The sequence below is a fragment of the Juglans microcarpa x Juglans regia genome, chromosome 2D (assembly GCF_004785595.1).
Source record: "Juglans microcarpa x Juglans regia isolate MS1-56 chromosome 2D, Jm3101_v1.0, whole genome shotgun sequence".
Taxonomy (NCBI): Eukaryota; Viridiplantae; Streptophyta; class Magnoliopsida; order Fagales; family Juglandaceae; genus Juglans; species Juglans microcarpa x Juglans regia.
The window spans coordinates 8,829,644-8,960,057 of record NC_054596.1 but is presented as its reverse complement, the minus strand read 5'-3'; the positions used below and the strand labels follow the sequence as shown (position 1 = coordinate 8,960,057).

At 35.8% G+C, this 130,414-nt stretch overlaps 8 protein-coding genes across 11 annotated transcripts; 4 read left to right on the top strand and 4 right to left on the bottom strand.

Annotated features, from left to right (window-relative positions):
* Window positions 1-12,508: 12,508 nt before the first annotated feature.
* LOC121248366 (MADS-box protein AGL42-like) lies at window positions 12,509-49,292 on the top strand. 2 transcript variants are annotated; one of them, XM_041146826.1, is made up of 8 exons: window positions 12,509-13,159; window positions 13,245-13,446; window positions 47,395-47,476; window positions 47,789-47,850; window positions 47,947-48,046; window positions 48,258-48,299; window positions 48,404-48,445; window positions 48,803-49,292. In XM_041146826.1, the coding sequence occupies exons 2-8, from the start codon at window positions 13,265-13,267 to the stop codon at window positions 48,917-48,919; spliced, it is 627 nt and encodes a 208-aa protein (XP_041002760.1). In that variant the 5' UTR covers window positions 12,509-13,159; window positions 13,245-13,264; the 3' UTR covers window positions 48,920-49,292. The 2 variants fall into 2 exon arrangements, with proteins under 2 accessions (XP_041002760.1, XP_041002759.1); XM_041146825.1 differs by having other exon boundaries at window positions 12,515-13,159; window positions 13,262-13,446.
* Window positions 15,843-18,303, bottom strand: LOC121248387. Of its 2 annotated transcripts, none has more exons than XM_041146848.1 (5): window positions 18,125-18,303; window positions 17,926-18,026; window positions 17,229-17,307; window positions 16,176-16,268; window positions 15,843-16,020 (listed from the first exon to the last, which is right to left on the bottom strand). In XM_041146848.1, the coding sequence occupies exons 1-4, from the start codon at window positions 18,246-18,248 to the stop codon at window positions 16,243-16,245; spliced, it is 330 nt and encodes a 109-aa protein (XP_041002782.1). In that variant the 5' UTR covers window positions 18,249-18,303; the 3' UTR covers window positions 15,843-16,020; window positions 16,176-16,242. The 2 variants fall into 2 exon arrangements, with proteins under 2 accessions (XP_041002782.1, XP_041002781.1); XM_041146847.1 differs by having other exon boundaries at window positions 16,186-16,268.
* A 6,760-nt stretch (window positions 49,293-56,052) lies between the features above and the next one.
* On the top strand, window positions 56,053-59,269 carry LOC121248265. The gene is given in 5 exon segments (XM_041146672.1): window positions 56,053-56,477; window positions 56,557-56,654; window positions 56,851-57,747; window positions 57,750-57,977; window positions 58,130-59,269. Coding segments are annotated over 5 exon segments (2,136 nt in total). The 5' UTR covers window positions 56,053-56,278; the 3' UTR covers window positions 58,844-59,269.
* An 8,420-nt stretch (window positions 59,270-67,689) lies between these two features.
* Window positions 67,690-72,879, bottom strand: LOC121248394. The gene is given in 8 exon segments (XM_041146857.1): window positions 67,690-68,238; window positions 69,744-69,842; window positions 69,922-69,999; window positions 70,606-70,688; window positions 70,807-70,904; window positions 72,397-72,428; window positions 72,506-72,531; window positions 72,534-72,879. Coding segments are annotated over 8 exon segments (768 nt in total). The 5' UTR covers window positions 72,589-72,879; the 3' UTR covers window positions 67,690-67,941.
* Window positions 72,880-73,284: 405 nt separating this feature from the next.
* Window positions 73,285-77,283, bottom strand: LOC121248335 (probable fructokinase-7). The gene is made up of 8 exons (XM_041146781.1): window positions 77,041-77,283; window positions 75,774-75,988; window positions 75,035-75,247; window positions 74,729-74,926; window positions 74,452-74,592; window positions 74,160-74,276; window positions 73,381-73,653; window positions 73,285-73,339 (listed from the first exon to the last, which is right to left on the bottom strand). Exons 1-7 carry the CDS (start codon window positions 77,060-77,062, stop codon window positions 73,519-73,521), a joined length of 1,041 nt encoding a protein of 346 aa, XP_041002715.1. The 5' UTR covers window positions 77,063-77,283; the 3' UTR covers window positions 73,285-73,339; window positions 73,381-73,518.
* Window positions 77,284-80,572: 3,289 nt separating this feature from the next.
* Window positions 80,573-87,827, bottom strand: LOC121249217 (agamous-like MADS-box protein MADS3). The gene is made up of 9 exons (XM_041147937.1): window positions 87,770-87,827; window positions 86,797-87,016; window positions 84,907-84,982; window positions 84,604-84,665; window positions 84,344-84,443; window positions 82,653-82,694; window positions 81,386-81,427; window positions 81,133-81,275; window positions 80,573-80,931 (listed from the first exon to the last, which is right to left on the bottom strand). Exons 1-9 carry the CDS (start codon window positions 87,825-87,827, stop codon window positions 80,835-80,837), a joined length of 840 nt encoding a protein of 279 aa, XP_041003871.1. The 3' UTR covers window positions 80,573-80,834.
* A 9,693-nt stretch (window positions 87,828-97,520) lies between these two features.
* On the top strand, window positions 97,521-108,114 carry LOC121248277 (phosphoglucomutase, chloroplastic). 2 transcript variants are annotated; one of them, XR_005937416.1, is made up of 22 exons: window positions 97,521-97,914; window positions 98,020-98,085; window positions 98,342-98,386; window positions 98,475-98,567; window positions 98,670-98,722; window positions 100,551-100,602; window positions 100,730-100,798; window positions 101,393-101,461; window positions 102,542-102,664; window positions 102,752-102,804; window positions 104,425-104,503; window positions 104,594-104,658; window positions 104,741-104,808; window positions 104,962-105,080; window positions 105,172-105,246; window positions 105,341-105,456; window positions 106,786-106,927; window positions 107,073-107,154; window positions 107,245-107,291; window positions 107,378-107,405; window positions 107,582-107,687; window positions 107,775-108,114. XR_005937416.1 is itself a non-coding variant. In XM_041146685.1 (22 exons), the coding sequence occupies exons 1-22, from the start codon at window positions 97,663-97,665 to the stop codon at window positions 107,840-107,842; spliced, it is 1,920 nt and encodes a 639-aa protein (XP_041002619.1). In that variant the 5' UTR covers window positions 97,524-97,662; the 3' UTR covers window positions 107,843-108,114. The 2 variants fall into 2 exon arrangements, 1 of the variants encoding a protein (XP_041002619.1); XM_041146685.1 differs by having other exon boundaries at window positions 97,524-97,914; window positions 107,378-107,455.
* Window positions 108,115-121,707: 13,593 nt separating this feature from the next.
* LOC121248325 (gibberellin 20 oxidase 1) lies at window positions 121,708-123,629 on the top strand. Its single transcript, XM_041146766.1, has 3 exons — window positions 121,708-122,477; window positions 122,582-122,903; window positions 123,023-123,629. The coding sequence occupies exons 1-3, from the start codon at window positions 121,921-121,923 to the stop codon at window positions 123,284-123,286; spliced, it is 1,143 nt and encodes a 380-aa protein (XP_041002700.1). The 5' UTR covers window positions 121,708-121,920; the 3' UTR covers window positions 123,287-123,629.
* The last annotated feature ends 6,785 nt before the right edge of the window (window positions 123,630-130,414 follow it).

Genomic DNA, 130,414 nt, shown 5'->3' with positions numbered 1-130,414 from the left:
TTAAGGAGGATCCTTACCACTATAAAAATTAAGTAAACTAGGGGTGGATTGAGGAGAGGGGTATGTTTCCATAGAGGTTGATGGAGGCTGCCCATTGCACTATCTCATGCACATATCGATTTTGAGATCGATGAATTTTCTTCACTATCTAAGATTCCATGAATTTCCATAGGTGTAGCATATCTGTAGCAATGTTTTCAATTTCCCAATTCGAGTTTGGGGCTTCTAGCAAGAGAGCTTCTACCACTTGTTGGGAATCACCTTCAATGTGAATTTTTTTCAAGTTCCTACGAAGAGCTTCTTGAATGCCTTCTAGCGCTGCAAAGGCTTCACCACATTTAGGTTTGTGCTACATATGAAATTAGTGATCACAAGAATGGGATTCTTATCTGCAGCTCTACAAACTGTTGCAATGATGCTTCCATGTGTTCTAACAGCAACATCAAACTGCAATAGATAGAAACTTTCCATTCCTTTTTTAGTGTTGTTGGGTGGGAACTACGATCTTGCAACCCATTCTAATTTGTGCTCCAAGAATTGATTGTTGACTGATTCAATAAGGTTACAGGGGAAGGGGTAATGGCATCATGGATGACTTTATTTCTTAGATACCAGATGTTGTCCATGGTTAATGCAGCAAAGATTTGGAAGTCTTGGGATTCATCTATTGGAATTAGGAGTTTTGTGGCAGGATCTAGAATGACCTTCATCCATTCAAGCATGGGAAGGGATTCAAAAATTTCAATGTTGATTGGCCATTTTGATTGCCTCCAAATATGAGAAAAAAGACAATTGAAGAACAAATGATTAGTGGTTTCAAATGTAGTTTGGCAGAGGCTTTCATTTCATTTACAATGGATGGTATTATTTTTTATAATATGTATATATAACACATGTTCTTATTTAATATTTAAATAAATAAATAAAAATTTTCCAACATATTTATGATATTACAACTACCTTATTACAAAAATAAGAACAAAAAACATTGGGACAATTTCATCGATTGAAGTGGCTTAATTGTATTTATGCCACATGTAAAAGGATTTTTCCTTTTATTCAGATTTAACGTGGAAGTGATAGAAAATGAAATTTCGGAAATGTGTTTATGAAATAAGTTATGGCTAAAGATGACATGATTTTTAGTCTAGAAAGTTGCGGTGGTTGATTATTTATATTATGTTGCTTTTTCGAGCCCTTTATTCTGGCTAGCTATAAGATATTTTGGATAGAGATTTTCTACCATTTTTTGTCTTAAACATTTTCTACATTAATCTAAAAAGAAACAGCCATAAGTATAACAAGTAAATTTTACAATATTAGGGTATACAGTTTAAGGACGATATTTAATATTATAATATCTACATGTTGTGATTGTCTCTTCCAAATGGTACGAAATAGTTGAGTAAAAAATTATAAAAATCCTAATGTTTCAAATATCAACTGTTGTGGACGTGTTTCACACCCATGTGAACACCCTTAGCAAACTTGCACCAAAAAATTGAGAGAAGCCTTGAAGGGTATTAAAAGTCTCTAATGTCTAAGTTAGATTGCTTGTATAATCTCTTTATGAATCTAAAACTCATGTCAACTTACCTCGAATATGGATTTTCCCCTCCTATATATAGAACATAGGATGGAGTGATGAGGCTTATGCAACAACCTGATCCTTTATTCAAATAAAGTCTGCGATAAATCGTGTATTATCGGATAATGGGTGAATAAAGGAAAAACACTTCGGGTCTTAGAGTCGCCGTCTAGATATGTGAGCAGGCCTCTTAATTCAGGGTCCGTTACTATGCACCCATTGGTGATTACTCCATATTTGATATTGGCCGGTGGGCTTTGCTATATAGGCCATGCGCCTTTAAGGAGCAAGGGTGGTCAATGTTTGTGACTATTTTTTCATTTGCACCTAAAAGCAAGGACGAAATCCATCATTATTTTCCTTCAAGTTTTGCTATTCATTATCTACACAGACTGTAATACCTCATATGATAAGGTTAATGGTAGATTATGTATGGGATTCCACAATATTTAGGAATGAGAAATTCTTGCTCTTTATAAGGTTCTAATGAAACTCAAATTATATCATAGACCAGTCCTTTTGGAGTATATGTCATGTAGTTTGGATCTTCCATTGGAGCATTATAAATGGTATCAGAGTTTATCCCAACAGAAAATGTGGGACTTGAGTCATGTCACTTACGACGAATTAACCCGACGAAGACATTGAAAATTTAAGGGGTAGATTGTGGTACCCCATATGATAAGGCTAAATGTGTGTGATATATGAGATTCTACATTGCTTGGGAATGAGAAGTTCTTACTTTTTATAAGGTTTCAATCGGGCTCCAATTATATCATTAATTAGTCATTTTGGAGTATAGGTCATGTGGTTTAGGTATTCTATTAGAGCCTTATACACACCACACTTATTTTGTTTTTTTTTAAAAAAATCGATTGTATTCTTCCTAAAGTAATTAAATTATTCTACTCATCATCCATACACCATACATTTTGTAAGAAAATACAAAAAATTATGTATAGTGTGTGGTATGAAGATGATGAATTACATTTATCTTTTCCCTGTGCTTTACAAGTAGGGTTAAAGAATGATTTTTTTTTTTCGTTTGTATTGTTATTTCTTTACTTTCTTCTTTTCTTATTAGGGTGGGTATGTAATAGTTTTTTTGTGGAAACGGAATCACCAATTGTGATGGAGGGAGGGAGGCAGAGGGAGTGCCTATCGTGGTTTCAAATGGAAATGGAGCAACAGATCCTAATTCCCACAGGCTGAAGAAGCAACCATTCCTCTCAGCCACCATTTCTGGCCTAGCAACCATAAATTTCTAAAACTTGTATATTTGTGCTCTGTTTGGTTTATAGAGAATGATATAAATGAATATGAAAAAATGTTTTTGGCTTCAACACCTTGTTTGGAAAATGATGTAGGAAAATCTTTTTGTGTCGTGGTTCTAATGTAGGTAGTTGTTTTGGTAGGCGTGAGAGTTCTTGTTTTTTCTCTTTTAATTTATGAGGAAGCAAATACGTGGTTTGAAGGAAAAATCTATTGTCTTGTTTCAATTTTTTTATTTAAATAAATAAATTAGCCACGTGGCTGCACATGGCATGACCACGTCAAATGATAAAATGGAGCGGTACATCACAGGTGGCCGAGTAGCGTTGCTCTTAGGCAAAATAATTTATTGAGGAGGTCATATCTCATTTCAAATTATTTATGAAAGTCAAGTTTTACTCTCATATTTGAGAAATATTATTTATCATCTTTATACCATATGTTAATATGTGATTTGTCATTTTATTTAAACACACATATTTAAATATTAATATGTGTGTTTAAATATAAATGTATAAATGAAAAATTACATGATGGTGTGTGATGTAAAAGATAATGAGTATAATTTTTCTACAATTAATATCACATATTTTGAATAAGACTGGAAACTATCAAACACGTTATTACTTAATCTCCTAGTTTTGAGTTGTACTCTATACCATATTCTCCACTTGTTATTATTATTATTATATTGTGTGCATTATCACAATATGGTAAAAGTGAGATAGCAGTATAGTATATAATTTCTTTTATATTTTTGTAAATTTTAAATATAAATTACAATTTAGCTCCATATAATTAAGATCTAATTATTAAGATGGGTAAAAGATTACGCTGTATCACTTTTTTTTGGTTAGAAAAGTGATATTAATGCGAAGGAATAAGTTAATAACAGAACGAATAAAATATAATATATCATTATCTCTTTTAGGTGGGCCACGTGTTAGATTTTCCCATGGTTTTTGGCATTTGGGGTTCACGCTTGGTCGGACATTTTACATTGGCCGAGTTCCGAATCATATCCAAGCATCCACTCGTTGGCTATTCGAGCCCCTTCCACCAAGCTTTGTCATTTTACATCAATTCTCCCGCTAAGTAATTCTATTCTACATTCATAATTTCATATATTTTTTAATTTTACTTTTGAGTTTTGTATACTATTTTTCTCATTAAAATATAACAAATTCTTTTCACAAAAATAAAGATGAAAAGACCAAAAAAACCATTAACATTAAATTTAAACATTTACAATGGCCCACAAAGATTAATTTAAACCAATGTGAGTCATTCGACCATAGTTAAACTTAACGCTGGAGTGGTGGCTAAAATCAAAATTTAAAATTAAGGCTTTAGTCATATTGATTAGTCAACTTATAGATGTAAACAAGAAAAAATAGTAATTTATACCAAATTTATAATAAGTTATTATTTAGAATGAAAAATACTATTTTGCCCACTCAACTTGCCCCCTCATTTTGACATCTCATATATTTTAAATTTTTTTTTACTTAATAGTTAAGGAAGAGACTATTAGTGTATTAATATATTTTTAATATTTTTTTTAAAATATTTTAAAATGATAAAAAAATATGAAAAAAAAATAAAAATGCTAATTTGACCTAGCGGTCACTTGGAGCGAGGCGACAAAGTAGCACCACTCATAGACAATGTAGACCACAACATTAAATACAGTGATACTAATGTACAATGTCTGCCTCTAGTCGAGTGGTAAAAGATGTCTGGATCTGAAATTGTAACAAATATTGATATATTATTTTATATGTAAATATTACTCTTAAGAAATTGTGGAGGAATGACTGGGAGATAACATTTCAAAACTCTGTTTGCAGACGACTTTGCACACCCGATCTACATGGCAAAAGGAAATGGTACGTTTTGGCAAAAGAAAACGGATGTGGGAGACGAAAATTGGAGGGGGGAAATTTCATGAAATGAAATAGTGCGTTTTTACCCCATCCCCAATTCTCCTCTCAATCCCCCCATCTGTCTTCTCTCTTGCACGATCTGAGACCCTGAACCCTAATCCTAAATTCACCTCCCATTCCATTGCAGACCCCAGTAAAAACTTAGAAGGGCATTGACTCGTTGAGAGATGGGGATTGGATGTGGTCACTGCTACGTGGATGATGAGAGATAATGACATTGAGAACAGAGCTCTGCTCGGAATTTATTGGTTTTTTGGTTGATGTTGTAGATAAGTTGAAGAGGGACGTAAAGACTTGAGAAAAGAAAAAGATGGAGAAATTCAAGTGATGAAGTTGTCAAGCAAGGAGAATAAAGAAAGAGACAAAGAATCCTAGGGAGGAAAAAAGGAGAGAACAAAATAAAGTAGGACGAGGGTATTTGGGGGAGACAAGCGGATTGACAAACACTAGAAGTACGTTTTCACACCCTCACGTTGTCTGTCTTTTTCTTCATCTTTTGTATTTTGTTTTCTTAATATAATATAATTGCTGACATCAACATAGTGCTCAAAGTCGTTTATACTTGGAAGAATTGTTTCAATTAGGATGTTGAATTTAAATTCTTCTCATCGATCCACGATCTGATAATTAAGTCAAGGGTGGGTCTCAAATAGGGGTGTTACCCGCACGTCCTGAGCAGGCAGGCTTGGGGGGTGGGGGGGAGAGAGCGAGTTGGGCCCCTAGGTCCCGATCTTGCTGCAACGCTGAGAGGGAGAGAGAGGTTGTGACTACGATCAAATTAGACTTTAAAACAAAGGGAAGTGAGAGAAAGAGGGCTTTAAAACGAGAGTGGCTCTACAACCACACATGAGGGATCCCGATAGTGCAACTTTTTTATGCATTTTTTAACATTTTTAAATATTTAAAAAAATCATAACATTATTAAAAAATACTTCATTAATCACTAAGTAAAAAAACCACCATCGGGAGCCCCCTTGTGTGAGTTTAGCATTTTTCTTAAAACAAAATAAAACATAAAAAAGACATTGTTTTATTAAAAACTTATTTTTTAACGAATAATTCTATTTATCATCCACACACACACCACACACTATACCTATTTTTTTTATAATAAATATGTGGTATATAGATGATAAGTAGAACAAATCAATTAGTTTAACAAGAATAAAATAAAATAAAAATAATTTTAAAATATGTAAAGTGTGTGGTGTGGGATGATGAGTAGCATTCCTTTTTTTTAAGAGAAATGATAGTTGCAGTCGTGAGTATGCAAACGCCATGCAATCACTTTGAAAAGAATGAATAAATACGGGACTCACATGAAAAAATAATATTTTTTTAATAGTAGACTCTACTATTTTTCAAAACGACTTCACAGTACTTGCGTACTCAACGACTGCATGTACCATTACTCATTTTCTAATATATATATAAAACTCGAGCAAGTTTGGCCCCACTCTAATCCCATCCTTGACACTCAAATGCATGTGAGCATTTGCCACGCTCGTCAGGTGCAGATGGGTGCCCCGCCTAGGGCGGGTCGGACCAGGGGAAGGGGTCCGAAATGGATTGATGTGGCAGCTCACCGCCCACCCTAGTCTCAAATATAGAAGATTTGTCATGATTTATGGTCCTCAACATCAGACTAGGGGTACTCCTTGTGAACGTTACAGAGTTGATTCATTTATAATTTGAAATAATATTCGCATCAGCCCCTGTTTGGAATCATCCAAAATACACTATAGTAAAATGAAAATAATACCCTCACAACAAAACCCACTTCCCTCTCATTTCACACATTTCATTTTTGAAATTCTTCTCTCTTCTCTCCCGTTGCCTGTCCTCCCCCAACCCCACTACCTGAATTCGAGACAGAAAGAGTGAGAGAGAGGTGGAGGGTTTGGCTGGCATGGAGGAGCTTGGGGAGGAGTCGTGGTGGTCAGGGGAGGTGCTCGGTGGGGCTAGAACCGATGCATGGCAGCAATAGGGCCGTCGATGACCCCGAGCTCATGTGAAACCCACCATTTATGGGTAGCTTGCATGTGTGTGACGGAGAGGGATATGAAGGTTCGTGGTGGTTGGGTCTGCGAGAGGAGGTCGCCGGTGTGAGGTGGTGGATGTGCGGTGGTCTGGGTGGCAGCGTATGGCGGCGCAGGAGAGAGAAATGGGTGAAACCCATTTCGATTGGGTTACCACAGGAGAGAGAGAGGGCTGCCGGTGGAGGAGATCGGTGGAGGCTGGCTTGGTCGCCGGCGTGAGGGGAAGTTGTGTTAGGGATCTCGGTCAAGTCCCTAAATACTATGATTTTCATGCCTAGGATCTCCTTGAGATGACCGAAAGCCCGTTCCTCTCTTGCTTGATTCTCGAACAATGGTGGTCAAGATGACCACTTTGGCATAGTGAGGTTAGATGTTTAGGCTTGAATTGGTGTATGGGATGATGGAAAGGTTTGATGAAGTGTATGGCTACAATGGTGGAAAGGGGCGCACGACACTAGAGTGAAACTAGGGTTGGTGCCACTTGGAACTTGGGTTTAGGGTTTAGAAAGTGGTGATGGCGGCTAGCGTTTTGGTTTTGATATGGGCGATTAGGGTTGGACGAGTTGGGCAAGTGAGAGATTTTAGGAAAGTCTTGGGAAGTCAAAGGGGATGTGTATGGCCGGCTATGAGGATTTGATTGGGTCAACTAGGGTTCCTAAATTATAGAAACATTAGTATGGCAAGTGAAGTGGGCGGCCAGAGCAAATCCAAATAAGGCAAGTGGTAGCCGAATAGGACTTTGCACCAAGTAGGAAAGTGTATTTCGGCTAGGGTAAAATGGATGAAGCAAAACAATTATGGAAAGTTGACTAACACTATGGTTGGTCGACTTCTAGGGTTTATTGGATTTGGAAGAGCAAAAATGTGATGAACACAATGAAGAACATTCAAGAACAAAAGTAAAAATACTTAAGAACTTGAATGAACAAATGAACAAAGATTGATAACTCAACACTTAATTCACGAATTGCACAAGAATTGAGTAAATCTCATATATTGATAAACACAACTTTGATTCACGAATTGCACCAAGTTACAAGACAAGATAAATGAATTACACTTATTCAAAGAATCTCAAAATGTGATTCTCTCTTTGAAATTCACAAATTTCACTCAAAAAGTCCAAGTGCAAAGGCATCGTTTATGATCTCTCAAACAATAGTCTTCCCTCTAGGAATTTTGTCAAAAGATTCTAAGGCAAGTGAATTGAGTCCTATTTATAAGAAATACAATTTGGAAATTCCCAATAGGTCTCTTGAAAATAAATAAATAAAATAAATAATATGATAAAGGCATGGACCAAGCTTGGCCATGGCATGCATGGCCCATGGTGGGCTAGGTTGGTGCATAGTGATCTTCGGGCTAGTCCATGGCTAAGTGGTGCGGCATGGCTTGCTGATGGTGAGCCATGTGTGTGTGCTGCATGGCCCAGGCTGGTGGCCTAGGCGCTGACTCTGCATGGCCCAAGCTGGTGGCTTGGGCATTGAGATTGCAAGGCATGGGCTGGAGCCATGCACTGGCATGCCTGGTGGGCATGCCACTGGCCTAGCCTGCAAGGCACGGGCTAGAGCCATGCGCTGGATGGCATGCCTGTGAGGCATGCCACTAACTTCGTTGGCGTGCGGAAGAGGGCTATGCGTGGGCGCGCGCGTTGGCTATGAGGCTCATGGCCTTGCGGCACATGGGCGCGCGCAGGGCCACGCGACCCATAAGCGTGCGCATGGGCCTGCGCACTGGGATGCGCATGAGTGCGCATGGGCGCTCGGCGCATGACTGCGCGCATGGGCAGACACTCACTAACCTTGTTGGCCCGCATGCTGGGCGCCTTGTGTGTGCCATCGCGCGGGCCAAGGCATGCATGCATGCTGGGCGCTCCGTGCGTGTCACCCCACGAGCCAATGCATGCTTGTGGGCTAGCCAAGATGCATGTCCCCACCATGGCTAGGGCATGTGCGGCATCTCTAGAGGCAATTCGACGTGGGGGTCTAACAAGTTGCCGATGGTGACGGTGAGGCTAGGAAGCGCACGGCGACGCCAGGCTAAGCTGAAGAGAATCGGGTGAGGCTTCGTCAGGCTGAGAGAGCTGATGAGAGAGAGAGAGGTAGATGAATTGAGTAATGCGTTTTGCATTAAAAAATAAAAAATTGCACATGTAAGGTGTGCTACGGATCAGCTGTGAACAGGGGCTGATCTGTAGCATTACTCTTATAATTTTATTATGCTTCCCAATCACCAACCTGTTACAAGATATTTCGTCGTAATCAAGAGCAATTAAATCAACGAGAGGAATATGAGATCTAAAATGAGAGAAACAACGCAATGGTCCCTTGCACATTATTATGATTTAAAGCCCAAAATAAAAGAAGAGAAACCTTAGGGCTTGTTTGGATAGATAAATTCATCTTATCTCATTTTTTTTCATTTCATTATTACAATTTTGTAAAATTTTTATATAAAATATAATAAATTCTAACGCCCCGTCCCCGAAGGTCCGGAGAGTTAACTCATGTCGGTAAAAATCATTTTCCATCCACATAGTATATAATCAAATTTTTCTCTATCTCACAAACTACTCATTAATTCACATCAAATACTCCAGTATAATTAATCCAAGACAATATAAAGTCTTAATAAAAACATCAACCTCCCAACAATTCATATCATCAGAACGCAACAAACTTACTGAATAACAAAATCCTCAATACTCAAGTAAACCTCCTATTCTTAAACCGTTATTCTTAACTCCTCTTACCTATGCTCCATATTCTTGATTCTCAACTGGAAATATTCTAATCATCTGAAAATATTGGAGATAAGAGGGGGTGAGTTATCAACAACTCAGTAAGCAGAGAACATATACTAGCGTGCAAGCATGAGCCTTTTTAGAAAATTCAGTATGCAGAAGCAAAACATTATATTTTTATATGCAGATCTCAGAAACATATTATCAGAAAATCAGAGCGACTTTTCAATCTTTTCATACTCCAAAAGAGTCAAATGTTCATATTTAAAGATCCATTTCATATTCAAAAACACTTTGGCATAACATAATCTGAGCATCATCATCATATCAAAACAGAGCATCTTACAGAGCAGAGACCATGTTTCTCCCCCGTGGTAGAGTTGTGCTATCCCCGGTGGCCAAACCGGGCAGAGACAGAGGCGAAATCTTTCTCTTATTCTTCTCGGAGCCCCGAGTGTGCACACAGGAAAGACCACAATAAAACCACATTGTTTCCAAAGTGGGTGCACTCAGAGACAAAGAAGTTGGTACTAACCCAAATAGAGCAGAGCATAACAGAGCAGAGTAGAGCAGAGACATAATCAGATACAAAATCAGTAAACCATACCAAAGGTTTTCAGATGCCATATCAAAATCAAACAGAGTACCAAAACATAATCATATCATTCTCACATACTGAAAATAAAAGTTGGAGCATCTTTCTAAATAAATGCACAATTTTTCAGATTCTCAATATCGCTCTTTTTCAGATTTCAGAGACAACATGACAAAATTTAGCTCATGTCTACACAATGCATGTCAGAAAATATTTTCTCTTTTTCATACAGAATTCATTAGTAGTGCAAATAAGTGACCGAGGTTGATTTTTCTCAAGTTCTCATTTCATCACAAAAATATGCAAAGTTTTCAGAAAGTCAACCTCAGTCTTAATAATTTGTGTAAGGTCTAGTATAGGAACTCCGCTTACCTGGAATTCTTAGTTTTTCCAGAATTTTTCTAAAAAATGTCGAGTCGACTATAAATCGTCACCTATAAAACAATCATGTAATTTCCGTAAGTTTCCAATCAATCACATATTTTGATATTTTAAGCCTAAATTTCTAAAATAACCTATTTTAATTCCTCAAAACTTAAAACTTTCATAATTCCAAAATATATCACCACTTTTTATAATCATCAATATCCACCGTAACCAACGTCAAACTCAAAATACCAATATTTAAACCCGAAACAACCAACAAATCTCATAGCATAAACCAAATCACACCAACAACCAACATTTCACAATACCAACCAAACACACAACTCCGTCCACAATCCATCCGACCCCCGAACTCTTCAGACTCAGTCCGGCATGTCCAACCAGATTACAATAATATGAGTTAATGTAAAAATATATTTAAATCACGATAGTTCTTTGAAAAAATACTTACAATGCCATAATATAATTTTTGAAAGATCACGGAGGTGCTAGAAATGGCGGCACAGCAGCAGAACAGTGCAAAAGGCACTGTGGCTGTGGGTCTCAAAAACTCACTTTTGAACGGGGACAAACCAAGATTCGAAATTGATAAGGTAGGGCTTAAGGATGTCGGTGAAGTTAGTGGTGGTGGTTGGCCGTGAGTGGCGGCGCAAAGGGTGGTTGAAGACCAAAAATACCCAAATTGGAAATGGGGTTGGTTGTGCTTCACCGGTGACGGATCGGAGCTGGGGTTGGGTGCATTGGGTTGCTAGGAGGTCGATGATGAAGTGGTGAACAAATGGTAGCCGGTGGTGGCGCGACGGTGGCGCTGGAGTGAAGAGAGCGCCGCGTCTTGGTGTGGTACGTGGGGGCTATCGGCGGCGAGTTAGGGGCTGAGATTGGTGGGGTGGTATCGCCGGCCGGTGGGGAAGCTAATGGGAGGGGCGGTGTTGCGCATGACGGCGCATAGCGGCGACTAGGTGGAGAAGGAGAAGCGCACGGGGAGAGAGAGAGAGGAGGTGCCGCGCGGGAGAGAACTGGAAGGAGAAGAAAAATGAGAAGAAAAAGAAAAGAAAGAAGAAGAGAAAAAGAGAGGAAATATAAAATGGAGGAAAAGAAATAAGGTCTAATCCTTGCATCTTGGGTCACAAAAGTGATCTAACGGAAATAATTTCAAAACAACAAGTACAATAAAATAATTCAAACATAGTGATTAAAATGAAAATAAATAATTAAATCCAACAACAAGTTAATTTAATATGAAAATAAATTTAAATGCATAACAATAATTAATATTAAAGAAACATGTCAAATTTAATTTTCAAAAATTAAAAATCATAAAAATAAGCCCACTAAAATCTGAAAATTTTAAAACAAGAAAATCAATTTTTAAATTAATAACAAATAATCCTTCAATTAAAAATACATTAAAAATATAGGGTGTTACATAAATAATTTAATTTTTTAAATTTTAAAATAATAATAATATTAAAAAATAATATTTTAATAATAATTTATTTAATCTATTTAAAATTATTTCCTCACACATTACTGTACAAAACAGAGCCCAGATATTCCACCGAAATGGGCAATCCCCAAGACATGATGAATCTCTCCACCAAAACCACATGACACAGAATTTCCCCTTCTCCTTTCCAAAAACCTCCCCTCCCTCCCTTTTCCCAACAACAAACGCAAAATAAAATAAAATAAAACAAATATATAAAAAAGTGTGAGCTGACCCGCGGCACAATGCGATCCACGTGACGCGGTCGACTTCCATTGGTCTAGAATCAGAACTGCTCTCGTGTCTATATCTGATTGGGTCGTCGCGAACGTCATTGTACGATGATGTTGACGTTGTGAGTTAACTGAACCTTTCTTTGTGTATTTTTTTCCCGTTGGAGCTGCTCCACAGTGGCTGGACAGTATTATAATAGTAATAAAAACTTTGCTCGGTTTGTCTTTCTAATCTTTTCTTAATTTTACCAAAACAAGTTAAGAGATATGGATATGTATTTTCTTTATTTTATACGTCAAATATGATCTTCGAAGTTGCCTTTTATTCTTCTTTTGGTTTGTGGTTGAATATGCCTTTCTTTTTCTGTTTTGTGGGGTAAGAGCTCGAGAGAGAAAGACAAGGATTGATTAATACGGAAATGGAGGGGCCTGTGGTATGGGTGTTAAAGAGACCCATACACCCATATCTAAGAAGACCCAATATGTTTTTGCTCTTAGAATCTCCCTAGGGTTTCTGAGATTTTCTAGCACTCTGATATGTAACTGGGGTTTGTTGTCTAAATCTTGCCGGTGTCTGTGCGTTCTGACTATTCATATAAAAAATGCCCATTTTTTTGTGTGCATCTTTTGCAGATTCTGGGGTTCAGTTTTCCATAAAAGCTTTTAATTGTTAGTTTTTATCTAGTTTCTTTTTGGTTCTGGGTTGTCACAATTTCTCTCAAGTTTAGCACTAATTTCCTTCGTATATATTTCTAAATTCTCCCGGAGTTCTTCATCTGTAATTTTTCCTGTAAATTTTGACATATCTTTCCTATAGTACTTTTTGAGCCAAAGCATAAGCGTTCTTGGAATTTTCACCAAAAGTAGTTGGTGAGATTTGGATTTATTTCATGCTGATCTTTTGTACACTTTTCTCCGATACCGATCGGGGACATGGCATACTGATATGAAGCAGTTTTTGTGTTCATTTAGAACATGGTGAGAGGGAAGATTCAGATGAAGCGAATCGAAAACGCGACGAGCCGTCAAGTCACCTTCTCAAAGCGTCGAAGAGGACTGCTAAAGAAGGCCTTCGAGCTCTCCATCCTTTGCGAGGCCGAAATCGCCGTGATCGTCTTTTCCCAGAAAGGCAGGCTCTATGAGTTTTCAAGCTCTGAGTATGTTTATTTTCTACTTCATCTCCCAATACAATAATTATGCTATCCTCCATTTCTTTTTGTCTCTACTTTTATTTCTCTCTTGTGCTTCTTCGATACGCGTAATCAAAGATTTGTGAGCACTTCCATGTTTTTGGAATACTAATGACTGCGTGATGTAGCTTAAGGTCTGGGAAATTGCAGTACAGGCCTAATGTACGAGGAATTTGGCCTTTCTGTGTTGGATATGTTTCTCTTTCGTTTCTTTTCAATTATATGCTCCGTGTGTGAGTGTCTCAGTGATATCTTACTTACTTTTTAACATTTTTCCCCTAGCAGTTGGTTAGATTTTACATGGGAACTTTTTAGATTGGCTAATACCTTTGAGTTCCGCTCATAGCTATAGCCAAGTTAGGAGGCAAAACAGCTCTAGGGATTTCCTTTCTGTTGGCATCTTGCTGTTTTCTTTTCTTCCATCGTCTGGAGTTTCAGAACCATCTCCTTAGTGGTTCTGATCTCTCTGATCTATCTCTTCTGATTCTGTGCCGCTTTTCATCTTTACTGATGTATCTGAAGTGCCTCTCCAATTATTAATTGTCTCGTTATGCAGGCAATTTTCGTTCATTAGGGTTTGTTAAAGTCGGACGAAAATACATACAGCCAGTGAGATTTTGGAAATGGGGAGCCCCCCAGCTTGCCTTTGGTCCTTCTGGTTCAACCAATGGGATTTTCCCTATTCCGCCATTTTAAATGCAATTTCTAAACCCTGATCTGCATGCTAACATATCATTATTACAACTTCCCCCAATTTCCTTGCCATCATATATAGATTCCGTCGTATGAGGATTGCATTCTAATCCTTCAATTAAGAAGCCTTTAATAACAGTAATAAGTACTTATTGGGAAAAGTTGCACTTTTAAAGCTGAATCAACCGACAGTAATGGTTTTACAGTACAGCGTCGTGGGTAATATAATGAATGTTATTTTATGGGGTGGTTGTACTTTGTGTGTCTACTCAAACAAAACAAATATATATCTATATATCTATATATATATAATTTATTGCATTTGATTCTGTTGAGAGCTTGGTTTACGTTCATTCTGTTGAGAGCTACTTAATTGTTTGCATCAGTTGCACTTTGATATGTTAGATTACATGATATATATCAGGAGAAACTATCTTAATTAATTGCGTTCTTTGACTTCTAATTAGTCTTGAGCAGCTATATATATATATATATCTTGTTTATGTGGCATGCATCGACATTAGGCAATTAAGATTCTTAATTATGACAGTATATCAATAAGTACTCTTTCTTTCACTTCACTGGATTGAAAGTTTCTAGATGAAAGTGTAGGGAGCATGGCTAGGAAAAACAAGTGTAGATCGAGAGTTACATGAATGGGACAAATGAAAGTGTAGAGAGCATGGCTAGGAAAAAAAAGTGTAGATCGAGAGCATGCCAACTTTATATCATGTTTATTTCGACAGTTTTATGCGTGCTTGTGCCCACATATGCAATATATTAATTCACATGCATATAAATGTTTAGTTAAGACTTTATTTTATGTTGTACAAGATTTCATGCGTGCTACCAATTGTCCTCATCTAAATCTTTGTTGAGCTAAGTTGTTTTGTATATTCTAATTCCTATTAACTCTCGGTTTCATAGTTTTAAACTAGTAAAAAATAACACAAGATTTATTTTTCTTGTAAAAGAAATATATATTCGAAAATTGAGTCAGTGGAAAATTATACTCGAACAGATGGAAAACGGTTTATGCTTAGCAGGATTGTAAACCATCTTTCAATTAAGCTCCATGGCTCTTGTGACCAGCTCATTATCTCCCTTCAATAAATTCTTTGTGCTACCGCTATCACCTCATGTCCTCTCCTCCTTAACTCTTATAACCACCACCAATATCACACCTCACTCGTCCCGGCCCACTCTACAACATAACTGCCACTTCCTCTCCATCCTTCCATTCCTCTTGGCCTTGTGCTTCTGTTTTTGGAGGGTCCAAGTGATTTGAGTAGAATATGCAAATATACTCAAGAACACAAAATTCCAGCACACATATACTAGTTCAAGAACAAGCTATTTGAGCTACTAGTACGTGTTCAACTACAACAAAATCACTCTCTTTCGTCCCAAAAAGTTTCAGTTTCGTCTCTAAAAGTGTTTTGAGACGAAATTTTTTCGTCTCTAATTTGTCTCAAAAAGCCCGTCTCAAAAAGTTTTTTGAGACGAAATTGATCATTTCCGTTCGAATGGATTTTTTTTTTGGAGACGAAACAAATTTCGTCTTTAATAATTGTTCGAATGCCAAAAATACCGTTCGAATGTACAAATAATAACTTTTTCCGACGACCTCTTATCGCAGGAAAAAGTCATTTACAAAAATTAAAAAGAAAAAAAAATTGTACTAAACCATCACTGTGGTGTCTTTTATAAGACATACACAAAATAAAAAGCATATTCATTCAGTCTTCTCTGTGAACCATTACAAAGCTTGAATTAATTCTGATGCAATCCGTGTGCAACGTGATGAACCCATCGTGGAGGAGGTGAGTCCAAGTGAGGTGAATAAATCTGAAAGAAAAGTATGTATCAATAATTTAGAGGTTACGGGTCACTAAGCAAAACACTTATTTTCACAACTTTCTAATTGATCAACAAATCATCAACTAGATTTTGTATAATCTAACAAATGGTTGAAACTAAAAGCAGGAGATCAAGAGATAAACTCCAACTCACATAGCCAAGAAGCGTAGAGATGACTAAGCCAACTTAAGCCAGTAAGTTGGCGTTGCATCATGCTCCCCTGTATATCTGAAGATCTGAATCAGCCATTGAAATGTTAATGGATAACACAACAGACTAAACCAAATGCCACATCTATATATATAACGCAGTTGGCACATGTGGCTTATTATATTATATGCAGCATATATTTACTAAAATAGAGATGTCATTGAGCTTTAATTTGGTCTCAGTTGAGCCATTTACTAACTTAAAAAAACATACAAACAACAACAAAAATGCAAATCATTGGATATGCAAGGAATGGTTGTACTAAAATTGTTGTAGTGGCTGATGGCCATTGTTATGAGTAATAACAAGAATGTATGTTCTGTTTCAAACAAACAAAAAAAAGAAATTCCTAACTGATCAACTATACCTAGAAAAATTGATCAACCATACCTAGAAAAATATTGAGTATAAAATATCATAGATATCATGAAGACCCTAAGCAAATTAATTGCACCATATATTGATAATCAAATTATAATTAAATTATTTCATCTAATTGCACCAATTCAAGCAAAACATACTACTTTCATTTAATTCCAGGCCACTGAATTATATCAACCCCACACTAGTAATAATTATATAATCCAACAACAACTCTAATTTCAAAACAACAACTCAAAGTGATTAATAAACAAACCATTGAAAGCCTTTATAGATTTGGCTTCAAATAAACAACTAAGCTAGGAAAAGGGGCACAATCGTACAGATAGGAATTCATAAAATAAACAACTATGGAAGAAGAGCTTTGGAGAGACTAGTCTGGCAGCTTCTATAAGAAGAGCTTTGGAGAGAAATGAAGATATGGAAACAAAGATCTAAGTCTTTCATATGATCTTGTACTCATACAAACTAAAACATATAGTCCCAACCACAATACTATCAAAAACACCTTCGAGGCAACTTAGTCACTACTCAAATTATTTCAGTTAACATAGAAGCTTTGCCTTGAGCCATTTACTAACTTAAAAAAACATATAAACAACAACAAAAATGCAAATCATTGGATATGCAAGGAATGACTGTATTAATGTTCACTAGGCATGCTCTTGATGATTTCAAAATCACCTGAAAACCATCAAATATTGCAACAATCAGAACAAATCAATTTAGTTTAGGACTGAAAAAAGTTTAATGGCTCTGCTTCTGCTACATACCAAGATCAATAACGCTAAGACAACATACTCTGAAATCGCAAATCATCAAGTTCAACTCTGGGCAACCACATTATTGACCCCCAAGTGGCATCGTTGTTATTCATCAAGCTAGGGTAAAAAAAATTTAGAATTGGAACTTCAAGATGGTATAGATTTCTCTAAATTATGAAAAGAAAAGCTAAAATACACACCACTCCACCAGATTAATAATGTAAAGAATCATAATTTTTTTGTTTTTGAAGTGGAGCCTCACTTAAGCAAGGAAGCCCTTCAAAAACCTTTAGAGAGTAAAATCCCGCATACATGACCCCACCAACTACAACCATGTATAGATAAGGTAATCCAAGGGAACTCCTAGTACAAAATAAAAATTAATAACTAGAAGTTTGAAGATACTATCAGATATAGGAGACTTAAAGAGATTTCATGTAATACTAGGATTTTCTAGGAAAATTGGTTAAGGCAGTAGATGACGTTTCTGGAAAAGGTAAAGTTCCTATTTTTTTTAACATAGGGTTCAAAAACATACCATATGGTCTTCCTTTGCTGCTGATGATTTCAGATCAAACCGTAAGCACAAAAATCCCCAAATCCATGCATTGCCTGAGCATACTCCTCTCATTCTAAGCCCTAAAATCCAGAATTTATAACTGAAAAACACAAGAAATTCACAAAACTTCTGTTTTGAGGGAGAGATAGAAGAAAATGATAGAAAGAACAAAGCCTACCGCAGGTGACTTGGTGAACGCAGACGATGGTGGTGGCGCAAGGAACCACTGGCAATAACAGAGTAGCCCGTAAGCCCAAAAATCCCCAAATCCATGCATAGCCGGCCGAGCATACTCCTCTCATGCTAAGCCCTAAAATCCAAAATTTATAACTGAAAAACACAAGAAATTCACAAAAGCAAAGCAATGACTTCTGTTTTGAGGGAGAAATTGAAGAAAATGATAGAAAGAACAAAGCTTACCATAGGTGACATGGTGAAAGTGGATGATGTTGGTGGCGCAAGGAGACAGTGGCAATAACAGAGTAGATCGAGACACAGAGAGTGAGAGTGAGAGAGAAGAGAGAAATAAGAAAGTGGCGTGGAAGAATGAGAGAAAGGAAGAAAGCTTACTTTAGTGGCTGGCCGGATGTTGGAGACGAAGGTGGTGACTAGAGGCTAGAGCATCGGTGATGACAATAGAGAGAGCGGAAAATGGAGAGATGGAGAACAAGAGTGAATAACAAAGGAATGAGGGAATAGCTTGTTTTATTAGGGATTGATTTTCGCGGTGTTATTTGAGAAATTTACGTTCGAATTATGTTCGAACAACAAAAGGTTTGATTGCCGCATTTTTTAGAGCAAATATTTTTAGGGACGAACTATTTCGTCTTTAGATACTACCGTTCGAACTATAAAGTGGTAGTTCGAATTATACTTTTAATAATTACAGTTTTTGAGACGATGTTTACGTTTTGTCTCAAAAAATTACTTTTAGAGATGAAAAAAAATTTGTCTCTAAAAAATTGTCTCAAAAAATCAAATTTGTTGTAGTGGTTAAGGCTGCCGTATTGTTGGAAGGCTAGGGGTTAAGTCGACATTAACGTCTCTTAATTCAGAGTCGAATGAAACTTTGACCACAAGCAGCAACCTGTACACTGCAGGGAAGTACAGAAATCATACCAATACTGCAACAAGAACAACACCTCATAAACTACAACCAAGACCACAGAAAACCCAACAATAAAAAAAACCCATAGGGGCAAAAGATGCAACCAGCTAGCAGATAAATCGATAACAGTGCATGTGTGAAACCAGCAGATAAACGACAGTGTTCACACTTCCAGATTTCCTTTCAGATGATAAATGATTTGTACGAGTTACAGTAAACAGGTTTCGCATAGGTCTTTTGTAAAAAAGTAGACTATCATGAAAAAATGTAAAAAAAAAAACTTTTTCTTTTTGAGTGTGACCCACATTCTTATAAAAAATCTGCACAAGACTTGTCTATTTGGAACCTATACGTACCTAGTATTACTCTTGCAGCATATATATATATATAAACTCTCAACTTAAGTGAAGTTTGAACCATTTATTTAGGTTGTGAGGGTGTAAAACCGTGGAGGGAATTAAACTTCATTTGCGTCGAACAATAAGAGTAATCATCCAATGCACACTTCCATACCTTTTCTGTAAGATTCTCTTATTTTATCTATGAAAATCCTATATTTGACCTGACAAGACACGTAGGGGGTAGGTTACATATGAAAAAACATAAGAGGGAGGTGAATATAGGTGTTCTATGCCAATAATAACCAGTTCAAAAGTTCAAGAGGGATAACATTTCCAGCAATTATAGTCAATAAAAATTATTAATACTGAAGGAAATTAAAGTAAATAACACAAGGTTTTTGTTGAAGAAGTTGAAAATTTTGAAGAACTTAAAATAAATAACACTCTGGGTGCTCACCCGACACCCAAAAATACACTAAAGAAAAATTAATTACAAGAAGTTCATAGACACACACAAGCAATCTCTCAATTAGTTTCTGTTTAATCATAAAGATGGCTTGCATATTAGGTTCAAATCTACTTGGATGCAAACAATCTCTAGGGGCCATTGGACTGGATCTTTTTTTTTTTCCTTAATTATTTGAGGTACACTTGCATGAAACTTCTTGTCGAGAGCCTCTGCACCCCCGAAATTAGTCGGGATGCTTTTTCCAGACACCCAGTGCCAATAAAAATAAAAAATAAAGAAACAAGAATGTTCAAGTCTCTCTCTCTAAAATAATAAGAAATCTTGAAATGTGGCCTCTCAAATCTGATGTCGTGAATATAGGGTTAATAAAGAGAAGATACATCATTTTAAAAGCAGGATAATCCTCTGTACAAACTTAAAAATTTTCATTTTGCTTGAGCCAATGTCCTGCATACACCTCGTGAACTAGTTTCAAGTATTGTTAATGCAATTGCCTCCAAAGGTCTAGTGTGCCATCTAGCAAAGTCTCTAGAATTTGGTCAAGTATGTGTCGTGAGTGCCTAGTGAACTCCACATTTTTACATATTTTCCAATCCAATTTCATATCATCTCATTATTACAATTTTCTCAAATTTCTACACAATATAATAAACAATTCAACTTTTTCAAATATCAAAATATCACACGCATTGGGTCAGGACATGGAGGGGCTCGGGCTACAATTGAAGGTAGATGTGAGTTGGGCTTGGGCCACGGCCCAGTAGAGTATCAGAATTGGTTGTATTGTTGTGTTACACTTTTAATTCCAGAAGGCCTTGTATGCCAGTATGGTCATTAGTAGTAGTTGGTTAAGTCAGTTTTACCCTTATTTTGTTATTTTGTACTGTAGCTAGAAAGGCCAGTGATTGGCTAAAATGTATTGTGAAAACTGTTAGAGAGGTTCCACTTAAATTCCATAGCAACACCCTGTAAGTACTATATGAAGAATCTTTTGAATGAACATTCTAGAATTTCCTCACTTCTCTCTCAATTTCTGGAGGTTACTCACCCTCTAAGTGAGTTGAGCTACAAAGTTTACCCTAATATCTCTAATATTGCTACACTTGGTATCAACCATGGTCAATGAAACACGCATGAGCCAGCTGCAGGAAGGCTTAGCCAATCTCTCCAGGTCCACGGATTCCCAGTTCAAGACAGTGGAGACTAAGCTTCTAGCCTTAAGGCAATCAAATTCAATGATACAACAAATGGCAGCATTGACTGCTGAGTTGCAAAGAAAAAATCAACATTCATCTGATGGGGAAGCTTCAAACCAGCACCATCAAAGGCAAGAGTCTAATGAACTTGAAAGGGAAGCAATGCCAAGGTCAGTATGTATTGACTTTCCAAGTTTTAAGGGGGATGATCCCAATGGTTGGCTCTATAAAGCTAATCATTTCTTTGCATATTATAACACACTTCCTCACCATAAATTGAGATTTGCTTCCTTCCACATGGAAAGGCCAGTCATTGATATGGTTTCAAGACTTAGAGGAGTCATGAGGGTTGAGGGGCTGGGAGGAATTTGCACAGCCCCTTATTACAAGGTTTGGCCCTAGCTCATATGATGATCATATGGAAGCCTTGACAAGGCTAAAACAGATTGGCACAATGGATGATATAAGTCTTAACTTTGAAGCCCTATCAAATAGATTTAGAGGGTTATCTGAATCCTATAAGCTCAACTGTTTTTTGAGTGGATTGAGAGATGACATAAGGTTACCTATGAGAATGTTCAAACCTGACAATTTGTTGATTGCCTATAGTTTAGCGAAAATTCAAGAAGAATATTTGGGAATCACAAAAAGAAGTTATAAAGGGATTTTGCCTCTTCCTGACCAAGGGGTCCCAAAACACCTATCTCTTGCACACCCTACAGCTCCAAAAGGACCTTCCAAAGCTCTGGTTCCAGTGCAGAAAATTAATCAATCCCAAATGAAAGATAGAAGGGATAAAGGCCTCTGTTACTACTGTGATTCCAAGTGGAATCCTGGCCACAAATATCCTAACCCTAAGTTATTTTTAATTGAAGAACTGGATGAAGGGAATTCAGTGGAAATTGTATAGTCAAATGAAACAATGGGAGAGGAGTCTAGTAAATTGCAGCTGGATGATAACCATCCAGAAATATCCCTCCCTGCCTTGGTGGGTTCACAAAATCCCAAAACAATGAAGATTAAGGGTAAGGTGGGGAATCAACTGATAGTAGTGCTTATAGATTCAGGCAACACCCATAACTTCTTGGACCCTTCGGTGGAGAGGAAGGGCAATATTCTAGTTCTGGAAGAGGAAAGGTTGAGAGTTGGGGGGCCAATGGTGAAGAAATTTTTAGTGAAGGAATGTGTCCAAGGCTGAGCTTTAAATTACATGATGTGGAATTTGAGTTCAAATCTGAAGTGCAAGTACTGGTTTTAGCAGACTGTGATATGGTGCTAGGAGTGTAATGGTTGAGAGAATTGAGATCAATATTGTGGAATTTTGGTGACTTAACTAAGAGATTTAAACAAGGGAGCAAAAATGTATTGCTGAAAGGTCTATGTCCCTTTAGGACCATTGAAGAGGGGGGCCTTTATAAAGATAATAAACATGAGAAGAAAGGTGCATGGGTACATTTAATAAAAGCAAAAAAATTCTAGGAATCAGTGGAGATTCCAAAGGCTGTTAGAACACTTAAGGAAGAATTTTCAGAGGTGTTTGGAGAACCTCAAGGGTTGCCTCCCAACAGATCACATGACCATTCTATAACCTTGTTACCTAACACACTGCCTGTATCAGTGAGGCCTTATAGATACTCTTATTTTTAGAATGATGAAATTGAAAAAATTGTGCTAGAGTTACTGAAAACAAGTGTGATCCAACCAAGTCAAAGTCTCTATTCATCACCAGTGCTGCTAGTGAGGAAGGCAGATGGTTCTTAGATGATGTGTGTGGATTATAGGGCATTGAACAAGGTCACAGTGAAGGATAAATACCCAATCCCTGTAGTGGAGGAGTTCCTGGATGAGCTTAGTGGAGCAAGGGTTTTTTCCAAATTGGATCTACGATCTGGTTATCACCAGATTAGGGTGAGAAAGGAAGATGTTCCTAAAGCTGCTTTTAGGACACACCAAGGGCACTATGAATTCCTAGTTATGCCTTTTGGGTTAACTAATGTCTCCTCTATTTTTCAAAACCTAATGAATGAAATTTTTAGGCCTTATTTGAGGAAATTTATTATGGTTTTCTTTGATGATATTTTAGTGTATAGCAGAACATCAAATGATCACTCACAACACTTGAGGGTGACCCTAGAGACATTGAGACAACATTAGCTACTAGCTAAGGCCCCTAAATGCAGTTTTTCAAGGGCTGAAGTGGCTTACTTAGGCCATTTGATATCAGCTAAGGGAGTAATAGTTGATCCTGATAAAATCAAGGCCATGGAGGAATGACCTTTACCTACATCATTGAAGGGACTCAGGAGCTTCCTAGTACTGGGTATTACAGAAAATTCATTAAGGGTTATGGAAGTATTGTTGGACCCTTGAATGGGTTACTAAAGAAAAACCAGTTTGTGTGGATCCCAAAATCTAAAGAAGCCTTCCTTAAACTAAAAGAGGCAGTCTCAAAACCCCCTGTACTAGCACTTCCTGATTTTACTCAACCCTTTGTGATTGAATGTGATGCCTCAGGGAAGGCCATTGAAGCTGTGTTAATGTAGAGAAATAGGCCCATTGCCTATTTTAGTCAGACCTTAAAAGGAAGAATATTATCTTGGTTAACTTATGAGAAGAAACTTTATGCATTAGTGGCTGCCATACAGAAGTGGAGGCCCTATCTCATTGGATAGGTATTCACTATCAGGAATGACCATCAAAGTTTAAAGTTTCTGCTTGAACAAAAGGTGGGCACACCTCTACAACAAAAATAGGTATCTAAGCTACTTGGTTATGATGTTAGGGGTGGAATATAAAAAACGGGTAGACAATCGTGTGGCTGATGCTTTATCTAGAAGGGATGAAGTTCATAAACCAAAAGTGGGCTTGAGTATTGCAGCTCTGTCTATTCCTACAGTTGAGTGGTGGGATGAGGTTAAAGAAGGGTACAACCAAGACCAGTATGCCATTAAAATACTGAAGCAGGCTACCATGGGGTTGTTGCCTCAGAAATTTTCAGAAAAAAAGGGGGTATGTTATTTTACAAAAACAAGTTGTTTGTAGCTGAGCACGGTGATTCTTGACAGAAATTATTGCAGATCTTACACAGTGGGCCATTAGGGGACATTTAGGGTATGACAAAATCCTCCATAGGGTGAAGAAAGAGTTCTATTGGCCCGGATTGAGAACTGACCTAAGGGCTTTTATAAGAAATTGTGAAGTGTGTCAGAAGGTGGAGGCAGATCAAGCTAAGCCTAGTGGATTGTTACAACCCCTCCCAATTCCCTCTCAACTTTGGTTGTACATCACGATAGATTTTGTAGAAGGGCTACCTAAATCTCAAGGGTTTGATAGTGTGTGGGTAGTGGTAGATCGTCTAACTAAATATGGCCACTTCACTCCTATCACTAGGGGTGTAAATTTAAATCGGTAAACCGGAAAATCGGCCCAGACCGGTTGGAAAATATATATATAAATTAATTTTATATATTATATAAAATATTTATATATATAAGTTTTATATATAATATATAATTATCTATTAAATTTTTATATATAATATATATAATTATATATCATATATGAAATAATTTTATATTATAATTTATAAATTATAACATAAAATGTTAATCTTAAATATGAACATTTATAATTTGTTTGCTCATATGTTATTAATATAATTATATATATGATAATGTTATTATAATTTATAAAATAAAAGTTTAATCTTAAAAATGAAATTTTAATTGATCATATGCTTTAAACATAATATGTATATTAAATTATTAATAACATTTTTTTTGTTTTTTATAAGTAATAATATTATATATATATATAAATATCAATAGGAGTAACCAAGTACACTGGTTGTATACAAGAAAACACCTAGCCCATATAAGAGAGCCCCTAATGACCTAAAAACCCATGAGAAACCCAAAATAAACCAATACCCAAAATACAACATTGTCCAGCTCTTCCTTAAACAGATTTTGAGGTTGCATGGGATGCCTCAGTCCATTGTCTCAGACAAAGGGAGTGTATTTACCAGTTTATTTTGGCAAGAGCTTTTCAGGATACAAGGCATCTATCTGACCTTAAGCACTTCATACCATCCACAGACTGGTGGTCAAAGTGAGGCTGTGAACAAGTGCCTAGAAAATTTTCTAAGATGTTTTGTGTGTGATAAACCCAAGGCTTGGGCCTACTGGATTCCCCTAGCAGAATGGTTGTATAACACCACTTACCATTCCTTAACACGCTTCACACCCTTCGAGGCTTTATATTGTTATGCCCCACCAAAATTACCACCCTATACCCCTAGAACTACTAAGGTGGAAGCTATGGAGGAGGAATTGAGATCTAGGGATCAGATTCTGCAATTGTTGAAGAAAAACCTACAGAGGGCTCAGGATCGCAGGAAGAAGTATGCTGACCTTAAGAGGAAGGAACATCAGTTAGAAGTGGGAGAGTGGGTGTAACACCCCCTTCCCGTAGGTTAGGTGTGTCACGTGTTTTTCATAAAATAAACCCGGTAATAGATCCCATAATTTCATAATTAAAAAAAACTGAACTTTTATTATGCGGAAAAATGTCTAATAAAACTGTCTTCCAAAACATTAAATAAAATAAACTGAAATAAATCCATGTCATAAAAACATGTTTATTTTAGAAAGTCTGAACTAAAAATAAATGCTCCTTCTACTCCTGGCCTGCCTGCTCGTAATCATCATCTTCACCTGGGTGGTTAAAAAAACATGAAAACAAACTAAAATGAGTCGATGACTCAGTAAGAAATCTATCACAACGTAAACGTAATAAACATAAGATTTTCATAACAACTTTCATGCTGAGCTTAAAAATTCATGACTGTTCATACTGATGCATATGCTATGTATGACTGTTTTAACTGAATTAACTGACTGATCTGACTGATTTAACTGATTTATCTGACTGGCCAACACACTTAACCCTGTGTGCAAGGTTGTGCACCAGCCCCACATCCCACTGCAGCAAGGGGAACTGCTGATAGTATTCTAGCATACTATGGTGGACCACGACTGAGTTCGTGGCTTACACACCACCCTGAAACTGAACTGCATTGGTACCATGCATCTGAATGGCCATCTTATTAACTGATCTGAACTTATCTTACACTTGAAATTTAAGATGGCTTACGTGTCTTATACACATGAGATGCATGACATACTACATACATAATCATAAATTCTGAATTTAAACATGATGCGGAATGACATGGTCGTATGCTATGCTAGATGACATGCTTGCATATGACATGAGCGGTTCATAAATAGTGGCTATCAATGAACTGGCTTGGATGATACATACATATAAGCTAACTGTGATGATCCTAATTTATGATCAAATTTACTTACCTCGCTGCGTGTCTTCTTGAATAATACTTTGTAACTTGAGACCTATATTCAATAAATAACTATCACTAAATTGTTTGGAAAATAAATAAATGCTAATATCTTACTTAACTAATTTCGGAATTCTAAAATATAGTCAAACCAATATTTGTTTAACACTAAAATCAATAATTCATAGTATTTAAATTACTTAAAATACTAATTTATAATTTAGTAGAAATACTCGAGCTATTTTAAAATAATTCACAAAAAAACTTAAATTCTTAAACTAAGTTTCATTTCTCAACAAAATTATTAAATCTTATAAGAAACTTAACAAATTCCACTAAATTCTTAACATAGAAATTTTATTAAAAATCTTACTAAATTGACAAAGGAAATTTAACTCAAATATTAGACCTAACATTATACTTTAAAACATATTTCTAATTCTTTAAACATTTTTATTAAAAATGAACCTTTAATTAACTATATTTATTTAATAACTCAACTAGTAAAATTAAACTCAATAAAATTCACTAAAATAATTATTGAAATAAAATAAGATCAAATTCAATTTAAACATTATTATAGTCTGTAAAAAGGTTAAAACTCAGGCCCATAATAATAATAATACAACAAGAGCCCAATCAAAAGAACAGGCTCATCACACGTACGCACAAGGGCTTAGGGCCCAACGGCCCAATAAGACCTACGGATTCATTCAAGAATCCGAAAACACGGCAACAAAGGAAAAAAAAACAGAGAGCTGAGAGAGAGAGAGAGGGTCTGCGATGGTGGCTCACCGAGGGAGGGCTGAGGCGATGGCGGCGCTGGTGGCTGGGAGTGACCGGCGGCGCGACTGAGGGTTCCTATGGTGGTCGGCACCAAGTGAGAGAAAGAAAGAGAGAGTTTAGAGAGAGAGAGACTGAGCCGAGAACTACCGAAATCAAAAACAAAGGCTGCGGCGGTCGAGATCTTACCGGAATGGAGTGGGTGTGCTGGGGCTGAGCTGGTCGGCAGTTTCTGGTTCCACGGGTGGTACTCTGACGTCCTATGGTGGTCGGCGGCGGTTGGAAGAATCTAAGGCTTAAACGGCAGTGTTTTGGTACTCTGGGTGTTTCAGAAGCAGAAGCTTTGGAGTGGCTCACGAGATACTCCTCTCGTACGAGGTAAGCGATATTTATAATGGTTGCTAATAGAGGAAAATATATGGAAAGTTCTAGAAGGATAGAGACGTGCAGAGTGATTGAGAGTGTAGACGTGCATGAGCAAGAGAGTGGAGACGTGCATGTATAGAAGATACTGGGCAACAAAGTTGGATTTTCCACTAGGATGCTAGCGAAAATCACTGAGAAAAAAAATACGGGTTTGGTGGTTTGAAGTTTTCAAACAGAGGCTAACAATGTGATGAGGTTTGGTGACTAGAAGAAAAATTAAACTTTAAATTTCAAAACAAAACCGTAGTAACATAATCTGATACACTTTAGAAATCCTTATAAAACAAAACTCTAACAAATCATAAATCGCAACTATAATAGAAAATATAAAGATAAAGTACATATAAATTCTGATAAAACTATAATCATAAAAAATATAAATTCTAAAAATATAAGTTTACTAGGAAAAAAATTACTTATATACCCTAAAACCAAAACTGGTATGTCACAGTGGGTTTATTTGAAACTCCAACCCTATACACAGCATTCGTTGGCTAGCCGACTGATCCTCAAGTTATCTCCTAGATTCTATGGGCCGTATCAGATCATACAAAAGATTGAAGAAGTAGCTTACAAACTAGATCTACCACCTTCTTCTTCCATACACCTTGTATTCCACATTTCACAAATTGAAAAGAAATTAGGGCAACACGCTACGGCTCAGCCAACTTTACCACCCACAAACATCAAAGGAGCAATAAAACCACCAGAAGAAACCATGGCAAGAAGACTGAGAAAATCGAAGAACTTACCAGTGGTGGAGCTTCTGATCTGATGGTCCACACAGTTAGAGAGGTTCCACTTAAATTCCATAGCAGCACCCAATAAGGACTATCTGAAGAATCTTTTGAATGAATATTCTAGAATTTCCCCTCCTCTCTCAATTTTTGGAGGTTACTCACCCTCTAAGTGAGCTGAGCTACAAAGTTTACCCTAATATCTCTAATATTGTTACACAAAATAATAATATTAAAAATTAATATTCTAATAATATTTTATTCAACTTTCATCTCAACTCAACTCACTATCCAAACCGTACCTTAACCTTACTTTATTACAACTTAGTACAATGAAGTTTTGACTTTGGACTTTGAATTTGCCAATACAATTATTTTTACATCAACAGTTTCCCCCTTTGACAATTACATGACAAAACTAATAATACAAATAATCAAACCTAATTCTAACAAACCATAAAAATATGACCATCCCAATTACAAGTGCAACTCAACTAATCTGTTGCATGAACAATACCCCCGCTTCTCGAAACCACTCAACCACACAAACACATAGGGAACAACATAAAACAAAAATGAGGGAATATTGTTATATTTTCAACATATAACTAGGGGATGATTATTAAATGTTTCTTATTAGCATGGTAGAATAATGATGAAATAGTTGTGTAACTAGTGTTTTCTACCTTTACTCTATAATTAAACATAATACAATGATTAGAACAAATCATTCTGAAATATTGTTAATATAAATCAATGGGTCAAAGATACATTACATATCAACATGGATTAGATATGTTTCATAATGTCAAACTACATCATATATGCAGCATCAGAAACCCCTCCCAAACATATCTTTTCCTCATAATAATTACTCCCTCTTCTGTCAATCTACACGCTGAAGTACTCTTCCCTTTTTGGATCATGAAATGAAATGAGAAAATAGAATATCAAACATAAGAAAAATCATGCAGAAAGTGACATTTATATATTATTGCTAATGCAGTTTTTATGCACCAAAAATAAACTCCCCCCACTAAAGATCAAAATGTGAGATTGATTGGGAAAAAAAATTAAAAACTTAATATATATATATATATATATATATATATAACTTTGATCAACAGCTCAACACATTTAATATTAACTAATTGCAACACGTATTCAATGCAAAGGCATCATATCTCACTCACTATATCCATTGCTGTCTGAACTGCACCTTGCCCAATAGCCCTCTACTTGAAAACAGTACTATTGCTAAGTATCATAATGTGGGGAACCTTCAGTCCTAGAGCATTTTGAGGATGGTTTTTGGAATCTTTACGAGTCCACTACTGTGCATCTTCTTCACGTGTCCATTAACTCTTCTCCTTTATAATCCTAATTGGTTTGCTCACTTTAATTTGTCATATCTAGTCACAAGTTCAATATACACGATGGTCCACAAAGAACGCAACTATTATATACATTGGTACACTAAAAAGGCTTAGAACACAATAACGATGATGGTAAATAATTAAGATCAACTAGTTTCTAAAGAAAATAAGATTAACATTATATAAAGCTAATAGTTATGAATTGTAAATTATTAAGTCTCACTCATTGTTTCACCACACCATGTTTCATGGTAAATTTGTGAAATGTTCTCTCTCAATGATGAATCGTATTTGAGACTTCAAATTGAATTACAAGATTATGCCAAAATTACTGAAGGGAAAATCATGTAATGAAAGGAAGGGAAATAAGGTCTTGTCAACTTCCACACCGAGAACCCCACCATCAGTTAAACATATTTCGAGTTATCTCCTCATACACTTCATGTGTCTTATAACTCCAGCATTCAAAATACGATCACTTGCTACCTCTTGGTCAGTCTAGGACCTGTGAAAGATATCCGAATGGAACAAGCAGTGATAAACTGGTGTTTGATATGGTTATATTGATAGCCAAGCACCATAGGTACTAGTTATCAAACCACGAATTGTTCTTGTAAGATTGAGTAAGAAAGGTGTCATAAATAGACATATTACCATCCTTTCTCCCAAATGCATTGCATGTAATATTCCAAATTGTGAGTGCGCTATTCATTAGGTTGCTCACACATCTTGATTTTGTAGATTTCAAGTATGTGTCATTTAAGTAGTTGATGAAAGAGGACACTTGAAAAATATGACACATCATGACTATATGTAACCGGAGATGGCAGAGTTTAGGATGAAGAGTAGGATTTCTTTTTTGAAAATCTCATGTCTTCATGAAAGTTTTGGAACCCATAGTAGGTCCTCTCAATAGTTAAGACGTTGTAGGGCTAAAAAAATGAATTGTCAATTTGGATTCAATCCCAAGCTAAAGACAAACCCATTATTTTATGAGAAATGATATTTCAGTTATAGAGTACGCAAGCTCTGCACACTCATTCTGAAAAAAGTAAGTAAATATGGGACTTACATGAAAAAATTAATTTTTTAATAGTGGAACTTACTCTTTTTCAAAAGGAGTGCACAATGTTTACACAACTCATGACTATATCTAACATTACTCTTATTTACTTGGAAACAAGCCGAAACTGACATTGATTGTCTATGGTTGGTTATGTTGGTTTGTGCTTTCACTTTTCTACCTCTTTTGGACTGGATCTATTGATGATTTTTAAGAGCAGGATTTTCTTTTCTAGTTCTTGGTCCAATAATGTCATAACTCTAATTTTAAAGCTTAATTTTGATATTAAACCAGATTTTAATTTGTATTTGTAAAGAAAATGGACAAAATTGAATTTAAAATGCCAAAAATGCTAAGCTCAATTAATTTTGGCATCTATTTAATTTTAAATTGAAAAGCGCAAATTGTATTTGAAGAAAATAATTTTTGTATAGGGAAGAAAAGATTTTATTAGTCCACGTAATTAGGCAAGACCCGAGTACACAGGGAGTATACAAAAAGGCCTGATTACAAGCTAAGTGCTGCGAAAAGCAGCATAAAAGTCATTAAAAGATGTTCCATTCAATACAATAGATGAAGCCCAAAGTAACAATGTATGATAAAATAAAATAAAATAAAATAAATCCCTAAACCCTTCAAGTGTACACTCCTTGTCCTCGAAACGATGACTATTCATCTCATTCTATGTGCACCACATTAGGCATAGAGGCGCCATCTTCCAAATAGTCGTGATTTGCCTGTTGCCCCGGAATCCTCTCCAGCATGCCAATAACTCTATCACCCTTCTAGCCATTACCCATGCCATACCAAACCTTGTCAATATTTCATCCCATAAAGCCTTAACTACTTTGCAATGAAGAAGAAGGTAATCCGCTGATTCACTATCATGTTTGCACATGAAGCACCAATCTGTTAAGTGGAGGCCACGCCTTCTCAGCTTGTCAATAGTCAATATTTTCCCATGAGATACTAACCAACCAAAGAAAGCCACTTTGAGGGAAGCATTATTCCTCCATATGCACTTCCAAGGGAATGCAATGGGGGAGTGGGTTGATAATACCTTATAGTAGGATCGAACTGAGAAGTTCTCGTTCCTTATAGATGTCCAAAGCAATTGATCCTTTCCACCTACATGGAAGTTCAGCTCGTATAACGCGCTGTAAAAATCAGCAATATCTCCCATTTCCCAGTCATGTGCCACTTTAATAAATCTCACTGACCATTGAGTGGAGTTAGAGGAGATGGCCATATTATCAGCAACTGATGCATTCTTATCGAGCGCAATCCTGAAAAGGGAGGGAAAAGCGGTCTTCAATGTAACATCGCCACACCAAGTGTCGTGCCAAAATCTGACTTGTGTGCCCCTACCCATCGTAAGCCTACAATTAGCAAGTCTTCCCAACCATCACAAATAAATTTCCACACACCCACGCCGTAAGCCCCTCTTACTTCATTAGAGCACTCACCTCCCCAAATGCTCCCATATTTAATGTTGATAATTTTCCTCCAAAGGGCATCTATTTCCTTATGTTACCACCATAACCATTTTCCTAGGAGAGCCTTATTGAGAGTTCTCAATTTATGAATCCTCAATCCGCCATTGGACAAAGGTGTGCATACATTATCCCACTTGATCAAATGGAATTTTTTCATGTCCTCAAAACTACCCCATAGGAAATCACGAAAAATCTTCTCTAGTCTATACGCTATACCTGCAGGCGAAGGAAATAAAGATAGAAAGTATGTGGGGAAGATTTGAAGAAAATAATAAAAAGGAAATTTGGCATTTTGAGTAAATGAGTAACAATAAATCCTAAGTCTCTAACATCCACATCATATACTAAGTAGGTCCTAATTAGCAAAAAATAAAACTAAAATCAAATGCCTAAAAATCATGGTCAACCCCACCACAAGACACTTCAAAGTTCAAACTCCACCACAACCAGTGCACCAATAATATTCAATGTTCAAACTTCAAAGTCCACCACCATGCAAATTCCACTATAGATTAGTACATTACAACCAATAAGTACAATAAAAATAAAACTATATATCATTACCTTACAAATTTAAAGTACTAAAATTAAAAATCACAAATTAAGAGCTTTCAGGCCTTCATGAACTCTCCACCATACCTACTCTTTATCAATTATTGTAACATTCAAATTGTGTATCCACCTCTATATAGACAAGAAAAGAATAAACATTAGTAAACATTTACAATAAAGCAAATGTAAGAACAAATACCTAATTGGCTACATTATCTTGAAATGATTATGTAACACCTCGCTCCCCACGGTTAATAATAAAGTTATTTTTTAAAGATCTGGGGAGCTGGAGTGCTACTACTAAACCTGATTTAAATATATACATTTATTTATTTTATTATAAAGAAACTGTCAAGTACAAAGGTTCCTTATAATAAATAGAGTTGTTTTATATTAAAATACTGAAATTATAAATGAGAATGTGTGAAAGCATTTATTAAAATTTTTCAAAATCCGTGCTATAAAAACCATAACTTAAAATCTCTGTACATGATCTAGGTCACTGTCACGCCTTCATGGACTAAGTCCTGTCTTGTAGCTCTACCTTCATAAATATTCTGACCTTGGGTAGTTTAAAAATATAAAACAACTAAAATGGGTTGATGATTCTGTAAAAAATCTATCATAACGTAAACATACTTAACATAAAGTTTTCATAAAATATTTCATGTTAAGAACTTAAAATCATGATTGTTCATGCGTATGCTATGACATGCATAACTTATCTTGGCTTATTTGACTTATCTTACTTATCATACTAGTCCACACACTTAACCCTGTGTGCAAGGTTGTGCACAGGCCCCACATCCTGCAGTCGCAAGGGAAGCCGCTAATAGTATTCTAGCATACTATGGTGGACCACACTTAGCTCCATGGCTTGCGCATCCATCCATAAATCACATTGGTATCATGCATCTGAATAGCCATCTGATTAACTGTTTTAAGCTTATCTTACACTTGATCTTATGAAAGTTTACGTGTCTCATGCAACGTGAGATGCATGAGATACATAATATATACATAACTATAATATGCGGAATGAACCATGATGGATGACGTGCTTGCAAATATCATGACATACGTGGTACGTAAACACTGGCTTCCAAAGAACTGACTTTTATAATAATATATATATAACTAGTTAACGTATGTTAATCTTAATCAAGTTACTTACCTTGTAGTGTTACTTCTTAAAATTTTTGAGACAAAATTGATCACGATGCTATGGAGGGACAACAATATTGGTTGTGATTGGGAAGGAGGAAGAGACGATGGTGGCCTTGTCGTGTTTCATGATGGGGGAGATGAGGCTGCGACATGTTGAAGGTAAAAAGAGAGCTAAAACAAAAAGCCTAGGCTTGAAGAGGTAGGTGCACGTACAGTGTATGAGACTTTATATATAGATGGTATGGGTTAAGTTTAGGAATTTTAAGATGAGTCGGATTCTAGAATTGTAATCCTAATGTGTTTGAAATTAAAAACGTATTTTAGTAGTTCATTTAATGTAAGATTGCGAGTGACTGAGATTGTGTAGGGAACTTCAATCAATGATGATTTTAAATTGAAATAAATTTCTAATAGCTATTCTTTTAATTCTAAAAGGAGTCTTAACTCGTTCAATAAATAATAATTGAGATTTAACCTAATTATTGAGCTTAACTAAAACTCCTAATCAACCTCAATAATTTATCGTTCGTGGACTTATCCAATATGGCTCATTAAATATAATTTAGGCCTAATAAAAATTATCAATATTTTGACCTTAAAATTATTAAGCCGGGTCATTACAGATTATGACATTTCCTAGTTCCACCAAGAAGTTCTCAATATTATTCACGAACTCCAGAATATCAATGGGTCTTGATTTTGATCATAGAAAGTGTATCAATTGTTTGTGGAGCCAATGAGCTTTAGAAAGGAAAACCATACATCTCTTTGTACTAAAGGTCGACTTGAAAGCAATGATAGTAACAAGTATGGCCAATACATCACCTATAATCCTCACAAGAACAGCACATTTGGCTTCAATGTTCTGCAATCAAACCAACAAATCAAATGTGGGGTTCATACCTTACAACCATTTGATAAATAATATTTTTTTTGGTCAATCTTTATTTTAGTTCAAAAAAAGACTCAATCATTGCTTTATCTCACTCATCATGCCACATTGTTCTCAACATCATTAGGAGTGTAACCAATCCGATTTGGTCCAATTTTTGACAAATTTTAGAACTGAACCGGTATACACCAGTTTTAAAAATTTAAGAACTGATACTGGACCAATTCATCACCGAAATCGAAACTTTCGATTTTTCGGTTTCGGTCCGGTCCGATCCGACTTTTCTGGCTTACCAATCATCATGCTACCATAGAATTAATCAAATACAAGACCATAGAAATAATCAAATAGAAGAGATTGAGAAATAGAAAAGAATAGATATTATAAGTTATTTGATTATATATATATATATAATATGGACCAGGGGCCAATCTGCCCCTCGGCATGTGGAAAGGGCACCCTTCCATGGTGCAAGGCCGAATTTCGGGGTGGGAAACCCAGACTTCGCCCATGCTGGGGGCGGGGTGCGGAAGGGGGTGGCCCATGCCTGCATGGTGCGGGTAACACCCCTAAATTCTAATCTCAGTCCTAAGTTGAAGAAAAGAAAGCTCAGTAGAAATAATGTTGTGAAGAGTAGAAACTAGAAAGTACAATAATGAATTGAAAGCATCAACTTTCAGAGTTTTGGGTGGTTATTTTTTGGTTAAATTTAACCTAAAAACATACTATAAGAGTCAGTTTGTATTGAGAGATGAGCTGAGATCACTAATATTCACTACTATTCACAAATCATCTCAACTCATCTCATCTCTTAATCCAAACAGGGCCTAAACGCTATCTTTAAAATGTACAGTAGAGATTGTATGTTTAAATTTAATAACATACAGCTGAGTATATATACAATAACTGCATTACCTTAAAGTGAGAAAATAGTTGTGCTAATCTACAACAAAGACATGAAATTAACCTGTAAGAAAAATAAGTTTGGTTCATTCTACTAACATACTAGTCCAAGATAGAGAGACATAACTCTTTGACCTAAAGCCGACCCAACTAATTGGAAAACCAAAATTAAGAGCATTTAACTGCTCCTATAGGCAACAAGGACAAAGAAGAGCCACAAGATTGAAAGAAAGCACTCAGAAACATCAACTTGAGCTTATGCATAGAAGTTCCAACTCGCTTCCAAAACACAATCATTTCATGAACCACTATTCGGATCAAATATTTCTTAAGTGGATTGGTGGGACACTTAGTTGAGTGTAATGTAGGAAGAGAAAAATGGAGTCAAAGGAGATGGAGAAGAGAAACCCCACAGATTGTTAGGTTCCTTCTCCTCTAGATTCTTATTTATAATAGAGCGACCAAATACATTACAGGAAAGTTACAATCCAAATAGGGAAGATATCAATCAACATAAATGAAAGATAAATCAGCACAATCACAGAAGTATAAAAGGAAATAAACAACTCATCAACACTCCTCCTCAAGTTGATGCAAAAATATCTCTCATTCCCAGCTTGCAAAGAGGAGTTTGAAACATGTTGCTAGCAACTTCTTTTGTTAAGATATCTGCCAATTGATCCCCTGTCTTCACATAAGGAGTACAAATCAATCCTGCACGCATCTTCTCCTTGGTGAAATGTCTATCAGTTTCAATATTCTTGGTTTTATCATGTTGCACTGGATTATGAGCAATGTTAGTTGCTACTTTATTATCACAGTACAACCTCATAGGCTCTGTAGTATCGTCCTTTAACTCCTTTAACAACAACTTCAACCATAGTAACTCACATACTCCATGTACCATAGCTCGAAATTCAACTTCTGCACTTGATCTAGCAACCACTAATTGCTTTTGCTACGCCATGTCACCAAATTTCCTCCCACAAAGGAACAATAACCTAAAGTAGACCTTATATCCTCCACTGATCCAGCCTAATCTGCATCTGTATATGCTTCTATTCTCAATTGATTATGCGTAGAAAACAATAAGTCTTTTCTTGGTGATGACTTTAGATACCTAAGAATCCGATAGACTGCCTTCACGTGAGACTCACGTGGTGAATGCATGAATTGACTTACCATACTAACTGCATAGGCGATATCTGGACAAGTGTGGGATAGATAAATCAACTGACCAACCAATCTCTGATATCTGCCCATGTCTACCATATTTCCTTCAACATCTTCTCCCAAGTTAGCATTAGTTTCTACTGGATTATCAACTGCTTTGCATCCAAGCATTCCAGTTTCCTTGAGGAGATAAAAATCCTATGCTAAGATCAAGCAACTTCAATGCCTAAGAAATATTTCAGATTTCCAAGGTCTTTTATCTCAAACTCATTGGCCAAGTATTTCTTCAATTTCTTCACTTCTTCATTATCATTTCCAGTTATCACAATATCATCAACATACACAATAAGTGTAGTCACCTTACCTGATAGTGTATGTTTGATAAATAATGTGTGATCTGCTTGACTCTGCTTGTAGCCATATTTCTGCATAGCCTGGGAAAATCTTTCAAACTAGGCTCTTGGAGACTGCTTCAATCCATATAGAGATTTTCTTAGTTTGCATACTTTACCCTTGGCCTTGGGAAACTCAAGGCCGGGAGGGAATTCCATATACACTTCCTCTTCCAAGTCTCCATAAAGAAATGCATTCTTCACATCAAGCTGATGAAGTGGCCAATCCTCATTGTTGCCAAAGAAAGCAAAACCCGAACTGAATTCATCTTCGCCAAAGGAGCAAACGTCTCTTCGTAGTCTATCTCATAGGTTTGTGTGAACCATTTTGCTATCAATCTTGCCTTTAGTCTATCAACAGATTCACCAGGCTTAAGTTTCGGTGTAAACACCCACTTACATCCCACAACCTTTGTAATAGAACTAAGTCTGAAGTGTTATTCTTAACAAGGGCTTTCATCTCTTTTTGCGTTGCCTATCTCCACTTTGGGTCACTAAGTGCATCCTGTAGATTTTTTGGAGTGGACACTGTAGAATTATAGAGAGATTTATGTTTAAGGATCTGTTAGCAATATTAGGGGCTAATATCCAGGAGATCTACAACTAACAGATCAGTTTTTCTTATCCCATGATTTTAGGAGATTTGGTAGTCTGTTACCAAATCTGTAGATATAAGTTTCCTGTTTTATAACTTTCAGTTTTAGGTAGTTCTGATTTCCTTTCTAGATTAGCTGTAAATATCCCTAAAATAGATGAGCATTATCATCTATATAAAGAGGGGCCTGTAACCTTATTTTCTATATAGTGGAATCTTACTCTTTCCTTCCACAAACAAGATGGTATCAGAGCAATCTCTGAACCCTAATTCCCTCATATGACCAAATACGGGAAACGTGATTCAAGAGCTACAGTTTCCCAAATCACCTCCAATCAGGAAGCCATGGCTTCCAACAATGATAGTAACCTCATGCCCATTACAGGACACAAACTGAATGGGAACAACTATCTCCAATGGTCCCATTCCGTAATGATGTTCATATGAGGAAAGGGCAAAGATGATTATCTCACCGGAGATGCTGCCAAACCAAACAAGACGGATGAAAAGTTCAAAGTCTGGAATGCCGAGAATAATATGGTCATGTCATGGCTCATTAATTCCATGACAAATGACATTGGAGAAAACTTTCTTCTCTATGGAACAGCAAAGGAGATTTGGAATGCTGCCAAGGAAATATATTCTGACAATGAGAATACATCGGAATTATTCGAGGTGGAAAGTGTTCTTCATGACTTCCGCCAAGGAGAATTGACAGTGACTCAATACTTCAACACTCTCAATCGGTATTGGCAGCAACTAGACTTATTCGAGGAGCACAATTGGAGCTGTCCGAATGATGGAATCAGGTATAGACGAATAATTGAACGGAAAAGAATATACAAATTTTTGATTGGATTAAATAAGAACCTTGATGAAGTACGAGGAAGAATTTTAGGATCCAAACCACTACCAAATATCCGAGAAGCTTTTTCAGAAGTTCGGAGAGAGGAAAGTCGAAAGAAGATCATGATGGGATCTCAAGATTCTGTGACAAATCCTGAGAGTTCAGCACTTGTGGTGAGAGGGAATCCATCCAACAACAACAACAACAATCACAGACCAAAGAAAGGGCGACCATGGTGTGATCATTGTCGACGTCCTAGTCACACCAAGGACAACTGCTGGAAGATTCATGGCAAACCAACAGATTGGAGGCCTTCCCGGTTTGCCAATGACAAAGAAGGACGAGGCAACCTTGCTTCCATGGATGAACAATCTCCACCCGAACCAACTCCCTTCAGCAAGGAACAGATAGAGATCTTGCAGAAAATGTTCAGCCAATCCTTGCCTGCACCAGCTCCCACTGTAGTTGGTACCGGATCCCTGGCACAAAAAGGTAATTTTTTAAGTGCTCTAAATGCTAACAAGGAGAGACTCAGTCCATGGATTATAGACTCAGGAGCTTCTGATCATATGACTGGAGATGAGAAGCTGTTTTCAACTTACACCCCATGCTATAAAAATTTAACTGTGCGAATAGCTGATGGTTCACTCTCAAAGGTGGCTGGTACAGGCTCGGTTCAAATTTCAGAGAACATCACTCTTGATTCCGTTCTACTTGTACCAAAATTAAATTGCAATTTACTGTCCGTTGGTAAACTCACTCGGGATCTCAACTGTGTTACTAAATTTGGCTCAAATCTGTGTGTATTTCAGGTCTTGGACTCGGGGAAGACGATTGGCAGTGCTAAGATGTGTTCGGGGCTCTATCTTCTAGAGGTTAATGATCCTCCTCAAGGAGCAATTCATCAATCAGATTGTTCAGTGTCCAGTAGTCCTGTTTCTTTGTCTGTGAGTCAGTCTAATAATGATAGTGCAATTATGTTATGGCACTATAGGTTAGGTCATCCAAATGTCTTGTATCTTGAGAAGTTGTTTCCTTCATTATTCCATAGTAAAAATCCAAATGAATTTCAATGTGAGATCTGTCAATTCTCTAAACATATTCGCAATTCTTATCCTAACAGATCCTACAAAGCATCTCAACCTTTTTCCATGATTCATAGTGATATATGGGGCCCTTCTAGGATAAAAAATGTTACTGGTTCTCGCTGGTTCATTTCATTAATTGATGATCACACTAGACTCACATGGGTTTTCATCATGAAAGAAAAATCTGAGGCAAACTAGATCTTCAAAACCTTCAATACCATGATCCAAACACAATTCCAAGCAAAAATTCAAATTCTGAAAACTGACAATGCCAAAGAGTATTTCAATTCCAGCCTCAATGATTATCTCATGAGTCATGGCATTGTTCACCAAAGTTCCTGTGTTAACACTCCTCAGCAAAATGGTATTGCCGAAAGAAAAAACCGGCATCTTCTTGATGTGGCTCGGTCTCTTATGTTCTCTACCCATGTACCAAAATATTTCTGGGGTGAAGCCATCCTTACTGCTGCATACCTCATAAATAGGATGCCATCTCGGATTCTTAACTTCCAGACTCCCTGTCAAATTCTCCTTCAGTCCTTTCCCACTACTCGTCTCATCTCCACCATCCCATTCAAAGTTTTCGGGTGTTCAGCTTTTGTCCATGTCCATCAACAACACTGGGACAAACTTGATCCTAGAGCTCATAAATGTATTTTCCTTGGGTACTCTCCAACTCAAAAAGGATATAAATGCTACTCACCGGTCACTAAACAATTCTATCACTCCATGGATGTCACCTTCTTTGAGCAACAACCTTATTTCCCCAAATCTGATATTCAGGGGGAGACTAATTTTATCCTAGAATATCAGCTTTGGGATATTGAAGAATCACCTCATGTCTCTCATAATTCTGACCAAACTTGCCCATCACTAAATCATGAATCACTTCCTCCTCAAAATCTCTCCCTTGAGTCTTCTTACTTCCTAGAACCTCCTACTCAAGATCAAGCCAACAATCCACCTCAAAATCTGGACACACCTCAAAATCTGGACATTATTCAATCAACAAAGAGTGATGAATTGATTACCTACTCAAGGAGGAGAAAGAACCAAAAGGAGATGGAATAACAAGCATCTCTTGAGCAAACCCAAGAGTCTGACTCAAGTCCTAGACCAAGTGAAGATCCACCAGGTAACACTAATCCTGAAACTAATGATGATAGTAGCCTTCCTATTGCTGTGAGAAAAGGGGTAAGATCAGGCACAAAACATCCGATATACACATTTGTGTCATATGAAGGATTGTCACCGAAGTTCAAAGCTTTTGTTGCCAACCTCGACAACATCCAAGTTCCTAATAATATACAAGAAGCTCTCGGCTCACCAGAATGGAAATCAGCAGTGTATGAAGAAATTCATGCACTAGAGAAAAATGGAACTTGGGAAATCTCTGACTTACCAACCGGGAAACGCCCAGTAGGCTGCAAATGGATCTTCACAGTAAAATATAATGAAGATGGGAGTGTTAATCGGTTCAAGGCACGGCTGGTTGCAAAGGGATTCACCCAATCATATGGAATCGATTATAAGGAGACATTTGCTCCTGTAGCCAAGTTAAACACAGTTCGGGTTTTATTATCCTTGGCTGCAAACCTTGACTGGCCTCTCCACCAACTAGATGTCAAGAATGCCTTTCTAAATGGGGACCTAACTGAAGAAGTGTACATGGAAATTCCCCTCGGATTTGAGACACAAACTACATGCAACAAGGTTTGTAAACTTAGGAGATCTCTATATGGGCTCAAGCAATCTCCAAGAGCTTGGTTTGAAAGATTCACAAAGGTAGTGAAGAAGCATGGCTACTTTCAATGTCAGACGGACCATACACTATTTGTTAAACACTCTTCTGCAGGAAAACTTGCTGTCCTCATAGTGTATGTGGATGACATAATCCTAACAGGAGACTATGAAGAGGAAATCTGCACCATCAAAAGTTTACTAGCTTAAGGACCTTGGGAATCTTAAATATTTCCTAGGCATGGAGATTGCAAGGTCAAGAAAGGGAATCTCTGTCTCACAGAGAAAATATGTCCTATATCTCTTAAAAGAGACTGGAATGCTCGGGTGTAAGCCGGTAGATACTCCTATGGATCCAACTATCAAACTAGGAGCTAAGGAAAATTGTGCACCCATGGACAAAGGAAGATACCAAAGATTAGTAGGTAAACTAATATACCTATCTCACACACGACCAGACATTGGATTTGCTGTTAGCATGGTAAGTCAGTTCATGAACAATCCAAATGAAGAACACATGGAAGCTGTGTATAGAATCCTAAGATACCTGAAACTAACACCAGGTAGAGGATTATTTTTTGAGAAGAACCAAATAAGAGATATTGAAGTGTTCAGTGATGCAGATTGGGCAGGATCAGTACAAGACCGAAGATCAACTTCAGGATATTGCACTTTTGTGTGGGGAAATTTGGTCACTTGGAGAAGTAAGAAGCAGTCAGTGGTGTCAAGAAGCAGTGCAGAAGCTGAATTCCGGGCAATGGCACACGGTATTTGTGAGGGAATTTGGTTAAAAAGGGTGCTAAAGGAATTAAAAATTTCAGATGAAGAACCTATGAAAATGTTCTGTGATAATCAATCAGCAATCAGCATTGCCAAAAATCCAGTTCATCATGATAGAACAAAACATGTGGAAATTGATCGACATTTTATAAAGGAGAAGATAGAGGAAGGAATAATCAAGATGTTGTACGTGCCTACATGTCTTCAGACAGCAGACATCCTTACCAAGGCTCTATCGAGAAAGGTGTTTGATGATCTGAGTTCCAAGCTGGGGTTAATTAATATTTACCGCCCAGCTTGAGGGGGAGTGTAGAATTATAGAGAGATTTATGTTTAAGGATCTGTTAGCAATATTAGGGGCTAATATCTAGGAGATCTACAACTAACAGATCAGTTTTTCTTATCCCATGATTTTAGGAGATTGGGTAGTCTGTTACCAAATCTGTAGATATAAGTTTCCTGTTTTATAGCTTTCAGTTTTAGGTAGTTCTGATTTCCTTTCTAGATTAGCTGTAAATATCCCTAAAATAGATGAGCATTATCATCTATATAAAGAGGGGCCTGTAACCTTATTTTCTATGTAGTGGAATCTTACTCTTTCCTTCCACAAACAAGAGACACAAAGGACAAATTGAAAATAAATATACGATATGAAAGGGACAAATTTTGGTAAGAGACAAAGTTAGAGAGAGGGTGCTGAGTACAAGATTTGACTCCTTTACGTTATACAATTGGTAAGTCCATATCATGAACAATAGGAATTGAAAAGTATGAGATAGACAAAGAATTACCTGATCCCGGGTTGGATGACTGGCAAGTAGATGAGGTAACAGTCTTACTATTCTGGCATCGTGAGTAGACTCTCAGTTTTGCACCTGGTGGCTCACACAACTTATCAGTATATGGCTCTAGCTCTGGCTCTGGCTCTGGCTCTGGTCCTCACTAGGTAAAGGTTGCAAGAATGTCTGTTTGTTTGCTGGTTTAGGAGCCTGGATAAATATAGGTAAAGGATCCACATATGACTTCTCTCCACTCTTATTCTCCTCCTGAAGAGAAGTCTGAGAGGAAGAAAAATAGGGTTGAGATTCAAAGAAAGTGGCATTCATAGTGACAAACCGTTTTCACGATGGTGGATGATAGCACTTATACCCTTTTTAAGTGGGAGAATACCCTAAGAAGATACATTTGAGAGACCGAGGATCTAATTTACCACGAGCAGGCCCATGAACATGAACAAAACTAACACAACCAAACACTCTAGGAGGAACAACAAACAAGGAGGAAGACAATGAGGGTAACAAAACTTCCATAGGTTTCTTAGAATTCAAGACAAGAGATGGCATTCGATTAATGAGGTAGGCCGCTGTAAGTAGAGCATCACCCCCCAATATGATTTTGGAGCATGCCTGGAAAATAGTAATGCACAGGTGACCTCTAAGAGATGCCTATTCTTTCTCTCAGCAACACCATTTTGCTGTGGAAAACAAGTAGTTTGGTGAATGATGCCATGTACATGGAAGAAATTTTGAAGATTATCATACATGTATTCTCCTCGGTTATCAAAACAAAAACCTTTAATAGATGTACCAAATTGGGTTTGAACCATTTTATAAAAAGTTTGAAAAATAGAAAACATCTCGCTTTTCTCTTTTAATAGGTAAACCCAAGTGGTGCGAGAAAAATCATCAATAAAAGTAACAAACCAACGAAAGCCAGATAAAGAAACAATATGAGAAGGGCCCCAAACATCAGTATGAACAATGACAAATGGTTCCATACTTTTATTATTACTAGGAAGAAGGACACACGATGATGTTTAGAAAGTTCATATGTCTCACATTTAAACTGAGATACATCAAGGCCAGAAAAAAGATGTGGAAAAACATGTTGTAACAAGAAGAAAGAAGGGTGCCCTAATCTTTGATGCCAAAGCCAAGTCATAGCCATAGAGTCGTGAATGCGGGTGGTATGTAAGCCTGTTTGATTTGCCCAGGTGTCTTGATTTGCGAATCCAAATAGTAAAGACCATCCTTCAAGTTACCACTGCCAATCATCCTCCCCGTGGCTAGGTCTTGGAAAAAACAATGGTGAGATTGACGATTTAAGGCTAGAGTGATACGAGCGATGGAGAGAAGATTATTTGCAAAGTTGGGAACATGTAAAACATCTGAAAGGGACAAAGACTCAAGTCACAAGAATTGAACCTTTACCAGATACATATGAGAGGGATCCGTCAGCAATTCTAACATTTTCCCAGTCTGAACAGAGATGATATGAAGAGAAAAGAGATGATAAACCAGTCATATGATCATATGCTCCTGAATCAATTATCCAGGGATCATTAGACTCAATGGAGGATGCTTTCAAAGATATGGCATTTACCTGAGTGAGCAAATGAAGAGGATGCAGTGGTGGATGATTCCAGCTGAGACATAAGCCAACGGAGTGTGTCAAGTTCCTCCTTGCTAAGCCCCCTAGGGTCCAAAGTGGAAGGACCAAGCATAGACATGGTAGGTGTAGAATCCACAGTCGAAGTGTGATTAGCACGAGGCCTAACGCCACCACCAGAGCTAGCTCCTCTACCTCTTGTAGGACGACCATGAAGTCTCCAACAAGTCTATCGAGTGTGTCGTGGTTTATTGTAGTGATCACAAAATGCAACTTGTCCTTTCATTTGTGGTGTCAACTTTTTTCCCCCATCATGGCTCCTACTCGTCTTGTCGATACATTGAGTAGCAGTAAGCAAGGCGGATCGATCCTGGGGAAGAGAATGAAGCATCAAACCACGACGACTCTCCTCATTTTGAACATAAGAAAAAAACCTCTTGAAGATATGGTAGATGATCCTTTCCCAAGATCTGAATTCGAACAGAATCATACTCTCCATTCAATCCTCCAAGGAAAGCTTAAATACGTTCCTCTTCTATTATCTTCCTAATTTTTACCAAATCAGTAGTACACTCCGTCTGAAGATTCTGATAGTGATCCACTTCTTGCCACAAAGTCCATAGTTGATGAAAGTAAGCAGTAACAAATAACTCTCCCCGGGTCATCCCATGCTTTAGCGCATAGACTTGAGCATCATTCCCCTTCTTTGCAAAAGTTTGAGCAGATGCGTCACACACTTCTTTTGCAGTGCGAAGAAGTAGAAAACCATTACTGATATCAGGTTGCATAGAATGTAGTAACAAAGACGTGACTGTGGAATTTTCAGCTTCCCATCTATCATAAGCAGGATCATCTAGCTTTGGTTTAGGGATCTTACCATTCAAGTATCCTATTTTCCCTCTAATCTTGATATACAAGAGTGCAGATTGAGACCAAGCCAAATAATTGAGTCCATCTAATTTCACAATTGAGATTTGGAGGGTTGGATTTTCATTGGAGTAGGTCACATGGCTCTCTACTCTCTTGTCAGTGGTATGTCCTTCTCCCTTCTTTGGATCATCCATTGAAACCAACCAAATAGCTCCACTACTCAATTAATAGAACTCAACAACCACTAATCACACCTTAGTGGACAATCTGGAGCAACGCCTCCTTCCCCTTTTTCCTTCTCCCTTTTTTTTTTTTCCATTTTATTTTCTTGAAACTTTACCTTAAAACGGCAGGTCGTTTTGGCTCCTGGCGTTGCTTCTTCCTTTGCACGACACGTCTTTTACACATGGAGCAATGAAACGACATGTCATTTACACATGTAGTAACGAAACGACGTGTTGTTTTTCTCCATACGGCGTTCTCTGTCTCTGAGCCTTGCCGGAAAAACTAGAAAGCTTCGATTCCGCTTCAAAAACACCACTACAGGCTGATCTCATCATCTTGAGTTTAATTTCAGCCTGAAATCATGGAAAACTCAACCCCAGATCAATCAAAAACAGTTCTTGTTGAACCTCCAAGGAACACTTTTTTCCAGAAATCACCGTCAAATGTTCTCTATTCACCATGAAACTTGGTCAGTGGGATTCCCAGAAGATTTCGATCAGACCCATCGGTTCGACTTCCTTGCCACAGTTCGTACGTCGCCGTCACCGACCGCCGCTAGTCACACTATTTTGTACTAATCTAACCCTAGCAGCCCAAGCATGCTCCTATACCAAGTTGAAAGTGTAATGTAGGAAGAGAAAAATGGAGTCAAAGTGAATGGAGAAGAGAAATCCCACAAATTGTTAGGTTCCTTCTCCTCTAGATTTTTATTTATGATAGAGAGACCAAATACATTATAGGATGTTAGAAATACTAGATCAGAATGTACAGCGGAAGCGATATTACCTCACAGAAAATATCTCGGATCTAGTGTGGTTGTTCCACGGATTCTCCAACGTCGTTGTTCGTCCATGATCTTCACATCGATGGTGGAGTGTACTACGTGGTAATACCAGAGCAACACTCACACGTTCCACAGCCTAGATGCCGTAACTAGAGAGAACCATTTGAGAGAGAAAACTTGTTTATCCAAGTGTTTCCTCCAAAGAAGGGGAGAGACTATGTAAATAGCCTCTCTAGTGTAACCCCCTAGGGCCAGCCATCAAGCCTCATGAAGTGGCTCATGAGTGCCCCTTTCTTACATAGGAAATATGCAATCCAAATAGGGAAGATATCAATCATCAACATATATGAGATATAAATCAGCACAATCACAAAAGTGTAAAAGGAAATAAACAACTCATCAACACACTTTGCATGTTTACATGAGATGCTTAATTACCTCTCACCCATCAGCTATAACAAACTATAAAATTAGTCGCTATTACAGTGAGACAATGAAAAGGAATTTTTTCAAGCGAAAGCATGATGAAATTTGTTTTGATAAGTGAAACTATGAACAAACTTGGAAGCTGATCGTATGTTATATTTTCAGTTATTGACTTACAAGTCCAATTCGATCAGTTTCATCTTATTGCAAACGGTGATAAATCGAATAGATTATATGAGATCATGATATCATCTTATGTTTTGGAAGTTCAGCATGCAAAAGTTGACAGAACGATATCTTAACCATGCAAAAGGTGGGGAATTCAACACTATTGCAGTGGACCAATATATGCAGGTAGGCCTTTATTATGATCTTGTGATTAGAAAATATACAGTGCGATAATATGCAGGTGGACCAATTATCATAACCGTTGTTCGTGCACGTTCTCATAAGATCAAGTGGATAGATCACTGGTCATTAGTATCATGATTTGATACAGATCCAGCTCACTGTTCTATGATAATTATTTACACATTGGAAAGTTGAGACGTTTGGTGTGCAAGTTTAACTCATTATTTTGAGTCTTTGACCAATTTATTCTGCAACAATACGAATCCAATGCGTACTTATTGCTTTTGTGATAATTAAAATGCATCCCTCGTGCAGCAACTGATGCGTGAAAGTGTAAGCATGGCAAAGAAGATCGAGCTTCTTGATGTTTCTCAAAGGTTCTTCTCTTGCTTTGACGCTGCTACTTGCTGCGTTTACTAATTACGGCCTCCGTCTGAACTGGAATTTTACACTCTGCAATTTGTTTGTCATAGGAAGCTTTTGGGACATGGTTTAAGTTTGTGTACTTGTGAGGAGCTTGAAGAGATCGAGAGCCAGTTGGAGCGAAGCCTATGCCGCATCAGGGAAAGAAAGGTACTTCAAAACCTGACCTGAACACGCGGCTTCTTTCAGAAATTATATATTCTCCGGTTGCCATGAAAACGGGAGAGGAAGTTGAGAGGCTGGAATATTCTGGTTAATTATCTTTCACTTCCTGCATCTCGCCATTCTAAGCAACCGAAACAGTACGAAGATGAATATCATATATGAAAAGCTAACAAACAGGAAATGGCCTAAATTACAGGCTCAGTTATTGATGGATCAAATAAAGCATCTAAAGGAAAAGGTATATTTGACTTGGAGACCAACACATACGCTCTCATGTGTTCACTTTTGCTACTAAAATATATGTGTTTAGTTAATTTTTAAAACCTTTTTCATGAATTTCAGGAGAGACTTTTGCTAGAAGATAATGCAAGCTTAAGAAAAAAGGTGAATACCTTTGGTACTCGTGATCTACTCAAATCTGCAACTACACCTTAGTTTGAAATGTTAGCTGTCTTATAACTCAGTTTTAAGAGAACTGCATGTTTTAGCTGGCTTCCAATCTGGGAACTGACCATAAAAATCAATATTTCCAAACCAACATACATTTCTCCACTTCATGCTTGCCCTAACCAGAAACACAAAAAGTAGTTTAGTTGAGATGTCATTGGAATTAAAAGACACCCAGCTTCTTAATTAGCTTGTCCTGTTGGCATCCTTTTAGCAGACCATGAATCTTGATGTCTGATTTTCATACGTTAACTTAACACAACTACTTGCGGTGCAAAAAATTGTCTACGGCAGTTACCAGTTGCTCAAGAGAAAGAGATTGTACTCAACTGCAGCCAAAGTAGCCAGGATTCGGACATAGATGTGGAGACTGAATTGTTCCTTGGACTGCCTCAAATGCGCTGCTCGTAGAAGTATGTGGGGGGGCTTTTGGAGTACGTTCTTCCATGATTTGTCAGCAGAATCGAATAATGATAATACCCTGGCGGGCCATATATGCATTATATAATTAAGAAGAAATAAGTATAAGTTGTGATTTGTTGTTCACTTCTGATTCCTCGTTGCCAAATTATATATGATGCTTTTCCTTCCAATATTGTGACATGAAATTTGTCAGCTAGCTAGTTGTATAATGTATCGTAATCATGTAAGATAGCAATGATTTCAATGTAATATATAGTATTTTAACCGAGTGAATTAGAATTACTCGTAATATTCCTGCATGTATATACATTATCATTCACGCAAAAGCATGTAGTTCATATATATGGGTATTTGATTGAAATATTGCTCATTACCACCTTTTTTTTTTTTTTTTTAATCCCTGATAGGACGCAAGTACTTTGAAATTATTGGAAAGGCCAGTGAGAGTTGTGAAATCCGGGCTGACTTGAGTTGACCCAAAGCTTATGTATTGCTTAAAATGGGCTGAACTACATGGGTTTAAGATCTGAGTTTCTTATTAGGGACTGTCCTGCCCAGTTGACAGGGCCTTGATTGCTATATATTTTTGGGAGGTGGACTATAAGATTTCGATTGATTTTGAAGATGAAATAAATTGAGATTAAAGTTAAAAGTTAAATAAAATATTGTTAGAATATTTATTTTTTAATATTAATTTTGTTTTGAAATTCGAAAAAGTCAAATTATTTATTTTAAATGCGTGGAAATTTGATAAAGTTGTAATGATTAAATGAGATGAGTTAAGAGGAGTTGCAAAAACAAATAAGGTAAATGTATCTCTTATTAAAAAAAAAGGATAACATTATAACTTTTTTTTTCAAATTTATATATGGATACTTGAGGTTTTATTAACAAAAAGAAAAAGCCCGATAATATAAAACATGAATAAATTTTCTTTTGGGTTAGCCGCTCCCCACATTCTCCCTGGGGAGGGAGGGGGTGCATGATTTGAGCTAATTTCCCAATAGTCCAAAAGGAAGGTAGAAGCTGGTAGCAGTAGACTAGCCAGAAGTCGTGGACTTACAGATGGAAACTATAACTTTTCCTCTCAATTATCCTTTCCCCTTTTATTTGACAAAAAAACAATCATGATTGTAATGAATAAAAGGAGGAATAAGAAGAGAACAGTTTTGTCTATAAAAGCAAAAACAGAAAAAGAAAATGGCCTGAAGAGCGGCCTGGTCAGAATTAAACATGCATGCTAGCTAGCTACTATATATATAATACATTTCACTAGTATATTAATGGCCTCTCTCTCTCTCTCTCTCTCAATAATTGTTATTTGCATGATTTAGGCATTTAGAGTAGGAGGGGGACCTCTCTATCCATCCATAGAGTACTGTCTTTCCATTCCAATCTTCAATAATATAAAGCTTCTTTCTTTCTACGCTCGATAACAAGAGGACAAAAAACCCTACTTATAATGTCCCACCCCATCCCAATCTCATGTGTCTCTTGATTTGCCCTCCAACACGCTCCTATTCCCTCTTCTCCAGTCCTTATGCATCATGTCTTGTCTTCTTTTATATATATATATATGTATGTATGTATAAGATCAGCCATATATACCACGCTCCAAGCATATTAATAAATAAATAGAAAAAAAAAAGGCCCAAAAACCCACATTACATATTAATTAACAATTCCGCTTATGCTGATATATGTATATATATACATATATAGCAGGCAGCAAATTAATTAAAACTAGCATGCGCGCATTGTTATTATATATATATGTGAAATTAAAGATTAAAAGTTCGTATCTGTTATATATTAAATGGTGAGACTTGTGTTCCTTTCTTCTTAAATTTAAAAGTTACAATATTAATTAATTCTTATGATGATCTGCATAGACCTACCTACCTAGCATTTACATATTTTAATTAACTCTCTTTTAATTTGGACACCGCGAAGTACAGGACCACTTTGAATTTCAAATGCATCACTCTCACTCTCTCTCTCTTTCTCTCTCTCTCTCAAGAGATTCAACTTAGAATTTAGAGCAAACTGCAGGTCTTCAGGAATAATGTGTAGGGGGGGAATCTGCCAAGTTTTTCTCAAAAACTGAATCTCATGACCTCACCCCCTCGATAACTTAACGTAAATCCAAAATAGGATAAGATTAATTAAATCTCCTCCCACCAAAAGAAAATAAACACAATATATATATATATATAAATATATATATATATATTATATATACACACACACACATTATAGTAGTACTTTGTTCACGATCGGCTTATGATTGTGTTATTATTAGTTAATCATATCCAGGCGAGATAACTAAATATATATGCAATACAGATAACGTCTGTGATCTCTAGCTTCAAGGCTCAGCGCATTGAGTTTCGTGCATTTTTTTCATGTTTTTCTCAACAATGCACTGTAGTCTATAGCTAGCTATAAGTAGTAGTACTAGTCCTGAACTATTCCATTGGTTAATTAATACACTTATACTAATCTTCCTAATCTTAATGCAGTATATATAGACTAATTATAACAAGATTTAGCATTATCGATCTGCTTCAAGATGGCTGATTACTTAGCATGCATGTTATAATTAAAAGAGTATATTAATACAATGTTGGGGCATCTTTCTTTTACTCCTAATTAACATAATTGGGACCACGTTATATATTAATGTTCATGAATATCTCAACCCACGCCTGCTTTCTTTCATATACACAAAGCCAAGGGACATGCTGAAAACTGCTCATCTTAGGGAAATGGGTAGGAATCATGCAAGATGGTGTCATATCAGAAAAAAGAATAGAAACATTTGAATAGTCGTGGTCCCCTAATGTCTAAATGCAATGACGGGATTAGGGGGACCGGTAGGGCCAACAAGCTAGCTATATATCTAGGCCCCCAAAAGTTTTAGAAATTATATATATACGTAGTTAATTGTTTTTGTTTGGCGAGTTTCTTGATAATTAGTTTCTGGGCATTATAGTAAGAAATAAATAGAATGAATCGTTTGGATTCATAGATGAGTTGAGATGGTTTGTAAATAGTAAAATAAAAGTTGAACAAGTTATTATATTTTGTATAAGAATTTGAAAAAGTTATTTTGGAATTTAAAAAAATTAAATTATTTATTATATTTTATTTGAAAATTTAAGAAAGTTGTAATGATGAGATAAGATGAGTGAAGGTAGATTTTGAATGCAAATAATGCCTTAATTATTACAGGTACTAGTATATATGGATGGTCTTAGACGTTTTAAAACTAGACTCATGACCACTTCTACTAATTGTCTTCTTTTCAAGTCAAATGGATAAACATGCATGCATGCATAATTGTCCTTCAGAGTTAGTTGATAACAACGACTTTAATTTTATCAAAATTAAAGTAATATGATGATCCGTTGGCTGCATGCATGCATGTATATATCTATATTTAAACTGATGAAAAGAGATATCATCATGATGTTTTGTGGCGGGAGTATACTGTAATTAGGTGCATATGGCCGACGAGCCCCAATGATCTGAGTCAAGAGGGATTTTATTACGTGGGGTGCCTGAGAGTGATGGGGATAACATGTAGCAGTGGCTTCTTCTGCAAACACTGTAACCGCGCGGGCTCTCTCTCTACAACTATCACATGCAGGGTGGCTGATGCACATACGCTAAAATATGATGGGTCCGGCGCCATTTCTGTGAAATAGAAATTTTGAAATTCGGCTACTCTTATGCGTACGAACGTACATACTTCTGTACCAAGAACTCATTTTACCATAGAAAGAGACTGTAGAAATTTGACATTCCCTCAAATTGCCTAGACAACTTATAACGATTTTATATGTTTCGATTTCTTCCCCCTTCATATGCATTATATATGAGATATGACTGTACGTACACCCGATTTCATCCAACCACTCTAAGCTTTCATCCCAGTACGTACTCGATCGATTTGTCTTTTGCATACATATATATATATATATTATATATATATGGAGTACTAGTACTGGTGGGACTTTCACTAGATAAATCATGATCGATCTTGAAATTTTTATAGATCCAAAGCAATTATAAATACATAAATGGATAGAGTCGGAATATAGATGATCAATATAAGATCTTTAAAATAACATTACCCAAAATATAGCCATGCATGCACGCGCGATTAATACCGGCCGTCTGATCATGCTTTCTGATTTGGCATATATATATATATATATAGATATATATATATAGAGAGAGAGTAAACAGGGAGTTCGCGGAATTCAATGTGCCCCCTGCTTCAATGTATATTAATTCTTAAGGGTGAAATATTTCATATAAATGCATGTAGTGCCACTCAAACGAGAGTCACCTGAGACCTTTCTTTAATTTGTTAACATGTTGTCCTAGGCGAGGCTCAACCCAATTCATGAGTAAGATGTCAGTGAATGGTGAATTAATGTTGTGGCAAGGTTTGGTTTTTTATGACTTGGTTTAATTTGGGTTTCATTTGAATATTAATGCAACTTCTAAATTAAGTGTTGAGCTTGTAATTACCATAGTATTCTTTCGTTATAACTGAGGATCTTTTTCAATAAAATTGAGATATATATAGTCTTCTTCGAAACATAAAAAATAAGAGAATGAAAAGACAAATTAATAAGTTAAATACGCTAGAGAATTCTACATGCATCATAATTCAAAAATAGATCAAGAGGATAAAGACTATACACATCAAGATCCCTGATATGAGAGAGATATATGAAATGAATCTTGCAATAATTAATGAATATTTATTTAGTGTTGTCTAATAAATTTACATGGACAACAATAAATACTGTTGTAGAACCTACTTCATATGTCTATCTCTTTATCGCTTGAGACCCTCTAATTCATATATATAATGATTTAAAGAGATATTTTCCCATACGGTACAAGCCAATTCACTTTGTTTTTTTTTTTTTTTTAATCTATTTGATTCAAAAAATATAGCTTTGTTTCAAACCTAACGTTATGGCCTATGGGAGAGGTATGTAATTCCAGGTTGAGCAGAAAAGATATGCAAAACGAGAGCATATACAATGTCTATTTCATCAATATTTTACTATAAAAATGATATTTGTAGCAATGTTTTGAATACCGTACCGGATAGCGTACCGGTCAAGGCACTGGAACGAAATATTTCGGTACCGGTACCGTTTCGGGATAGCGTTTCGGGATAACGTTTCGGGATAGTCGATCTATAAATAAATTATATATATAAAAATTATATTCTAAAATAATAGTCTATATATAAATAAATTATATACAAATACATATATATATAAATTATAAATAGTATAGTCTGAATTGAGGGTTAAAAAATAAGTTTGTAGTTTAAAAAAACGAAAAAACGAAAAAAAAAAAAAAAAAACACACAGGCCGAAATATCGGCCGGTACCGGCCGAAATATAGGCCGGTACAGGCCGAAATTGAGGCCGGTATGACCGGTACCGGCCGGTACGACCGGTATTTTGGCCGGTACGGAACAGATATAGTACCTGTACCGGCCGGACGGCCGAAACGAAAAATTTCGGCCGTACCAGCCGGTACGGTACGAAATTTAAAACTTTGATTTGTAGTCTTAAATATGTAAGTTTCGCACATGCACTACTTTTTAAAAAAATAAGAAAAGCTGAAATTCACGCAATAAAATTAATTTTTTAAAAATAGAATTTACGTATATTCAAAATAAATATGCAGAACTTACATGACTATATTTTTCGTCCCTCATATAGTGTATATCAATATATTATAACACTTGTGAGAGCATCATCATTGACTTGGCCAAATACATCTTTACAATTTAGCCAATATCACACTTTTTTATATTTGCTTGTTCTATTCAAATTTAATCCTCACATTGGATTAGACATTCACTCTCTATATAATAATAAAATATTATTAAATTAATAATTTGTATCACATTTTATAATTCTACAAATTTAATATTAATAATAATTATATTCTAATTAAATTAATATTAAAAAAATCATACTTTCAAAGTAAATGCTAATAATAAAAAATATTTGATTAAATTCATCTAAAATTCTATCTAAATTTCTTAATTATAAATTTAATAATATTTTTGCTTAGAGTGAGAAACTAATATTTTAATATTTGTTTGGAGTGAGAAATTAATATTTTAATATTTAGTGAATCAATTATAATTCTTTATTTTTGGCTAACTATAATAGTAGAAGATTATCTTATTTTAAATTTGACCAATTTAATGTTGAATATTTTTGACATAAATTTTAGTTAAATTTTTTGTTTAGCCAAGTGAAGAAGGCGTTGTACACAAAGTTTTAAATTTCGTACCGTACCGGCCGGTACGGCCGAAATTTTTCGTTTCGGCCGTCCGGCCGGTACAGGTACTATATCTGTTCCGTACCGGCCAAAATACCGGCCGTACCGGCCGGTACCGGTCATACCGGCCTCAATTTCGGCCTGTACCGGCCTATATTTCGGCCGGTACCGGCCGATATTTCGGCCTGTGTGTTTTTTTTTTTTTTTTTCGTTTTTTCGTTTTTTCAAACTACAAACTTATTTTTTAACCCTCAATTCAGACTATACTATTTATAATTTATATATATATGTATTTGTATATAATTTATTTATATATAGACTATTATTTTAGAATATAATTTTTATATATATAATTTATTTATAGATCGACTATCCCGAAACGTTATCCCGAAACGCTATCTTGAAATGGTATTGGTATCGAAATATTTCGTTCCAGTACCTTGACCGGTACGCTATCCGGTACGGTATTCAAAATATTAGTTGTACACCCGTACGCTTCCTCCTCTCAGCTGGCAAATAGAGAGGTACGTGGTCATATCGTCATAGCTCAATTTCTATATCCGTCTCAGTTCCCAATGACTGTCAAAGAGAGGGCAGAGTTGGTTCTGGAATAACGTGGGAGTGAGTGTGAAAATCTAGGATAAAGATAAACAGAGATAGTGAAAATATATAGAAATAAAAGGTTTAAAAAAAAGGGAAAGGGGGGAAAAAAGATAAAGAAACTCAGACAAATAGTTTCACTGTACTTAATTCCTCAAATCAAACGGGGCTGTTTTATGCTTCATGGATCCGCTTTTCTCGCTTCCTCGCCAGCATATCCCACAATCTTTTTAGCTATTCTCTCTCAACTCCTCTCTCTCTCTCTCTCTCTCTCTCTCTCTCTCTCTCTCATATTGTGTGAGCTAAGACTGCATCTTTCTGTCATTTTCATTCTGATTTTCTCTTTGTTAGAAAAGTTCTTTCCAGACCATATTTCTTGTCCACGGAATAGCAAGCTGATAGAAGCATTAAGAAATGGGTAGGGAATGGTATTGGGGCGGAAGATCCTCCAAGAGAGGTGGTGCTGGAGGAGAGAAAGATGCCTCTTCTTCTGGTTGCATGAATGCTGTCTTTCAGTTCTTTGATTTCCATCAGTTTCGGTTCGCTTTGCACCACCGAAAACCCTCTTTCGAGCCTACCTGTTTCCTCCCAGAGGAACCCACTAATCCCAAAGGTTCTCTCTCTCTCTGATCTCTCTCTCTCTCTTTCATACATTCTTTAAACTTCGATTATGGAATATCTGTGTAATCCAGGAGTTGAAGCACCAAGAAATAGCTTGCAATCGGAGGAGCTTTCGTTATCATGTATTACAAGAGAAGGAGAAGAGGAAGAAGATCATTTTAACATCCCTGTAAGTTATTCTGTTACAAAATTATTTTACAATTTTCCAGGTTGCCATGCACCCTCTATTTTATTTTTCTCCTAAGATTCTTGTTTTGTAAAGTGCATGAGTTATGGTGATGATACTGATAATGTCGAGTCCCTAATACTGTTATAAGATTTTTTTTTTTTTTTTTTTTTTTTTTTTTTTGTTTTCGAAAATCCAGATAGGTATCCAAATTAAAACAAGTGGACTCAGAGGAACAAAGGCTGGAGCTCCAAATGATTGTTCCTCTGAAATCAGCAGCTCTCCTGGGATCAAGACCCCGAATTTGGTAGCAAGACTCATGGGTCTCGACCTTCTTCCCGAAACTCGCTCTCCCTTTTCTTATTCTTCAGCACATGGAACACAAAATCCTCTTCCCAAATCACATTCTCACCGTCTTCGTCCACCGCAACCCCTCCAAAGCAGGCTAAGAAATATCTTAGACTACGATATTATTACTGGTACTCGGTCTTTGCCGGAGACTCCAAGAATATCCTCAGCTAGAAGATCCAACGTCGATCACAGGCTCTCACTTCAGATCAACAAAGAGAACTTGAGCGCAAGTGAGGACTTGGAGTTCTCTCGTTTTTCATATCTGAGAAGGAAAGAGCGCAGAGTTGAAGAGGAGAATAACAGAAGTCCGAGCGAGTACGCTAGGCAAATTGTGAAGCAGATGAAAGAAAAGGTTAACAGGAAAGTCGGGATGGACATAACGAACACTATCACGAACAGAGACCAAGGAAGATCAACTGAGCTTGTTAACCAATTCAAATCAAGGAAGTATTCCAAGGCTTTCACCAAAGTTGTGGAAGATCAATATTCAAGTCCAGGCAAGCACTCAGCACCTTCTTGCTCTCCAAGGCTCAGATTCTCGGAGTCAAAGATCAAATCAAGCACGACACAAGTATCCAGCAAAGATAAATCTTTTCATTATCCAAAACCATCGTCGTCTTCACTGTCTTCATCACAGAATGTCCAGCCGCAACCGATTAAAGTTTCAGTCATGAAGCCGAAACCTCAACCACTGCAAAAGCAGCAGCAGGGCCCGAAAACAATCCAAAAAGTGAAAAGATCGAAGGTGAAAGGTTCCGTCAGAGGCTAAAGAAGCCTCCACAAACTTCGGATATAATCCGAAACAAGCAAGAGGAACCATTTGTTCGGCGATCAATAGCCACCAGAGCCAACATTTCAGAGAAGAAATGCAAGAAAACCCCTTTGTCAAATGACCTTCTCAACATTACTGTCCCAAACCTTCTCACAGTGAAGAAAGAACCTTCCCCACCAGCAACCAAGATTCCTCAAAAACAGGTGCTCTATTCTCGATTTTCTATTACCTTTCGAAGGAAAAAAATATGTTGTAGTAAACTAAGCAGTATTCCTTTTTGCTTTTAATTTTTTTTGGGGGTTACTTATCGTTTAGTCTATCGGCTTATTTTGTTTTTGTATTATGGGGAACACAGTTTCAGGTATTTGACGCCCAAGAATCAAGATGTAGCTCACAGTTATCTAGTTGTACGAGCCATAAGTACAAACCAGAAACGACGGACAAGCTCATGGCCCGAGAAAGCAACGACGACATATTTAACGGTGACTCCACCACCGGAGCTTGTGGAGCAGAATATGAGTACGTTAGCAACATCCTAAGGCGTACTGGTATAGACAAAGAAACCTGCATAGTGTCCTTCTCCAGTTGGTTCTCTCCTTCCCATCCGTTAGACCCGGCTATCCTTCACGAACTCGAATATACTGGCACCGATACATCTACTGCCATCTTTACTACTGGGACTGAGAGTACTGGAATCATGCCTGGTCGATTGGGTTTAGGGTGCAACGAAAAACTATTACTGTTCCATCTTGTGGATGAACTGTTGGTTGAGATTTTGAAGCCTAATTACATAGACATGAAGCCATGGGCAAGTTCGAAGAGCGGACCTGGTTTTTGTCACATGCAAGGGTCCCAACTAATTGAAAAATTGTGTGCGAAAATCCGAAGCTTCCCATGTGCCGATTGTCGTGTTCTGGAAGACATTGATGCTTTGATCGACAAGGATATTCCGAGACTGAAGCTCCAAAGTGCGATGGCATGTGAGGAGGAAGGAGAGGAGATGGTGACGGAAATAGAGAAGGACATATTGGACACGCTCGTGCATGAAACAGCTCTGGAGTTTTGGTGAGGGGTGTTGGGGACGTGATCGTACGACACCGTTTGGAGGAGAGACAGAGAGACAAAGAGCAGAGGGGCTCACATGGGTGATTCACGTGATGAGACACAGTATTGCGGTGGGGCCACTGGTTGGGACTTGTAAAGAGTTTTGAGGGTTCCACGTGGGATTTTAACTTCCAACAGAATTCGCTTTCTGATTGGTCCTCAAAGGACATTGCTGGCAGAGGAATCCCTTTCTCTCACTCCTCTCATCCTTTGTATATTGTTTTCTCTTGCAACTCTTTCTTTCTTTTTTAAGAATTAATTTATTCTTAAGCAATACTGATCTCCAATATCTCTCTTTGTTTTTTCTTTAGCTTTTTTCTTCTTTGAGTTGTGTATAGTTTAAAAAGAACTTCTGAATCTTTAGTAGCAGTATATTATTAATTAGGTGCAACAATTGTTATGTTTGGCTTGTTGAAAATAACATTATTAAGGTTTGGCTTGACTATTATTGTCTCTACTTGATTGTAGCTCGGCCTTGACTCGAGTGATCTTAGCTTGACATTTCGTTCGACATTATACTTAAGTGAGAAGCCAACTCATGAGTTCAATCAATAGTCATTCAAGTTGATCTCGTTTGACACCCAACTCGACATCATTCGAGCGCATGTTTAATTTTAGAACTTCTCGCATCGAGAATTGTAAATACATACTTTTCTCATATATTTTTCAACTCATTAATAGCCCAATACTATCTTTTAAAGATGCATTAATACGACAATGGTACCTAAAAGATGATGACTTGCATGCAGCCGAGACATGAACGTGGATTCTATTTCAGGGGCTCCCTAAAGTTGCAACCAAGTTCGACCGAAAAATGAAAAGTTGCAACTATTGGCAGAAAAGAGATCAGATGGTACGGTATTCAATTGGACATCCTTAGATTCTGTTAATTTATCGCGGAAAAAGTACATTAATTAATAAATGAGTGGTTTAATTTGAATTTCATTGTACGTACGTACGTACCATGTGTAAACAGTCGCCAGGCCGGTTTAAATGAAGAAATTTTTTTATAAATTGACCGTTAATTACCGATTGATCTCTTTCCCTTTTTTTCTTTTCATATATATATATATATATATATATATATATATATATGTGTGTGTGTGTGTGATCTGTTCTGACATATAATTTATATGAGCACCAAATATTCCGGCCTACCATAAATATTATGTGTCAAAAAAATAAATAAGGCGGACATGAACTTAAATACCACTGTCTATGAACATAAGTGCTAAAATTCCTTTATTTTGAAAACAATAAATCTTTACATTCTCTTACCACTCTACACTCCACATTTTTTTTAGTTTTTATTATTTTTTTCTTTTATTAAATATTTATTATATGAATAATAAATAGAAAATTTTAAATAATTTTAAAAAAATAAACTCAAAAAAACTTTAAAAAAAATATTAAAAAATTTAAAAATTTAAAAAAAATATGAAACGTAGAGTGTGGTGGAGGTTGTGTAGTAAAACTCGAACATTGATCTGAAAAAAAATTAAAACATGAATATGCAATATGCATGGGAGAAAGAGAAGAGAGATCAGAGTGAGAGAGAGTAAATTGTCATGCATTAACGCTCCTACGATATATATTATTATATATATATTGCTATTATTATTATTAAAAGCTATAACTGCGTGCGTGGATTATGGAGATTAATAGAGTTTTATGTATTTTGTAAGGGCAATATTCAAGTAGTACTGGAGGCCGGTATATATATATATATATATATATATATATATATATATATATATATATATAGAATAAATAGATGATGGAAATTACACTAGTTAATTAGCATGCACATAATTAAATTAATTCATGCATTAATGCTCGATCGACCTCGATCCACTTGTCTTATAATGTCCGAGCAATATCATGATGTGGAATATTATAAACTTTGAGTCTTTCATGTGAACTGTGAAAGGAGATCAAAACATGATAGTATTAATAAATTAACTAATTTGAATCTTTCATGAACTGTGAAAGGAGTACTTCAAAACATAGTATAATGGCCTTGTTTGGGTTGAGAGAGTCATCTTATCTAACTATTAAAATTTTTTAAAATTTTTACATAAAATATAAAATTTAATTTAATTTTTTAAAATTTTAAAATAAAAATAATATTTTATTTAATTTTCACTTTTTCTTTCCTCTTCTCAAATAAATAACCATGCTAAAGCTTTTTCTGTTCTTGTCATGATTTTTCCTGATGTTCCATGACTTCATGAGTTTAATTTCTACTTACCTAACTCTGCCACATCAAAATTAATGATTTTGTTTGGTGTGGTGCTACTCTCACAGAGGTGAGGGAGGCCACCGAGTAGGCAAAAAGTTTTTGTGTTTTTCTTATTTTTATTTTCAAATATTTTTTTAAATTCATTAAAAATTTATTTAAAAAAATTTACTTAACTATTAAGTGAAAAAAATAAAAATAAAAAAATTCAATCGGTGGCCACCATCTGTGACCACCATCAGCATTTCCCTTTTGTTTGTTCTATCTGGGTATCGAATGGCCTGAATATCATTATAGGTACGACGAATGTCATCTTGATGTGGTACACAGTAATGGTTGTACCTAGTGATTGTGGTTAGTACTCTATTTTTGTACTCTATTTTGAGGTTGTGCAGCTACCTTTCATGCTAATCATACTTCCTTATGTACGTCCATTCACATGTGGTGGTACGTATTCATTATAAAATATATATATATATATACAACTATATGATTTATATATAATGTCGATCTATATAGTTATGATCATCATCTACGTACATGTACACTATGGACAGACGATTAGATTGATCATAAGCTTCAACCGAATTTATACTTTACCACCATGTACTATATATATATATATATATATAATATTATTCCACCTAATACATGAAATATCGCGCATGAACACCTTCAAAATCTAATATTTTTGAGTTTTCACAACCAGTACTATGAGTACTAGCTAGCTGTAAGAGTGACCACCAAATGCATGCTATAATTAAGTGCAATTAGCACACATATTAAAAAATTATATATTAATTATAATTACGGGAATAATGAGAATGAATGATATGAATTGAAAGATTCGTTATATATATATATATATATATAAATAATAAACACTTTATTTTCTACGATATTTTTTATAATAATATTTTAAAAGAACAAGTATTTTGTAAAATGCTTTATATTAATATACGCACGCGCGCGCGATCGATATCGTTCGTCTTACGCACTGAATGATCTTGATCACCATCATCACGACAAGGGATCTTTATGTGAACCTCCAAAAAGTTTCCACGCGATACTCATTATCTCTCTGGTATATTGATATATCATGTCATGTATGCGTGCACGACAAACGATTAATCCTATTCCAACTGTGAAACAGACCATCAAATTCTACAGAGTACAGACCGAACGGCCCGGCTTCAGTAGCCCCGTGGCTCACTATTGATTTGACGTTCCTTTGACGACTTTGCATAATCATGTTTCTTTCTTTTTCATTTTAATTTTTTTAAATAAATAAAAATAAGAATAAAATAATCTACACATAATATTTTATACAATAATATATTAAATGAGAATACTTTTATAAAACATCTTATAAAAATAACATAATTTTATAAAAATATCCTTCTTTTATAATATTAATATACAATATATTGTATAATTTATTATATATATATATCATTCCTCAAAATAAAAATGAGTTTACAATAAAACATGTCTTGTTATCTATTAGAGCGTCCGATGCATCCTGATGTCTAAAGTTTCTGATCATTCTCTAAATTTAAAAAAAAGAATTTTTTTTTAATAAAAACTCATTCATCCGATTTTCTATTTTAAAAAATAATAATATTATATCATACCATTATCTTATTTTTTTCTTACTAATTAAGATATAAAAAATGATAAATAATCATTCAATTGTAATAAATTTATCATATTTTATATAGTCAAATGAAAATAAAATGATGATAGTGTATATATAGAATTTTCCTTTAGAAAAAGATTTTGGAATGTGAACAATGACTTCCTAAATATGGAGAGTTACTATCCATCTCTAAATCATTTTTTTTTTTATAAATATCTTATTCTAATAAATAAAACAAATTATTCTTTCAATTATTTACACTCTCTCTTATATTTATATTTATTATAATTTTAAATAATAATTTTAAAAATAATTTAAATAATTACCAAAATGTAAAAAAAATTAAAAATATTATCATGCCCGCAAAAAAATAATTTAAATTTTTGTTTAAAATATTTTCTAAAGAGTAAAACTCAAAACATAAGAAAAAAAAATAGAAAATAATAAGTAGTTAAATTTGTAAATGGAAGCGAGAAATAAATAATAAAAAAGTAATAGAAAAATATTATTTTAATAAAATTGAGAAATGATAATAGAGAATAAGATGTGAGAAGTTTTTTAAAGATGAATAAAATTAAAGAAAATATTTTAAAAAGTGTATTAATCAAATTTTAAAAAAATTTATAGAGAACTCTATGCCAATTGCACAAGTTAACGTCATATATAACAAAATCTTTATTTTTTTATCCAAGTTCAATTGTACTATAAAAGGTGGGAGAATTGCGTGGTTGCATGCACCAAAATAAAATATTTTGCTCTTTCTTCCGAAAAGGCCCCTGAGTTGATCTCCCATGAGGACGTATTTTTTACTTCAAACCTGACATTTTTAAAACCATCGTTAGGTGCACATCCTAGCCGTTCCCGGCCTAGAGTTATTCATATAGATATATGTTGACACATGGTATATTTCTTCCAAAAACCTATATATGATCAGAAGTTTTATCTGATCAAGTATATTATTTCGATCTGTGGAGTACTATTACTTTAACGTTATCATGATTTTGTTTTGTCCCTGGAAACGTTCAGATCATTGAACATGCAGATATGGTAGACTAAGTTTAGATATTAATCTGAATTAAGTTGAAATGATAAAATATTATTAAAATATTATTTTTTGATAATATTATTATTTTAAAATTTAAAAAAATTAAATTATTTATTATATTTTATATTAAAATTTAAAAAAAATTATAATAATACGTTGAAATTGAGATCCAAATTAATGTTTGAAAAGAACAATGCCGTTGATCGGAGTGCATATATATAATTAGTTAATAACTCATATAATAGTAAATTTAAATATGAGTTGAGATGAATTGTAAATAATAATAAAATAAATTATAAATAATAATAAAATAAGTTAAAATAGATTGTGATACGAAACTAAATGTATGAACATCAAGTGCTGCGAAGGTACGTACGTACCTACGGCCTCTCTCGGGGTCTCTGCGATAATTAAGTACGACTTCCTGATCTGACCCAGTACTGACGAGTGTTATAACTTTCATTAATTATTTTCAACAGCAATCTCGCTTAGATATCTTGCAGATCACAAATCTAGTATGGCAGTGAACAACCGGTGGCTAGCTAAGATCATCACTGATCAAGCGGGAAATTCAAATGCAAAAGCAGATGCAAATGACATGCATCATGTGATTGATGGTACTGGATCGGTCAATGTGAGGTACTGGTTTAATTGTGGTCAGGTATATTAATGGTGGTGAGATCAATGGGAGGTGCTCATGGATTATATCACGAGGGAGTGAACCTTTGACTTGGTCATTTTATTTATTTAATTAATCATGCATGATCGATGTTGGGGTTGTTTGAGGCAACCTGACTTGTTGCTTTCCAAGATCCTCCTATTTATTCCTGAGTTTTCCCTCTTGGGTGTGTGATCCAATTTCGTGGAATTTGTGTACCATTTCTTCAATTATTTTTCAAGTAATTAATGAGATTAATGATGGATGATCATAACGATGACAATGTCGACAGATCTGATGAGTTTTGGTGTAACAAATATATTTATTGACATACACTATATGCTATTTATTTAACTGTATAAAAAGATATTTATACATCATATTATCGTCTCAGAAAACATCGATCAAAAATTTAAAAATTAAGTGATTGATAATATTTTATTCCTACTCATTAGTTTGAATATGACACTCTGAATACAGTGATAATATTAAAATGATCAGTTTGTAATAAAATTTCATGAAACACGTTCTAATTTGATTTTTTTATAGACTAATGTCACTTTAATTTATTTTTCGAAACATAAACAGTTATGGACCTATGGTGTAACTATCTTTTTTTATAAAAATTTTATAAAAAATAATAATAAAATGAAAAATAATAACAAGATATTTTAAAAATAACTGATCCTAAACTAGGCGTAAATAATGTCTTCCTTTAATTAGATAGATTTATTACTTCATGTCTACTTCCGAAATGGCAAATAATTTTCACTCTCACGGATTGGACTTGAACACGCCGGGGTAGTTGGGGTCCTTGGGTGGTAGGTTGCAGGTCTCTTCGGCTAACTCGACCATCCCTTAAAAGTACAACGTATTTAACTCCATTAATGATGTGACAAACAGGACCGATTATACAGCTAAAATCTAAGAGAAACTACAGTTGCAGGCTATATTTAAAGAGAAAATCTACCGGCTGCCAGAAGTTTTTAATGGAAATGTTTATGAACCTCTAGCCAGGCCTTGACCAACGACGACTTATCTGCAGAATTGCTGTGCCATTCTGCAGAATTTCATCCAGTCTCGCGTTCCTCCAGTTAAGCTCTTGCTGTACGATGAAGGTGCTATCTATCCATGCTAGCTACAAATAGGTAATGTACTGCACTCACTGTAGAGCTATTATGAGAACAGATCATGAACAATCAAGTAGACCATGCATGCAGCTTCTTCATGACTAGGAGGGTTGGTTGGACAATTATTGCTGAAATTATATAAGTTCCTTCTTTCCAGCTACTTTGAATATGTGTTGGATGTTCATCGATTAGGATTGACAGCATGCAGTCGGTAAAAGAAAAAAAAGGTACGTAGTGTGTTTGATCAATTGGAGACGAGTTTTAAATTTTCTCGGGAATATCCCTCGTGCTTTTCCATCCATAGAAATATCAATTGTTTGTATATGAATAGAAAACATCTGAATGTACTAATGATATGACCAGAGAAAAATAAAAAAAAAAGGACTTAGTAAGTAAAATAGATTTGGGTAGAAAAAGAAAAGAAAAAAAAATAATTGAGTTGGCTCAAAGCAAACATGATAATAGAAGTTCCAGAAGTTTGTACTGGGTAGATCAGAGTGTTGTTGGAAACCCGGAAAGAAGAGATTCCTGGACGGCCCATTTAACCAACTTAATTCAGTAAAAGTAGAAGCTGGAATTGACGTTCCTTTGACCAAATCATTGTAATATTTGAATGTATTCAACCAACTTATTATGCTTGTGTTTAAATTATCGTTAATGCACAACTTTAAAGAGACGCCATTCCCCGGTCACAAGTTAGATCGACCAGGTCAGTTCCGCCGGAGTACTGTACGTAGTACTGCTGCCTGCTAGCATCCTAGCGCTTAATTTTCCCACAACCTATTGATGGTCAACTATGTTTTCTTCTGCCGTATGTATGTATAGTAATCATACACTTACATCTTTTATTATTTGAATTTAGATTAAAAATTTCAAAATACGATCATATTTCATAATTTAGAAGATAATAAATTCAATCGATTAACATAATCATATAATTTAATTAAAAATAAATTTAATTTTATAAAAATTAAACATAAATTTATTTTCTTATAGATTATGCAAGAAGATCATGTTCTAAAATTTTTAATTTAAATTTAAATAGTAAAAAATAATAATAATAATTAAATAATAAAATATTAATAAATGAGGTATAAGAAATATCATTAACTATGTATGAATAACAATAATCTCAAAGCTGAAGAAAAGCAGTCCACCCAGACATTATGAGATGCATGCGCGTGGATGCTTTTTCAGAGATGGATAAAATCGTGCTGAAGAACAGTATAAATTTCATTACGATGGAAGAAACCAGTGAAAGATGCTTGGCAAATCGGGCCAGTCAATGTGGTTTAATTCAACTACGTTTTTGCTTTCCCTAACTGAAGATATTAAGGACGAAGATACAGGTCTTCCACCCTCTCACGTATCTCGTTCCGTTTTATTAATAAGCTGTTTGCTTAAGAAAAGAAATTTGAAAGATGCCTGGGATTGGACTGTTTTAGGGTGGGTATAAGCCAGAATCAGATTATTTGAGAGAAACAAGCGCTGTACAACCTTCCTCTTGCAGAACTCAAAGATCCTCCTAATTTCATGGAAGCTGCTGAATTCTTTGCTGTTCTTGCTCTTTGCGTTGGACAGTTCATTCTGTTTTACTAATCAGATTAAGTGTGTTTGGATGTTGAAGTGTGTTGAGTTAAGTTGAAATGATAAAATATTGTTAGAATATTATTTTTTAACATTATTATTATTTTGAGATTTGAAAAAGTTGAATTATTTATTATATATTGTATTGAAATTTAAAAAAGTTGTAATGATGAGTTGAGATGAGTTGAGAGTAGTTGAGAACCAAACTCTTAAAAAAATGCTCAAATCTCATATTCAGCACTTCCCCCATTTTTTTCCATTTATTTACATCACTTGAAGAGCCCACAAACCATATTTCATAGGTCTGTTTTGAAAAGCAAGAAGGCACTTCTACGGTGATACCGCTAATAAAAGATAAGGCTTGCAAAAATTAAACAAAATATAATAGGAGAGATGGCATTCTACAAGTTGATCGGAAACTAAATTTCCAAGCAACTCACTGATGCGATTTCATGATCACAAAGGCAAATTTTCAACGAGCAGGAAAATCTCAAGAGAATTTGGTCATGATGATGATCAGAACCATTGCAAACGATGTTATTAATTCTTGCTTGAAATACTATGTTAGTGACATGAGATTCAACTTTCAAGTATCCATGAGAAGTCAGAAATTTCAGATTACATTTTCTTATCAACAAGCTCATGTAGACAACAACAAGAATTACATGGAAGGTAAAACATCGACCAAAGAATGACGAGTAGTCCAGCAACAGTGGTGATCCCTGTCCTATGGCTCTAGCAAAGAATCTGCATGGAGTGGTGCTCCTAGGCTCTACTACCATCCACATCAAACCCAGCACCAGTCCAACCAGGTGCGGGAGGTCCTCTACCCTTAGGCACAGCCCCAATTCCCTTTCCTCTTCCTTGGAACTGAGTTTTCTTCTTGCCTCTTCCTTCTCCCTCAACAGAAGGCTGTTGATTTTGCCCATTCGATACAGCAACATTTCCACCATTTCCTGGATTGGGAACATAAGCAGTTCCACCAGCACCTGGTTCTGTTGTTTGAGGAACTGCCGCATTTGCGACTGCACTATTCTGGGGAGGTCCTGCTGGTTTCCCATCCTAAACATAATTCCAAGTGCAAAATTTAAAAAAAAAAAAAATTGTTTTATTGACACTGCTATTATATATCAGTGCTTGTCACATCAGCAGAAAGTACATGACGGATGTAAGAATTCAACAAAATGAATGGAGTTTGTTAAGCTTAATGACAAATAGCAGCAACCACAATAAACCCCCCACCACCCCACCCCCACAACAAAGCCCCCCCCCCCCCCCCCCCCCCCCCCCCCCCCCCCCCCCCCCCCCCCCCCCTCCACTGACTAACCCACCACACACTCATGCCAGACATAGGCAAAGGCAATGAACCATCCCAAAGACATCACCATTCAAATTGCAAAGCTTCAGCATTTACACCATCGGCAAAAGCTGCCTGTCCAGTACCTCGTACTTGCTCCACCTCTGCCATTCTTTTGTAGATTTCCTTTTATTTGACCTAAAGCCCCTCCAATATATTGAACATCGGTATTTCACCCCATGACAGCCTTAATATAGCAGTTATCCTATCCTTAGATATTAGAAGAACAATATATGTTAAGAAAAAATTGGGTTAAACTAAGGGGCAGCAAGATCAATAGATACAGTTGAGAACACGTAGTGCAAGCTACAAGCAAGTTTGGTCACAGTTAAAATGAGAATCAATAAATGTACAGCAAACTCACTAAGTTAAGTTCAAGTCGACAGGTCGAAGTGCCTAAACCTGCACCCAACCATTTTAAGATGAAGATGAGCTTGGAACAATCCAAAGTCAAAATAGGGTCATGACCTCAAAACCCTGATAAAAAAAAGCAACAGGATCATAGAGGAGTCTAATTGTACAGAAAAGATAAAGTAGAAATTTATGGATGAGAGACAATTCTTACAATGACTAAGCACTAATATGTTTTTCAAATTCAAAGACATTTTATTAGTTTCTTGAATGAATAGATGGATCACTAATATATTTCCCAATCACAGTATATTGGTTAGTGACTTGGATGAGTGGAAAAGTCCTTGAAAAGGCAGATCAAATCGAGAAATTACTAATGCTTTCTTCTTTCTGCACTTCCAATTCTTTTACTTTCACCCCAAAAAGTGTCTAAACTTTGCAGACTACCTTGCAAGTCAATAGGGACATAAGCAGGACAAACCCAGGTTAACATGGGTCTGAATCTTCATACTTTTGCAATCTGGACAGTAGATTATCTCGCCGCAGATCAAATGAAGCAAACATATCCATAAAAAGTGATAAAGAATCTCTTCACAAAACCAAAACCATAATGAAATGGACAAGCTCATCACAACAGCTGCTGCACAAAGTTTTATTTATATAACAAATATACACACAAGACCATTTTCTTTTGGCAATAACTTTTTTTTTTTTTTTTTGATAGGTTAAAAGGAAACACAGAAATAGCAAAACTGTTCATCACAAAACAGAACAATCCAAGCACTCAATAGCCATAGGGCCCCATCCAAGCCACTGACTTTATATTAATATGACAAATAGAAAAAGCAAGAGAACTTACAAGAGGAACAGACGTGGATGCTCTACTTGGGTTCAAGGCCTCTAGTCTTCGTTTTAATTCCTCCAGCCTAGAGAACTGTATGCTACTGCTTTCTTGAACCTATCAGAGATAATAGTGTCAAAAAGACAAAATTTTCAACCAGTAACCATTCAAATACACATGAGGCAGAGCTATATACCAATTGGCTAAGGTCTTCACATAGCTTCTGCTTAATTGCTTCCTCATCCTGCACAGCCCTTGATGCTGCTTCCCACACCTGAAGTACACAAAAAGAACAATTTATTAGGCAGAATGGAGAAAAAAGATATGCCCTGGAAAAATGAAGTGATTATAAAACAATAAGAATTTCCAGTAACCCAAAAATATCCTAACTCTTATAAACAAAAGCCCTCTCTGATGTCAAAGAAGGAATACATGCATTGAGAGTTAAACAGGCACATGTAGACATACAATAACTACACTGTCAAATTTCACAAAGTTTATCTTGTTCCATGTGCCCTCCCATTTTTTGGGAAAAAAAAAAAAAACAAGAAGATCAGATTCTTTAAGACACCAATATTTAACATTGAAAACACTGTAACACATGATCAAAATTCTCCCAATTCAGTATGGCTAAGGACACTTTCTTACGCACATATGCACTTAGTGCATTTTGAAATCGAAAAACTAGACCAAATTCCCACTTCTGAAGAAATTGATTGTTAACATTCTCAATAAGCTTGATTGACTTGAGTAACAACTTGGATTTTCAGAGGCACTTTTGAAGAAGAGGCCTTCATAAGCTATTTAAATGATGTCAAACATTATTTCCACTATCTGAAGGGTATATATATAAAATCAATCAAGCATTAAATGGACAAACCTTTCGTGCTTGTTCTTCCTTCAGCTTGGCAACACGAACTCTCTCTGTTGAGATTTCTATTTTCTTTCTCAAGTGTTCAAGCGCTTAAGGCATGCGTCATACATGACAGCAACAACAAAATCAATCAACTATGCACATTACTAAAGAAAAAAAATCATATTTCTGCAATAGAAGAATAACTAAAGATGGCAACCTACCAACCTGCTTTTTTGGGCCCAGCAGTGAGTTTCATCTCCAAGTTAAGATTTGCTAGCTCTCTTTCCACATCACGAATTTTAGAATAATTTTCTTCAATGTACCTAGGTGAAAATAGCGTAAAAAATTAAGACATTCTTTGTCTAAATTATTTATTACATGGCCAAGAATTATGAAGGAAGCCAGCAACACTAAATTACATGATAGAAGAAAGAGAAACAGAAAGCCGTTGTATTAAGGCAAAAAAATCCAGATACACTTAAAACTTGTCGATATCATTCTTATAATTATTATTAATGCCGAGAGGCAAACTATAAGCAAGATATCAAAAGGCTAATGGCAAAGATAGCAAAAACCGCCTCCAATACATGTCTTACCACTACCATGCTGTCGCTTGCATCATATTGCTAACACCAAAATCTCACCATGATAAACATGCCATCCCAAAACAAATACCACCAAAGTACCTATTGCTACTAACTATGCAAATACTTACCACCACCAGCATGCAACAAGCACTACCAGTTACTGTGATCCTCACAGCTAATAGAATCTAGCATCACCAGCTTACAACAATCACCAGAAAGTAGAGCTGTGACCAGTGATAAGCCACTACTATAAGTGGTAACTTTAACATAACACAGCAGCAAGCCTTAGAATTGACCCACAATCACCACCACACCTTCATCACGTTGTCACCACAACCATCAGTTTACCACCAGTGCAGCTGCCTCCTCTAACCTGCGGACCACCCAGCTATGCTGACCTAACAACACTTTCTACCAATCAACTCGTCATGTTTCAACTCCTTGGCATTCTTAACTTACTCAATAAGGGAAAAAAATATGATTTAAAATACACCAAATCTTATCATAATTTAGGTTTGAAAACATGTATTAAAGAAGTATGCTATATACTACCCATATATCTCATTCCCGTCATGGCATTTTATGAAAATTGTTCGCAGGCTAGATTAAGTGCAAGTATTTCACCAAGTTATATAATAGTTATGGTTAAAAAACTAAACCATTCCATTTTACGAACCATGATAATTACAGAAGCTTGGAAACTAATAAACACACAACTTCACATACTTTCAAACTTCCAACAAGACGCTTATTACGAGTCCTAGCATTCCTTCCATTTTGTGGCGGAGGAAAATTTAAAATAAACACAATAAGTGATGGCATGCTTTCTTTCGCTGCTGAGAAAATAGAGAAGCAGGGAAAGAAAAACCAAGTATCATATTTTCAATGATTGAATATGTATTCAACAAAAAAAAAATAGTTGTTTCTAAAAGAGAACACAATGCTTTAGGGTTAGTTGGATTGCCGGGGGGGGGGGGGGGGGGGGGGGGGGGGGGGGGGGTGGGTGGTGGTGTGTGGCGACGGGCGCGAAAGCATCCACCATCCAATCGAGATCGGTCATCACTTCAAGGTTCCATTCCATCCCCAAATTTAAACAAAAAGAACCATCGCTTAGATCATAGACGAATAACAAAACCCCGATTAAAATAAATATACACCAAAGTTTATTATAGATTGAACAACAAACAGTTACGGGTCTGAAAACTGGAAATTTGGGAAATGTACGTACTTCTTTAATTGAAGCTGCTCTTCCTCAATTATCTGCCACACACCCAAAAATATATATTACAATCCCATTCTGCACAGAGCGAGAGAGAGAGAGAGAGAGAGGAGAAAACCTTTTCGGTGTAGGCAATGACGGGGCTTCACGAGCGAGGCCATCCGGTCCGATCTCGGGTCGGAGAGAAGGATTGATAGCCATTTTTCGTTTCCAGAAATAATTTGTGAAACTAAAATGCTTTTCAGATCTCTCCCTCCTCGATCCAAGTCTTGCATCCGATATATTACCACGATCTCATTATCTTTTTATTCTCAATGGGAAATGATAGTTGGCGACAAATGAGATTTTCTTGTTTTTTTTGTTTTTTTCAAAATTTTGCATTTTTTTCCAATAAAAAATGATTACTGGTTTTTCTTCTGATCAATAGTATTTGCCTCTGCCCCGTTTGGTATCAAGGAAAACGTGGAGTTCCTTTCTTTTTTCTTCAATTTCGATTTGCTATGTTTGGTTTTTATTTTTCAGTTTCACAAATATCTAAAAAATCTTAATCTTAATACTTTCTCATTTTTCCTATCCACTTTCACAAAATACATTGCAAAACGCATCTCAAAATGTTAAAAATCTTATGATCCAATATGGCCGGTTCATCGACCATCTCATAGGAATCACGCGACAAGGAATGAGTTTGCTTATTTTATTTAATAAAAAAGTTATTTTATTATCAAGTTATTAAATATGTTCTATCCACGTATTTCCTTTGAAAATATCCTTTTTCTTAATAAAATTCAAGACATTTAAATTAGCACCAAAAGGAGATGACGTTATCATGTGATTCATGCAAGATGTGATCCCCAGCTCAGGTCTCATACTCCTAACAAAACCATTTTTTCCTTTTTGTGACTAAAATTGCATCTTTTATTTTCCTTATAACACTTGTATGCTAACATAACACCTATGCTTGTGCTGCTCAGGGGCATGAGCCAAGCCAGAGACTTGAGGTGAATGGAAAGTTCAATACTGAGTAATGCAGTACACAATAAATGGGAGCAAGTTACCCTGGCAAGGAAACTCATTAGGTTATCTTAATTCAAGAAATGAAAGTACATGAACTAGTATTTCAGTCTTTGTTTATCATGCAGCAACCTTCGGCAAGAATTGGAGAACAGCTTCTTTCGTGGGTAGGGCAGGAATGGCTCCCCTCTCTATCACCGTGAGGGCCCCACAGGCATTGGCAAAAGCTAGAGCTTCTCGTAATCGCTTCTCATCCTTTAAAAAGAAAAGTTTACATTAAGAGTACATATATTCACATTGAAACCCAAGTTTATAGTCAATTAACGAAAGTGTAGATTAATTGAATAAATCTTCTTAGGCTTCAAAAAATAAGTTCACTAAAAAACCAACCACTATATAGAATCATCAATCATATGATATAATGCACCTATGCATTTAAAAATTTTAATTAAATGCCTCATGTTGAAGCTCCTCTACTACTATAAGATGGTTTACAATTATATCAATAGCAATTATTATTCCAAATGGCCTGATATGTCAGGAACTCTCACTTCTAAGGCATATTACATTCTAGGAGATGACCCAGAAACATATAACTATAGTACTAATTGTTCTGCACAGCAAAGATCGCATAAACGACAAGCATTTGACATAGATTTAATCATTTAAATAGCAGCAATGTAACGCAAACATTATAAACTGGGGAAGGAAAAAGGATGCAATCAAAACATTTCTTTAGTCTCTTCAATAACTGCAGGTACCTGGATAAGATTTAGGTCAGAAGCTAAGCTGTTCAGAATGCCACTGACAAATGCATCTCCAGCACCGGTTGTGTCAACAGGTTTAACTTTAACACCAGCAACCCTGCCCCTGAATTCCTGCATAAAATCCACTTGTTGTCAATGATCTTGTAACCTATCAACAGGATATAGAATAACAGGATCAACCATCTGAAATTATTGCTAACTGCAAGTACAGTCATTTTTCCACAAGAAACTATTCATCCTAGGTCTCCTCTGCTAGACATTTCTTACATTGTCCACTAGTACTTACCTTAGTGTAATATCTGCAACCCTCTGACCCTTCAGTTACAACCAAAAGCTTAAGATTTGGATGGAAAAGCTTCTTTAACACCACATTATCATCATAAGGATCATCACCACCAGTTAGAAATGTAATTTCGTCCTCACTTATCTGCCAAATTTATATAAGAAGACTTGATGAGTGCCATGTAACAGATTATTACAATGAACTAATACTATTTCGTTTGCACCCATGTGGTAGCAAACAACTCTCATATTAGAATCCTATATAATCGGATATATAACACCTTAATAATATCTGCCTGGTCCCATATATTCAATATGCCATTCCGAGCAGCCTCTGCCGATGGCCATAATGGCAGTCTCAAGTTTGGATCATAGGAGAGGATGCAACCAGACTTTCTGGCAATGCTCATCGCAGCAAGATGGGTTGATCTGCATGGTTCATCAATCAAACTAATTGAACCATAATGGAAGATCCTTGCCTGCAATTATATGTTATTTGGATGTTAAAATTTCTGCAGAAATAAGCAACTGTGGTAGAATCAGTAACTTTTGTTATCTTTTTCATTATAAAATTCAAAAGGAGAGACCTGCTTAATAAGGTCTATATCAAGTTCTGATTCATGAAGAAGCATATCAGCACTTGGATGACGGAAAAATAAGAATTCACGTTCACCATCAGCTCGGAGTGTAACAAAAGACAGTGCAGTTCTTGCATTGTGGTCGAACCTCATGCCTGAATTGTCAACATTGTTTTGTTTTAAAATGTCTGCCAACATATACCCAAACTCATCATCACCTACCTGTCATAGTAAAGTCAAGAACTTAGAAATGGTATTACTTAGCTTAAGTTGAAGCAATGAGCCTTTGATAAAAAAACTTGTATGCCACATGCAGAAAAAGTATGAGGATTTAGTTAAGCAGTAAAAAAGGCACGATTCAAGAGGGACAGAGTTTTCCTCCAAAGCCATTGATAATGCACTGAGGTCCCAAAGTAGGTACTGCAGAAACAGTGAGAAGATATCCTTTGAGGCATCATTTTGGAACCACAGAGGAGCTCACAATGGGTTCATATAAAACAGTTGGTCAAAAAATCATTCTATTATTAACTGAAACATCATAGTACAAAAAAAGAAATTTAACAAAGCATTTAAATTTTTAGAAGGAAGTTTTACATCATCAACCAAATTTCATTGTCTTATTAAAACTCAAAAGCATTGTGCTCTGTTCCTTTGAATCTTACTCACACATCTCACATCTTTGTTTGCATCTAAAGTTTAATATTAAAATTCTTAGATGAAAAAAAAAAAGAGAGAGTTGATAATACACCTTGCCTATAAAAGCTGATGAACCACCCAATCTGGAAATGCCAACAGCCACATTAGCAGGAGCACCACCGGGAGCTTTCTTGAAAGCGGGTGCTTCAGCAAGTGAAACTCCACCAACTGTTGGTACAAAGTCAATCAACATTTCCCCAAAGCAAACAACCAGTGAATTGTTATCCCGAGTCCCCTGTGTATCTGAGGGAAGATCTTCAGAACCACCTATACAAATCAAATTGGTTCAAATTAATAAGAATCGTGGTCTGATGGTCATATGATTTCTACAGTATTTATCAAGAAAGTAGAAAAGTGAAACACTGTCTTTTACTATGTTACTCAAACAAATATGTTGCATAGGCCTTTTGTGCCCAGATAAACATATAAGGTGTGTTGATACAGGAAATAAAAGGATGTAAAAGGATACCAGCGAAAATGCAAATCAGATGGTTAAAAATAAAACATTAAGTCCAAGAGGGAAACATGTCCTGCAGTAATCCAAGCTTTCTTTTTCTTTTATTCTTCAAAAATCCCATATCACGTTAGAGCAAAAGCTTCAAATTGTGTGATTCAATATTCCCAAAACGTTATATTTGGTCAGAAAACTGATATATTATCTGCTGAACTTGATTTGTTAAAATTCCATTCTGAACTAATCCTTTTCAATCAAATTTCATAGTTTTTGCAAATGCCCCCCTTTACCTTTTCCCAATAAATTATCAAACGTCTGTGTCCCCACAAAACTTAAGGTCTGGTGAACACATACAGAACAAAAAACTAGTTTTACAAACCGAAAGCAAATAGAAACAATCGATTAAAATGACTATTTTGCACTAATTAAGCAAAGACTGACTATGGCATTTTATTTAGACGTAACGAACTGAAATTTCACGTTAAGGCGTACCAGAAACAGTTCTTACGACTGTCCCAGAAAGATACAATACTACACAACCAAGAACAAGCCATGAAACAAACAAAGAAAGAGCCGCAAGACTAGCTGAATCTAGACAAACCATCCCAAGAAAAACAACGATCAGATACGAGATAGATACCGATAATAAGAAAAACAATAATCAGATACTAGAAAGATACCGATAATAATCTTAGAAACCCGTAATAATAACGAAACAATCTTTTACTGAAAAACCTGGTATGGCCCAGATATGAAATCTCTGCATAGTAAAACTAGTGAAATGTAATTCTAATAAAGGATAGATATTCAATCAAGAACCATCATCGTATCAATGAGCAATGGAAGAGATGGAAGTAGGTGGAACCTGGAGTGGGATTCGTAGCCATTGGAGTGATGCAAGTAAAAAAGTGATTGAACCGAGTATTACAACAACAATTGCAGAGTGTCAGCGTTAAAAGAAGAGAAGAGGAGAAAGGAAAGGACGCGGTTGTGATCTGGAATGAAAGGATTCAGCTGACAAATGTTGAAATGGAAATATATCACGGAGCAGCCACGAAAAGATAACGGATATTTTACTGCCAAACAAGAAAACGAAACAAACACGAAATTACTTGAGGATGGAAAAAAGAATAAATAAAATTTATTATTATTATTATTATTATAAAACTTAATTTGCATTATATACACATGGAGACACTTTTCATTATTATAATTACTATTAGTTTTATATTATTGTCGATAAAAGTGGAACCACCGAATTTGGGCCGCAAGTATTTTAATAAGCTCATGGGTTTGCATATATGTATGATGACTTTTCTGTTAAGTATTATTTATAAGCTTATTGGGTTTCACGCCGTAGTTTGTGGATAGGTCGGTTGTTGGCCACCTAGGTTTAAGCTGTCCGATCCTCTAATTGCTTCAAAAATTATTTCGCTGTACTTGACATATATTATATATATCAGTAATGCTACATACAATCGTAAAATATGTAAATATTATACAGTTATTTTAAAAAAAAGTGAGATCTATTATTAAAAAATTAATTTCTTTTCATATGGATCCTATATTTATTCACTTTTTTCAAAGTGACTGCGCGGCGCTTGCACACTCACGACTACAAGTATTATTTCTCTATATATATATAACGACAGAAATTATCTATATAAATTTTAAATTGATAAGTTTTATATAAATCTTTATAAAAATATAGATTCCAACTTAAAAAAGTGTAATTTTTTTTTTATTAGTGGTATTTTACTTAGAAAAATTCTGCTCACCATTATCACACTACATGCTACACATAATTTTTTATATTTTATTTTTTTCTCTTAATAATATATGGTATATACATAATGAGTAGAAAAACTCAATTAATTTAGAAATAATAAAATAATAAATAATAAAAATAAGTATGGCATGTGCGTGGTGCATGAAAATGATGAATAGTAAAGCTACTCTTTTACCTATGCTTGGTTTTGCTCTGTTGTTCTTGTAGTAACAATTAATATAATTATCATTACAAGAAAATTATTTATTTGTTACTATTTATTTTCTGTAAAAAATAATTATTTCCTATCAAAATAAGTTTATTCTGATAACAAATGGTCATTTTTGTCGCAAATAACTCATCATAAATATTTATTTTTCTTGTAGTACTGTGTATTTCTATCAAATCTTTCACTAATTGCCAAAAGGCAAAAAAAAAAAAAAAAAAAATGTCTAATATAATCAGTACTTTAATTCTTCCATGTGACACAAAAACAAGGGTATGAGAAAAATCTAGTAACGATCTAACGGTCCCATAATTTTTCACCATATAATTCGAATCGATCATGCATCAAACTCTTCATTTTCAATTGATCCCTAAATGCATGGGTACGTAAATAATTTATCAAGCCAAAAAACCATGCATTATATTACAAATTGCATGAAAAGAGAAAAAAACCAGGGAAAACAAATACGTTATAAATTATATACAAACTTATATGCAAACAAAATGCAATGAATTAAACTTATTAAATATATATAAGATTTTTTTTTATATAAATCTTGGTTCCTAATGCATGCCATTAGTCTTAACTGAGAATTCAAGGGGGAAACTTGTCCAATTAACATTAATGTTTGGAGAAGTCAATTGGATATATATTTACCATGCATGTTCTTAATTGGGACAACTCTCCGTATCCGACACAAAGAATTAATTGACCAGGTTTTAGTTGTGATGCATTCATGTCCATCGATCTCCAATGAACTATATTCTTGGATGATCCGAGAGGAGTAGTACTGTTTTTCCAGGAAAACCCATGGAGCTAGCATTAGGCTTGTTTGTAAGAGTATTTGACGATAAACACATGCAGGAGAATGCATATAAAACCAGATCGAGTAATAAATTTTCATAATATATCATGTTATCCTGGTGATCTGCATGTTGTACTCCTATTCCAATGATATATTTCTGTCCATTTCAAGTGAAAATCACAGCAGCATGCATGATCACCATTTTTCATAGGGCAAACACAGATATTGATTAGTAATAAACATTTACGCATGCAGCTTGGTAATCCCAAAGCATTATTAACAGATACATTGGCTTTTTCTTAGATCCGTGCACTAAACGATAAGGTTTTTGTAATCTTGAAAGAGCAGCGAATATTTACAATGAGACAATTAGTCTTCCAGCTGCAGTTTCATTCCAACGAAGGAATATGAACCGTATAGGCTACTGCATGCATGCATGGCAGAAAAGGAAAATGTTCAAAGATTATATGTCTGAAATGGGAGAGATATATCAAGTAGTTCACTGGATTCTGATGCTTTCCGTGCCGTATCTGTAACACGACCCGTGTAAAACTGTTTCAAGGGACAAAAGTGGGTTGTACATTAATTATATCGATCGATCAGTTCTCCTATATATCAGGGGCCAAAAAAAGAGACGTGTACTATAGTTGTATTGCATTTGTTCACAGAAAGAAATGAGAAAAGAATTAAAATGATGCTTTAATTGAAGTTGTGGTCGCTGGCTGGCGTATAATATATGTATAAATGAATGATATTGACATAAAAATATGATATTTCAGTGTCAGCCGAGTAGCTGAAAAGGCAGGAGCTTTCTTTGCATGTGTCATTATCAGAAAGCTTTACACAGCTAGCTAGCCAAGAACAAGCCTCGGGTCACAGTGCAGACAGCTGGGTTGCAACCATGCACAGTAATACTTGAGCTAGACGCTTGGTTTTGACCAACTTTTCAAAATGGGAATATTCCACGTAAGACCACTGCCATTGGCTTTAAAAGTGCCCATTTACTACTGCCACATTAGCATTTTGATAACATGGATATAACTCAGAATGGTGGGGGCAGAGTTGCAAAGGCAGGTGTCAAATGACTCAAATTGGTACATGATTCCGAAAAGGTCTGGCTACTACAAAAATTATGCCCAATATTGTATTGAGACTCGCAGACTCACAGATAGATAAAGTTGTGACCCGATATTTCCTACCTTAATTAAATGGTGATCTAAATGAAGCATACGGCATAATAATGAGTTGAGTTGATATAAGAGTTGAAAGTTGAATAAAATATTGTTAGAATATAATTTTTTAATATTATTTTTATTTTAAAATTTGATGAAAAAGTTGAATTGTTTATTATATTTTGTTTGAAAGTTTAGAAAAATTATAATAATTAAATGAGATGAAATGAGTTTATCCAAACAAAACCTAATGTTCGGCAGCTTCGATCGGAGTCCGAGGCAAGAAGCAAATAGGTAAGCCGAGTTAAAAGAAAACAGGGTTATTGTCCCTGTAATTTCCTGTGCTCAAGGTTGGAAAACGGAATGAATGTCATGGAAAACTGGGAGTGGTGTAAACTTAGCATGTGTCATATAATATCACGAATATATCACATATACGTATATACACATTTTCTTATTCAATCATGCATTAGCCCAAATGGTTCAATAACAAATTATTAGTCACACATGCAACTGATCATGATGATAATGATGATCCAGTCAACACGAGAGACATGGATAGGGAGAACAAGCTAGCTGCAAGGCATGTTCAGCAGCATGCATGCATGCGCATGACATGAGTATGATAAGCAGAGGTGCACGCGCGCACATACACGTTGGACGTACAGCTTAATTAATGCGAAGAACTTCAAAGAAGCCAAGCCTGATAGCGGCTAGTCCCACCCGTGAAGGTCCTTGTTTCCATTGCTGCTTCTTGGGGATCAAGTACTGCAGATTGATGGTACCTGTTTTAATATGAATTCATCTCATGTGTCTTAGATTATATATTTCTTGCTCGCAAACTTCAATAAGTGACTAAGGACTAAAATGTTATATATATAGTTTGAATAAATCATTATAATTACTAAATAATTACTGAAGTGTAAGTGTGTGTTTGTGAGAGAGAGAGAGAGAGAGAGAGAGAGAGAGAGAGAGAGAGAGCATACCCCAAATGAAAGGTGGGTCGTTCTAATGCTGCGTGATTGGTATGTGAAGTGTGCAACTGCTCGAAACAGTCGACAGGTGCTTCTGTGGTAGGATTTCCTGGGCCTTGAATGGCTTCATGAACACGTTGACCCTTTTCCTCGATCTGAAATATTGAATATTGAAACACATTTATAAGGCCTTTATAACCGAAACATGTAAGTTATTACGTAGATATTCCTGACAAAGCCGGAGTTCAAGTATTCAAGGGAAAACCTTAGACTTGAGCTGTCTGTTCATTTCTCCAAGACAGCGCTCCTGCCAAGATGTATTGAACAAATGATACAGGGTTTCAATGATGATGATAATAATAGAGGTGAATTCAACTTTTTCCCCAGGCTACCATTTATTTGGCTATTTGCAAATCCCCTACCAAACCTTAAATTGTTTCGATAATCTCGGCCGCGCGTCATTAATTTGAAGGATTTATTGTAATACCAAGTGCTCTGTCCAAATAAAATCTTAAATTCGACCAAAATTCCAACATGTCTCCATGTACGTGTTGTTTTTCAATATTACCAAAGTACCTTTAATTAAGTAATTGTATGAAATATCCATGCAGGTATCATATATAAGGCAACTATACCTGATGAATTTGACGATCAATTATTTTCAAATATCTGAAGTTCTCTACAGCTAATTAGGAGACTAATTCATGATTCGCTTATAAATATCCACTACAAGAAAACAGTTTATTTGTGGCCAGTTAATTTCAGCGAAATGACTATTTACAATTAAAATGAGTCTATTTTAATCACAAATATAGTCTTTTCGCCGTACTTAAATGATCACAAAAGTTCATTTTTCTTGTAGTGATCATGCCTCATCAAATATTTGAAATAGTAACCTGTGTACGTAAGTTCATGTGAAATCTCGATTAGACTCTTTGTTCATCCTTTAAAGTAGATCACTCCAATATCCCCATTAATAGCAAATTATCAAACACCATATACCTAGCTGCCGAGCTCGCTAAAGGGTCAAAGGAAGTCGGTCTTGACGGCCTGTAGTGATTGGTAAGGAAAAGACTTCGGATGTATATAGAATCATCTAAATATTAATGTAACTTTGACATTTTTTTTTTTTTTTTGTTTTTTTGGAATACCTTTGATCATTTGTTCGTAGTTGTATATATACTTGGAGTTGGTGAATCTAGGCTTTATTAGTACTAATTTTTTTTTAAAAAAAATATTAATTTGACTCACTATATTTTTGGCATACAGTTTCACAAAAGGGAAAAACATGAGAGAGTTCAGCTCCTAGCTAGCTAATTGGCCCAAAGAGACCAGGCATTTCAAGTATATACCATGTCCCAAGTTGATTCTCAAGGCAAAGTTTACCCAGAATATAATTAGGGAAATCAAACGAATATGATTAAATTGGAAGGAGTTCAAACTTCAGAACTATAGCCACTGTCACCTCCAAACCCTAGCAAATATTCATGAAAGCAAATTAAGGTATATACTATTGGTTTTGAATGCTTTACCTTTTGCCGTAGTTCTTCTAATCGATCTAACATTATCTGTGTCTGCATTTGAATCAAAATGAATTATAATCGTTGTAACATTATAATCTGGATACATAAATCAGTAAGAAGGGGAAAAAAAAAACAAATCGAAGATTCAATAATAGAGAGAAAAGAATGTTTAATAAGCCAATGCTTATATCAAAATATATAAGATAGAACAAGTTACATTAATATATTAGATGATGGCAGTTGGTCTTTCTCGTAATGCCATTCCATTAGAACAAATCCATTGTAAAAAAAACCCACTGAAGACAGCTGCCAAGGAAAGCCTGGTTCTATATATCACTTGTAATACACCTGATAGTAAATGTTTGTGTGACTAGAAAATATAAGAAAATTGGTCACATTTGAGGTTGATCTAGCCTTCAAGAGAAAAGAGAGAGAAAGCAGAATAGGAAGATATTTTTAGTAAGAGCATGTGAGTATTTGTAGTGGGGCTGCATTCACCCAGGGGATTATCCCGAACCTTAATGAAAATATTTTCTTATTTTGCTTTCTCTCTCTTTTCTCTTGGAGGTTTGGTCAACCTCGAATGTGACCAATTTTTTTGTATTTTCTCTTACATTTTATAGTCACCCAAATATCTACTATCAATACTCTCTCTCTCTCTCTATGTGACTAGCTAAAATCTTCACTTTTAGCTATTGGGCATGTGGAAGAGATGAGTTCTTGAGGAATGAATGCTTCATCACAGCAAGAGATTGGGCTTTTTGCAAGGAAGAAGCCAAACAAACATGACAAGGCATATTGAAGTCAATGTAATTACAATTTATGCAAAAACGATGATTTCTTGATGACGAGTATACTTGGTGGAAGCAATGCAGATTTGGGTTGTGAGTGAGTAGTTCGGTTGTACGTGTTAATTGTTATCATTTGGATCTGGATGCTCTATTTCTCAAGATACGCTACATTGATCAAAGTTATAATTGAAACTCATTGAATCATTATAAAGTTCAACAACTTCTTTCTATTAGGTGACAACAGATTTTTATGTAGTGATACATATGCTGAGGGGGGAGGAACGTCAAGGCCGAAAAATACCTAGGGCAAAATGTAAGCACTGTTCATATAAAGATCAGTGCCAGCACAATACTTAAATTTTTCCCTCCGTTTTTTTTTCATGTCCTCCTCCCTTGTCAAAATAGAAGTAATCCGTCAATGATTACATGACGATTTGTTTCTATTTAAATTAAAGATTTAGGAATACATGATTTCTGTAGAAATTTCTGGCTGCCATTATTTGTATATGCAATCACCCCTATCGTACAGGAACGCTTTGCATGTGAAGCTGCTCCAAATTTCATAGGGGCGTTAATATGGTGCTAGAAAATGTTCAAGTTATAACAAATCTCCCCATGTTAGACTAGAAATAATGACTAAAGAATCATATATATTTATCATGAGTTTTCATGATCAGTCGATCTATACTTATAGGAGTGTCATTATATTGAAAGATGTCATCAGCTTTGGTCATAATATATAGAACATATTGAACTTTTCTGCATGTGGAAGCAAATTGGTCGATGGACTCGATCCATAAGTTGTGACAAATGACAATGTGAATGTGTAATTAACATTCTTGTGTATTATTGTGGTTTCGTTTGGGCTGTTTGCACCAATTAAATACCAAGCAGCTTATACGTGCATACCTTCCGTTGCCTAGCTCGCGAGAGAGTTTTGTCAAGCTGTTTCTCAAGGTTTTGCAGCTCTTTCAGATTAAGGGGTTCGAGATCTTCTCCAAGCATATGCCTAGAAAACATAAATATGAAAGTGAAATGTTGATATGCAGGCAGTATTTTGAGAGATAGACTGATATCTTTAATTTGTCTGTAACTATACTCAAAAGAGATACGAAAAGGCATTAATATGCATTTGAGTCAATGGATGGAAATTTTGGTTATGAATTAACCTTTGTGAGCGCTGAAGAGATTCATATTTTGCCCTTAATTTTGTGATCTCTCGGTATAGGGTCTGCATTGAACAACAAAAGGAGATCGAACCAGTACATTAAATAAGAACAAGCTGTCCAGTTAATCATTAATAAACTGCATCATTCTGGTAATAATGTACTGGGTTCTTAAACGAAACGCTAGCTACTTTTTGCTTAAAATTTGTAGAAAATGATCTGTAATAAGCTACTCCATCGATCGTCAAGGTTAAAATCATCATTGAACAGATTGAAATTTTGATGAGAAATATTTTTGGACAAAACCTGTGTTCCCTGCTCAACAACGTCAGTGTCTTGCGAGTAACAGCATCGGCGGTAGCGCTCAAGGATCTTGTTCATCCTGAAAACAGAGAGAAATCGGCCATTTCATGAAATGAGCATTACATGAATTTACATGCATGAGTATTATATTATGTATAAGCTAATTAAGTAGATACATGATCTATCACGTACATAATTATTTCATACATGCATTTCTTCCAACACATTAATGAACAAGGGTACAATTTGACCCTTTTATACTTTAGTACTTGCTTGTTCATTTGCGTTGTTGGGTGAAGGGCTACAAAATCAACTTGCGGAAACAGTACATTAATGAACAAGGGTACATTAATAGGAATAACTTTCAATTCTCCATAGTATCAGATCATCATCTCGTTCAATTTTCTGTCGCTGTTGGCTGCTTAATTCCATTGCATCTCTTTCTTTCTTTTCTTCCACCCATTCTTTTGTCCTTATGGTTTCATTTTCACAATTTTCTGGTCTTCTGATTCCTTTTTTTCAAGTATAACTACTAGCTAGCTAGCTTGTCTTCTTCTACTTTTGTCGTGTCTAAAATTTCACTGCACTAACCATAAGGAAGAGAGATCTTTATACTGATCAATCACTTTGGACGTCCATCATGATGTCAAACGTGATTTCATCTTTCAAGAATCTCGTCCAGCTTTGTGCAAATTAAGCCTTTTGTGCCCAAATGGGTATTTGAATTCACATCCATAGTGGTGTAGCTACTAAAATTAAACCAAAATCTCTGACTTTACTTTAGCTGTTACCAGCCTACGTACGTAACAAGGGAGAAATCTAACAAGAAATTAAAATAAGAAATTATGATAGGATTATTTGAGAAGTTATAGATAGCTGTCTAGGTCTCCTAATTAATTTGATCGGTTAGTTTGAGGAACCTAGCATGACATGCTCTACGAAACTCGACACATCAAATCCTAGCATTTTTCATAGGCCAGTTAACTTGCTCACAAAGTTGTTTATCAGCCAATCTGTTGAACATCAAAAGATCAGCTCTAAGTCAGTTCTTAGAGCTTCATAAATCCTAGATGAAGATTTTTATATAATATATATATATATATATATATATATATATATTCTCAGAACAGTTCTTCTATTTTATGGATATCGTCGAAGCAAAACACAAAGAGAAGGGAAAAAAAAGAAAGAAATGAATGATAATATAAGGAAAAGAAATCTAGAGCCGAGATTAATCATCAAGTGACAAGAAAGATAAGGGTGTTGCGTACCTAAGAAAGAAAGATGTTGAAAATTTTCAAGCAAAATCACCATGAATGAAGACACTTGCTCGTATAAATGCCCAGTACCAAGCAGAAAGAAGAAAAACAAAGTTTCTCTTCTCTCTCTTTCTCTCTTTCTCAAGCTTAAAGATTCTTTCTCAAAGCAGCCAGAAAGGCGAAGTGCGCGCGCATACACACACGCATGGAGAGAGAAACCAACCCTAGATGCTAAAACCTGACAGAAAAACCACAAAAAAAAAGGACAATTGAACGTCCAGACTCATATGGGGTCATGCCGATTTGACAAGACTCACAATATGCATCAATCCGCCGGAAGAGATCGACAAGGAAGGACGATCGGACGTGCTATGAAACCGATGACTGCCACTACTCTTCCCGGCCCTCCCCGTAAGAAAAAGGAAAATCTTTTTCCAGGTATTAAAGAGGAAGCATAGCAAAGCAAACACTTCTTTAGTTCTTTGTTTTCTTTCTTAGTCTCCTTCATAATTAAATGGTAATATATTTAAGCAAAGTAAACACCAAACAACAGTACTTTGATGTTTAAATGGAACAGAAATCAGTATGCTATATGACAACATATAGAGAGCGAGAGAGAGAGAGAGAGAGTTACTCAGTGCTGCCGAACTGGAAGAGCTTGCCGCGGCTGGAGAATATGATAAGCGCAACTTCAGCATCGCACAGTACGGAGAGCTCGAAGGCTTTCTTAAGCAAACCATTTCTGCGCTTTGAAAAGGTAACTTGGCGGTTGATCTTGTTCTCTATTCTCTCCAATACCACTCTCCCCCTCCCATCCTCTCTCTCGCTCTGTCTCTGATCTCTCTCTGTCTCCCCTTACCTTCTTGCACCGTTAGATAAAGCGCATAAACTGATCTCTCACTCTCTCTGGCTCTCACCGAGCTTGTCCTTTTCTGGATACAAAAAATGGGTGGTGTGCACTTGGTGGTTGAAAATTATATGACAGAGAACACGTCTATACATGCGTGCATTTTTAATTTTTAATAAAGAAGATAGCGAGAGAGAGAGAGAGAGAGGAGAGAGAGGCCGTAGGGAACTAACCTAGAGAAAGTGAAAGCGAAATTTCTCACCGGAGACAAAGTCAAATTGTTAAAAATCTTTCCTTAACCCGCATTCAATTATACAAAGGGATATACATAGGTAAAATCTACAAATTAGGTTCGGTTTTTATTACTCTTCAAATTAAGCCACATTCTTGATCTTTTCCAGTGTTTTTCTGTTTAATCCATCCGGTAGATCAGGTATCAACAGAAAACATCTATGCATCTTATCCCTTTTTCTAAATCATGTGTACGTATATAGCGTGTGAGATGGATGAGTTAGGATCAATTTGCTGAATATCTATACATCTTACTTGCAGCGGCGCCTGGCTTTTGTCTCTCTCTTTGTTGAGGTCTCTGACTCTCTAATCTATTCCCCCACCCGCTGTCTTTTCCTTCTTCGGCTTTTAAGCCGAGATAGAGAGAGAACGACAGGTGTGGTGGGGCCACCTGTTGTTGGGTGTATGTGTGATGAGGTTTGCTGCGTGAGTTTAGGGAAGTGGCAGTGCTACGTGTCGACCTGCGTACAGCAGGTTTTTCCTGCTTTTTCTAAATTGATGGATAAGTTTACAAAAGTCCGTTCCATTTGCGCGACCACAGGTCCACAGGAGCACCGCTAAGGTACTACCCGCACGGGGGCTCCGTGTAACGGACCGTCTCATGAACAGTTGAAACCCAGCATGAACACTGTTCATGCGAGGGTCCGTTTACACGGAGCCCGTGCGCCCAGCATTTGTTGTGACACGTCAGTTCCTTACTGACGTTTGCTCCAGTGGTATCTATTCCTTCTACTCTCCCGGCCCCTATTTCTCCCCCCTTCCGGTATTTGTACCTTTTCGGTCGAACTTTCCCTTCACCACTTCACTCCTCCATTAATTATAAATAGCTTTCCTCCGTGAATTTTGTTTGCTGTCTATATTGCTTTTATTTTAGGAGAATGTTATATCCAAAAAAAAAAAATTATATAAAAGTAATCACAAATTGACGTAATTTTATATGATCTGTTAAATTTATTTTACAATATAAATAACTTTACAATCTGATAAATCACATCAAATCATTTCAATTTATAAGATTATTTTTATGTAATCACTTTGTAGTTAGAATATTTCTCTTTATTTTATTCTCTTATTCAGAAAAAATAAATAAAAGAAAAACACTATGAGCACAAATTATATATTACTAACGCCAATTAAGATAATGAAAATATTTCATTTTATTTAATCATTATAATTTTTTTAAAATGTATACATAAATATAAAAAACAATTCAACTTTTTAAATTTCTAAAATAATAATAATATTAAAAAATAATATTCTAATAATATTTTTTTAACTTTCAACTTTCATCTTAACTCACTATCCAAATGGTACCTAAAACTTAGGTGTGGCAACATGTGACATGATTAGTGAACTCAACACGAATACAATACGAAATCAGCAGGTTTGAATTTGATGTTAATGAGTTCGGATAAAAATGGATAGACCCTTTAAGACACGATTTATTAACGGATATACTCTCTTATCACGAAATCAACCTATTTGACTTGTTTATATTTTATTTCAAAATTAAGATTTTATTATTGTTAAATTGTAATATTGATATTTCTTAGTATGCTTATATTTTCATTTTTGAGATTGTAATTTTAGACCTATACTCATATTTATTATTGTATGATATGTAATATTGGTTTTATTATATGTTAAGATTTGAAAAATATTGATATATGTTTTTTAAGATATTGTTACTACTAATAAATATAGATTTTAATTTTTATGTGAATTTATGTTAATCAAGTCAAATGAGTTAAACGTGGTAGTTTAACTCATTTATATGAAACGAGTTTAAATGGATCGTTTGGGGAGTTAGATGATATAAGAATTTTGTAAATAGTAGTGAGATAATTTGAGTTGAGTATTTTTTGAGTTTTGAGAGAGGAGAGAGAAAAAGTTAAATAAAAAAAATTAAAAAGTTAAAATTTTGTTAGAATATAGTTTTATAATATTATTTTTGTTTGAGAATTTGAAAAAATTAAATTACTTTTTATTTTTTATTCGAAAGTTTAAGAAAGTTGTATTGATTAGTTTGAAAATTTTGTAATGATTAGTTGAAAATTTTGTATTTAAATTATGTTTGGGAAGGAAATGAGATAAGATGAGATGAGAATTTTGGGATGAGATATATTTCCAAACAAGCCTTCAAATGTCCGAGATTAAAATGCATCATCTAGGAAATGTTTCCATCTCATCTAATCTCGTCTCATCTCATCTCATCTCAATATCTAAATACCACAAACATAAACTTTTCAATTTCAAATATTTAATTTTTTAATATAATCATTACCTAATTTGTACGACTTTTCCAAATTTTTAAGTAAAACATAAAAAATAATTTAATTTTTTCAAATCTTAAAATAAAAAGTAAATTATAACAAATATTTAATTTTATAATATTTTTATTCAATTTTTTCTCTCTCATTTTTTAAAATCTCATAAAACATTTTAATTCAAATCATTTCTAAATTATCTCGTCTCAATTCAAATATCTTATTACGATTTACAAACTATTTCAATTCATTTCATCTTAACTCATGACTATTTGAACTATATCTAAATATTTCCTTGCTTTTCGCCTTGTCGTTAATAGTTTTATTACCTGTGGTTCAAGTCCAGGATAGTTCAACTACACGAAAAATAATAGAAAAATAATAGAAGTTGGATTGGATGAACATTATCATTTTAAAAAATTTGTTACGTACTCTTTGAGGATGCGAGAAACATGTTTCTTTAATAAAAAGACGTGTCAATTTTTTTAACTAGACTTTAAGAAAATATGTGCTATTCACATATTTAATGAACATTGTGCTTTTAGTAGGTGTCAAATCATATTAACGAATTGTATTCGTATCGTATCAAAATATGTATATTATATTATATTTGTTAACCTTAATCCGATCTGTTAAGTCTATCGTGTCAAAATCTCAAATCCTAACACGATCCATTAACAAAACGAGTTGTGTCGTGCCAACTCGTTTTGACCCGTTTATGTAAATACGTTGAAAAAAATCTGAAATTAACTCATTTGACATAATTAAGTTTAACATAATTTTATATGAATGTTAAAATCACAATATCTATAAAAAAATATAAAACTAACTACAAGTCTAAAATTACAATCCAAACAATAAAAAAATCGAAATTAAAATCTCAACAATTTTATTTTTAGACGTATAATGATATAATTGTAATTTTAACTTTCTTAACGGGTCAAAACGAGTTAACTTGTTATCAACCTGTTAAGCATTTATATTTTAATGAGTCAATCTGTTTTAATCCGAATCTATTAAAATTAAATTCTAATCTATTTTTATCGTATCGTACTAATATTGAATTAACTGGTGGTGTTAGATGATTTAGAGCAAGTTTCTTTCAACTAAATTTGATTACTTGTTTCTTAAAAGATATTCTCAGCGCGCATGGCCGGAAAGCGACCTCATGTGCGCATCAATCAATTTGGACGTGTATTCTGGCTGCACGCCACAAGTATTTCACCTAAATTATGTAAATTTTATATAGTCTCAATTTCTTAAAAGTCCCAATAAAACGTGCGCATGGCTGGAAAGAGAGGCACGCCGCATTAAAGGAATAAAACAAACGACATGGATTTCACGGGGGCAGAGACAATCTGTTAGGGATGAAAACCGAAGGTTCGGTTTTGGTTTCGGTCTAAATCGAAACCGCACCGATATCTTGAAATGTTGTGAATCTCGACCGAAACCAGCCGGTGAAGGGAGAGAAAACTGTCTACATCGGTCTCGACGTAACTCCGGTCGGTTCGTCAGCGTGTTCGGTGGCGATGGAGGTGGCTGCGATTTGAGAGAGATGATGCCGCGAGGTGCGATTTGAGAGAGAGAGAGAGAGAGATGGCGACAGAGGTGGCTGCGACTAGGTGCGCCGTTAAACACTGAGAGAGAGACGGCTGCGTGCGCCTCGCGTCATGAGAGAGAGAGAGATTGAGAGAAAGGTGGGGGCGGCATTGTGAAAAATCAAAAAGAATGAGAAGAAATGACGAAGAAGAAGGGTGAGTGTTGTGTTTGAACCTTAGAGTGAAACGAAGCCGTTTGGTTTAAGCCAAACGACGTCGTTTCATATATGTATAATTTAAAAAAAAACATTTGAAGTATCGGTCGGTTCAGCGGTCCGGTCCATGCTCAAACCGAGACCAAACCGCTGGACATCAGTTTTGGCCAAATCCAACTATCGTCCGACCGGTTCTACGCCGGTTTAGGCCTGTTCCAAGCTCTGGCGGCCGGTCTAGGTCGGTCCTGGTCCGTTTTATAGTTTCTTGTACAGCCCCACGATCTGTCCCCCAAACTCCTTGTATAAATTGCAACTCTCATATTCAAAAAACCTCTCTCTACACTCTTTCATTGTTTACAAACTTCCAAAAGACGATACTAACTATAGCGTCGTAGACTCCCCCGGCTTCAAGGTCACCCTCTCCCAGTTACCTTCCTCTCTATTTTCACAGGCCCAGTTTTAAAGAACCGAGTTGCAGAAATCTGGCACAAAGATGTATGAAACACAACATTAACAAATGGTATAAAAGAAAAGAATAATGATACATGTACAATTAATTGTACAACCTTTTATACAATCATATTTTAAAATGTGATTATTTATGTAAAGTGATGTTATTTTTATAAATTACTTTATGAAAATGCCCCCAATTTAAAATATAATTGTGCAAAAAATTGTAAAAAATATTACATGTCTATCATTTTCCAAAAGAAAATGGCTAATTATCACTACTTATTATTGATTCTCTCCTATATACAATTTTTCACTTTCTTTTTTATAAGAAGATATATGATTCTCTTGATCATCTCATTTGAGATGGTAGTATATTTAGTTTAAACATGAGTATTTTAGTTATTATGTTTCTAAAGATATTATATATATTGACAACAAACAAATCAAAATACCTTATATCGTAAACGAAATGGATATGAAATTAATATAGTGAACCTGTTATGTAGATATATGGATGAAAACAACTCCGAGATTAATAATTAAATGAAAGAAAAATGCATAGCATCAAATGACTAACGATATCGTTTTATTCCCTTTGAACTTTGTCATAGCTAGCAACGCCGCATAATTGTTTTAGTGTAACATCTTATTGTGCATAAAAATTTGTGATGAATGAGATATCGCATTATCCATGAGAGAGAAGTTCAGGTCTAAAAGGAAATTTCAATTGTAACCTTTACTATTTATTGAAGTGTCGGTCCAAATGTAGTTGAGGTTTTTTTTGGATTAGTTACAAATAATATAAGGCGTCGATTGAATAGTGAGTTAAAATGAAATGAATTGAGATGGAAGTTAAATAAAATATTATTAAAATATTATCTTTTAATATTGTTATTATTTTAGAAGTTAAAAAAATTGAATTGTTTATTATATTTTGTGTGAAAGTTTAAGAAATTGTAATGATGAGATGAGATGAGATGAAATGAAATATTTGTTATATTCAAACCGTGCTTAAAAGTTAGCATGAAAATAAATAAGTATGAGACTTGAAGTGTACCACTTTTGAATCTTTGATGAAATGAACGAAGTTATTAACCATATGGTATATGAAAATAGTTAATGAAATCTAGCATTTTTTATTTTAGATTTGGGAGATGTGTGGTCTAGATAATGCTATATCATGTATACAAAATGATTACTTTCAATAGTGACTTTTATCTATATTTATTTATAAGTCTATGACACATGAAATGACTTTTTGGGTAAGTTAATCAACGTGATGCTACTCCCGCCGAGACATCTTAGAGTAAAATCAGAAAACTTTCGAAATTCTAGTATAATCATAAAGTGTTAATCAAAATAGTAAAATTTATTATTAAAAAATTAATTTTTTTGTATTGATTTCATATTTTATTCATATTTTACTAAATGATTATTTTACAATTACATAATTTACAATTATAAATATTTTTTCTCTTTTTCAAATATTTGAGACAATTGGTAAGCTCTAGAGAGTAAGGTCTTGACACGTCTCATGACTGGCACGAACGGAGTATTATTATTATTATTTATTTATTTATTACCGGCAAACCCGAAAGCGCTGCTTAGTGCTTTTTGCCCTTTACACAGAAACTTCGAGGCCCTCGAATATGTTTGCCAATATAATTATTTTTAAATTGTGTTATTATTATTTATAAATTATTTTTTATTATTTACTATTTATTATAATTTATAAACTATTTAATATTATTTATAAATAATTTGAAATTTTCTTAGTATACATAAGAAAGATGTAATCTCTTGCTTAGCCACTTTTGACGCGGATGAGAGTTAATGCGACTTTTCTTCTACTCTTTTGTTTGCACGATGATTAATGGTGCCTTTTTTCCGTTAAATAATTTATATAAATTTTGAAAAGATAAATTTTATATAAATCTTTATAAAAAAGTAGATTTCACTTAAAAAGAAATGTAAATAAATGTTTTTTATTAGTAGGATCTATTTCATTTTACAAAATATTTGTATAAGGTTTGTCTATTTAAAATTTGTACCTAATATTACTTTTTTTTTTCCGCCTTAGAGACAAAATCCCTCCCACGAAAAAATATTAATAATTTTGTTTTTTTTTTGAAAAATAAAAATGATGGCCGGATCTATTGAAAAGGCTTTTGGAAATATAGACGTTTGAGTGCGTTCCCATGTGCTTGGTATTTTGAAAATTTGCACGTTCTAACGTTTTTGCATTTCGATATTCCAAATCTATATTAAAAAAATGAAAGTTGTATATTCAATTTTAAAGTACAAAATTTATGTAAGGAAATTTTTAGATTTTCGCGAAAGAAATTTTTATTTTTTCACTATTCTGTGGATGTTAAAATTTGTCTTAAGGCTTAAAAGTTAAAACATGCTTGCATTGAAATTAAAAAAAAAAAAAAAAAAGGAGAATTTTCTCATTAGCAATCATGTGTACATTGCCTAAGAAGTGAGGAATTTTAGAATTATATAAATGCTCGGATGATGATTTTATAATTATTTGAATGATAACAAATTAATTAGGCCATTTAAAAATAATAATAATAAGAGGAGCACTAAAGATAAACATAAGATGATAGTTCTTCAAGAATCAAAACATTGATTATTGACATTAAGGTGCGTGATCAGTTAGGTAATTAATTAAGCTATATATATATATGCGTCTAGCTATATATAGGGCTCGTGCATTAGTACGTAGTTTGTTACAGCCGTACTATAAGAATGTTACGTAGTACTCTTATTTAAATTAATGGACAATCAATGTGCATGGTGGCAACTATAAGTCTATAAGAGCCTAATTGGCTGATGTCATAAAATAAAAATAATAAAAGAGCCTAATTGGTTGGTGGGATTGAAATCCTCGCAACTTCTTCAATCAATTGATCTAACGGTATATATTACATGTAGTATGAAAAATTTTATATAGAAATCTTACATTACACACCTCTACCTAATTAATATATTATTTATTATTTATTATTTTTGTCATTCTATATTAATTAAGTATGACAATATATGATACAATCCGTTAACTGAATGCGAATACGACACGATAATAACAGATTTGAGTTTAGTCTTAATGACTTTGAGTCAAAATGAGTTGACCTGTTAAGACACAGTTGCCTAACAGATCAACCCGTTATGATCCGTTATGACCTGTTAATAAAGTTAAAATTACAATTATACTCTTGTACCTGAAAATAAAATTGATAAGATTTTAATTTCGACATTTTTATTATTTAGATTGTAATTTTGGACTTGTAGTTAGTTTTATATTTCTTATAAATATTGTGATTTTAATATTTATATAAAATTATGTTAAATTTAATTAGGTCAAACAAGTTAATTTTGGATCTGTTTAACCCATTTACATAAACAAGTTGAAACGAGTTAAGTCGTGTCGTGTTATGTTAACTTATTTTGTAATATTTACTAACGGGTTAAAACGAATTGACATGATACGATCCGTTATATTAATAGATCGTGTTAGGATTTGAGATGTTGACACGATAAGTTTAACTGGTCATGTTTAGATTGATCTGTATAGTATAATATATATATTTTGACACGATAAAAATACGATCCGTTAATATGATTGGATATTGTTAATATTAATATTTAAATATATGCCTATTTAAATAGAATGATAAAAATAATAAATCTTGTATTAATTAAAGAAAAGTATATGATGTAAAGCTTCTTTACCACATTTCTCTGTGTGGTAGATATACGGCGTGGGTACTAAATAAGAAATAAATGGATGCCGGCACAGCTCTCTGCACAACATAAATATTCCTTTTATATTGTATGACCCGCGCTACGTAGTACGTACCTATTTATTTCTGCATCAAATCTACACAAATTTTGGATGTTATGTTCTAGAACAGAACAATGATAGGCTTAATATATTCTGCCACTTATTTTTATCTTTTTTATTTAAATTATATTTAGATGTTGAAATAATAAAATATTATTAAAATATTATTTTTTAATATTATTATTATTTTAAAATTAAAAAAAATTAAATTATTTATTATATTTTATGTTAGAATTTAAAAAAATTATAATGATGAATTGAGATTAGTTGATCATCCAAACGTATCCATGGTAAGAAAGTGATTATTAAAGAAATTATATATATTTTTAATTTTTTTTAAATAAATAATATTAAAAAAAATACTTAAAACATAAAAATATAAAAAATAAAAATTTCAAATATATTACAGAATAAATAGATAGTAAAAACTAATATGCCTAGCATTGTCTTTTATAAAATCATGATCCGTGGTCTTGATGATTTTAAATTTTTTATCTTTAACTTATTTTTATTGGTATTTACAAAATCCAAATCTATGATAAACTTTTTTTTTTCCCCCCTCTTGCCAATCCTTTCCACCTTCAGTTGCGTGACCGAGACATATACGGATGACAATTAATTTAATATGAAAAAGTCAAAAAATAAAAATAAATATAAAAACCTTGATTTTCTATAAAAGAAGGGTTTGCTACGGGTACTATAAAAGGTACCGATAGTCCATGGACTGATATTTGATAAGAATAAAAATTGTTGTTGTTATTGTTTTTTTTAATATCTTTTAAACATCTTTAAATATATATATATATATTTTAAAAAGAAATATCAATTCACTAATATACAGTTCCTTCACTATTAACCTTTTTAAAAAAAAAAAAATATCAGTCGATTTGGAGGGTCCACTTCATCAGTCCCCATCATTTTCCATAAAAGAAATTCCTTATAAACAATGCATGGATGAATTAGGAAGTGAAAAATAGGAGTGGAAAAAAAAATCAGTGAACTAGTAAACAGGACCGGATCAAATTGATGGATTTGGTCTGGTACTAAATTTGGTTTGATCCGGTATTAGTTTTATTTTTTTCAAAACCTATCAAAATCGGTTCGGTTCTAATTTTCTTTTTTTTAACACCGGACGGAACTGGACTGGACTAGTTTATATATATATATTTTAGTTTTTTATATTGTATAAAATATTTTTTATATGATTTTTTATATTATATATAATTTATATATAATATATAATTATATATAAAGTAATTTTGTATTATATGATAAAATAATTTTGTATTATATGATAAATTAATAATTAATATAATATTAATTTTAAAATCATATACAAATAACTATATATATTATTATTATAGTCTATTGTATTAATAGTTATATTAATACTATATCATTATATATTATAATATGCTATAATATATCACTATATATAATCTATAATACAATTATAATCTATCTTATAATATACCACAATATATTATTTTATACTAATATACTAAATTATATATACTATATAATATATAAGAAAAACAAGATCAAATTGAAGGAGAACCGATAAAATCAAATATATCGATTTAAGAATGTATGAGTGGGATATCAATTTTTAAAATTTTAAAATCGATATATATTTAAAATGAGTAATGTTACTTATTATTTTAATTTTTATTATCATTTCAATATCTTATGATGTGATATTAAGTAATTAAAAATTATTTATTATATTTTATTTATAAATTTATTATTTAATATTATATTATAAAATAATAAAAAAATAATAAGAATTTAGATGATAAATAGATATTTTCTTTTAAAATATGTGTCAAACCGGATGGTTACACCCGGAGTGGGAAAAGCAAGTTCACATGATATCGTAAGCAGTAGAGATAAGTGTGTTCTTCCAAAGGTACGACATGTGGCAGCCATGGATTCCCTCTTAAATATAACTGTGTCTACTCTACTCAGCAACATCTCTCAACATCTTCTTCCCGATGCTTCTCTAAAAACTCTCCAAGAAAAAGAGAATTACTTCATCAATGGCTCTCTCTGTGAGATTCAACCTGCTCTCCTCATCTATCTCGAGATCCACCGCATCGTCGTCATCATCATTGCCATCAAATGCCGTCATCACTGTCTCATCTACGATCCCATCTGTCTCTTTTTTCTCCTCCAAACCTTCTCTTCTCGCTTCTCCCAAACTCCCCCTGAGAGCCTCACGCTTTTCCTCCATCAAGGCCTCTCTATCTTCTTCTTCTTCCACAGCCATTGCTGAGCCTGAAGGCATCAAGGTTCTCTATCTCTCGCTACACACACACATACACACACTTCTATGTATAATTTCTCTCTTTGCTGAGCCTGAAGGCATCAAGGTTTGTCTAACCCTCGGTTTTCAGATTAATTCGATTCCTACGAAGCCGATCGAAGGCCAGAAGACTGGAACGAGCGGACTCCGCAAGAAGGTTGTTCTTTCTGTTGGTGTTTAGTCATGCTATTTCTGGTTGATTTTCTAGTGCTTTTCTGTTTGTTTGGTAAGAGAATAGAGGAAGGAGAAAAATAAGTATGGTTCGTGATCTTTTCTTGATTATTCGTAAAATATTAAGTATTTAATTCAAGTAAATGTAATTTTCATTGCTTTTATATACTTGCGAATTTCTTGGCAATCAAGCAGAGAATAATTGGTGTTCTGTTTATTTTGTTTGAATATATGTTTTGTAGGCGAAAGTTTTTATGCAAGAAAATTACCTTGCCAATTGGATCCAGGTTTTAACACACCTTCGAAATAGCGAATTATTGTATTGATGTTTAGTGGATTATTGTTTCAATTTGGATCAGAATTTTGTGTCTATAGGCTTTGTTCAATTCATTGCCACCAGAGGATTACAAGAATGGGCTGTTGGTGTTAGGAGGTGATGGGCGCTATTTTAATCGAGAAGCTGCACAGGTCAGTTTTATCTTCATTTGCGCAATGCACCATGTTAAATTGATGATATTTTCTTTGAGTTTCATTCTGGACTTTTACAGCTAATTAGTGTTTACATTGCAGATAATTATCAAAATTGCTGCAGGAAATGGTGTTGGAAAAGTTTTGGTCGGCAAGTAAGTTTCTTAATTGGCTGCAATTACAGAGTGATGCGTAAGATGCTTACCTGTCCTTAGTGTTCGAATTACTTTTCTGTATCCACCTTTTGTCCTTCCTCCACCTGGGTGGACACTTTGATACTGTTACATAGCAATACACCGGTCCATGTAGGAAAAAGAATGGTTGTGATTGCATATTGAGACATAGTTGCCTATTCATGCCCTTCTCAGACCTAAAATGGACACTTACAGATCATTCCACCATTAGTTATGTGCAGAATGGGCAGTAGAACTAAGTGTTGTCTTGTTTCCATCGAAGTGTCTCGCTTGGCTTAATTGTAAGCTTAACCATATGAATATAAGTTCTTGGTGACCCTCTCCTTGCAAGCCGGTTCTCAAGGGTGAGTTCTACCCAATGGTTTCTATCATTTGGTATTAACAGAGCCAACCACCATGTTGAATAGTTGTAGAATACGGGTTTCCAAGTATGGGATCAATTAAGTTACGGTTTTGAAGGGGGAGACTTAGAGGCTAGATTAAAATGTTGGTACCATGTATAAGCATAGTGCTAAGTCATTGAATGCTAATATGTGAGTGGAGCTGCCAAAAAGAGATTGGACTACCATCGGGTTATTATTGATAGAGTGAACCACTATATACTTTGGTTGTGAAGCATGTTGGTATTTTCCAATCCAAGCTCTAACAAGGCTCAAGTGCAAGCTTAACCATGTGCATATAAGCTATGCCATGTTATTTATCGATCTATCTTAATTTATACTGCTTTTTGTGGACCATCTTGTAACATGTGCACATGCAAATCCAGATATAGCTGAATATAAGTGTTCAAAACAGAAAAAATTGTATCATTAGGGTTCCCTCTCTTCATTTTAGAGACTGGATGTGTCGATAATTTATTTGTTGGAAGAACTCTACTTAGAGATACTTTATGGTTACAAACAAACTGAAAGTCACTGCCCAAATCTGGAGGCAGTTATTCTAATTCTATATTTATGTGTAAACTATTTCATTCTACACATTCTGTGATGTTTTGATTATAATATCAACATATTGAAGTATGATACTCCAGAATTTATCTAAGATTTCCCCTTGAAACTTAAAATTCAATGAGCCAAATTTATTTCTCCTCCCATTGAAAGAAACAAGTTTTTTTTGGCTTAATTGTGAGATTATATGTAATAGTTTGTTCATTCTCTGATAACTGCAGCTTCTTTGACTCCAGTAATTTAAATGATGTGGAACTCTTATGTTCTTGGATAATTACAGCTTCTGCGATTCCAATAATTTTGAATGATGGGGCATCTTCTCAGCTGCAGAGCATTCCCTTAGAATTTCTTTGTTTTTCCAATGTCCTACCTTTAAACATCTGTTAAGAGATTCTTGTGTGCCATTTTGATATTATAGAACATCTTTTTCAACTAATTGGTCTGGTGGCTAAATGCATTGAGAGTCGTTCCATAATCACTTTTCTGTTCAGATCTAACCGAACCGCATTTAACTGCCAATATTCCAAGGCCGAATTCTGAAAGTCAATTGCTTCATTGACTGTGGCTTAGGCTGAACCATAACATTAACCTGACCATAACCTTTAAGCTCCAATAAAAAAAAAAGCAAGAAACTGAAAGCCTATTTGCTTTATACATTGATTTTCAAAGTGCCTCTCATACCTTTGGGATGGTGAACTACAAAGGAAGGTAGCCTCGTAGGGGTGAGTTATACCACTCATATATAATGCTATTGATGTCATGATGTTGCAAAGCCATTTTCCTGCAATTTCTCACGTATAATACCCCTTTCCTAGCAATAAACATGTGTTATACCTTTGCAGGGAAGGTATTCTGTCAACACCAGCTGTTTCTGCTGTAATTCGCAACAGAAAGGCACGCTCATGTTACTTTTAATTATATGCTTTAGCATCTTGACATAGCATATCTAAATTTGGTTCATTTACCTTTGGCTTTGTATCCTCCCTCCCAATTCTTTGGAACTCAACAACTATTTTCACAGGCCAATGGTGGATTTATAATGAGCGCAAGTCATAATCCTGGTGGTCCTGAATATGATTGGGGTATAAAGGTGAACTTCAATCTCACATGTCCAATATCTAAAATACTCTTAAGAGTTTTTCATACCTGAATTTTTCTATGATTTCAAATATTGGTTTCTCTGAATTCCCTTCAAATTGAGGTTTACACTTTTCCCTAGATGTTAGTGAATCTTTTTTAGAAAACATACATTTAGGGTGTGTTTGGTTAGCGTAATGGGATTTCTCTCTCTCTCTCTCTACCACCCCGGGGGTGTTTTGTGGGCTGCTGGCCACCCCAAGGTCTTTTTATTTTTAAATAATGTCCTCGAAAATTTTACATCCAATGCCGTGGGAATATCTATTCTCTTATTTTTTAGTAGAATAGAAATTCCTAATTTTGAGGAAAGGAATAACTATTCCTTATCATGAAATCAAACCAAATAATGGAATATATATTCCATACAAGGAACCATTCTGCAAAACCAAGCCTACCCTTACTATATCAATGTGGGCTTTGGGATTTCGGTAAGAATCATATTATTCAACCATGGTGGTCTTGCATCAAATCTGAAGATTTCATGTTCCCTGCAATAACATCCTCTAATGTATTCCAACTCAAAATGACATTCTTGTTGGTTTCCCAGTTCAATTACAACAGTGGCCAGCCTGTACCTGAATCCATCACTGACAAGATTTATGGAAACACTCTCTCTGTAAGTATTATTTATTTATTTTCCTCTTCATTTTGGTTCCTATTTTTACTTCCATTTCTATTTATAAGGTTAATTAGTTACTGCTGTCACTTCTTGTTTTGAGGTGATTTTTTTTCTCTCTCTGATCCTTAGATAGATGCAGTAAAAAAAAAAAAAAAAAAAACAATATGAAAGCTAAGCAGTGAGACCAAGTACATAAGAAGAATACAGAGGGACCACCTAGACAAAGGAGAGCAAACAAATAAAATAATTAAAAATGTAAAGAATCTATATGGTCCATGCAAGGGCGAGAAAAACCTGCAGACTTAGTTATCTGTGCAGATGAGACTGGGATAAGAAATCCTTGAGCTCTAAAGTAGCCCTTCCCAGTTCCTGCCCAATTGAAAGTTCGGTGAAGTGCAAAGGAGCGGCCTTCCAATCTATATGTAAGATTGCATCTCTAAATAAAACAACCATGTGGCCAGAGTGTCACAAAACCAAACTAGGTAGAACTTAGGACTTCTCAAAGGAGAAATATATGAAATATCGAAGCTCCAAACAGCAGATAAGTCTAACTAAAGCTGATTGAGGTACTCTCCCTATTGTTTGATATCTATAGTTAATCCGTCCTTGATGATAACAAATCCAATACATTTTTCAATGTTGTTATTTTTCCTTGATAAAAACTTTGAAACTTATTAGATTTTTTTATTACGAAAGATGGACTATTGCTTTGGGGGGGGGGGGGGTGGGGGTCATGCCATATTTCTTTCTTACTATGTCAGTCTTGGTTCTTTCTCCTTTCTTAAATCATTTCTCCAAATTGTTTTGCTGATAACCTTGCTTTGTCTGTTATTTCAGATACTTTAGTAGGTCATTATTCAATCTTCTTGTTCTTTGAAAAATGATTGAGCTTTTGATTTCTTGAGAGGAAAAGCACACAAAAAATTAGGTGCAAATGTTACTGGTCTGAAACTTGATTTTTTTCAATTACCACATTTGCTTTTAAGCAGTACAAGTGTTTTCCACTTGTCATTTATGTTGCTGCCCTTTTTAGTCTTTTTTTTTTTCGTTTGTGACAATTGTGTAAGTTCAATGCAGATTAATGAAATAAAGGTGGCAGACATTCCTGATGTAGACCTATCTCGTCTTGGAGTTACTAAGAATGGGAACTTCAGTGTTGAAGTGGTAGACCCAGTTTCTGACTATTTGGAGCTACTGGAGGTAGGCAAAAAAAATTTGCACCTTTAGATCCTTGAGATGAAATTTCGTACAGGTTCAGATTTAGTAATTGTCTGGGCTCTTCTGCAGAGTGTATTTGACTTCCAGCTTATCAAAAGTCTTCTGTCACGATCAAATTTCAGGTACGATGCCCTCTATCTAACGGGGCCAGATAGTCTGTTGGTTATATTCGGAGGCTTGTAACGTTACTCCTCACTTTGCTCTTTTCTATATGCAATTTGTTGCACGAATCCTGTTTTCTTAGACTGATGGGTTACATGCATATTTATGGTTAGATTTGGTCATGGTATCTTTTATTGCTTCCTTAACCCAAGACTTGAGGCTATCCATTTGACCAACCAGTAATAGAGGCAGAAAGTGGAGCTACTGTGAAGACTTGAAATTAAGCCTGGGGGATGGCCTTGAAGAAAATTTTGTAACTGAGCTTTTCACATCTTCACGCCTGTTATTCTCCCATTCCCTTTTGATTGTCATCTTTTAAATTCTGTTCAATCCTTTTGCTTCTTTTGACACCTATAGATAGTGCTAGTTTGTTAGCGTTACAAACCAGTAATCTGTAATTCAACCCTGGTGTCAACCTATAAAAAAAAAATGTTTGTTTTGAAATTCTATGGAACTTAATTTTTTTGTTTCAAGTCTCATATTAATTTCATGGCATCTCAAACCATTTTATGGGCAGTAGTCATCCCCAATGTATCTATCAAGTAAATTAGGTCTGGTTTGGATAGAGAGATGCTTCTATCTCATCTCAATATGCAAACACCAGAAACACAAACACTTTTCTATTTCAAATCTTCAATTTTTTCATCTACTCATTACCTAATTACTACAACTTTCCCAAACTTTCAAACAAAACACAAAAAACAATTCAAGTTTTTAAATCCCAAAACAAAAATAATATTAAAAAATTATATTATAACAACATCTTAACTTTATAAAATTTTTATTCAATTTTTTTTTCTCTCCTTTCCCAAAACCCCATAAAACATTTTAACTCAAAACTATTTCTAATTCATCTCATCTCAACTCAAATATCTCACTACTATTCACAAACTATCTCAACTCACTATCCAAACCAGGCCTAGTGGTCTTTAACTTTCTGACTTGTGGTTTACAACTCTTTAAAGTATCTGATCGATATACTTTGAACCAAACTTATGAGCTACATTTTTAGAGATAATGCATATCTGTCTTTTATTTCAATGCAAAGATTTCCAGTGCTTCTAAACCAGAGGTTTGTTTTTTTTTTTTTTTCAATTTGCTTAAAGATTGTGCCTTTTAGTCATAGGGGAGTTAGCTTCATATTAAAATCTTGGAATGCTAAACTTTTGCTTTCTTTGTAATATTAGCATTTCTAGTATATACCTTACTGAATTTCACTTTCATTATCCAAATAGATGTTTACTTCAATCTCATGGAGTTCACAATTATATACTATCCTTAACCTGCTGGCACCCAAATCCCTGGGTTTTCTTTATATTTCTCCATTAAAAAATTCCATACTATTACCTATTGGAATGATCAGATGGTTTAGCCAGGTAGCTAGGTCTACAAATTGGTGTATCTACATTTTTTAGGCCTTCAATTCTTTCTTTGTAGATCTCCCCATTCTGTCTAGGGTTATTTGCTTCTAATTTCTTATTTATTTGTAGGAAATCACTAAATCTTTACATTGTGGTCATTTGTTGGATTTCTAGGAGTTCATGATTTTGAACTATTGGATATTGGATGTGACTTTATAGGTTTATATTTGATGCCATGCACGCCGTTACTGGTGCTTATGCAAAACCCATCTTTGTGGACAAGCTAGGGGCCAGTCTGGTATGTTGTGCACATGAAATATCCTGAAAGAAATTATAATCTTAGCTATTATTGGAGCTCCTGACATTAGATGTTAGGTATGTCATGTAGGATTCAATTTTGAATGGAGTGCCTCTGGAGGATTTTGGGCATGGTCATCCCGATCCCAATCTTACGTAAGAGTTAGATACTTGTTTGGCTGTAGCTGATTGTCATTATCCTTGAGAATTACCAATTTTGACTTCTCTTGTTAAACAGATATGCAAAGGAGTTGGTCAACATTATGTATGGTGAAAATGGACCTGATTTTGGAGCTGCAAGTGATGGTACTTTAGATGATTATAAGAGGCATAAATTTGTGTTTAATGTCTATAGATTCTAAAATGTCAGCATTTTCTTGTGCACATGCACACACGTATTATATATTATAATTATTATTCTTTTTGTGTTGACTGATGTTGTACTTTTGCCTTTAATAGGTGATGGTGATAGAAATATGATTCTAGGTCAAGGAGTTTTTGTCACTCCTTCTGACTCTGTTGCAATTATTGCTGCCAATGCACAAGAAGCGATTCCATATTTCCGTAGTGGCCCTAAGGTAAAAAAGTGTTTCATCTTTTATTTCCTGGATTTATTAATAGCTTAGTTTTAGAAAAAGAAAGAAATGACATGTATTTCAAATTTAATAGGGTCTAGCCAGATCTATGCCAACGAGTGGTGCTCTTGATCGCGTTGCTGAAAAATTGAACCTTCCATTCTTTGAGGTTTTTGCTCTCCTTGGACTATATTATTACTTGGAGAATGGCTTATATCTAGACATAGTTATCCACTGACAAGCTATTAATCTTTTTGTTTCAGGTCCCCACTGGTTGGAAGTTCTTTGGAAATCTTATGGATGCTGGGAAGTTGTCCATTTGTGGGGAAGAGAGTTTCGGAACAGGTTCCGATCACATTCGTGAGAAGGATGGCATATGGTAATTGAGTACATTTACACTCTGGGGTAATTGTTGTGCTACATATTGTCTACCTTTTCCAGGACTTCCCATCTATTTAAAACTGTTTTTGCTGTAGAAAAAAGGCTAATATTTCCTGCAGGACATCACCTAGTTGAATCTATATAATAATGTATTCTCACTCCCTTAGCACATGCTTCATTTGGCCACCCACTTTTCAATTTAGTGCCTACATGCTGAATACAAAATCACTTGTCCTGCTAGATGATTTTTGTTCCATGGAGCTGTTAACCATAAAATCATCCGCAACTCCCCTGCTTCCTAGCCTCAATTTTGTTCCTACATGGTGTGGCATGCCATTTTGCCATTATTAAGTGATTTCTAAGTGAAAAAAAATCTTAATTTTTTGTTATCCACATTCTTTGAACATAATCATGTTTAAATTGCTCAACCTTTTCTCCCATAGTGCTTGACTAGCTGTATTAACTAGAATCACAAGCCTTTTTCAAGGGCTTGTATGCTGAATTGGGCTGGCAAACGAGCTGAGCCAAGCCCAGTATCTGACTGTTTGAACTTGGATATGTTTAAAAATTTATTCTTCAACCTCAGCTCAAGCTAGCCTTGGGCCACTATCTCTGTTCAAATTCAGGATGGCTTCTGCTCTGTGAGCTCAAAACCTGCTTGATTTGTCTCAGTTAATTTGTTTAAAGATTAACTATAACACAAACTCTTACATTGTTAGTAAATGTTAAGACAAGCTGATGTATTGTTGTTCCAATTTTCAGGTTGTACAGTTGACTGAAAACTCTTTTAAGTTGGATTCAAAATGTGAAAAATATCACACAAAATTCGCTGAACCTTCTGTTCACAAGCTTAACTGAGCCAAGCATGGTCCTCTTGGCCTTGGCGTGTTTATCTAACGAGTATCAAATGGGGCTTGAACTTGATTATTTTTTTTATAAGTAGTAAGATTTCATTAAATGGCGCAATACAAGTATTAAGGTAAGTATACAAGAAATGCATGATAACTACTGTGGCCTTTGTCAAGGCCTTTTTTTCCTTTTATGTTAATTACCATAGTTTTGTTTATCGACGAGATTATAACAAATCAAGATCTAACAAATCAGGTATCTAACTTTAGTTACAATACCATCAAAGTTTTCCCCATACTGTACCTTTTCGATTTTTGTGATGCCAATAAAAAACCTGACTTTTCAATTAGTGGCTAGCACAAGTTTTTATAGTTTATGAAGCGTATTCAAGCATTGAAAGATGACTATTTCTATCCTGTCTCTATTACCTAAACCATCAGTTCCTCTGTGAAGTGACTTCAGTATCTCCATGTAACAGGGCTGTCTTAGCTTGGATTTCAATTATTGCACACCGAAACAAAGACAAGAAACTGGGCGAGAAATTGGTTTCTGTCTCTGATGTTGTGAAGGAACATTGGGCAACTTATGGACGGAATTTCTTTTCTAGATATGACTATGAAGTAAGTCATACCATGTTCGGAATGAAACTTGCACAATGTTTGTCTTTACTCCAATTTGAGTTTTTTTATTTTCAATCTCCTCACCAGATTAAGTTGTATTGTCTCGTGGAGGTGCATTCTTTAATTTATTTGACTTCTTTTTCAGGAATGTGAATCTGAAGGTGCCAACAAGATGATAGAGTATCTTAGAGATTTAGTCTCCAAGAGCAAGCCTGGTGAAAAATACGGTAAGTTTGTATCATAATTTTATTTTATTTTTTTATGCCATCAGAGGACCTTTCCCTTGGAATATTTGGATGCTGACAATCCTGTTACAGGAAGTTATGCCCTCCAATTTGCGGACGATTTTAACTACACAGACCCTGTAAGTTTCAACATAATATATCATTATTATCCTAATTTACTTTTCTTGCTCAAGATGTTTAACTCGTGTTTCATTTTGTTGCCCAGGTTGATGGGAGCGTTGTGTCAAAGCAAGGTGTTCGGTTCGTTTTCACAGATGGATCGAGGATTATATATAGATTATCAGTATGTGCCAAACTCACACACACACACACACTCTCTCTCTCTCTCTCTCTTCATAATTTTGCGGATACATCTTTTAAGTGGAATTCTTTTTTTTCTTTTTCTTTTTTTTTTTTTAAATATCAACAGGGAACTGGTTCAGCAGGTGCCACTGTTAGAGTTTACATTGAGCAGTTTGAACCAGATGTATCGAAACATGATGTGGATGCCCAAACGGCTCTAAAACCATTGATAGGTTAGACCATTTGCATTGTCAATTTCTATAAACTGAATTTTACAATCTGTTTCATTATTATTATTATTATTTTTTGTTGTGATTTAGATCTAGCGCTATCTATATCGAAGTTGAAGGACTTTACAGGAAGGGAGAAGCCTACTGTCATCACATAAAGCACAATCCGACGATAGTTCTCATGTATCCAGTTTTATTTGAAGTTATGCCACTGGCAGGTTGACTAGTCCCTTTTCTGGAGTTGTCATACACAATAATATTCCTCCCATTCAGTTTTGACTGTGCAGTAGGTAACCTGTAATAATCGATCAATAAGGCCACTCCATCACCATGTAAATTTCTGAAATGTATGTGCCATGTAAAATCATGTGTCAAAACGGAATATATTTGCCGTAATAGTTTTGGTAATACCTTTGGCATTTCTGCTTCATACAACTGCCAACACTACCCAGTACTCCAAGTACTGGTTAGAATCTCTTGAATGAGCTGAATTTTCTACCTTCTTTAAATCTCCAAGGTATATGAAGACGACCTATAACAAATATCATTACATCGTCAGGCTGTGAATAATTTGATTATCTGCCAGGTGGATTCATCGATCGGTTGATTGTTCATCTACTGAAGCCTGGTGTTTGTAGAACTCAGTGGCTAGACCTGGATTCTCGACTTGTACAGTAGTCCCACTAATATTCTATGTTCTAAACATGATTATAATTCTTTTTTATAGTTCCATTTCATAGGTTATAATACAAATAATCTAATATTGATAAATAACTTCACTTCTCTATTACCGGCCCGCACCACCCTTTGTGATGTTTGGATCGAGCCTAAGAGAGTTAGAATATCTGAGCGAGTAAAGTGAGTTTTGTGTAAGAGTGTGGGTTCCATTGAAAAAGTGAACAGTGTTTGGGATGAGGGTATTCTCATCAGTTTGAAAATATCTTAGATGATCTTAGATTCTCTACACCCAAATGCGATCTTCATATGCAACCACATGCTTATATGAAGATCAAGGATTTATCGAAATAAAGAAGAAGAGGTCAGGCATTGGTCTAGGTACCTATCCCAAGTAGTGCAGCAACACTAATACACGTACGGTTATGGTCATTCTTTGGAGACGGTATATTGGCTTACATCTAGATTTTTTTTTTTTTTTTTTGGAAAGCAAGCAGCAGGAGGTGCTTCTGCAATGCGAAGTCCAAGCCAACCGTGGGGTGATCACGTCTCCATATACCACCAAATTGCCCAATGGCATGTCCCGACCATCATATATGGAAGCTGAGTGTACGTACAACTGACAGAACAAGACCACCAGCTTCATCTTTGGTAAACATAATGGAAAATAAAGGCTGTCCTACTTTACTCCCAAGTCTTCTATCCCCAAAGCAAACCAACAACTTATTTCCCATCCAACAAACCCAAAGTGACATAATGGCACAGCACGCACTCAACATGCAGCGACAGACACTAGCTAGCTAGGTTTCCTCCTTGGACCAATATTAACGTTAGACTATCATCATCATCATCATCATCATCATCTAGGATCACGTCTCATTCTCAAGTTGCTAATTCTATCTTAGACTACACTCCTAATTTATGCTCTTAGGGAAATAATTATTGGGTGGTTCTGAAATAAGAAGCCTAGCCTAGCATAGCAGTAATTAAGGACCTTAAAAACTGGGACGTTTCTGTTTTCAGTTTCTCACTTCTCTGCAAATTGAGAGTACGTATGGAATATTTAAGTGTTACAACGATCATAGCCTTCCATTAATTTTACATATATATATATATATAATATGTCTAATACTTGTGATTTGAAGAAGGTAACTTTAACATGATATATTAATACAGTATAAACTAATACGTACTTCAGATGTTGACGATATTATATATTGATCTATTTCTTTTTAAAGAGATCGAGAATGCATGTGAGGTCGTCAATGTAAAACCCAAAATTGCCAAAACCGTGTGGTCTCTGATCAATCTGGATCATTTCATGAAGACAACCTAGCTACCGAACTAGTCATTGCGCTGCAATGCCTCCATGGATATTGTATCTAGAACATGCAAGTAGAACAACCAGCTTCTTAATTTCTCCTGTCAAGACTAAATTAATTAGGAGTTTTTTCAGACTCTTTTTACTGTTCTTTCAGTTAATACCCATAACCAATACAATTTGTGTGTAGGACCTATTTTCTTTATCTTCTTCGTAAGTAGTACTACTGGTAAGCAGTACGTAACAAACATCAGTCAAAGTCCTAATTATCAGTCGCATGTATATAATATTCTTACTGAGTTTGACCTATTTCAACAATCTTATAACGTGCCATTCCACTCAGGACAAGTTATACTTTATCAGTACCTCAAACTACAGTTCTTTTTATAATTACGATTTGACCACCAAACCATCAAAATTGTCAAGTTGTGCCTAATTTGGTCTACCATATATGTAACCTAACATGTATATATATATATATATATATATATATATATATGAGTGTATGACTTAATTCGTTACTCTCTTATAAACAGTTAGATTTTAATTAAATGAGTGGATAATTTGCAAGGAAAGTAGTTGTTCGAAACTAAAAATATATACTCTGATACTTTGGGATAGGATTGCAAAATTGTAATAGTTTAAGGCCAGGGGGTAAAGTTTACTTTTTACAAATAAATTTATCTCCGTATTTGTCCAACTTCGAACTTGAAATTGTAATATTAGAAACAATACGGTCTGTGCTCAACCGATATAAATTTCTCTAAAATGATATATAAGCACAATATATAGGCACACACGTTTGAACATTAATTTCAGAGATGGCCGGTTGCATGCAGATTTTTATAGTATCATTTGCAAAGTAAATCTCTGAAAATGTACAACTCGACATGATTTGACATATGAAAGTTAAAAAAAAAAATAGAATTTTTGCAAAGAAAATTAAAAAAATAAAGATTCATTTGGAGGAGATAAAATTTAGAGAAGTGTTATGGTCATAAAAATGTTTTATAAAAATAAATTCATAAATTGATATGATTTTATAATATGATACGTTAGATCTACTTTATAATAAAAATAATTTTACAATTTGACATGCCACATCAAGTTAAGTTAATTTTCGAATTTATTTATGTGAAATCATGTCTTTGTGGTTATAGCATTTCTTTAAAATTTGTCATGCAGTTCAACCTTAAGATATGGATTTTAACATTAAGCACGTACATATATATCATGTTGAAAGTTCCTACAATACAAATTAAAGTGTGTTAAACAGTAATTAATTCAAGTACTAATTAATGAAACTTAGTGCAACACAATTTGACTGTATTGAGTTGACCTGTTTAATGCATTTGGCTTTTTAATGAGTTGACCTATTCAAACAATTTGATTTCGTAATGAGTTGACTTATTTAAACTATAATCAATTGTGTTGGACTAAATGGAACTTAGTGCAACACAATTCGCTCATGTAGAGTCATTTAACCTCTTTCTGACTGGCGTTGGTACCACTTCCATTTTGCCAAAAAGGAGAAGTAAGATCAAACTACTAAAATATCTGTATTTTATGATTGAGTTTACAGTTTCTTCTGTGCATGATAGAATTTGCGTTCTACCTCTTAAAATATCAATGTATCTACCACCCACTTGCATGGATTGGATCATCATCATGCCCATTTCTACGAATATTATACGTGGCAAGAAAAACAGTAATAGAAATAAATAAATAAAATTAGCTATATAGCTGCTGTGCATCTTATGCACACATGTCACTGAAACTTTGCTCGACCAATTAATGTCCACTAAGATCCTCCAATTAATGCCATCGAGTCATGAGGAATTAGTTGTGCTCGGAATCAATATTTTTGGTCAAGAAGATCTCAGAGTTTGTCAGAATCAATTTCTCTGATCATGCTTTTCACTTCTGATCAGCATGTGCACAGGGTAAACAATTGGGATGGCAGATACGTATGCTTTCTGTGTTTGTACAGGCCGTTAGGACATTATTGGTTTCTTGCATGGCATAATAACATAGTAGTGGTATTAATTGATATATATATATATTTATATATTTTTTGGAACATAGTGTTTTGTGGGCACTCCCGATGTTAATTTTCTCTGATCTATTGTTTCTCCAAGTTCCGAAAGAAATTCTTTTTATATCGTAGGAAGCTGAGGTAATTGGATCATGAATTTACGTAGCTTTCCTTTTTGATTTGCGTGAAGGAACCCTAGTTTTATTATATATTCAAAAGAAACAGTACCATTCTCATTTTCTAGTTTACTAATTGAGGGGAGTGTATTTTGTGGGCTAGCTTCTTGTTGCAAGTAGATTTGCTAATGAAGTACCATTCTTCCTGCTCGCTTTGTTTTATGTATTTTTATTCATTTCTACTAATTATATATTTGATAATAGAAAAGCCTTGTTAACGTCGTGTTTTACACGCCTTTAGGTCAGGTTCCGACAATTTAGATTTTTAAAAATGAGCCTGTGAAAACGAAGTAGAAAGCAGTTGTGAGAGGGTGGCCTTGGGGTCAGGAAATCTCCGTGCCAAAGTTAGCAGAGTATTTTGAAAGTTTGTAAATAATGAGAGAGTCTAAAGACCAGAGAGTATCCTCGTACCTGGAAATTACTATTTATATCAGGAGTCTTGGGGGGGGAGATCGTGCCTACTCCTGTGGAGTCTGTCTTTTTTACTGTTCCTGTTATCAAAGTCCTTTAAATGCGGTGTGCCTTTGTGATAGTGCCATTAATGTTGCTTGAGTAGTGATGTCATTAATGCGGCGTAGTTTTCCAATTTACTTTACTCTGTTGGTGTCTTTAGTGGTTCGTCGATGTTCTCATGTAAGAAGATAAAAGGTTCTCCGTTTTTTTCGCTCTACCTCGTACAAGTCCCCATGAGCGGGATGCGGCTGAGCGGCGTCAGGCCTGTTTGTTTCATCCCCTTACAGTTACCTCGCCAATTCCCATCGGACGGGTCTGATGAGAATTCTGTCTTTCCTTCCTTGATTAATCAACTTTTGCAATTGTGGCTATGCGGCCTTTTCTTTTTCGGGACGAGGGGTTGCGGATTTCTTGATGCTCACGTGTCGCACTTCTGCTTTCCAACCATATCCGAGTGGCCTTTTTGTCATTACACAATATTTGGCAACGAGTCGCCTTCAACTTGTATAGCTATACTTCGATGGTTCCGATCAACATTAAATGGCGCCCCTTTAGTCCTTTCGTTATTATTCGCATCAAGCGATTACTTCTTTCTCACGTCGCATCACTAGATACGCTCTGCTGGAATCGCAACGATCGTGGGATTTTGGTACTTCGTGGGGTGCGTGGGTTCTTACTGCCTTGGGATGCAACCTTCGAGCTTGCCTATATAAGGTCCCCTTATTTCTCTGCAACGGGTTACTCTGTCTATTCTCTCTTTTGCTGAATATCCTGTGTTCCCCTTCCTCTTTCAAGCACTTCTCCATACGTTATTCTTCCTGATTCCTTTTCTTTCTTATTGGTTGCTAATGGCCCTTAGGAAATCCTTGCGTCCTTCTGGGCTGGCTAGATCTTTCAATTATGCCAGTGCCACAGATGGGTAGGGTGACATGGTTCTAGAGGAGTTTGCTGGCTTCTCGTGGCATTCAGAGGTGACTCCTGTCGAGTTGGAGTCGTTGAGGGAGACCTACAGGATTCCTTAGATTGTGGAACTTGAGGTGCCTCCCCTATTGAAGGGGTGGTAGATTCTGAGGGTTTTGCCTCCAAAGTGGCGGTGTACCTCGCCATGTTCTCTAGCAGCCTCATATTGCATTTCTTCTAGTGAGAGAAGTGCTAGATCATTTCCAGTTGGCGCCTGCTCAGCTCCCCTAGCGCGTGGAGGATCCTTGTGTCGTGCTGCTTCATTTGGCCTTGCGCGTTGGAAGAGGCCGGGGCTAACTACCTAGACCTCATGGCACGTGACTTCCTCCTCACCCACAACCATCTGAGGCGAGATAGTAACACTTATGACTTCAAACCGGTCCAGGAGTTGGTTCGGCTGGAGTCGTAGTATGCCACAGGGAGGGGGTGGAGTCATCTATTCTTCTTTCTGTCTGGAAAATGGGTGTGAGTTTCCTATTGGCTAGGCTAATGCTCTGCTAGCTGAGGACACTCTTCGTCGGCATCTGGCCTCTTTATCCAATTTGCGCTCCGACGTAGCCTTCCCGCTAAGGGAGGTCACGCCCTAAGTTCGCAGCCGCTCTCTAAGCCGGCCGGAGGAGGGAAAAAGGAAAAAGGCCTTAGAGGGTTTCCCTCGCCAGAGCCGACTTTGACGACCTTCCCATTCCTCCCAGAGGTCCTTCTATGGAGGTGCTTGTCATTCGGCCAGAACCTTCATTGTCGAGGAAAATGATGACGATTGCGAACCTTCCTCGTGTGATGTTGTTGGCTCGAGGAGTCGTTGTGGATGTTCAACCTGTGCCGCCGGTTTTCGAGTCTGCTGCTGAAACCATTCCTGCGACCCAGTCGGGCCCTTTGGTTGTGAGAGGGTCCTCAGTAGTCTCCTCACCCATCGGCACTGCCTTCTAGCGGGTTCCTTCGCCGTTGTCCAAGGAGCATTTCGCTGAAGGCCCCCGGTCCCCTGAGCGGTTTCCATCCCGGAGTCCTCATATTTTGCTCTACTAAGGGTTGAGATTGCCTCAACTAGTGATGAAGTGGTAGGGCTGTTGTTCGCCCTAAGGAAGTGGTGGCGAGCGTTCCTCTAGATGAAAAGGCTGTTGATGAGGTCCTTGTGGACTTTCGGTCGGTGGCTGCAGAGAGTAGTCCCGACTGTATTTGCAAGGTGGATAGCAGGCTTCAAAGGTTCTTCACTAGGGTAAGATCTTTGCTTGTAAGCTCTCTGCACCTCTTGTTTGTTTTCTTCTTTGATTTTGATCCAAACTTTTATGGCTAGGTTTGGAGTGTTTGGCGGCATTCATCGTGGACGATCGAGAAGAGGTGTCGAGCTAGAATAGAGCACTTTGCTCGCTCGCTCAGTTGGCATTATGCTGTGCAGAGGAGGAGCGGAAGAAGAAGGAAGAGGTCTTGGAGGCCCTTGTTGACTTGTCACAGTCCCGGGATGAGCCTGGCCTTGTTTGTCACGAGGTGGCACTTGCCTCCGAGGCGAGGGATGAGCTACAAAGATCCCTCGACAACTGCCAGCAGGAGCTTGAGCTACTGCGGGCTGAGAACTTTGAGCTTCACAAGCAGTAAGGCTCGGACTCCCGGTCGTATAAGTGGCTGTCGGGGGAGTACGAGAAGATTTCTTAGTCTCTGACGGATAAGAGAAAAGCCTTGGAAGACGAGAGGAAATAGAAGAGGGATTTGGAGACTGATTAGGTCAAAGTTAGGTGTGCTTTGATGGCCCGGGACACTACCATCTGGGGTCCGCGGGAGGAGTTGTCGTATGTTCGCGGTGTTCGCGATGATACTTGGCACTTCGATTACATTGATGACTTGGAAATGATGAAAACTCATATCTTCCGGAATCCCCGGTGCAATCTGAAGGCTTTTAGTGTGCGGGAGCTTCCCTCGGACAAAGTGTTCGTGGAACGAGCTGCTCTCCTCGGGAAGGATCTAAGTCCAAGCGCCCTTAGGGGTAACCTTGCCGGATGTAATCCCGCCCGTTGATGATTGATTCTCCTCGATTGCAATTCGACCGGCTCGTCTGACGGGTCTTGCTCTTCTCTGTTGTTCGAGGTTCCAGTTCCAAACCTTCTCTTCCAAAAATCAACCTCGTTTTCAGCTTTCATTTTTGCACACTCCATCACACAACACTTTGTCTTAAGCTCCAAAATTACCCTCCTATTGTTATCTCCCCCATCTTGTCTTTACCCTTCCAGCAATTTTTTGTACCTCTCTGCAGTTAGTGGGTGACTCTTGGTAGCGTCTTGTTGATTTTCTTCAAGGTAACCTCTGGCGTTATTGCCACTCGTAATGATAGAGATCCCTGTCTACCATTTCTACTAGAATATGATCTGATCAAATTTTAGTTCGCTTGTGCCTCCATGACTTTCTATTGTATCTAGTTGACTTATGATGTATGTCATTGTAAGCTTGTAACTTGCCATTTCACATTGTAATTTGTTCATTGTAAGCTTGTGGCTTCATGTTGTAACTTGTTGCTCCACATCATAATTTGTTCATTGTAGGCTTGCGACTTCATGCTGTAACTTGTCCATTATAAGCTTGCGGCTTTATGTTGTAACTTGTCGCTTTACGTTGTAACTTGTCCATTGTAAGCTTGCGGCTTTATATTGTCAATAACGTTATCCTTTTTACTTTCTGTTTATCTCTTGTGACCATTCACTTTTAGGGTCTCCCTTTTTTCTTCTCCTTTTTTTTTTTGCCCCTTCTCTCTCTCTCTCTCTCTCTCTCTATTTTTTTTTTTTTACTGTTGGCCTGGGGTTTTGACACGGAATTATGGGGTCCACGTCGGGCGGGGGGATTGCTGCCATCCAGAGCTTTACACTTCACCCCGTCAGTGCCAAACCCATCCTTGACAACCCTACCAGCCAATGGCTCCCTGCTTATACTGTCCTTATTTGCTTTCGTTAGCCAGTTATCCTTTTGGTGCCTTTAGCGATGTTGTTGGCGAGGCCGATGACTCTCTACTTTTTCTTTGAGCCAATTTCCTTCTTTGTTGCCATCGTTCTCTCGGATGCGCTTTATCCCGCCTAGTCCTTTAGTTCTTCCATTATGCATTGTCGTGCTTTTATTTTGATATGTAATTGAAAAAAGAGAGAAGGGTCAACAACGTATGTCGACCCTTGTCTGCTGTTGTCAGCTCCATGAAAATCTTCCCCTAAGAGTTAAGCCACGTCAGGAAAACTCCGGTTGCCTCTTCTAGGGTGGGGGGGGAGGTCGGGAAGCATTTTGCTAACCCACCTTTATGTCCCTCCGAGTAACATCGTAGCCATGGAGTTGGATTAAATAATCCGAGCTGCTCTTTGCTATAATGAGGGTTGGGTAGATTATTTGGGTGGTCGTGGGGCAAGTTTCGCTATCTACCGCGGGAAGACAAGGTGGCCTCTAACTCAATTCGTCTCCTTGGTTTGCATGAAGGTAGGTTATTTAGGCAATTTGGGACTGGATCCACTCCCGCCCATTGGTATTGTGTATATAATTCCTGATTAAAAAAAAAAGCAAGTTCACAATTTTATCCTTAGCTTTGTAGGAGTTAGACTTCACAAACCTGGGCCCTTTGGCCTATGACGCGATGTGCTTGCTGTTTTTTACCATATTGTTGATGTATGTGTTTCTTGGTGCAGCATTTAGGTGGTCAAAGTACTCGGCCGACACTCCATCTGGGAGGGGTTGGAATGCCTCATGCCAAACCGCCCCTTTGCCCCCTGAGGAGGTAATTCGGACAGCGGTGTGGCTGGTCTGCTCATTTGTTGCAATGGGGGTGGAGGTGGGGGTCGGGGTAAGTTTTCGAGTAGCCTCAGGGCTGGACACGCTCTCCGTCGCAGGAGGGATAAGGTGACCTCTGGCTCAACCCATCCTTTTGTTCCCCGCGGGAGGTAAGTTGTTCGGGCAGTCTGCTATTAGACCTACTCCCACCAGTTGACACATCATGGAAGAGTAAGTTTGGGTCAGGCTGACGCTAATCCCACATTTTGTCGTAACGGAGGTTGGGGTAAGTTTCGGGTAGCCGAGGCTAATCTCGCTCTCTGCCATCGGGAGACAGGTGGCCTCTAGCTCGACTTGTTTCTTTGGTCCGCGGGGAGGTAGATTGTTTGAGTAGTCTATAATTGGACCCGCTCTCACTTGTTGACGTTTACGAGGAAGGTAAGTCTTCTTTTTCGAGTAGTTGAGGACTACTCGCACTCCATCGGGGAGGGGTCAAAATGACTCGAGCCAAACCGCCATTTTGTCTCCCAAAGAGGTAATTCGGACAACGATGTGGCTGGTTCACTCTTTTGTCGCGATGGGGGTTGGGGTAAGTATTTAGGCAGCCTTGGGGCTGGACTCCATCCTCTTTATACACTAAGGTCGAAGAGATTGCCTAGGGGAGACTAACAAGTACAGGGTCAATATTTCCCCACACCTGGGTTGGCTAAGGAGCGGTCGGCTTGTGAGGTATTTCTTAAGAGCTTCAAATGCCAGGTCGCATTCGCCATTCCATATCTGTGCCTTTCGCAAAACCTTGAAGAAAGGCAGACACTTGTCAGTAGATCTTAACATGAACCTATCAAGAGCCGCCACTAGCCCAGCCAGTCTTTGCACCTCGTTTATGCTTCGGGGTGGGGCCATGTTGAAGATGGCCTCCACCTTATCAAGGTTGGCTTCGATTTTGTATTTTGACACCATGAATCCCAGAAACTTTCTTGATTCGACGCCAAAGGGGCACTTTGTCGCAACTTCATCTGGTACTGTCTCAGTATTGCGAAAGCCTCTCTCAGATCGTTTAAGTGTTGTTCTGGAGTTCCACTTTTAACCAACAGGTCGTCTACGTAGATCTCCATGTTTCTTCCCACCAAATTTTTGAACATACGGTTGATCGCTAGTAGGTGGCCCCTGCGTTCTTCAGCCCAAAAGGCATTGCCGTGTAACAATACAGGCCTTGGTCAGTGATGAATGAGGTCTTTTCCTTGTCCTTCGAGTTTGTGCGAATCTGGTTATACCCAAAGTAAGTGTCCATGAAGCTGAGCATAAGATGACCTGTCGAGAAGTTGACGATCAGATTAATGCGGGGGAGTGGGAAGTTGTCATTCGGGCAAGTTTTGTTAAGGTTGGTGAAGTTGACACACATTCTCCCTTTGCCGCTCGGCTTTTTCACGAGTACCACATTGGATAACCATTTTGGATAGTGGACTTCTCGGATGAATCCAGTGGCTAATAAGCGGTTTATTTCCTTAGCTATGGCAACGTTCTTTTCTGCGCTGACACTTTAGCATTTCTACCTCACCCCTTTGGCCTTTGGGTCTATGCTAAGGTTGTGTTGTATGACTTCGAGGGCTATTCTGGGCATGTCCTCGTGGCTTCAACTAATACGTCCTGGTGCTAGGTGAGGAGTTGCTGCATGGCGTTTCGCACCTCGGGCGTCATCTCGCTACTGATCCTTGCGGTGGCTTCTGGTCTATTCTAGTTTAAGGGAACGAATTCTAATGACTTGTTTGGTTCCACCTTTTTGAGTCTCTGCTTATCTCGGATTTCGCCTTCAGCTGGGGCACAAATGGGCAGTAGTGGTAAGGTGCAATCATCCACAGTAGGGCATATCGCGTTCACCCAGCCACTCTGAGGCACCCATTCCTGGGTATATTCTCACATCTCTTTCGCGAAGTCTCTTCCTCCAATCCTAGAAGTTTTGCTTCCTTGTTGGTGAGCTTCCATGTTCGTCAGCACTATTGGTGAGCTTCAAAGTTGTCTGGAACGGGTTGTCACAGACATACAAAGTACATGCAAGATCTACAAGGATCCTATAGACGGCGCCACTATTAACATCGTGTTTCGTATGTTTTTGGGTCAGATTCCAGCAACTCAGGTCTTCAGAAATGGACCTACGAAAATGAAGTAGAAAGCAGTTGGGAGAGGGTAGCCTTGGGGCTAGGGAGTCTCCAATGTCAAAGTTAGTAGAGTATTTTGAAAGTTTGTAAATAATGAGAGAGTCTAGAGACCAGAGAGCATTTTTGTACTTGGAAATTGCTATTTATATCGGGAGTCTAAGGGGACAGATCGTGCCTGCTCCTATGGAGTCCATGTCCTTTTTACTGTTCATTTTGTCAGGGTCCTTTAAATGTGGCGTGCCTTTGTGACGGCGCCATTAATGTAACGTGTTGCTCGGGTAGTGGTGCCATTAATGCGGTGTGGTTATCCGATTTGCTTTACTTTGTTGGTGTCTTTGGTGGTCCATCGATGTTCCTATGTCAGAAGATCAAAAGTTTTCCGTCTTTCCTGCTCTGCACCGTACAAGTCCCCATGAGCAGGGTACAACCGAGGGGCGTCAAGCCTGTCCTTCTCATAGGCCATCATTGTTTACTTTTCCTTCTAGGTGACTTGCATCGTGGGCAAGTTTGGGTCTAGGGTCAGGTATCGCGGCGAAATCCATTACTCTAGGCCAAGCACCCGGTAAGGTTATGATTGAGGGAGAAATTCCCTTACAACCCTAAATAATTTTTCTTTTAGCACAATTAAAACTTCTTTTAAATATAACGCCATTAGTTACACATAAAACTGATCAAGTTTCTTTATTCACTAAAACCCACAGCCAGAAAAAAAGTGGGATAATAATTAGATAGATAGCATTAAAATCCTGAACTGATAAAATGGACCCACTAGAAAACGATGGGACAAATATTGGGGCAAAAAGCTAGCAATCTTTTATAGTGGATTATGAAATAACTTAAAACTAGATTGTCTTCTAAATGGCACTCATTTTTTCCAGTTATGGTTGTGACTTCCAACTCTTGTTTTATAAATTAGAAAGATGGAGAGTCAACTCCTCTTTATATATCATGCATTAATGCACTGTGTCAATCCCCACCACTCCACTTATAATTAGTTGCCTTCTTCTATTAGTACTTTTCCAATGGCGTAATATTGAGGGATCTCGAAAATTTTATTTCAACATTTTTTTGGTGATACATTGGGAATTTCTTCACAAAAATAATATATATATATATATTGGAAGGTACTGTCTCAAATTAACTGTTATAAACGATAAACTATTAAAAGTGTTTGGTGATAGCTAGCTAGCTAGTATTACTGTTTTCTAGGATCCGTTGGGTTTGGAAATAAGTTGGAATTCATGTAATATTCGAACTCATATGAATATGATCACTTGTACTTATCCCAACTTTAATTTCGAACCTGAAATAGAAAGGCTCAAATAATAAACAAAGTCAAATTTATATATATATATATATAATGATCAGTATATGAAAGATATTTTTAAACCAATGTATGCTATTTCCCCACAACAAATCTATGGGGCCCTTGTGGTTTCCACATGAACTCTCTCTCTCTCTCTCTTCCAGTCTTATATAATAGGACCATACCACATCTGAACAGTAAACACTGCTGCTTTCCCAGTCCCCACCTCATGCACTACGCCGTTCCCATTACCCCATACAAGTAAGTTGTTTCCTTTTCAGTTTTCCATATCTTTAGCTATAACTTTTACGTGGGAATCATACTTGTTACTGACCCTAATGAGCAATGCTGACAGTTAGGCTACCAAACCAAAGCCTCCTTTGGTCATGGTGGTGATCTGCTATTTCCATCATGACAGGAAAATACCGGTCCCTAGCTATACCTCTTAATTAGCTTCTGTCATTCTGTTCCTCTGAAACATGACCTTAAGGACATATTTCTCCCTCTTTTCCTGCATGCATAGCCATTCACACCACAAAAGCAACTCATCTCAAAGTACTTTCGTCACGAACGTTAGCCCTGATTGTCTTTCAATTCACATGCTTCGCATGAACCTACTTCAACGTCATTTTTTTCCCTTTTTGTTGACAATCTTTTTCCTTGAATTGAACTTCAAAAAACAAAAAAACAAAAAATCCTGACTTTATACCAAACAAAAGGAAATTTAGAAGAGAGTAATGGGTGCATTCTATAGGGGGAAACCGTTTATTAGCTTTTTTTGGGGGTACTCACTTCTTTCTTCTTCTTTTTCAATGGGTCGGAATTTCTAATATCAGCTTGTTTCCATGAAAAGGGTACGAACGGTGCCTTTCTTAAGCGGGCTTTTAGCCCTTAGGTACAGCAAAATGGGGATCTTGAAAGGGGTATCGCCATCATGTATATTTATTTTTTTTTTAACTTTTAATTAATTAGAGAGTACGTCCTTAAGCATCAACATTTTCGCTTGAAGAGTTTTGTCTAAAGGGGTGACATTAGCATATCCCCTATCAAAAAAAGCCAAAAATCCATTGGGAAACGATTTCCTGGCAACAATATAAAAGACAAATGCTCCTGGAAAATGGAGCATTGTCTAATTTTGCCCATTGAGAAGCACCCAAACTGCAAATTCACTAAAGTACAAAGTCCTTCATTGCTAAAAAGAAAATTCAATTTTTGGGTTGAGAGAGGGAGAGAGCTTGCTATAAGATTCCAATTTTTGTTCACCGATCTCCCCAATGAGAGCGGCCTTGGCTTTTCCTTGATCGCCACCTCTCAAACTTACTTCACTAGCTACCTCTTCTTTTCTCATAACCTACTATTTCCCTCTCTCTCTCTCCCCCACTACAGACTCATATTCCTTTAGGGCTTTAAAAATTCATTAATGCAATGGCTATTGACTGCATAACAAGCATACCGCCCATGCCTCCTCAACCTCCAAAAGAAGAAGAGCGCAACGAGCAAAAACAACTTGTTTTTGATGCCTCGGTGCTCAAATACCAATCAAATATACCACAGCAGTTCATATGGCCGGACGAGGAAAAGCCTTGCTCTGATGCGCCGGAACTTCCAGTTCCCCTTATTGACTTAGGCGGCTTCCTCTCCGGCGACCCGTCTGCTGCAGCGGAAGCCTCAAAACTTGTTGGCGAAGCGTGCCAAAAGCATGGCTTCTTTCTTGTTGTCAATCATGGTGTGGATGCTAAGCTAATAGCTGATTCTCATGGCTACATGGACGACTTCTTCGAGCTGCCCCTTTCAACAAAGCAGAGGGCTCAGAGGAAAGTAGGTGAGCACTGTGGTTATGCCAGTAGCTTCACAGGCAGGTTCTCCTCCAAGCTCCCTTGGAAGGAAACACTTTCTTTCCGCTATTCAGCAGACCAAACCTCATCCAATATTGTTCAGGAGTATTTATGTAATACAATGGGTGAAGCTTTCAAGCAACTCGGGTCAGCAAATATATATTACCATTTTGGTTCTTTTTCTTTTCTTTCTTATGTTGCTTATTCCTGAGGTTTGGATTCCTTTTTTTTTTTTTTTTTTTTTTCAATAGGAGGGTTTATCAGGACTACTGCGAGGCAATGAACACTCTTTCTCTAGGGATCATGGAACTCCTAGGAATGAGCCTAGGTGTAAGCAGAGCCCATTTTAAGGAGTATTTTCAGGAGAACGATTCGATAATGAGGCTCAACTACTATCCGCCGTGCCAAAAACCTGACCTTACTTTAGGCACTGGGCCTCATTGCGATCCAACATCGTTAACCATCCTTCACCAGGACCAAGTAGGTGGCCTTCAAGTGTTCGTAGACGACGAGTGGCGATCTATTAGCCCAAATTCGAATGCTTTTGTTGTTAACATCGGCGACACCTTCATGGTAAGACAATTAAGGAGATTGTATGTTTTTTTTTTTTTAATTTGTTGCAAAATATTGATTTGAAATCTGGAAATTTGGATTAGCTTTCATGAACTTAGAGGGGTATTGTACGTTTCCAGGCTCTTTCAAATGGAAGATACAAAAGTTGCTTGCATCGGGCAGTGGTGAACAGCAAAACTCCAAGGAAATCTCTGGCTTTCTTTCTATGTCCAAGAAATGATAAAGTGGTTAGCCCACCAAGTGAATTGGTGGACACAGTGCGTCCAAGGATATACCCGGATTTCACATGGCCTATGCTGCTTGAATTCACACAGAAGCATTACAGGGCTGACATGAAGACCCTCGAAGTCTTTTCGAACTGGCTTCAACAGAAAAACAGCTGAAACTCCAAACGGACATGGCCATCATGTTAATGGTCATTCTTCCACAGAAAATGACGTTGATAAGAAGAGGAAAATAGAGGCAGAGGGAGTTGGAGTCTTTCGTTAAAGAGGTAGAGGAAGACAGGGCCAAAGTTGAAGGAAAAGACAGTTTTATGGTTTTTGGGGTTTGGTACAATAACTTTCATTGATGAACAAAAGCAAGACAAGAGAATGAGAGATATAAGGAACCAATAAACGGCTGTATTCAACAGCTAATTTTTGTAATTTTCTAATTTGATAATGTAAAAGGTTATCAATAGGGTTACCTCGCTAATTATATGTAAAAATATTTCGTTTCAAATTACACTAGGGAGTCTATTAATTAATGTTGCAAGCAACTTCATATATTACGAACTTAATTAGTCTTTTTAAAAAAGAAGAAAAAAAAATCTTCTCGCGTGTATATCAGGAAAGTAACTTTTATTTTACTGTATTGGTCGGGTTGGAGACCGAGCCTTAAAAAAAGCTTGTAGGGTTGGACTAGAGGACCTTATACCTAGTACAAGGGGTCAAAGGAAAAACGAAAGGCTATCATCTGATGAGATCCACCAAATCCCCATTCACAAATCAATTATCTTTCCCTCGATCCCTTGCATGTTTTGCCCTTTTGTCTAGTTCTTCATGAAAACATGAGAAAGGGAAAAAAAACAAAAAACAAAAAAAAAGGGCGCTTTTAAAGGAGCATTTTAATATACCGTGACTGGAGCTAGAGGATGATCAGTTTCTTTATGGAATCAAAGGCAACGAGAATTCTCCTGATAGGTGGATATGAATGCGCAAACAACATGATGATCATTATACCCATAAACTAAACTTTTTTTTTTTTTTATTATTTATATATTTCCTGGCGTAACCATAAATCGATCGAGCTTAATCGAATTGATTCTGTACTGCTAGATTCTACTGCAAAACCCAACAATCTTCATTAATTTGAGGCTCTTGGACCTAAGAAGGTAGAGTTAAAATATAAACCAGCTATAAATCCAAAAAGAATGTGGTCCACTTGTTGAATGATTCTGAGGAATTGGGAGCTTGAGTACATTCATGACGACTCACAAGCCTTTTCTTCTATTTTCTTTCTTCTTTCATCTTTCTTTTTTTTTTTTTAATGGGGCTAATTCCAGTACTGTTATTTTGTATTGATTCTTGTAGTTTTCTTATACCTGGAAATTTGGAGGGTTCTGCAATAGAGAATGCGAAGGAGTATTTGCTGAAATTGTCTTGGTGCTTGTCTTTAAATGCTGCAACATTCTTCGGATGATATTGTAAACAATAAACACACTCATCAGGCCTGGTACGTGTTTGATTCCAACCTTCATTCATAGTTTACGTTACTATCTTCTGTTTTTTTAAAGATAATGATCAGATTCGAATGTTAACTGTAATATTCCAGTCAATTCCGAGCCTTAACCTATATTAATAGAATTTGAACGTTGGAGATGCCATTAGACCAATAGCATTTCTATGCCTTTCCCAGCATTATATATATATATATATATATATATATATATATATATATATATATATATATATATATATATATATATATATGGTGCGTCAGATGAAAACTTCGTAACGATGACTACATAAAAGAGAATCCTCGGCACGAAAGAAAAGGTTTTAAAATAGAGTGATAATATACTAGTAATAATATACTAGTAATTCGATACACCACACTCACGTCTTATTTCCATAAGATGTGGCACATTTATTAATATTAGATGATCCTTTTTTTTTAAAAAATAAATATAAAGATTGATAGACAATGCCACCTCATCATAGTGGGATGAAAGTGAGATAGTAGTGTAGTGTATAGAATTTTCTATAATACATGACACAATCTTTTTTACAATATTTTATATAATTATGTTTTAAAATGATGATATTTATGTAGATTAGTGATATTACTTTTGTAAGTTATTTTATAAAATTTCAAAAAAAAAAATTTATAGTTCTAGGGGTCTTTGGCTCCAAAAATTGGAAAAAAAAGGAAAAATGGTATTTGCAGTTTCATGGTGTACTAGTCCCGTATACTCATTTTAAAAAAAGTTGGTAAATCTGTAATTCACATAAATTTTTTTTTTTTTAATATTAGTAAACCCCATTTTTGTTCAAAATGAATGCACATAACTTACACATCTAAGACTAAATCTAACATTACTTTAAAAATATTATATTTATAGTACATACAAAATTAATATTAATCGTGTGGTATATATAGGTACGTAGATAATGTTGTGGAACTAGCATATATATTTGAAGTTTGGCTTTCGTTGTCAACATGGAGACTGATGATGAATACAAACATGAAATTTGAGGAATCCATTTAAATGGCAAAGGGCACAGCCGCCACAAGTAAGGACAATGACAGTCCCATTCCCGTCCTACCTTCCAAAAGGCCCGCATCACGTGGAAGCCCATTTGTTCTTTCTTCTGTCACCACTTCTAATCCAACTCTCAAAGCAAACATTTTGCGTACAGTACAACTATTCTTTCTTATAATACGACATTTCTTAGGATTTGTATCCTGGATTTGGATGCCCGACTACCTGTCCTTCCTTCCTTCTCTATATCTACCTGTACCCTTCTTGTTTTCTTCCTGTTTCGTCTGCTACTCTTCCAATTATTATTTTTAATGCTTCTTTTAATTATTAATCCCCCATTTCATGTAACTCCATCAGTACCCAAACTATTAATTGCTTGGTTGTATCTTTTAATTACTAAAATATTATAGTATACAGATGACCTGGTTAAGATTATATATCTAGTCAAGGTTGTGTCACGTTACAACTTAATTTTCGTTTATCTTTAACAGTTATATTATTGTGAAAATAATGCAAAAAAAGTAAAGTAAAACAAGAAATTAATTAGGATTTTCTTAACTTGCCTACGTCCACGAAATTGCAGAGAGTTTTCTTATCTTGAGGAAAGACAAAATATACTTTAGGGTGAAATACACTGTTCCAGATTGGCTATACTGTTCATAACAAATATATTTATAGGGTTACATGGCGGAAGTCCTAATTCTTCCATAATCACGTTATTCGCTTCAGCAAACCTCGAGCGAACTCTCTGTCTGATGCTTGAGCGAGTGTCAAGAAAACTCTCTGCTTGAACTTCACCCGAGCGGCCTATGGCGCAAATGCTAAACAAACTTTCTATCTGGCAGTTCGCTTCAACTTAGACCTATCGGCTCAAGCTTGCACTCCATGACATGACAAGTCTCATTGAAAATCCATTAAAAAAAAAAATCATAACGAATCCTTGTCGAGTTGGGTTATCAAATTGAGCCACTATACGAATAAACTAGGCTCCACAAACCCAATAATTATGACTAAATAGAATGTGTTGTTTGATAAACAATTGTAGCCATGTAATTCAGTGCATAAATTGGCAAAAATTGATAGTCCAATTGTGCGAACGGAACATTAGTTCCGGTGGTTAGCTTATGATTCATAGATCCATGCTCGGGGAAACACAGAACTACCTACTAATCGGTACAATTCTTCCCTGGTCTATAATTACATGAAATGCACCTTAGGGTAAATTAGGTATTGATCATTGGAAAAAGCAACACGTTTAAATTATGGCTATCCGATTAGTAAATCTCCACAATCAATTAGTTTACAAATTAAGATTAACCCCACAAATTAAAGTTGATATATATTAATTATGATTTGCGTTTTAACTTGTTACAGGAGGATCTAAAAGGCCGCGTTGCTTAATTTTAGCCTTGTACCATATTATATATATTTGAGATCAAAGATCTGTATGCAGCTTGGGCATATCCATGATTGAATCGTGGAGATTAAACTTATTCCAACGTGAAACCAATCATGAACACGAGGAACCTCTGCAAAGATTGCATGATCCATTGCTACAAAACCTCTTTAATTATTGCCATATTTTAATAGGGAATGGACAAGCTTTAATTGTTTTCATTCGTAATATTTATACTGTCATGCTTGCCCCGCATATATATAAAAGGAAAAGTTAATTAATCATAATAATTAATGCAAATAAACAGAAAGTAAAACAACAAAGCAACAGCTGATCAAAGTTGTAAACGTGCACACCAATTAAATCAGGGCTAGTACGCTACTCCTTTTGATCTGTCCCATGCCATATCATTTTCATTGCCCTTCGACTGAGAAAACAAAACATTATTTTGATCAGTAACCAGCTCCATGCACGAGATCGAACAACATGAAAAGCTTGATTATTGGGATGATGTAATATTACTAATTAATTGCAGATATTATTCGGAAGATTAATTAGCTCAAAATCTGGTCCGGTAGTCAAGCTAGCTGGCGATCGAGAAAGCTAAATATTAATAGAACCATGTGAGGACAAAGATCGAGCACGATCAGATCGAGTTGGGATATCCTAGCAGCTAGCTAGCAAGCTTCTTTCTTGAAAATATTATATATTTTAAAGTGGCATTCAACAGTGGATCATATTCCATATATAATTAATTACGTGCCAGGATGTCGAACACACACAACAGTTAATCAATCGCAACAAAATCTTATATTTCTTCCATATCCTTGTCTTTTCTTTCGGCAATATATATATATATAGTGTGATAAAGAAATGGGTAGTGATCATTCATGTCGTCGATCGGGGGAAGACGACGAAGTGCTTATATATACAATATGCATGCACTCCTCACATCTCTTATCCTCTCTAGCTAGCTAGCAACAGTACTGTAGAGTAACAGTAATATTACATTATCTTGCCCTCATTTCTTAATGCATGGTAGCGATTAGAGTTTGCCACGTGACCCAGAAAATTATTTTTTAATAATAATAATAATGTTTAAACAAAAGAGTGTACGTACGTATATAGGGATGATTTTTCACAAGAGTTGGCTATCTCTCCATTCGCCAATTAATCAATTCATTAATAAAGTCCCTGCTTTTTTGTTTTTAGTTGCGTCGGACAAGGAGGATTAGGCCGATTGCAAGATCGAAAATGACTTATGTCCATATTTGCATGTCACGCATGAAAACGAAGTACACTCTTTAACTTTCATTAGCTAGTTGAATAAACATACGACACGGAGAAGTCGTTTTTGGATTAGCTAGTTGGATAAACATACCACAGAAGAAGTACTCGTTTTTGGATATTAAAATTAGTTTGCTGATTAGCAGAACACATAAATAATATATATATATATATATATATATATATATATATCATTATAAGAAAACTGCTTATTTGTAATCAGTTATTTTATAATAAAATGATTATTTTTATCAAAATGAATCTATATTCGTCACAAATAATTATTCTCATTACAAATAACTCATCATAAATACTTATTTTTCTTGTAATATATTATACATACACACACACATCATCATATATATATATATATATATGATCATGAAACTTATTTAGTCGGAGGTGTGGAACCCCAACTATGTTTTTATACTAACGTATTGTGGGAACTTGATGTATACACATTTGTTATTGCGTGTACTAATTTGTGGTCTGGAGATTATATAATTTAGGTGTAGTTTTTATTAACTTATATAATTTATCCTTTACAAAGACAGAAGTACTATATATGTATGTATATAGAGAAATGATATTTGCAATCGTGGAATGCGGAAGCGTTACGTAATCATTTTGAAAAAAATGAATAAATAAAGGATTTACATGAAAAAATAATAATTTTTTAATAGTAAACCTCACATTTTTTCAAAATAATTATGCGGCGCTTGCGCACTTCACAACTGTATGTAATATTACTAATGTATAAATATCACTTAATTTGGTCATATCTTTTGGCCACTTCAGAAGGATAGAACCTCACCTCGATCAATATGGCCTAATTATAAATTGGCCTTCCATTTTTATATATATATATATATATATATATACACTATAAGAAAAATGATTACGTGTGCACACGTGGTTAATTATTTTAAAATGATAATTAATGTATTGTGGGAACTTGATGTATACACACTTGTTATTGTGTGTACTAATTTGTGGTCCGAAGATTATATAATTTAGGTGTGGCTGTTGCAACTTATATAATTTATCCTTTAGAAAGACAGAAGTACTATATATGTATGTATATAGAGAAATGATATTTGTAATCGTGGAATGCGGAAGCGCCGTGTAATCCTTTTGAAAAAAGTGAATAAATAAAAGATGCACGTGAAAAAAAAAATTTAATAGTAGATCTCACCCTTTTTCAAAATAATTACGCGGCGCTTGTGCACTCCACGACTGTATGTAACATTATTCATATATATATATATATCACTTAATTTGGTCATATCTTTTGGCCACTTTAGAAGGACAGAACCTCACCTCGATCAATATGGCCTAATTATAAATTGGCCTTCCATTTATATATATATGCATACTATAAGAAAAATGATACGTGTGCACACTTGGTTAATTATTTTAAAATGATAATTAACGTATTGTGGGAACTTGATGTATACACATTTGTTATTGTGTGCACTAATTTGTGGTCCGGAGATTATATAATTTAGGTGTGGCTGTTGCAACTTATATAATTCATCCTTTACAAAGACGGAAGTACTATATATGTATGTATATAGAGAAATGATATTTGCAATCGTGGAATGCGGAAGTGCCGTATAATCCTTTTGAAAAAAGTGAATAAATAAAGGATCCACGTGAAAAAAATAATAATTTTTTAATAGTATACCTCATCATTTTTCAAAATAATTATGCGGTGCTTGCACACTCTATGACTGTATGTAACATTACTCATGTATATATATCACTTAATTTGGTCATATCTTTTGGCCACTTTAGAAGGACAGAACCTCACCTTGATCAATATGACCTAATTATAAATTGGCATTCCCTTTATTTATATATATATATATATATATATATATACACACACTATAAGAAAAATGATTACGTATGCACACGTGGTTAATTAATTTAAAATGCTAATTTTCTATCAAAATTAGTCTATTTTCATTGCAAATAATTATTTCCATTTAAAATAACTTGTTATAAATAATTATTTTTCTTATAAATGAATTAATTAACTAGTCGTGCTACAATGAACGCAAGGCTCAAACTGAGCAT

Coding starts and splice junctions, on each gene's coding strand:
- LOC121248366 (XM_041146826.1), top strand. CDS start 13,265: ATGGTGAGAGGGAAGATTCAGATGAAGCGAATCGAAAACGCGACGAGC. Junction 13,447..47,394: donor TATGAGTTTTCAAGCTCTGA/GTATGTTTATTT, acceptor TTGGAAGTTCAG/CATGCAAAAGTTGACAGAAC. Junction 48,047..48,257: donor GCCGCATCAGGGAAAGAAAG/GTACTTCAAAAC, acceptor CCTAAATTACAG/GCTCAGTTATTGATGGATCA.
- LOC121248387 (XM_041146848.1), bottom strand. CDS start 18,248: ATGAGAGGAGTATGCTCGGCCGGCTATGCATGGATTTGGGGATTTTTG. Junction 17,308..17,925: donor CAGCAAAGGAAGACCATATG/GTATGTTTTTGA, acceptor GATGGTTTTCAG/GTGATTTTGAAATCATCAAG. Junction 16,269..17,228: donor ATCCAATGATTTGCATTTTT/GTTGTTGTTTAT, acceptor TGGCTGATTCAG/ATCTTCAGATATACAGGGGA.
- LOC121248335 (XM_041146781.1), bottom strand. CDS start 77,062: ATGGCTACGAATCCCACTCCAG. Junction 75,248..75,773: donor CATCAGCTTTTATAGGCAAG/GTGTATTATCAA, acceptor TTACTATGACAG/GTAGGTGATGATGAGTTTGG. Junction 74,277..74,451: donor GTTGCAGATATTACACTAAG/GTAAGTACTAGT, acceptor GATTTTATGCAG/GAATTCAGGGGCAGGGTTGC.
- LOC121249217 (XM_041147937.1), bottom strand. CDS start 87,827: ATGGAACGGACTTTTGTAAACTTATCCATCAATTTAGAAAAAGCAGGA. Junction 87,017..87,769: donor AAAAGCAGGAAAAACCTGCT/GTACGCAGGTCG, acceptor CAAGAAGGTAAG/GGGAGACAGAGAGAGATCAG. Junction 84,444..84,603: donor TCTCTTCAGCGCTCACAAAG/GTTAATTCATAA, acceptor TATGTTTTCTAG/GCATATGCTTGGAGAAGATC.
- LOC121248277 (XM_041146685.1), top strand. CDS start 97,663: ATGGCTCTCTCTGTGAGATTCAACCTGCTCTCCTCATCTATCTCGAGA. Junction 104,659..104,740: donor CATCCCGATCCCAATCTTAC/GTAAGAGTTAGA, acceptor CTTGTTAAACAG/ATATGCAAAGGAGTTGGTCA. Junction 107,688..107,774: donor GGCTCTAAAACCATTGATAG/GTTAGACCATTT, acceptor GTTGTGATTTAG/ATCTAGCGCTATCTATATCG.
- LOC121248325 (XM_041146766.1), top strand. CDS start 121,921: ATGGCTATTGACTGCATAACAAGCATACCGCCCATGCCTCCTCAACCT. Junction 122,478..122,581: donor GAAGCTTTCAAGCAACTCGG/GTCAGCAAATAT, acceptor TTTTTTCAATAG/GAGGGTTTATCAGGACTACT. Junction 122,904..123,022: donor ACATCGGCGACACCTTCATG/GTAAGACAATTA, acceptor GTACGTTTCCAG/GCTCTTTCAAATGGAAGATA.